The 144179-nt window shown below is 43.0% G+C and overlaps 1 protein-coding gene and 1 long non-coding RNA gene across 2 annotated transcripts; one reads left to right on the forward strand and one right to left on the reverse strand.

Moving 5' to 3' along the window:
• Positions 1-8929: 8929 nt before the first annotated feature.
• Positions 8930-110985, reverse strand: ERICH6 (glutamate rich 6). Its single transcript, XM_073625989.1, has 14 exons — positions 110918-110985; positions 98314-98398; positions 89181-89269; positions 88128-88214; positions 86950-87008; positions 86749-86874; positions 83843-83944; positions 74443-74603; positions 61754-61821; positions 51274-51425; positions 49820-49905; positions 47414-47569; positions 15504-15744; positions 8930-9359 (listed from the first exon to the last, which is right to left on the reverse strand). Exons 1-14 carry the CDS (start codon positions 110946-110948, stop codon positions 9078-9080), a joined length of 1725 nt encoding a protein of 574 aa, XP_073482090.1. The 5' UTR covers positions 110949-110985; the 3' UTR covers positions 8930-9077.
• On the forward strand, positions 23081-44406 carry LOC141141448 (uncharacterized). Its single transcript, XR_012244086.1, has 3 exons — positions 23081-23206; positions 30747-30906; positions 44167-44406. It is a non-coding gene; the product is annotated as an uncharacterized lncRNA (long non-coding RNA).
• Positions 110986-144179: the final 33194 nt, after the last annotated feature.

A 144179-nucleotide genomic window follows, 5' to 3' on the forward strand; every position in this document is an offset into this window, starting at 1 on the left:
CATTACACACACACAGACATCTCTCCGAGTGGGCTTCCGATCATGTGACTGTCAATCCCCAGGGATCATGTGATATTGATTACATTGCCTCTCAGCATTAAAGCACATTTATGAGCTATATGGTGGCAGTGTGAAAGAAGACATCAATCAGCCTTATGTGTTATGCATGTTATTTCCACCCTCATTGTTATAGCACAATACACAGAATAAAGTAAAAGCTTTCAACAGCTCTGCAGAGCTTTTTCTGATTGCTATCACCTTTGGCATACTTCTAGCTTGTGAAGCTGTTGACTGCTCAATGCTTGCAGAGAAGATGTTAGTGAATGTAGCACCCTCATCTAGTTAGGCTGCGAGGTACATTTTTGTTTTTTTTGGGTTCCACTGTAGTGAATGAAGCAGTGATTGATTGTGTCAGTCTGTTCAAGGTTTCATGAACAGTTTAAGTACTCCCACCTGCCTCTGAAATTGCATTTGAGAACCTCCACCTGCCTCTGAGATGAAGTTTGAGTACTTCCACCTGCATCTGGGATTGAGTTTGAGTACTCCCACCTGCCTCTGAAATGGAGTTTGAGTACTTCCACCTGCCTCTGGGATTGAGTACTTCCACCTGCCTCTGAGATTGAGTTTGAGTACTTCCACCTGCCTCTGAAAGAAGTTTGCAGAGCATAAGGTTAGAAGATTCAGCTGATCAGTTGAATACTTAACGTGCCCAAGGTAATCCCTGAAATTAAGCATTCAGAAGGTAGCTGGGAGGTGATAAATGTGCAGGAGGCCTGAGCAGATTGTTCTTTCCTCTTCAGGGAGGGTTCCAGTCTCTCGGGGGGCTGTTGTCCCTGGGAGATAGCCAGACAAACATGAAATTGCAGTGTGGGCCTCAGCAGCTACTGGGCTGAGGGCTTGTAGAACAGTGGTCATCAACCCTGTGCTCAGGGCCTGTGTCTGCTGTAGGGCACGCGCACAGTCCAGCCGGCGCTGAATGACGTCACTCGCGGCCGGAGAGGAAGAACAAGGTGAGATGTCTCCTCTTTAGCTTTAGGGTGACCTGAAGAAGGAGGCCACACTTCCGAAACATGTAGTCTTGGCAACCATTTTTTGTTAGTTAAAGAGGAGACATCCCACCTTGCCCTTCCTCTCCGGCCGCGAGTGACGTCATGCAGCGCCAGCTGGACCGCGCGTGCCCTACAGCAGACACAGCCTGACGTGACGAGGAAACAGAGTCCTCAGTGACTTCTCATACCATCACCACTCGTTCTTGGGAGCCAACCCAGATATACAGGCCAGGAAGGGAGACATGCATCCTGACATGATCTAAGTCCCATGTTTGTGAGTGCAATCCTCTATTGTTTCATTTTGCATTTGTATCATTAAAATGGAATTACACAAGGGGAGCCGTGCGCTTTTTCTTGTATATTTCAGATTAAGTCCACCACCCAGTGGATCTTTGAGAGAGCTGCAGCACCTAGAGCAAGAGAACTTTTTCTATATAGACTGTGAACATTTGAGAGTTGGTTGTGGGGTCAGCACTGACTTTGTTTTTTTTGCGTTTGAAATTATCCCTTGGGACCTGTCTTTGGTTTTGAACGCTCTTACCAGAGCTCCCTTTGAATCCTTGAATAAGGCTTCCTTAGGATTGGTAACTATGAAGGGTAGAATGGAGCGCTGGCAGGGGTCACTGGTGAGATAAATAGGTGATAATAATAACAGTAAAAATAATAAGAAGAGTCCAGTTAATGTTTGGAAGTTTTAGTCCATTTTTCTTTCTGGATCCAGACCTGTGTTAAAGGTTCTGGTAGAAGTTGAAAACATCAGCCAGCTCAGCAGAGCAGAAGAGACTCTATGATAATGAGAGAAAGGAAGAGAGAGAGCAGCACCGCTCTAAGCGTAATAAGTTAGTTTAAAAGAGCTTTAATTTGCTTTAAAATACACTCAGGCATTTGGTTATGGTTGTTCTGTTCAGCTGTACTGGATGTTCCCTCGGTTCCAGGCTGGGCAGCAGTGATGAGTCAGTCCCCGACTGATTCGGTGTCATCCGTAGCTCCGAGGCTGGAGGATATCACAGCAGGCATGTCAGCAGGGCACGTCAGCAGGAATTGTCAGACGCTGGAGAACCTATTACGCTTAGAGTGGAGCTGCTCTCTCACTTCTTTTTCCGTAACTATGTAGACTACCTTCCTTTAGCCATTTCTTTGGAAGAAGGATTTCTAACTTGAAATCACTTCTCTTGTAAAGACCCTTTATTGAGAATTTGGAAGATAGGGTGGTTATTAAACCTGACTCTTTGTACTTACCTTAAAGGGGTTGTAAAGGTGTTTTTTTTTTTTTTTAAAAATAACAAACATGTCATACTTACCTTCACTGTGCAGCTCGTTCTGCACAGAGTGGCCCCGAACCTGGTCTTCTGGGGTCCCTCGGCGGCTGTCTCAGCTCCTCCCCGCAAGCATTTACCACCTTCATGCGAGCTCTCTCGCACGGTGGTGAGTGCTTGCGGGCGCGCTCCCGTGATACAGCCGGCGGCTATAGCCGCTCGCTGTATCACTCGGCCCCGCCCCCCGGCGCGCCGCGTCATCGGATGTGATTGACAGCAGCGCGAGCCAATGGCTGCGCTGCTTTCAATCCATCCACTGCAGCCAATCAGCGGCCAGGGTGAGCGGAGGAACAGATGTCGGGAACGCGAAGCTGACTTTCGAGGCGTCAGGTAAGTAAAACGGGGGGGCTGGGGGCGGCGGTTCTGTCAGAAGTTTTTTCACCTTAATGCATAGAATGCATTAAGGTGAAAAAACTTTTACCTTTACAACCCCTTTAAGTATCTTCTAGTTTTCACAGGTTACAAGAAGTAGTTATTTCTAGTCTTTGTACCTCCCCCAGGTATTCGGAGGAGGAAAGATTTAAATTTCTGGATATGGAAAGATGTATACTGCATTACTTAGAGATTTCTAGTGAGTTTAGGAAATCCTTTCAGCTACTAGTTTCCTTTAGTGGTCCCAGGAATGGGAAAAAGGCCTCCAAGGGCTCCATCTACAGATTGATTAAGGAAATGATTTGTGAGGCTTACAGGTCTTCAGGTCAGGCCCGTCCTATCAGAGTTAGGGCTCATTTTACAAGATCCTTGGCCACATCGTGGGCAGAAAGAGCAGGAGCATTGTTGGAAAATATATCCAAAGCTGCTGTCTGGTCCTCCTCTCATGCCTTCATTAAGCATTATCCAGATACTCTCCAGCCAGGACCTCTCCTTTGCAAGGAAAGTACTACAGGCTGTCGTTCCTCCCTAAGGTATAGAATCTTGCTTATCCCCTCCAAGTAGCTGTCCTGGAAGATGAAGGGGGGAAAACCCCCGTTAGACTTACTGGTAATGGTATTTCCATGAATCTTCCAGGACAGCATCAAATTCTCACCCTATTTTGGCACTGGTTCTTTTATTTAACTTAGTGGTGGTGATTTAGAGAGATTGTTATTCCTCTGCCTTATGCACATTGGTGGAGGTTTACTTGATCTTCAAATCAACTGAGGGTCAGAGGAAGGGGAGAGCCTTTTAAATCATGTCTGATTTGTTTTTCCTGTAGAGGGCAGAGCCAATCATCTCTCCAATAGCTGTCCTGGAAGATTCATGGAAACACAGTTACCGGTAAGTCTAACGGGAGTTATACTGGCCATTCCCTGTTTCCAGAAAAGCTGCTTTGGAAGATTCGGGAGAGAAGTTTATCCTCCTATTGTTGTTACTGATTATCTTGGAGTGTCCTGTGCCCTAAACACCACTCCTGTTGAAATTCTTCAGCACTAAATTCTAAAAAGATATCCCCTAGACTGAAGCCTGAATTGTTGGTGTGGGGGGCACTTTTATAGCGGCCCCTCCAGGAGTAAGTGCTACAACATGAAGATGACCAATATTTGTGGGTCAGTTATTGTACTTTATAGATATTCTTCAGTTTGACAGAAATTCATTGATAAAATAAAGTAACAAACTATATTATTGTTTCATATTTTAGGTCTTTTCTTCCAAGAAAAGCTAAAGTAATATGATGTGTGGCCATTCACCATGTCTCTTCTCAAACACTCCTCTAAAGGCTTGGGGTATGGTAATTTTTTTGCAGGCAACAAGAATAAAATGACAAATCATTAAGAGTATTGAAATGTTATATTTATTTTTAAAAACTAGTATGAATAATAATACATTTCAGCCTTTTTTATTATTTCTGTACAGCAACAGGAGAAGAAGGGAGGCAATTCACGTGCCCTGTATTCGCATGTTGCTAAGGACATGCAGTGGGAAGTCTGGGCAGAGAGATGATCTCATCAGTCTATTGCTGCTCCCTCCCAATCCATTCACAGGCTGGGGGGGCAGGAGGGGTGACCTAGCTGTGTTGCTTAATTGCAGCAGAGAAAAGTCCCCCAGCTGAAGTGCTATATGGCAGTGCCATGTAAAGCTCATGACTGAATCAAAAGGAATACAAATTCATTGGCAGGAAAGACAGCTCCTGTCTTGCTACTGAAAGTTAAATACTTGTTGACAAATATCATGTTAGCACCACATTCATGTCAGTGTGCTGCAAATGTGGTGAATGCCAGTGAGTGTTAAATATATCCTTAGCAAATTAATTGAATATTTTGTGTATCCATAGCCTATTGCTGCAGACAGGCATAGAGGATTTTAGAAGGTAGACTTTGATGGAGAACAGAACATTTTCTAAGGCTCCATTCACACTAATGCGTTTTTTGATGCATTTTGCATTTTGCAGAAATGCATGGGAATTTTTTAACATGGGTTCCTATATACAGTCTGTATACAGTCTAAAAAAAAACTGTAAAAAAAACCCAAAAAAAACCCCGAAAAACGCGGCAAAAATGCTGTAAAAACGCTGCTCAAAAACGTGGCAAGCATCACAAAAAAAACTCCAAAAACGCTCAAAAGCAACATGCATAGATGTGAATCAAGCCTAAGGCCCCTTTCACACTGGGGTGGTAGTCTGCGGTAAAACAGCACTATTTTTAGTGCTGTTTTACCGCGGTATTCGGCCGCTAGCGGTGCGGTTTTAACCCCCCGTTGGCGGCCGAAAAAGGGTTAAAACCCCTCGTATAGCGCGGTATTGCCGCGCTGTCCCATTGATTTCAATGGGCAGGAGCGGTGAAGGAGCGGTGAATACACCGCACCTTCACCGCTCCAAAGATGCGGCTTGCAGGAGATTTTTTCTTCTCCTGCCAGCGCACCGCTTCAGTGTGAAAGCCCTCGGGTTTTCACACTGAACAAACAGCGGAGGCTGTTTAGGGGCGGTTTGCAGGCGCTATTTTTAGCGCAATAACGCCTGCAAACCGCCCCAGTGTGAAAGGGGCCTAAGGCTCCATTCACACTAGCGTATTTTTTGATACATTTTGCATTTTGCAGAAATGCACGGGAATTTTTTAACATGGGTTCCTATGGAACATGTTCACATCAATGCCTTTTTGTTTCTCTGCATTTTTGGAAAGGGTCAGGGACTTTTTTTCATGCAAAATGCAGCGTTTTGCATGTAATAGAATTCAATGGACAAGCATCAAAAACGCAAGTGCACCCTTTTTGCAGCGTTTTTGCAGCGTTTTTGATGCGTTTTTGCCGGTTTTTTTTTTTTATTTTTTTAAGACTGTAAAAAAAAACTGTAAAAAAAAACAAAAAACGCAAAACGCGACAAAAACGCTGCAAAAACGCTACAAAAACGCTGCTCAAAAACGTGGCAAGCATGAAAAAAAAAACTCCAAAAACGCTCAAAAGCAACATGCATAGGTGTGAATGGAGCCTTAGGCTCCATTCACACTAGCGCGTTTTTTGATGCATTTTGCATTTTGCAGAAATGCACGGGAATTTTTTAACATGGGTTCCTATGGAACATGTTCACATCAATGCCTTTTTGTTTCTCTGCATTTTTGGAAAGGGTCGGGGACTTTTTTTCATGCAAAAAGCAGCGTTTTGCATGTAATGGTTTTCAATGGACAAGCATCAAAAACGCAAGTGCACCGTTTTTGCAGCGTTTTTGCAGCGTTTTTGGTGCGTTTTTGCCGTTTTTTTTATTTTTTTTTTTTTATTTTTTTTATTTTTTTGTAATTTTTTTGTAAGACTGTAAAAAAAAATGAAAAAAAAAAAAAAAAAAAACGCAAAACGCAAATCGCGGCAAAAACGCCGCAAAAACGCTACAAAAACGCTGCTCAAAAACGTGGCAAGCATGAAAAAAAACCCTCCAAAAACGCTCAAAAGCAACATGCATAGGTGTGAATCGAGCCTTAGGCTCGATTCACACCTATGCATTTTTAGTGCTTTTTGCATTTTGCAGATTTGCTCTACAGTCCATTTAACATGGTTTCCTATGGAACACGTTCTGTAGTGCAAATCTGCAAAATGCAAAAAGCACTAAATATGCATAGGTGTGAATCAGGCCTAAGGCTGGATTCACACCTATGCACTTTTAGTGCTTTTTGCATTTTGCAGATTTGCACTACAGAACGTGTTCCATAGGAAACCATGTTAAATGGACTGTAGTGCAAATCTGCAAAATGCAAAAAGCACTAAAAATGCATAGGTGTGAATCCAGCCTATAACTGCGTAGGTGTGAATCCAGCCTAACACAGATTCAGGCTTGATTCACATCTATGCATGTTGCTTTTGAGCGTTTCTGCAGTGTTTTTTGTGGTGCTTGCCGCGTTTTTGAGCAGCGTTTTTGCAGCGTTTTTACAGCGTTTTTGACGCGTTTTTGCCACTTTTTTTTTTTTTTTTTTACAGTTTTTTTTTTAGACTGTATACAGTCCAAAAAAAAAAAAGAAAAAACCCAAAAACGCAAAATGCGTCAAAAACGCTGCAAAAACGCTGTACTTGCGTTTTTGATGCTGGTCCATTGAATTCTATTGCATGCAAAAGGCTGCATTTTGCATGAAAAAAGTCCCTGACCCTTTCCAAAAATGCAGAGGTACAAAAATGCATTGATGTGAACGTGGTCCATAGGAACCCATGTTAAAAAATTCCCATGCATTTCTACAAAATGCAAAATGCATCAAAAAACGCGTTAGTGTGAATGGAGCCACAATGCAGATGATGGTAGGGATAAGGATTTTAATTACTTGATGCTTTCAGTGTTCGCTAATAAGGTAACTGGCAGCAAGTAGTTAAATCTGTCAGTAGAAAAGAGATTTGATACCCTGTGTTTTCCTCTGCCTGGATTTTGTCCTTAAAGTGGTGTTCCGGCTGAAATTATACTTGTTAAATAAAAATACCCCTATAATACACAAGCTTAATGTATTCTAGTAAAGTTAGTCTGTAAACTAAGGTCTGTTTTGTTAGTTTATAGCAGTATTTTGTTATTTTATAAACTTACAGCAGGCCGTGGCCATCTTAAGTGTGGGCATCTGAAGCCAGACTGTATTTCTTCTTGGATCTCATCCTTGCAGATCTCGCACAAGCAGTGTAATAGGTTTCAGGTCAGGTTTCCATAGCAACGGCAGTGTCAGAGGAAGTTGCCGCCCCTTCCCAGAAGGGATTGCAAACAGAAAATGATGCGATGGGCCACGGCCAGGGAGGAGGAAGTGAAAAATGAATAAATCAGATATACAGTACGTGCTGAGAAAAAAAAATAAAAAATATCCAATTTGTTTACAGTGCGCAGTTTAGTGAGGGATGCTGAAGAGTTGTAAAAGTGGGTGGAACTCCACTTTAACCACTTCCTTAACCACTCCCGGAAGATTTTACCCCCTTCCTGACCAGAGCACTTTTTACAATTTGGCACTGTGTCGCTTTAACTGACAATTGCGCGGTCATGCAATGCTGTACCCAAACAAAATTTGCATCCTTTTTTTCCCCACAAATAGAGCTCTCTTTTGGTGGAATTTGATCACCTCTACTTTTTTTTTTTTTTGCGCTATAAACAAAAAAAGAGCAACAATTTTGAAAAAAAAAAAAAAATCACCAAAAATGTTTTTAAAAAACGAATTTCTTCATCAGTTTATGCCAATATATATTCTTTTACATATTTTTGGGAAAAAAATCACAATAATTGTATATTGATTGGTTTGCACAAAAGTTATAGCGTCTACAAACTATGGGAAAGATTTATGGAATTTTTATTATTATTTTTTTTTACTAGTAATGGCGGCGATCTGCGTTTTTTAGTGGTACTGCGACATTGCGATGGACAGATCGAACACTTTTGACACATTTTTGGGACCATTGACATTTATACAGCGATCAGTACTATAAATATGCACTGGTTACTGTGTAAATTACACTGGCAGGGAAGGGGTTAAACCCTAGGGGGCGATCAAGGGGTCAAGTGTGTCCTAGGGAGCGATTCTAACTGTGGTTGGGATGGGCTTCCACTCACATGACGGCGATCAATGCACCCGATGACAGGGAGCAGTGATCTCTGTCATGACACAAGGCAGAATGGGGAAATGCCTTGTTTACATAGGCACTTCCCTGTTCTGTGGCTCCATGACACGATCGCCGGGAGACCAGCAGACATCGTGTCCGCCGATCCTGCGGGCACGATCACGCTGTCCTGCTAACCCCGCCAATTAAAGGGGACGTACAGGTACGGCCATTTGCCCACCGCTGCCATTGTGCCGACGTATATCGGCGTGCGGCGGTCGGCAAGTGGTTAAAATCCTTGCAATGTACAGAGATCCCCCAGAGGGGAATGGTTTTTTCTCAACAAAAGTGGAATTACTTTTTAACTTCAGCCAGACACTGATTATACTTTTTTAGTAAGTTTTGTGATTGACTTGCCACTGCCACAATGTAGGTAAGTACCACTTTCTCTGTGGTGTTACCACACTGCCCCAACTGCTGAGTGGATGATGAAGGTACAATAGCACCCCAATTAAGTCATCTTTGAACCCTCCCCGAGAATCCTTGTTTTTTGATATACAGCTGATATTATAATGACGTGATGAAAAAATTACCACTAGAAACATTCAATTATGCTTTAAATGACATGTTTATCATTAGTGAGTAAGTGGTAGATCTGGGAAAAGGCCACGGATTTATTTCATTGTACATGAAGTATTAAAAGGTCACCATAATTTATAGGAAGACGGTATGGAATGAATGCTAATCATGTTCTAAGTTAGGAGGTCACGTAATTGCGGAGGGTATCTTGGACTGAGGAGCTGACGTCTGTGCTAATGTCACAAACACTACAGAGGTGAATGAGTTTCTGTGCCTGAGCCACTAGAAAGGAAGGAGGCTTGAGCCTGTCCCATTGTTTCTTCGATGGAGAATGTAAACACTCATAACATTTATTCAGTAAGCTGAGGAACTTGATTTTGATTGCAAAGAGAATAAGTTCATCTTCTGCTGTAGAAAGCGATGTTGTTATACTTTGTTTATCCATTTCAATGTCTTCCACCTTTCAAAGAAAAATAGCAGAGTATGGAACAGTGAAGTAGAATAAGGTCATTGTATTACATTTACGTTCTGTAATTGGTGACATTTATCTTATTCAGGGGATAGTGAAGAAAAAACAGAGAAAATCACAATATACCTGTACTATTTGAACTGAGTATATGGGAAAGTGACATAGAAAGGGGGACACAAATAACACAATACATGACTCTACCCATCATTCCTATCATACAATTCATGTACAGTGGTACCTTGGATTACGAGCATAATTTGTTCCAGAAGAATGCTTGTAATCCAACGCACTTGTATATCAAAGCGAGTTTCCCCATAGGAGTCAATAGAAACTCAGATTATTCGTTCCACAGTGACTGCTATTGTATGCAGTACCGCATGTGGCCAGAGGTGGGGGGGCACCGGAGACACACGGAAACACTTGGAGACACTCGGAGAGGCTTGGAGACACCCGGAACGGAGTGTTTCTGAGTGTCTCTGAGCGGCTCCGAGTGTCACCTGTGCCCCCGAACCTCTGGCCACATGTGGTACTGCACAATCCAGAGGCTTGAATCCTGTTCATTTTGTGAGACAACGCTCGCAAACCAAGTCAGGATTTTTAACCGCTTCCCGACCGCCCACTGTATATTGACGTCCTGTTTTTTAAAGATGGATATCTCGGTAACGGCAGCAGCTGCTGCCACAACCGAGGTATCCATCTTTAGGGCCGGCGATTCTGTACACGATAACGGTGGTCTCTGCGGCGGGTTCGCCGCGAGATCACCGTTATCGGCGGCGGGAGAGGTGCCACCCCCCCTCCCGCCGCTCTCCCGCGCCCTCCGCCGCTTACCGGAGCCGTCGGTAGCGGCGGAGGAGATCGGGACCTGTCACTGCTGAGGTACTGAGACGAGTGAGGCCAAGATGGCCCCCACCCGTCTCTATACCATGTGACGGCCGGAGCGACGTCATTACGATGGCTCCGCCCACTTCTCTTAAAGGCACAATTTTTTTTGTGTCATTTTTTTAAACGACTTTTTCTTTTTTTTTTTTTTTTTTGCATTTTAGTCTAAATATGAGATCTGAGGACTTTTTGACCCCAGATCTCATATTTAAGAGGACCTGTCATGCTTTTTTCTATTACAAGGGATGTTTACATTCCTTGTAATAGGAATAAAAGTGATCCAAATTTTTTTTTTTTTTAAAAAAGTGAAAAAATAAATAAAATAAAGTAAAATAAATAAAAAAAAAAAAAAAAATTTTTAAAGCGCCCTGTCCCGACGAGCTCGCGCGCAGAAGCGAACGCATACGTGAGTAGCGCCCGCATATGAAAACGGTGGTCAAACCACACATGTGAGGTATCATCGCGACCGGTAGAGTGAGAGCAATAATTCTAGCCCTAGACCTCCTCTGTAACGCAAAACATGCAATCTGTAGAATTTTTTAAACGTCGCCTATGGAGATTTTTAAGGGTAAAAGTTTGACGCCATTCCACGAGCGGGCGCAATTTTAAAGCGTGACATGATGGGTATCAATTTACTTGGCGTAACATTATATTTCACAATATAAAAAAAAATTGGGCTAACTTTACTGTTGTCTTATTTTTTTTTTCAAAAAAGTGAATTTTTTCCAAAAAAAGTGCGCTTAGAAGACCGCTGCGCAAATACGGTGCAAAAAAAAGTATTGCAATGACCGCTATTTTATTCTCTAGGGTGTTAGAAAAAAAACAATATATAATGTTTGGGGGTTCTAAGTAATTTTCTAGCAAAAAAACCTGTTTTAAACTCTTAAACACCTAGAATCCAAAACGAGGCTGGTTTTGAAGTGGTTAAAAAACAATAGCTCGTATTGCGAATCGCGTTACTCGCAATCCAAGGTATTACTGTACTGATGTAGTCTAGGAGAACAGCATGCAAAACAAGATAAGGATCACTTGGTAGTAACAATTTAAAAGAAAAAAAATGGTAAATAATGTCAGCAATTTAGACAGCATTTTTCTGGGATGTGTGTGTTTGGAGCTGTCTTTTTTTTTTTGTATTGTGCCTGTGCTGTTTTGTAAGTATTATTTTTAAGATGAAAATGTTGCTTTTTTAAAACATGAATAATAATTTTTTTATTGATTATAACAATATGATAATCCCTCTTCTGAGCTAGATGAAGTGTAAATCCCTTGCAGGAATAATCAAGTAGAATACACACACATAGGGTTGCACAAGATGCTTTCTTCTCTCTCACACACACAGAATGACAAAGGCCTTTGTGCTCCTCCTCACCCTCTGCAGAGGTGTTTAATTAGTCACTGCTGTTTTCCCAGAAATTTGAATCTATATTATGGATGATTTAAGGGCTGCATGTAGCATAAAGTCTAAGTTCACCTTTAAGAAAAAAAAACAAACATATTTTTGCAAGAAAAATGTTGCATTTATTATTTTATCTCCTGCACACTGTCACATGGGGGGGGGGGGGGGGGGGACTCTGGAAGTGGGGAGGGGGGATGATTAGTAGAATGTTACACCTTAAATATGAGTGTAACATATTCCTAAAAGTGGAGTTAGCCTTTAACTTGCATCAATAAGGTATAAGGAACAACATGCGATTACATTTTTGTGCTGAAAATAGACCCATGGCACTAAATCTTGCCCTTTATTTTTCATATTATTGCATCAATACATGAAAGTGGCTGGTTTTCTGTGTTCTATGCTGGCTAATGAAGGAAATAAAGAAAGCACTTCTAAGTGCAGTGTTATGCCCTGTACACACGGTCGGACTTTCCAGCGGAATATGTGCGATCGGAGCTCCATCGGACTTTTTCCATCGGAATTTCCGACACAAAAAGTTTGAGAGCAGGCTATAAAATTTTCCGACAACAAAATCCGATCCTTTAAATTCCGATCGTGTGTAGACAAATCCGACGGACAAAGTGCCACGCATGCTCAGAATAAATTAAGAGACGAAAGCTATTGGCTATTGCCCCGTTTATAGTCCCGACGTACGTGTTTTACGTCACCGTGTTCGGAACGATCAGATTTTCTGATAACTTTGTGCGACTGAGTGTATGCAAGACAAGTTTAAGCCAACATCCGTCGGAAAAAAACTATGGATTTTGTTGTCGGAATGTCCAATCAATGTCCGATCGTGTGTACAGGGCATTATACTGTTTATTGGAGGGGTAGGTGTACAACGGGCTCATCTGACAATCAAGGTGAAAGCTCAGGTTCCTGTCCCTGTGGCTCAGATACCGGTCTGAGGAAGGAGCGTTGTACACATGCTCCGAAACGCGTTACTGCCCACGATCTGATGTCACTTCTGGTTTTGCACTCCACAAGCGTGGTGTGCGTTCCACCGCCACCACCTCCGCCAGATGACAGATTCCACTCCTAATGGTTATCGGGTCCACAACCCTGCTGACCAGCAAGGGAACTCACAGTCACAGGGACAGGAACCTGGTCTTTCACCTTGATTGTCAGATGAGCCCATTGTACACCTACCTCTAAGTGGTTTTAATTGTGTTGATCCAAAAAAACAGTATAATACTGCACGTAGAAGCGCCTTCTCTATTTGCTTTCTTGCCAGACAGAGTTGCTTCCACTCTTAGAAGAGCTGCTGGGGTGCCAGTGTTTTTAGTGTTTACCACCCCTGCTTCCACTTTCTTTGGATTCCAAGCTCCATTCACATTGACTCAGAATCCATTTGACAGAAGTGCCCTATGTTCTATGTTCTGTGATGGCTGAGGAGGTCTTTCAAGTAAGTAACAATACTTTCAAGAGGAGAGAGCCCTGCTCAGGTGCACATAATAACAGTAAAGGCAAACATTTCAGTCTAATATCAGTTTTAACTTTAAAGTGACAGGAAACCTGGAGATCAGCTTTAAAGCTCAATAAACTCATACAAAAGAGGATTAGGGCAAAGTATACCCAAAAAGTGATAAAATGCAACTCTAGGCATTTCTGCTAGAAACAGTTGATTAAGACTATGGACCTTTAAGCCAATTTTGGCAAAACTCTTCAGACTGTTGAGAAGTTTCTGGAAGCACAAAACCTTCCAGAGCAAGCAGACAGGACTGCCTGCAATGTCCACTGGCAGAAATCAAACAAAGAATAATGAGGCTTGTTTTACCATGTATATAAGTTCTGTACCCTAGATCAATGATTGCCAAACAGCCCCCATATGACTGTAACCCAAAATTGTCCCAAACAGGGGGGGACCAAAAAGAAAAGCGGGGCTCACAGGAAAGGCAATCTAGATAAATGTATTAAATTCGAATGAATATTTATTGGTACAAAATTGAAAAACATGGGGATATGTACAAAAGCATTACCTATAAGTAACATTGCCCTGATAAAATTGATCGATACTTAGATTGACCTAGGTATCGATCAATTTTATCAGGGCAATGTTACTTATAGGTAATGCTTTTGTACATATCCCTATGTTTTTCAATTTTGTACCAATAAATATTCATTCGAATTTAATACATTTATCTAGATTGCCTTTCCTGTGAGCCCGCTTTTCTTTTTGGTCCCCCCCTGTTTGGGAAAATTTTGGGTTAATGTCCACTGGCAGCAGCTTGTCCATAGCAAGACACTCTTAAACAGGTCTAATTTTCTCCAGATGCTCCAGCAATGCAAAAAAAACTCTTCTGGGCCTCCAACCCTGTCTTCTTTTCTAGTTCCAGGCCCTCCCCAGACAGCAGGCCTGTGAGGCATCAGCTTTCAACACAGCCCCCTATCCTGGCAAGCAACCAGGAGGCGAGGACCTTTCTGGAATAATACCCCCAAATATTTGTAACTTTTCCCAGCATGCACCTCCTAGTGGTTGGCCAGGGGGACATAAATATTTATAACTGTATCAATTATCTCACCACGCTGTGAATAAACCTAAAAAAAACAAAATACAAATCAACATGCAAGATAATAATAGTGTTAGTCTCTCCGCAGCCTCCTTATTAATTGAATCTTGGTAAAAGAAGACATTTTTACAGTTCATAGATTTCAGAGGCGCTGGATATCAGAGTGTCTCTAAATTAGGAGTGCCAGACTGTTCCAACAACGATCCCCCGACGTCTCAGTTGCAGTGACTTAGAGTCCGGAGTGTCTTGAGCAGTTGGGTGAGACGCTGATATACCAGCTTACTAGGAGACTTGGGGATTGATTAACAAGGATTGTTGCGTGATCTTAAGATGTTTCGTGCTCATGTTTTTAATTCATTTGTAAGTAGCTTTTAATGATCAATACATTTTAAACAATTATTATGGTAGTGCACTATGGGAGCTTTTCTGTTATTTGAGATACTTTTGTATGGGAAGTGTGTGAAGCACATGGAGTATCTATGAACCAGATGATATATCAGGGTTTTACAGTATGACACGTTCCTGGTTGTCTTGCACAACTCCTGGTTGCACCAAGCACTGGCTTGTAAGATGAATCACCCCACAGTCACTTCTCCACTGTGTAGCAGGATCAAGTCCCAGAATAGTGGAGCGTGCTCACTCTTGTCCTCCTGGCTCTTCTCCAGACTGACCCAGGCTCTCTCTCCCTTGAGAAGTGCCCCTAGCTAAGCCTAGCTGGGACCTTGATGTTTTCCAAAAATAAGGACCCCTGAGGCTTCTCCTCTATCTCCCTGCCCCAAGGGCAGAGCCCCCAGCACAGGGGTCTCCTTTAGTAGGCTGGACCATGGAACTCTGCACTCTGGCTGCCAGGCCTCAGAATATTTATAGGCTTCCCAACAACCTACTAGACACACCTCTTCAGGGATTGGCTGGAGATCCATACATATTACGGTTGCTCTCCCTCCCATTATACTTCCAGAAATATCCAGTAGACAGGGAAAGCAGCAGAACAGCAGCCTGTGAGACACTGAACAGCACAACTCAATCAAACCCTGCTCCACTGATTACAGAGGAGCTACCGACATTTGCCTAGAAGCCTACTCTAAACTAGTAGGGTGCTACATCTGCATTAGGTAATGACAGCACAAGACTGGCTGGCCTATCAAAACAGTGACTGAAAGAGAAGCTGCCCGTGTTGCTTAAAAAGAAATAACATTTAATCTTTTTATGTTTTTTGTGGACATGAGGAAATAAAAATACCATGATCACTAGTCACTAAGACAAAACTAACAGTGTGTAGTTTAATTGTTCATACAATTAGCACCATCTTACCTGTGACTTTTTTAGCTCTTTTCTTCCAACACTGAATTTGGCTTGCTTCCCCATAGCCAGAAAAGATACATAGATCTTGTCTTGTGCAATTATTCGAACACCTACTCGAAGATTCAAAGATATGAAGATTGGCTTGAACTGAACACAGGGTTGTTTGGAATCACTGCTTTTCCAGTGCCATCTCCTGACTCTTCTGCCTGCGCTGTCCAAGTACTGTCCTCCCACTGCATTTATATTCATCCTAGATATTTCAAGACACAAATTTAACAGTGACACACTCTTCCTCCTTGATGTCAAATATGCCTGCACTGTCAAAGAGTGGTAGCAGGATAAAGGATGGGGATAGTTATGGGCATGTGGGTGAGGAGACTAACAGTAGTACTGCTGCAAAGTACTGTATGTAATAGTAATCCTTAGAAACAGGCTGTACACAAAATTATATACTACTTTTAACAACATTAGAGTTACTTTTACTTGTTACACAGAATAACAATATATGATATGTTTAAAGTAACCCTCTTCTGATAAATGGGGGAGCGCATACTTATAAATAAAATACATAAACATACAATGTATGTCATGTAGAGCAGCTGAGTGGTATCATGATGTCTGGCTCTTTAAAATGCCCACATCTAATGTTTGCCTGTTTAAAAAGTCAAAAGTTTTCATGGGAGGGTGCTTACTTTATCAATTGACTGTATTATAAATTCAAAGATAATCTGCACTGGGATAAACTTACTTCAAATGCAACAAATAAAGCTGCCACTCTGCAATTGGGAATCATGTCAAAAAAGTTCAATTATCTAAAGCAGCTCTAAATTCTCCTTACATATGATTACTACTTCTTTACCAAAATTGTAAAAATAAACAGATACAAACACACTTCATATACAAATTAAGTGCAACAAAGTGCTTCAAATATGAAACACATGCAAATTTAAAGTGCAAGTGCAACCGAAAATTCAAAATCTGTTCATAAAAGTTTTGGCAGATACATAATTTGCCAAATAGCAACAGTTCATATGCTGACTCGAAAACAGGAGCGTGAATGCACACTCAAAACGGAGAGAGACGGTACAGTTACAATACAATACAAGGAATCAGAAGGCCCTGATCGTCAGAGCTTACAATACTAAAATGTAAAGCTTTATTGATATATAGTGGTAATTTGAGTTGATAAATTAAGTCACATCTCTTCTTGGAAGCTTTAGGAAGCATTACTTTAACATCAGGTGCTGCATATGTATTTTACATATGTCAGAACACTGTATGCTCTGTACTCTATATATCCCTGGCCCTTGTACTCTGTAAACTGGAAGTACAGCGTTACAAAATGTGCAGCACAGCATACACATTGCAGTGATCAATGGTATGCAATGCACAGTATATTTTGTGTAATCCTGACCTCCACACACTGTATGATATGCTGTATGTTACACACCCCTGACTGCCATATACTTTGCTGTACATTACATACTCCTAACTTCACTCATTACATACTTATGATGTCTGCATTTTGTCCTTAAAGTTGTAGTAAAGTCTTTTTTTCAACTTGTACCTACAGGCCCATAATAAGGTTTATCTATAGGTACAGTGAATATCTCTGTTTAGGAGATATTCACTCTGCATGCAGCTGGTGACGTCGCTGGTGCTTGCGCTCTGAAGGGATGGCATACCCGTGCCATCCCTTCAGAGCTCTGTGCCTTGCCCACGACTCCCACACACATGCGCCATTGCGGCTCGACCAATCAGACGACTAGAGCATGCGAACCCTTAAGGAAGAACGGGTGAAAATGGAAGCCTAGTCAGCAGATGGCTTCGTTCTAAGATAAGCATTTCCTAATGTGCTAGTGTGCGATTCATACTAGCACATTATGCCATTGTCTTGTAGGTTTTTTTTTTTTAAAAGGCTGCGGATTACTACCACTTTAAGCACTACAGAATGTTCATTATATACTCTTGCAGTAGTGGCCCATCGTGAGACCCGTCTCTGAAAGGAGATCCGATCAGATTGGCCGCCAGGAGGAGAAGGGAGGAGATGCATAGGGAAGCGAGGAAGCAGCTGGAGAGAACAGCCCTGAGAGAAGCCGCCGCTGCCTAGAGTGCTGCCCGCGAGATGGGATAAGTGCAGGGCCCCGACTAGTGACTGACCGACCCGGGGGTGCCGCCCATGGCCCCCCGTGACCCCCCCAAAAAAAACACCAGCCGCTACTGTACTCTTGGTGCCCCTACACCCTGTGCGTCACTTACTTCTGCCCTCTCTGCTCCTTGCATTACATCCCTAGACTCCGTGCATTACATATTTTTAAGCTCTGTATTCTGTACATTACATACCCCTGACCCATATGCTATACTGTTCATACAACTTATGATCCAAATATTCATTGTGGCTGGTTGCTAGGTAGTTTGCGATTACTTTAATGAAGTACACCTTTAAGGTAGGCTCAGATGTTAGCTTTATATTCTGTGTCTAGAAAAGCACATGCATATGCATCTCCTGAACAGAAAGAGAGGAATGAGCAGCTATATAAGCCATTCAGGTTCTTTGCATTGCACATTTAGGTCAGTCCTAACTAATGGAAGCCTAAACGAGGGACATACAGACTGATGATGTTATCAGTGCAGTGATGTCCCTTTATTGTTACATCAACTGGCTCTCTTTTTAACTGCAGTGGAGAAAAATGAAGGAAGACAGTGATGCTGTCTGGGTGCCTGGATTATACAATCACAAATCCTTTAGAAGAAAAAGCACCTTACATATATATTTGATAGCTGTGGATTTAGCCAAATTGCCAATTGTATGCCCATACTACAATGTTGTGTCTGTTAAGCCATGTGCCAAAATTGTCTACTAGTGAGCTTATTCGGTGCATAACTTTACATGCTGCACTGGAAATATCATTTATTTAAAATATGAATTATTCCCTCAGCCAGATGGAAAATGGTTGTACATGCACTACATACTGTAAGAATGTATATCTCCATCTTGTACAGTATGTCACTTTTGTACAGTATGTCATGACCTCTGTGTCACACTATGGCATTTCCCATCTGTCAGTTTTATTTAATTTTGTCATTTGTTTCACTGAACCTGATCACATATCTGTCGAATCATATTGTCTTCATATTATCAGAAAACACACTGAGGTGCCCTTACCAGCTAAAAAAAATTAAAATGTGATGGATTCAGTTTTGTGTTTATATGGAATGTAGAGCTTGTTTAAAGGAAATATAAAGTGCTTTTGTATGTATTGTAATTCTTATATTCATATCATAAAACGTTTAAAAATATGTTTCTTATTTTAGCAGGTAATATAATTCTGTAGTTTGGTATGGAGCTCTATCTATTCAGTACATAATTCAGTTAAATATACACAGTGACGTAGTATTGATAGTAGTGCCGCTCTAAGCAAAAAGGGATAGTGTATATAGTCCCGCTGGTACTCAGGAGTGGGGTGCTGGCTGAAAATATCACCATCCAGTAGTGTGCAGTATACTTAGAAAAATTACCACTCAACCTTATCCAGTCTACTGTATGTTGTTAACGTGTAAATTTGCCTCAGCCTCGCACCACTCCACACACCACGTCCTGTGACATGTTTTGCTCCAACCACTGGGACTTAGTCATACTCTATGACTAAGCCCCAGTGGTTGAGGTGAAACATGTCAGAGGAGGTGGCATGTTAGAGTGATGCGAGGCTGAGGCAAATTTACACGTTAACCACATACAGTAGACTGGATAGGGTTGAGCGGTGATTTTTCTAAGTATTCAGTTAAATATAATCTGTAAGGAAAAGGATACTGCTGTGCTATGCTTTGTGACAACAATGTTATATGTGCACTCTATATTACATGTTTAATGTATAAGCAAAGATTTTATGTAAATGGTAAAATAACGTAGTAATAATAATAATGTAATTAACCAACAACCCTTGTAGCTTCTCTTTAAAAACACAAACTAAAGTGCAAGGGTTTACATGGCAAGCAATCGGAAATTAGCATTCGTGGTATCTCCACTCAAAAATGCTGACGCACAAAAGATTTGTGGGAAAATTAAACAAAGGAACATTAAAGTGTAACATCAAAAAATACAATAATGGTACAGTCCGTCAATAGCATTAACACAACAGTTCATTTTTTCAATTCCACTCTGTAACACAATTTGAAGTGGTTCTAAAGGAAAAAGGCTTTTTTACCTTAAAGTGATATTAAAGTCTCGATTGTTTGTTTCTATTTAAAAATAATAAACATGTTATACTTACCTGCTCTGTGCAGTGGTTTTGCACAGAGCAGCCCAAATCCTCCTTTTCTTGGGTCCCTCGTCAGTGCTCCAGGCCTCTCCCTCCTGCCCCCACAGCAAGCAGCTTGCTATGGGGGCACCCAAGTCAAGCTGCTGATCTGTGTGTCCATTCAGACGTGGAGCTGCTGATCGGCCTCGCCCCCTCTCTCTCCTCATTGGTTCACTGGCTTTGATTGACAGCAGTGGGAGCCAATGGTGCCCACTGCTGTCTCAGCCAAGCTCTCGTTCACATCGCTGGATGAGATGGGGCTCAGGGAAGTATTAGAGGGGCTGCTGCACACTGAAGGTTTTTTTTTTATCTTAATGCATAGAATGCATTAAGAGCAGCAGGCATCTAAGTTAGGCAGGAACAGCTTAAAGTATAATGGCAGGGTGAACCACACATTTGACACCCCCAAGCAATGTCAGCTGGTGACCACCATATTCTGCCTGCACCTGAAAGCCCAGCGCCAGCCAAAACTTCTGTTTTAGTTTTGGTGCAGTAGTGTAAAAATGTCTCTCATTCCTTTTAACTGTCTGTTATCATTTAGAGATTTCCCCCCTACTATATGTCTCTGTGATCCCAGAACTCATCTGAGAAATCTGTATCATGTTGAAAGCAAAACAAATCTGACGGACATTGTAACCTTTCTCCTGTCTGCTAGGAAAAAATAAATTTGGTGCTATTTCTGTGCACAGTGGAAACATTTTCTATCAGTTTCTGTATATAAAATGAAAGGAAAGGCGCTGTGTTCATGTGTAAAACAATAATGAAAAAAACCATATATAATGTCATTGGAATATAACACTGCAGAATGAATCAAATACAAAATAAACATTTAACAAACAGCATCCATGTGTGTTAATAATCCCAACACCAATTCGTATCGCTCTTAAAAAACTTCTAGTTCTTCCACCACTACTGCTCAATGGGAAGGTGGCAACTCACCAAAGGTGTTTGACCCCTTTTACAGGATGGTCAAAAATGCGCATTTGGAATACCAAATTAGTTTAGTCATTTTTAATGAAAATTTAAAAGCAGTAGTAATTATAAATTGCACTCACATGTAGAAGTGCCTGGCCTGGCACTAGATGTAAACAGCGTGTGCAGATATGGCTAACCCTCCAGCGGTGGCGTGCAATCCACGTCTCGCTCTGGATAGTAAAGCTTTATTCACTACTGCTTTTAAACTTTCATTAAACATCAATACACTTTCATCTATGTCTCCTGTGGAGTCGTTTTTCACATCCTATCTTCATCCTTAAGGGGCATTGGAGTGGAGCGGTGCTGACAGTGGAATCAATTTGGTATTCTAAATGCGCATTTTGACCATCCTGTAAAACTTGCCACCCTCACATTAAGCACTCTTGGTGGAAGAAGTAGAAGTTTTTAAAGAGCAATTCGTATCAGTGTTGGGACTGTTATCACACATGGACTGTAAGCTTGCTAAATGTTTATTTTGTATTTGATTCGGTATGCAGTGTTATATTCCAATGACATTGTATATATGTTTTTTCATTATTGTTTCACACATGAACACAGGGCCTTTCCTTTCATTTTATATACTATACCACTGGGGCAGCTACCTTTTTTTTGTTCATTATTTACCCACAGAGCGCCAAACCTTGGTTAATTTTCACAACACTATCAGTTTCTGTGCCTCCAACCTCAGGAAGTGAAAAGTCTCTAGTGGGGACATAGGCAGCAATAAAAGCCTGGCTTCTGTTTGACTGTAGAAAGCCTTGAAACTTTTTTTTTTCTTTTGTTGAACTTGCTTTATAAACAACTGTGCGAATAAGAGGGGTTTGGGATGGTCTCTATTACTTAAAATGTAAGTCCCGTCAAACACTAACTATTCCTAAATCTACTCCCACCCCCATTCTAAGCCTACTGTATCTACCCTGTGGATGGAAAGGTCTGTATAGTTACCTATTCTGAGGGTGCTTTGGTCTGGTTACATGATTGGGTCCCAGTGCCAGCTTCAGTGTAGAGGAGGGACGGCTACCAACTGATGACCCATAGCAAGTCTGTGGCTGATCTTGGTGATCCCCCCTCTTCTCTGAAGCCAGCCCTGGGACCCAATCATGTGACCAGACCAGAGCACCCTCAGCATAGGTAGGTATACAGATCTTTCCTTTACAGGGTGGATAGAGTAGGCTAATGCCGCGTACACACGACCGGACTTTCCGGCAGAAAAGGCCTGACAGAATCATTCCGTCGGACATTCCGATCCTGTGTGGGCTTCATCATACTTTTTCTTTATAAAATTCTGACGGACCTAGAAATAGAACATGTTTCAAATCTTTCCAACGGACTCAATCCCTATCGGGAAAACCGTTCGACTGTATGCTAGTCCGACGGACCAAAAAGGACGCAAGGGCAGCTATTGGCTACTAGCTATTGAACTTCCTTTTTCTAGTCCCGTCATATGTCATCGCGTTCTTAATGAACGGACTTTGGTGTGATCGTGTGTAGGCAAGTCTGTTTCAGCGGAACTCCGTCGGAAAGACTGTCAGAGTCTACTCTGACAGAAAGTCCGGTCGTGTGTACACAGCATTAGAAATAGGGGTAAGTTAAGTATAGTTAATGTTTGACTGAACTTCCACTTTAAGTCATCATTTTACACTTTAATGTATTATTTATACTGCTTTATTTGTTCCTATAAATGTGGTATAAACTGTATACATTACACCAGTATGACATAAAAGATATCTTACAGAAAATAATGCCTGATGCCAAATAGTTTGAAAGGACCTATAAATATCAGACACTTGCACTGTAAGAGAGTAGGAAGACATCTGGGAATGTGCAGTTTAGTGTTTGAAGTTTATTAAAGTATGTGCCACTATATTAAATTATACCTAAACCTTAGCATGGCACATATCTTAATTGGTCTCTTTTGGTCAGATAAATATACCTGTAAAAGTGTTTTGTTCAATCTTTTCGTCAGCTGATAACTTCCGATGATATTTCCTCTTGTTAGTTACATTTTTCTTGGCTTTCTTTGAGGACTATAGAGGGAGAGGCTCTGTCCTAGGGTGACAACACTGTTTCTTCATAGATAGATACAGTAGGGGGGAATTCATAAAAGGTGTTGAAGACACCGTTTGGCATTCCATTGCGCTGATGCAATGAAATTGTTGGTGTTTGCACCTCATTCATGTACCTATCAGAGAACAGTACATGGATCTGCCAGAGCTTGACTCAGAGGATGGGGTGCCCGTACTGGACACGCCTTCCTCATTGCTCTCCCTTCCTCATTGCACTGTGCTTGTCACATTGACAGGCACATGGCAAAGGAGCTTTGTAGTAGAGCGTGCTAAGCCAGGTGGGAAACTGAGAGACTTGTTCCCCATTCAGGTCCACCTTGATGTTGATTGACAGCTCACAGTAGTGGGCATTGGTCTATTTCTGTAATGACTGGTAAGATGCAATATATTTCATTTTTTGTTTTTGGGTTTAGATACACTTTTATTGTTCTTTCTGTCAGTTGACAATCACTACAGTGAGACAATTTTTTTATCAAGGTTTGCTCTAACCTTTGAAAATTCTGCTGTAGAAATGTCTTTCATCGGCTATAAACTGTAAAATTATTTTCATTTGTTCGCAGTGTTCTTTAAAATATATGGAATAAGGAAAAAGCACAGGGTAAAAGAAAGCAAACTGTGTTCGGTTCCTAAATGTTGGTATTTCTGCATGATTTTCATTCTTTTACAGATAATAAAGAGTAAGTATTGTGTATTTATGTGTACAGTACTCATAGTTCATTTAATTGTTTAATCTCAGTTATATGGGAAATGCATTGTTTTCAATCAGTCAGAAGGAACAGTAAAGAACAACCTTCATTTGCAAGCGAGAATCCTGTTTTCTTTTTTTCTTTTCACTTTCTGTTGGATATATATGAGTGTACACAGCCTTGCCTTGTTTATTAACCTAACTGAAAATGATACAGTTATGTGAGTTTTTTTTTTTAAACAGTAACACACATTGATAAGATTATTTAGACCAGACTGATCTCTTTCATGTGTTTATATAAAATTAATGTAAAATTACTTTAAATTCTGTTTGAAGTAGTAGTCCGCTTCTAGAAAAGTCTACACAGCAGACTTTTCTCTGTGCTAGTTACAAACCAGGCTAATAGAGGTGAGATCTGGTGGTTTAACCATTTCTGTAATTGGCTATAGAAGATACACTTAAAAAACATTTTAAAAAGTTTTTTTTCCTTGGCTGCAGCTGCCCAAGCACATACTTCCAGGCAGTATCTGTGTACAGATTCTGGAAGTGTCATAAAGAAATATGATGTAACAGCATTATTGTTACATAGTGCCTTGTCTGTTGCATTCATGACATCAGTCATACAAGTAAACAAAAAAATAATTTTACATTATTTAATCTCTTATTAACCCTTATTTAACCCTAATTAGCACCTTCCTTTTTTTCTCTATGTAACTGTTATTTTTCTACTGTTTTCCACTTCAGCCCCGGAAGGATTTACCCCTTCCTGACCACAGCACTTTTTGCGATTCGGCACTGCGTCGCTTTAACTGACAATTGTGATGTCGTGCGACGTTGTACCCAAACAAAATTGACATCCTTTTTTTCCCATAAATAGAGCTTTCTTTTGGTGGTATTTGATCACCTCTGCAGTTTTTATTTTTTGCGCTATAAACAAAAAAAGAGCGACAATTTTGAAAAAAACGCATTATTTTTTACTTTTTGCTATAATAAATATCCCCCAAAAATATATAAAAAAACTATTTTTTTCCTCAGTTTAGGCCGATATGTATTCTTCTACATATTTTTGGTAAAAAAAAATTGCAATAAGCGTATATACTGATTGGTTTGCGCAAAAGTTATAGCATCTACAAAATAGGGGATAGTTTTATGGCATTTTTATTATTAATATTTTTTATTAGTAATGGCAGCGATCTGTGATTTTTAACAGGACTGCAACATTATGGCGGACATATCGGACATTTTTTACACTATTTTGGGACCATTGTCATTTATACAGCGATCAGTGCTATAAAAATGCATTGATTATTGTGTAAATGACACTGGCAGTGAAGGGGTTAACCACTAGGGCACGATCAAGAGGTTAAGTGTGTCCTAGGTAGTGATTCTAACTGTGGGGGGAGGGGCTACAACACACATGACAGCGATCACTGCTCTCGATGACAGAGAACAGTGATCTCTGTCCTGTCACTAGGCAGAATGGGGAAATGCTTTGTTTACAAAAGCATCTCCCCATTCTACCTCTCCGTGACACGATCGCAGGCACCCGGTGGACATCGAGTCCGCGGGATCCACGGTCATGGAGAACGCGGCAGATGCGCCCGCAGTGCCGCTTCTTAAAGGGGACGTACCTGTATGCCCTTTTGCCCACCAGTGCCATTCTGCCGACGTATATCGGCGTACGCTGGTCAGGAATCGGTTAAAGGATAACTTTAGCTTTTGTAACATGTTACATGTTACACCCTAAATGGATGCAATGCTACTATTCCAGCAGCCCCCGCACCCCCTGATCCCCTTTTGTGACAGCGAGCCCCGCATCCTCTCCCCGCACCCAGTGTCACAATTTTAAAAAAATGCGGCCATGTGGGGCTCCATCCACCTGGCTGCGTCATTCATTCACAGAGTTCTTTGAATAGAACTACAAGTTCCAACAGTCTTTGCAGTGGACGACTTGTAGTTCTCAAAGAACTACCAGGGCACTGTTGGGTGCTCTAGGTGGTTGATCAATGCTTCCTGATCGAGGATGCAATGCTTTGCAGGGTCCTAGTAAAAAAAAATATATAAATATATATATATTTTACTTGCAAAAAGATGTGCATTTATTATTTTTATTATAAAGGTGACCTTCTCCTTTAATCAGTGGAGGACATTGGGCACACAACATAGCTGAAGTACACAGGCCATGTGTAGCATGCCCTGTCCGTCTCCCCCACTGAAGCCCCTTCCCCCCACCTCTCATACTTGCCAGCAATTTCTGCCTGTCAAAATAACAGCTGGGAGTTGCTGTGGAACTACAGCATCTATGTATTACAGCAGCTGCTGTAAAGAAAAACTGACCTTCAGACATAGGATAGGGAGATAGAAATTACCTTTGCATTTAATCAGTTTCATTCATCTGAAGATAACATTTTTTAGTTTACAAACGCAATTTGTTTGGAAAAAATACACTTTTTTTTTTTTATTAAAAAAGAAGAAAACAGTAAAGTTAGCCCAATTTTTTTTGTATTGTGAAAGATAATGTTACGCTGAGTAAATGGATACCCAACATGTCATGCTTCAAAATTGCGGCCACTCGTGGAATGGCGACAAACTTTGACACTTAAAAATCTTCATAGGGGACATTTAAAAATGTCTACAGGTTACCAGTTTTGAGTTACAGAGTTGGTTTTTGCTAGAATTATTGCTCTCGCTCTAACGATCGTGGCGATATCTCACGTGTGGTTTTAACACCGATTACATATGCAGGCTCGCCTCACATATGTGTTCGCTTCTGCATGCGAGCACGGAGGGACGGGGTGCTTTAAAATTATTTTTTTCTTTTTTTTTTTTTTACATAGTCCCTTTAAAAAAAATTTTTTTGGATCACTTTTATTCCTATTACAAGGAATGTAAACATCCCTTGTAATAGAAAAAAAGCATGACAGGACCTCTTTAATGTGAGAGCTGGGGTCAAAAAGACCTCAGATCTCACATTTATACTTAAATGCAATTAAAAAAAAAAAAGTATTTTTTTTTTTTCAATTAAAAAAAATTGTCTCTTTAGGCCGTTGGGCGGAAGTGACGTTTGACGTCGCTTCCGTCATCCAAAGGCATTGAGTCGAGTGGGGGCCATCATTTCCTCACTCGACTTCCTGCCTCTCAGAGGACATTTTTGGATTGTCTCCGGTAAACGGTGGAGACGACCAGGACGCAGCGGGAGGGGGGTGGGCACCTCTCCCGCCGCCGATAAAAATGATCTTGCAGCGAAGCGCCGCAGAGACCAATTTATCTTAAAGCGGACCGCCCACCGTTTAAGAAAATACCGGGGTTATGGCAGCTATCTGCTGCCATAGCAATGGTATTTAACATCAAAGTAGCGACATAAATCCACGGTGGGCAGTCCAGAAGTGTTTAAACCTCATTCGTCACAGAGTTGCCCAATTAAATAGTTCGTTGAGGTCAACTTATAAGCTTGAGACATCCTGTGTCTTAAACTGTGTGTTAGCCCCCTTATGATAGCAAGAAAGTTTAAAAAAGTTTAAAAAATGTATTTATAATAAAAAAAATAAATAAATAAATAAAAGTAATCCTCTTACCCCGTGCACACATACAAATCAATCTCAGATGTAGGACACATATGTGTGTGTGTAAGCAGCACGCAAATATTTATAGTGAGAGCAATAATTCGTGGGCCATCATTCACTGTTAACACTAAACTGACGATCTGTAAAGGATTTTAAAGTGTTGTTTATGGCCAATTTTGGGTACCATTGTTTTTTCCATTTATAGGCATGCACGTTTTTAGGGCTTGACATGTTTAGTGTCCATTTAATTAACACAGCCCCTTTTTTTCATTTTACAAAACATGTGGGCATAATATTGTGTTTGTCCACAGTTATATTCATTTTAGTGTATTTTTCTAGAAAATATAGCTTTAATAAACAGTTGCGCAAATATCGTGCGATATAAAATGTGCAAGTGCCACTATTCTACAGGGCCTCTGCTTTCAGAAAATGGATAATTGAGTGGGTGTTTGGCGTGATTTTCTAGCAAAAAAAAAAAAAATGCAGCTTTTAATCTATGCGAAAAAATAAAAACATTTCTTCTGTAGAGAAGGTGCTCACAGTACCATGTTCTTCCTGCCATCCACACCAGCACTTCTAGCAAATGTTGGAGTTGCTCAGTCTAAGCACAGAGAAAACTGTTGTGCTGTATGCAGCCTTGGATTTATTGAAAGGTGGTAAACCCTGTACTGGAAATAAGTCATCATAATTAACTGTAGCTGAAAATAATATATGCAAACTATTAAATAATTAAATATAACCTTTATCTTGTTCTGGTTTAGATCCCTTGTATATTTCTGCATACATATCTAGCAAGCCTCTAGGTTGCACATTCCAGCAGTTCACTGAAAAAGATTTAAGGCTTCCGTAGTCTTTGGATAGAGCAGGATTTCTGTTTCCACTCATCCAATACCTTTAAATAAATGACTGCAGTTAAACAGGATGAAAATAGTAGAGTCTGCATAAGCTTGCAGATTGAGTGTTTATTATTTTCTCTGATGCATGGGATTCATTTAATAACTGACTAATTTACTGTCTCACAAGAAGTATGTGACTTCTATGAATGTTGTCAGGTAAAGATAAGTGAAGCATGCGATAAAAAATAAAGGGTGACTCAAGTGATATTTTTATTGCTAAAATGTATCAACTAATTATATGTTGTGAATATAAACAGTCTTATGTCGCGTACACACGGTCAGATTTTCCGACGGGAAATGTTAGATGTAAGCTTGTTGTCAGAAAGTCCGACCGTGTGTATGCTCCATCGAACATTTGCTGTTGGACTTTCCGCCAACAAATGTTGGCTAACAGGTTCTCAAATTTTCTGCCATCAAAACTTTGTTGTCGGTGAGGTCTGATCGTGTACACAAGTCCGTCACACAAAAGTTCACGCATACTCAGAATCAAGCAGAAGGATCCGCACTGGCTATTGAACTTCCTTTTTCTCTGCTCGTCGTACATCTTGTACGTCACCGCGTTCCCATGTTCGTAATTGTTGGCCAACATTTGTGTGACCGTGTGTATGCAAGACAAGTTTGAGCCAACAACCTTCAAACAAAAATCCACGTTTTTTTGGGCGGAAAGTCCGATCGTGTGTACGGGGCATTATTGTTTCTTATGTCCATGCATATATCCACAACATTAACATAATTAAATGAGAAGTACAGCCAAAGCTTGTTTGGCTGTACTTCTCCTGTAGATCACAAGAGTGCAGATTGTTCTGCACTCCTGTGACCAGTTTTCAGCAGACAGTGAGCTGAAGCCCGCTTTTGGCTGACATCACAAAGCCAGTTCAGGCTCAGGAGGGATCGTGACCATGTGGTTGGGATCCACCCACATGCCTGGACTGGCACCTGGCTCAGGCTCTCAGTGAGCCACTGAGAGCCTGAGCCGGCCGCTCCCGCCCCCTCTATAGCCCAGCGCTCCAGTAATCGCTGGAGGAGACAGCAGAGAGCCACTGACTGACAGTCACCAGCTCTCTGAGAAGCTCTGAGAACTTATGCCCCGTACACACGGTCGGACTTTGTTCGGACATTCCGACAACAAAATCCTAGGATTTTTTCCGACGGATGTTGGCTCAAACTTGTCTTGCATACACACGGTCACACAAAGTTGTCGGAAAATCCGATCGTTCTAAATGCGGTGACGTAAAACACGTATGTCGGGACTATAAACGGGGCAGTGGCCAATAGTTTTCATCTCTTTATTTATTCTGAGCATGCGTGGCACTTTGTCCGTCGGATTTGTGTACACACGATCGGAATTTCCGACAACGGATTTTGTTGTCGGAAAATTTTATATCCTGCTCTCAAACTTTGTGTGTCGGAAAATCCGATGGAAAATGTGTGATGGAGCCTACACACGGTCGGAATTTCCAACAACAAGGTCCTATCACACATTTTCCGTCGGAAAATCCGACCGTGTGTACGGGGCATGAGAAGCGCCGGGGGACAGATTCTGCATCTGCATAGGTAAGTACACACCTCAAATTTTTGTAAATATTTTATTATATCTTTTAATGTGACAACACTAAAGAAATTACACTTTGTGACAATGTAAAGTAGTGAGTGTACAGCTTATATAACAGTGTACATTTGCTGTCCCCTCAAAATAACTCAACACACCTCAACACACAGCATTTAAAGGAGAAGTCCAGCTAAAGATTTGGCTGGACTTCTCCTATGGATCACAGGAGTACAATTCGTTTTGCACTCCTGTGACCCGTTTTCAGCAGAAAGGGGACTGAAATCCGCTCTCTGTTGACGTCACAGAAATCAGTCCAAACATCACATCATCCTGACATTGGAAGTCTGGATCTGCCAGGTGCCTGGACTGACACCTGTCTCAGCCTCTCAGTGAGCCGCTGAGAGCCTGAGCCAGCCGCTCCCGCCCCCTCCACAGCTCAGCGCTCCAGTAAGCGCTGGAGGAGAAAGCAGAGAGCCACTGACTATCGGCGGTGTTAGATTGCTCAGTTCTCAGTCTTAAAAGCGCTAGGGGACAGATGCAGCATCGGACCAATGCTGCATCCACCTAGGTAAGTACTGTATGATTCAAGAAAACACATACTTCTCTTTTAAGTTCTGGTATTTAAGGTACAGAAGACAATTCTGACCTCAGCCTCATTAGTAAAGCAACAGAAAAAAACAAACATGATGTGGAAATTGCAGTGATCCATAACAATCAGATCAGTTAACTGTAAAATAACTATTTCTGATTGGTTGTTGGGTTACTGTTCACTCATTTTTTTTTTTTTTTTTTGCTGTTTGTATTATGCTTCTTAATAAGCTCATTTGTGTGAATTTGCAATAACACATTTTCTAATTAAATTGATCCTGACATTCAGGATTGATTAGATGCAGAATTACTAGGATTACTATGAAATGTGTAATCACGCAAAATAAAGCTTCTTGTGATCTCCTTACTTTGATAGGCATCGACCTCATTCATGGACTCAGGGGTACTGGCTCTGTCTAAAGAGTGTGATTTATTACATTTCTGCACTATGTTTGAGTCTCTGTTATGCCAACAAGGATTAAAGAAAAAACATAATCGTTCTGGGTCAATTTTATTTAACAAAATTTGAAAGCCGATATTGTATATCAGATTATATTATATACTGTATTTATATTAAAAAACATCAGGAACTATTAAATTATACAAATGATTTTCAGTTTTTCCTTTTCCAGGACACTGTGCAGGAGCACAGCATGAGTAACAGCTATGGAAATGAAAGAAAATGCCCCAGCAATGCATTTTCCATGCAGCAGAGAGGCACACTGTACTACTGAAGAAACACAAAGATGAATCGGACCTCATTTAAATCTTTGGCATCATCTACTTCTCCAGGTGACTATATATACATTCAGATCTTTGAAATATTTCAACTCCATCTCTTACTTTGTTCTTTTACCACCCCTTTCCTAGGCAGAAATTTCTGACACACTGAAGAAGGTTTCTTTTTTTCTACCCAAGCTGTCTAATGTGGTGTACACACGGGTGGACTTTTCGACCGGACTGGCCTGACGGGACGAATCCGTCAGACAATCCAACCGTGTGTGGGCTTCATCAGACCTGCAGCAGACTTTTTCGGTCGAAAATCAGACGGACTTTAGATTTGGAACATGTTTCAAATCTTTCCGAAGGACTCGAGTCCAGTCGAAAAATCGGCTCCTCTGTATGCTAGTCCGACGGACGAAAACCGACGCTAGGGCAGCTATTGGCTACTGGCTACCAACTTCCTTATTTTTGTCTGGTCGTACGTCATCACGTACGAATCCATTGGACTTTGGTGTGATCGTGTGTAGGCAAGTCCGTTCGTTCGAAAGTCCATTGGAAGTCCGTCAAAAGTCAGTTGAAAGTCCGTCGGAAAGACCGTCGGACCTTTGATGCCGAAAAGTCCGCCTGTGTGTACACGGCATAAGGTAATCATAGATATGTAAGTGTGCATTATTGTTCACATATGTATATCACCTTTATATCATTTTCATACATGCAAGTAGTATACTCTATCTGTATGTGCCCACTTAACTGATCAAACTTTTTTGTCTTACCTAAAGCAGAACTAAGGCCCCTTTCACACTGTCAAACCACACTGTGGGGCAGCGCAGTATACCAGCGGGTTTGGTATGGGTTAGCTATGCTTTTTCATTGAGTTCTTTTATCTGGTGGTTCTGGTGGCACCTGTGGTTCTGGTGCATTTCCTGAAAAACTGTACAAGATAATATAAGTCAATGGGAAAGGGTAGCTAACCCGCACCCAAAAGCGGGTACACAATGCTGTGGTCAAACTGAAGTGCATCAGTGTGGCAGTACGAAAGGGGCCTTAACTGTATCTGAGTGCCAGGAACTGAAAACACTATTTAACTCATTTTAATATTTAAACTCAGCCATTCATCCAAGTTTCCAAGCCCCTAGCATTTCTAGCTGTGGTCATCTTGAGTAAAGGCAGATGATTAGTGTAGCATTTACTTTCTGGAATCCATCTGCCCTTAGCTCAGGCATGCAGACAGTAGGGTGTGCATAGCTGAAAAAGGAAAAAAAATGCTCATGAAGACTCTGGGGATGTATGACATAATTTTGGCCTAAGCCAGAAACCAGGAAGCAACTGAAGAAATGTCAAATAAAAAGTTTAAAACCAGTAAATATGATATACCTTCCCATCATAGCATCATAAGGATTAAAAATAATCAATGTTGATTGAGAGAGTTAATTCCCCTTTAAGTAATGGTTCTAAGTAGGGCTGTGGAAATTAAAGATTAATTCCTCGATTAATCGTTAATTTTTTTGATCGATCAAAATTCTTTTGATCGGTACTCACCTCTCCGCCGGCTTCCGGGTCTTCAGGGAGTTCCGTCGGAGATCCGGTGACATCACGGACATCGACGTCACCGGACCCTTCCCCCCTTCCCCAAGTGCCTCCGTCTGCTAACGAAGGGAAGTCACCAGACAGCCTGGACAGTGATGGTAAATATGGATGTGGTTAACTGGGATCATTCAGTGAGCTAAGTTTAGGCAAATTTGATAACCAAATTTGACAGTCAATATACTAGATAAGTTTTATAATTAAAGTTAAACTAACTTTCTACGTTTTTCTTAAAGTTTAATAAAAAAAATTACTTATGTCAATGCTACAGTTTGAATTTAAAACGTATTTATGTGAACTGTGAAGTTCAGTCATGGATTGTGGAAACTAACTAGTGTCGGGTGATTGTATATAGTGTATACCACATTTACCACTGACTAATGCAGAGTGGCAATTCAAGGAGATCAGCTAAAAGTAGTTGGATCTGTATGTGCATTATAATTAATCTAAATTAGTTGATTAATCGATTTAAAAAAAAACGATTAATCGAACACGAAAATTTTAATCAGTAACCGCCCTAGTTCTAAGCCTTACTGGTCAAACATGCCATTTTTTAATAGGTTGCAAGTAAAAACAGACAAGATATTAATTACCAGTTAGCATATGAAAGAGAAATTATCAGTCCAGGAATTTGTAGGTATTGACAAATCCTTAATACTGTGGCACTTGTAAGTAAATACCTAAGCTAACAAAGTGTATATCCCAGCACTACTGAGCAGATTGATTGGTTTATGGACGCCTACACTGATCAAACATTCTGCACTGAATCACAAGTGTAATGACTGTAAATATATATGGATTCTGATTATTTGGTGCTAAAAATAAGTAATGCACGTGGCACCTTAAATTTAACCAGGGTTGGTAGACATTATTTGATATATATTGAGGTACTCTGGCAGCTAGGTGACAGAAAATCGCATTACCCATCTTTTCTAAAAATACTGGAAAATGATAAAAGTATTAGATATATCGGATAGGAGATGATCGACTGTTTTTATATTACAGAGACACAGGTTTGCAGTTTCCCAATAAAGGAAGCTATTAAAGGGTAGCTAGCTGATACTGGACATCGTTATCTCAAACCAGACAGCGTTAGATCAAATCATGCCCGATTAGTCAGCTATAAGCTTAACATTTTCTGTTCATGTTCATTTTAGAAGGCGAGCCAACTGATGGGTGACTAGACATTGCTTGCTCAAACACTTCATCATGTTTACTGTATGTTGCGATGACTGACGCATTTAATCGTAGATGGAACAGAACAAGTTGCTATAAATATAGACAAATTACCTACTATTGGAAATGCAGATAAATGAGCAAATAAGGAATGCTCTAAATGTGACTATACAAGGTATTTGTTAGAAATGAATTCAAAAATAGCATAACATAATGTAGTATATATGGACAATTAGCATACTAAATATATTCAAGGTCTTTATCAAAAGTGCAGATATATGTCTGGCCCCACTTGAATGCACTAAATGTACTAATTCATTGAGTATTACAAATTTTGAAGGATTTATAAAAAAATAGTAGGTAAGGAAATGAATGGTGTTGCCAATAAAGCCAATTAGGTGTTATATTGGGAATAGATATTACAGACAGTATAACAAGTAAGCTTGATCCAACCATTTCATTTTTCATTCAAACATTTTTGGCACAGCTTCCACTAAAGAAGCTTACATAAGCATTCCCATTTAAAGGGAAACTTCACTCCCCAGTATTTTTTAACCCCCTCTTATCTTATGTGCTGGGCAAACAACATAATACACACATTTGGACGCCAATGCTGAACCACCTCAATGATATGCTGCCAGGTCCGCTCTCCAACCGCTGTGTGTCCCTGCAACTGGGGTTTTGCAGATTTAAAGCATAAATCAGAGAACCCAGATGAATATCCTGGGCAGATTCGTCCTTACCTAATCCATATATGTGATCCACCTATATGTGAGGGGACATAGCTCTAACCAAGCAGTGCTATGATATATCCATGTGTATCATAGTTCCCACTGTATCATTATCACTGCTTATGTTTAATTTCACATTAATATTTGTATTCTAAATGTGTAGAATTATTGTTCAGAAATATTTTTCATACACATTATATATTTATTACTAAGCTACTGCATTATGCTGTTTTTAGAAAATTTTGCATAAATAACCCGGCTGGATTTTTAAATGATGCGAAATTGAAAAAAATGTTGTTTGAGATCATTTTATACCAAGAAAGTCCCCTTATATTATTAAATTCCTTTCAGACAAAACCAGCGCTTATGTAATCTATTAGCATAGTCTTGATGCTTGCAGATGTACACAGGTTCTTAAAACAATATAAACTCTCACCAGACTGTGGGACCCAGCAAATGTTTATTCGCCTGGGTGGCGTTTTTTCCAGCAGTGGGACTTTTTTCAGCAGGAGTGATTGTTTAGACATCTGTGCGCTAAGGACTAACCATTATAGTTGTTAAGTTCTAACCTACTGTTGGTCTTCTTAGAGATGAGGTTATGTTAAAAAGCTCATTGTATGCATTTTTCTCTCTGCTTACACAATTCTGTTTGCCATTGTATACACTGCTTGTGGTCATGAATGGGGTTTATATTCAGACTGTGCTAGGTGCTATTTAAAAAACATTAGTGGTATAGGGATTAGCAATATGCTGCTACTGAAGAGCATACCGTGTTGATTAGCACAAGCTCCCTGCTGACTGCTACAGTTCACTACATTCACAACATTCATATCCAGTACTAGCCCGTTACTAATTTTAACTTAGCAGCTAGTTTCTATAGACCTAATATGTACCTTAGGGCAAATGGTCAGATGACAGGCTCTTATTTATTTCTTCCAGTGACTTTTCCTAGAACTAAACATGCCATTGCAACTACCACATATAACATAAAAGTACAGCTTGTTAGGCTATATAAAGTACTTAAATAGGAACCAAATTATACCTGACAAAATGTGATTTTATAATAGTGTGCTTCATGCTGGTAAATCCATCAGTAAGCTCTTTCCGGGACTGTCACTGCCATTTATGATGTGACTTTTGGTTATCTTTATCTGGAGATTTAATCTACAAGGCACATATTGGAGATGTACCTTATGCTGCGTACACACGAGTGGACTTTACAGCAGACTTTGTGCGGCGGATGTTTCGACGGACTTTCCGAATAAACGGACTTGCCAACACACGATCAACCAAAGTCCGACGGATTCGTACGTGATGACGTACGACCGGACTAAAACAAGGAAGTTCTTAGCCAGTAGCCAATAGCTGCCCTAGCGTCGGTTTTTGTCCGTCAGACTAGCATACAGACGAGCGGACTTTTTGACCGGACTCGAGTCCGTCGGAAAGATTTGAAACATGTTTCATTTCTAGGTCCGTCGAACTTTTGGGGAAAAAAAGTCTGCTGGAGCCCACACACGATCGAATTGTCCGACGGACTCCGGTCCGCCGGACCAAGTATGCCGTAAAGTCCGGTCGTGTGTACGCGGCATAATGCATACTCTTAACTCTCAACAACTCTGCAGAGTTGTATGATCCTAATCCTTAGGATTCCCACACAGCTGTGGCCATGTATGGATATAAACCAAGAGCACCAACCAGAAGGTCTTTGCTTAGGCAGGACAGGCAATCAGTGATTCTAATGCCCCGCACACACGGTCGGATTTTCCGACGGAAAATGTGTGATAGGACCTTATTGTCGGAAATTCCGACCATAGGCTCCATCACACATTTTCCATCGGATTTTCCAACACACAAAGTTTGAGAGCAGGCTATAAAATTTTCCGACAAAATCCGTTGTCGGAAATTCCGATCGTGTGTACACAAATCCGACGGACAAAGTGCCACACATGCTCAGAATAAATAAAGAGATGAAAGCTATTGGCCACTGCCCCGTTTATAGTCCCGACGTACGTGTTTTACGTCACCGCGTTTAGAACGATCGGATTTTCTGACAACTTTGTGCGACCGTGTGTATGCAAGACAAGTTTGAGCCAACATCGGTCGGAAAAAATCCTAGGATTTTGTTGTCGGAATGTCCGAACAAAGTCCGACCGTGTGTACAGGGCATTATTGTTATTGTAATAAGCAGTGATAAGCTGATGCTGTACATATTGCTCCGTGAAGAACTTGTAGATTAACAATACATTCAGGATGGAAAAATAATCAGGGGACTGGGCAATTCTACTGGAATGATCAGAAACCTTTGCATTAGAATGCCTTAGGCGGGGACTAAATAGACAATCTTAACTCTCCCATGAACGATCACTGGTCACATTCATTATAATTAGAGGTGCTACACAAACAATTAACAGTCATGCAACTGTGCACTGATCTATTATCACACAACAATTCAGTTGTGTTGCACGTACTTTGTGAGATTAATTCCTTCCAAAGAAATGAATGAGCCGTGCGGTTAATCGTGCATATACATGATCTCCACATGTACATGTCTGGTGATTTTGTAACAGGAAATACTTGTTATACTTCTGCAGAAGTGTGTACTGGAAAAGATTGTTTTGGTTTTTCACATGCACAGCCATTTTGGTGCTCACACACCAGATTATATACCTCCACCAAGGTATATAATCCAGTCAAGACAAAGAACAGCTAACTGTTCCAATTTAGAAAAGGCCAACGCTGTATGTAAAAAACGCATCTTAATTACAGAATGTCAGCTATCACTAGCAACCAGGAAACGCTGTCATTAAACAATCCCCCTGCCCAGAGAAGAAAATTGTTGGCGATTCATCAAGCGTGACAGTCACGCATAAACGGCATTTAATCTCTAGGAGATTTTTTCAGTCTGTAAGATCATAAATCGCCTATAATAATAATAGCCTTAAAGGGTTGTCAAACTCTGAGCTCTTAGGGGGAAGTTGTTTTTTCAGGGACCCTTTCCTTTGTCTATGGAGGGCAAATTTAAAGGGGAACCTTACTGCCCTCCTCCCCAAGAGCACATACTCCTTTCCTTCAGCACCCACTGCTCCATTCAGCCACTGAAAGATCTGAAAAAGTGACTCACTCCTCGTCTTCCATGACATGAATTATGCCCATCGCTGTCACATGGGGTTGGACAGTTTCTCTGTAAACGTGTCCTCTCCATCCCCTTATGCCCCGTACACATGGTCGGATTTTCCGACGGAAAATGTGTGATAGGACCTTGTTGTCGGAAATTCCGACCGTGTGTGGGCTCCATCACACATTTTCTATCGGATTTTCCGACACACAAAGTTTGAGAGCAGGATATAAAATTTTCCGACAACAAAATCCGTTGTCGGAAATTCCGATCGTGTGTACATAAATCCGACGAACAAAGTGCCACGCATGCTCAGAATAAATAAAGAGATGAAAGCTATTGGCCACTGCCCCATTTATAGTCCCGACGTACGTGTTTTACGCCACCGCGTTTAGAACGATTGGATTTTCCGACAACTTTGTGTGACCGTGTGTATGCAAGACAAGTTTGAGCCAACATCCGTCGGAAAAAATCCTAGGATTTTGTTGTCGGAATGTCCGAACAAAGTCCGACCGTGTGTACGGGGCATAACACTCTATAAAATCACCTGATTGCAGAAACCTAAACTATGCTGGTATGCTGTTTAGTAAACTAAGACCTGAATAGAAAACTTGAAAGAAAAATTATTGTTTTGTCTACTTCAAATATCAGCTGTAATTCTTCTTTTGTGTGCTTTTCTTATGGCCAAGAGTATCAATATAAAGTACGTGAGTTGCAAAAAAATCCAGAATCAGTAATTCTAGCACAAACATCATCTGAACTGAATAAGCTAGAAAGCTTTTTTGACCACTGTTGTTTCCTGAGATAAGTTTGAGGTCTGTGGTGCTCCACCCCCATTACTTAAAGTGGAATCTTACTCCAAAGACAACCTTCCCCATCTCCACCCACCCCTCCACCAAATAAAAAAAGAGTCCCCAGCCTCCATTCTCCACTAGGCAAGAATGAGATTTCCCTGCTTCTGCAGCCTTCTGGCATACTCTGTCTCAGGAGCAGGGCTTTTTTTCAGGGGGAACTTGGTGGAACTCAGTTCCACCACCTCTGGCTCAGACCCTTTGTTGCCTGCTCACCACAATCACTTGTAATCACAGAAGTCTGATTTCTGTGTTTACAAGTGACAGCTCTGCACTCTGTATGTAATGCAATCCTGGTATTTAATGCCCCTTTAAGACCCTCCTACTGTTTTCGTGAAATTTGACAGAACACACCCACTATTTGATGTGATTTGGAGGGTGTGTGTGGGGGAGGGGTTTTGTGGGGCCATGGTTAAGTTCCAGCACCTATTGTTTGAGAAAAAAAGCCCTACTCAGGAGACTGCAGTTGCAGGGACACACAGCGGTTGGAGAGTGGACCTGGCAGCATGTCATTGAGGTGGTTCAGCATGGGGCAGCATTGGCATCCAAATGAACAACGTTGGATTTGCTGGGTGTTTAGGTATGTTGTTTGCAGCCAGCCCAGTACATAAGATAAGAGGGGGTTAAAAAATACTGGGGAGTGAAGTTTCCCTTTAAATGGGAATGCTTATGTAAGCTTTTTTAGTGGAAGCTGTGCCAAAAATGGTTGAATGAAAAATGAAATGGTTGGATCAAGCTTACTTGTTATACTGTCTGTAATATCTATTCCCAATATAACACCCTTATGGACAATAGGGAAGTTATTATCCATGCGGGTATGGGGAGCTGCGCACTGTCATATCAGTCATTTGTTTTTTAACAAAGTAAAAAGACTTTTTAAAATATCATACAGTGGGGAGAGGGTCCTTTTAATGTGACTTTGATGATGACGTGGGGAAAAACACTAATCCATAAAACTACTGTACATGCTTGGGAAATGCCTTTAACCACGTGCCTACTGGGCACTTTCCCCTACTTCCTGCCCAGGCCAATTTTCAGCTTTCAGTGCTGTCACACCGCAGTGTGACATTTTTATCATCTTTTTTAGACAGATAGAGCTTTCTTTTGGTGCTATTTAATCACTACTGGGTTTTTTATTTTTTGCTAAACAAATGAAAAAAGACCAAAAAATTTGAAGAAAAAAAAAAACATTTTTCTTTGTTATAAAATTTATAAAATAGTGATGTGCAGTGATGAGGCTTCACTGATGGGCACTGATAGGCTGCACAGATGAGATTGCACTGATGGGCACTGATGAGGCTGCACCGATGAGGCGGCACTGATGGGCACTGATGAGGAGGCACTGATAGGCACTGATGAGGCGGCACTGATGGGCACTGATGAGGAGGCACTGGTGGACACTGATTGGCACTGATGGAGCTGCACTGATCATCAGGGCACTGATGATCAGTGCCCTGATTATCAGTGTAATGTGTCCTGTCAAAGGAAAGCTGGTTATCGGCTTTCCTTTCCTCAGACAGTGACAGTGCTGCGGAAAGGAAATGCCGATAACCGGCATTTGTTTACATGTGATGAGCTGTGATTGGATATGGTAAATGGCCGCTGTGATTGGCCCTTTACCTCGATTGCATGGTGGGGTTTTGGCAAGATGTCAATAAACACCCTCCCAGAAATGTGCGACCACACTGTAGCAGTCATTTGGCTATAGCGCAGTCAGCAAGAGGTTAAGCCCTCATGCACGCGTTGCTTAAAAAAACACTGCTTATGAATGCGATGAACATTTTTCAAGAAAAAGTACCTCTATGTATGCCTATGTGTCAAGGTGTATTAGAAGAGGAGAGTTTACAAGCAGAAAAAAAACCCCACCAAAGGCACATTCTGTAGAGGAGTATTTCGACAGAAAAAAAACCTTGCAAATAGGCCTAAACGTGCATAAACGAGTATAGCATTTAAACTTTAATGAATTCAATGGCTAGAATAAATTATAATTCGGACAATAAAATGCATTAATGCTCAAAAGCTAGATGTGCATAAACACACATGCAATATGTGCCTTTTAGTGCGTTTTTTTTCTGCCACATTTTCCTGCCAGCAGTTCTGGCCTTCAAATGGTCTTATTCAGATGCCCAGTATACGTGAGGCCCAAGCTGCATTTGGTATTTAGCTTAGCTTAAACACAGCGGCAACACCCCATTCTAAATAATTTAAACCTGAAAATTGGCTTTTTGAGGTAGTTTAGACTGCGCACCAGATTTTTTTATCCAATGCTAATAGGCCTAAATTGAACAGTTGTGGTAACAGCAGGAAAGTTTTAGGGAAAAAAAATCTAAAACCCTCAATTTCCTAAAATTTGCCAAGGAAAAAATTGTTTAAAAGTATTGTATGTGAAATTCCTTTTTGCATAACCACACTGCATTTTCTTAAAGGGGTTGTTCACCCTCAAGGTTTTTCACCTTAATACATTCTATGCATTAAGGTGAAAAACCTCCTGTGATGCAGCTGCCCCCCAGAGCCCTCCTTTTACTTACCTGAACCCTGTCTTTCCAGCGACGTGGACAAGCACACCAGCTCCAGTCGGTATCTCGGGTCCTGATTGGATAGATTGATAGCAGCGCAGCCATTGGCTCCCACTGCTGTCAATCAAATCAAATTACGCGGGAGCAAGGGGGCCCGGGCCGAGTTCTGCCGTCTGTGTCAATAGACACAGCAGCAGGACATCGAAGCACGCCCGTGCGAGTGCCCAGAGAGAGAGCGGCTCTTCAATGGGACACTCGAGAAGAGGAGGATCAGGGCCACTCTGTGCGAAACCAACTGCACAGAGGAGGTAAGTATGACATGTTTAAAAAACAAAACAACAAAAAAACGAACCTTTAGTAATCCTTTAAAAGTTTAACAATAATGTTAAAACAAAGTGCACAAAAAAAAAAACACGACCTAACATTCCCTGAGCCCTCTTTCATCCCTGTATCCCCAATTATTCCCGAAATATTTAAAATATTGTCTTCAGGTATGTGTTTGGTAGAATTTGGCTCATTTTAGGACAGTACCTGGGCACTTGAATAGGCAGCAAACAGAAAGAGACAAAGAAGGTTTTATCTTGGAATAAAAATTTAAGTGTATTATTAACCCCTTCCTGACCAGCCGCCGCAGTTATACTGCGGCAGGATGGCTCTCCTGCGCGAGCCATCATAGCTGTACATTGACTCTTTAAGACACTGTAGCAGGTGCGTGCATGCCTGCAGCGTGTCCCCGAAGCCGATGACCGCCGGGCACCCGCGATCGCTTGTGACAGAGTGAGAACTGGGATCTGCGTGTGTAAACACACAAATCCCGATTTTGTCAGGGGAGAGGAGACAGATCATGTGTTCCTACTAAGTAGGAACAACGATCTCCCTCCTCCTCTAGTCAGCAACATTCCCCCCACAGTTAGAACACATCTAGGGAACACATTTAACCCCTTGATTGCCCCCTAGTGTTAACCCCTTTCCTGCCAGTGACATTTATACAGTAATCAGTGGCTATTTTAGCTCTGATCGCTGTATAAATGTCACTGGTCTCAAAAAAGTGTCTGATGTGTCCGGATGTTGCAGTCCCGATAAAAATCACAGATCACCGCCATTACTAGTAAACAAAAAAAAAATATTAAAAATGCCATTAATGTATCCCCTATTTTGTAGAGGCTATAACTTTTGCTCAAACCAATGTTTTGTTTGGGTACAACATCGCACGACCGCGCAATTGTCAGTTAAAGCAACGCAGTGCCGTATAGCAAAAAATGGCCTGGTCAGGAAGGGGGTAAATTATTCCGGGGCTGAAGTGTTTAATAGCCATGAATAGTCTTCAATGGCTGGACAGTATGTAAGCAGCTTAGTTTGGCTGAAAAATAAGAGGGAGAGACAGGTTTTTACCTTAAAATAGAAATTAGAGTGTATTCTATGAAAGATAATGGCCACAAATACTGTGTAAATACCGTGCAGTGGCTAAACACCCACACCTTTCCCATGCAGGTTTATTTCTGGAGCTGAAGAAAAAAAATGTCCAAAATACCCAGCGCTGGCGGCACATCAACTGCTTCCAGACCGGCTGGAGCAAAAGCTCCTTTCATGTAGATCAGGGGTCTCCAAAATTTCTGATCAAAGGGCCAGTTTACTGTCTTTTTAGGCTTTAGAGGGGCCAGACTGTGGCCAGTGGGATTAGAAAACACTGTGGTGTCTGTAAAAGCAAACAGTTCCCCATCATTGTTTTTAGTGGATGGAATAGCGGCCTATTGTTGGTATCAGTGGATGGAATGTGGTCCTGTTGTTGGTGTGCAAGGTAGAAATTATACACCATTGGTGTTTATGGTAGGAATGATGCCCCATCATTTGTGTCTATTGAAGGAGTGGTGCCCCATCATTGGTGTCTATAGGAACAATGGTGCCACATCATTGGTATCTTTGGGAGGAATGGTTTCCCATCATTGGTATCTGTGGGAGGAATGGTGCCCCATCATTGGTGTCTATGGGAGAAATGGTGTCCCATCATTGGTGTCAGTGGGAAGAATGATGCCCCATCATTGGTGTCTATGGAAGGAATGGTGCCCCATCATTTGTATCTATGGGAGGAATGGTGCCCTATCGGTGTCTATAGGAGGAATGGTGCACCATCATTGTAATCTTTGGGAGGAATGGTGCCCCATCATCCCATAATTGGTGTCTGTGGGAAGAATGGAGCCCCATTATTGGTGTCTGTGGGAGGAATAGTGATGCATGATTAATGTCTGTCGAAAGAATGGAGCTCCATTATTGGTGTCTGTGGGAGGAATGGTGCCCCATCATTGGTGTCAGTGAGAGGAATGGTGCCCCATCATTGGTGTCTGTGGGAGGAATTGTGCCCCATCATTGGTGTCTGTGGGAGGAATGGTGCTCCATCATTGGTGTCTGTGGGATAAATGGTGCCCCATCATTGGTATCTTTGGGGGGAATGGTTCCCAATCATTGGTGTCTATGGGAGGAATGGTGCCCCATGATTGGTGTCTGTGGGAAGAATGGAGCTCCATCATTGGTGTCTGTGGGAAGAATGGAGCTCCATCATTGGTGTCTGTGGGAGGAATGGTGCCCTATCGTTGGTGTCTGTGGGAGGAATGGTGCCCCAATATTGGTGTCTGTGGGAGGAATGGTGCCCCATTATTGGTATCTTTGGGAGGAATGGTTCCCCATCATTGGTGTCTGTCGGAGGAATGGTGCCCCATCATTGTAATCTTTGGGTGGAATGGTGCCCCATCATTGGTATCTGTGGGAAGAATGGAGCCCCATCATTGGTGTCTGTGGGAGCAATGGTGCCCCATCATTGGTATCTTTGGGAGGAATGGTGCCCCAACATTGGTATCTTTCAGGAGAAATGGTTCCCCATCATTGGTGTCTGTGGGAGGAATGGTGCCCCATCATTGGTATCTTTGGGAGGAATGGTCCCCCCAACATTGGTATCTTTCGGAGAAATGGTTCCCCATCATTGGTTTCTGTGGGAGGAATGGTGTCCCATCATTGGTGTCTTTGGGAGAAATGGTTCCCAATCATTGGTGTCTATGGGAGGAATGGTGCCCCATCATTGGTGTCGATGGGAGGAATAGTGCCCCATCATTGGTGTCTGTTTAAAGAATAGAGCCCCACCATTGGTTTTAGTGGAGGGCATGGTGCCCCAACGGCCAGGTAAAGACAAGCAAAGGGCACATCCAGCCCACGGACCGCAGTTTGGAGACCACTGATCTAGATCATGGTCCACATTAACATTTTCCCATTTGCCATCACTAATTTTTAAACAATATTTACAGATTTCCATTTTTTTTTTTTTTTATAAGTTTCATATTTATTTATTTACTTTTTCGCCCATACAGCTGTCCCTGCCCAAGTCAAGCAAGCACAAGCAAGGGTGACAAGATTGTATATAAAGCATTTACAATCATATACATGGATTACGGGGTGTCAAGGAGCTATCACTGATTAGAAGTCGTCCAATATGTGCTTGAGGTACTAGTGCACCCTGCTTTATGTGCCAGAGAGGGCCTTCAGTGGCAGGGGAAAACAGAGTGAACAAAGCCTAAAAAAAGAAAACGAATACAGCCACCACATCTAATGACTGGTAAGCTTAATACCGCTTTAATTTACACTACATCTCTTTAAGCCCAATGCGACTAGCTAGAGTTTATAGTAATGTAGAATTCACAAGCATATCCATGCTTATTGTAAATGATGGTTAAATTACAGCTACGGAAAAAACGGAGAAAAGCAGATGATTTATGTAGCATTTACTTCCTGGAATCCATCTGCCCTTAGCTCAGGCATGCAGGTAGGAGATTGCGCTTAGTTAAGAAAGTCCCTCCTCCCCTCCCACAGACTCCTTGGATGTATGACATCAATTTGGCCTAGGCCAAAAAACATGAAGCAACTGAAAAATGTAAAAAAGAAGTTAAAACATGTACATATAATACACCGTCCTATCTATTTTACTAATGCTGGCAGCATAGAGGTGGCTTCACACTGCCCTGGTGCTGTCCGGCTGCACTTTGGGAAAAGCATAGCCAACCTGAGAGATTTGTATGGGTTAGCTGTGCTTTTCTATGGACTTTTAAGATGTCCTGCGGTTCTGGTGTTGTTACAGAAAGCGCACCAAAGATGCAGCAAAGAAGTGTACGGAAAAGCGCAGCCAACCCACACAAAAAGTGAGGGTCAGTTGTGCTTTAGCAAAGCGCAGAAGGGCAGTGTGAAGCAGCTCTAATGCCCCGTGCACACGATTGGATTTTCCGACAAATGTTGGATGTGAGTTTGTTGGCTGAAAGTCCGACCGTGTGTATGCTCCATAGAACATTTGTTGTTGGACTTTCTGCCAACAAATGTTGGCTAGCAGGTTCTCAAATTTTCCGCCATCAAAACTTTGTTGTCAGAAAGTCCGATCATGTGTACACAAGTCCGACAGCACAAAAGTTCACGCATGCTCGGAATTAAGCAGAAGGAGCCGCACTGGCTATTGAACTTCCTTTTTCTTGGCTCGTCGTATGTTTTGTACGTCACCGCGTTCTCACGTTTGTGATTGTTGGCCAACATTTGTGTGACCGTGTGTATGCAAGACAAGTTGGAGCCAACAACCCTCGAACAAAAATCCACGCTTTTGTTGTCGGAAAGTCCTATCGTGTGTACTGGGCATTAGGATTAAAAATAGTTAATGTTGATTGTGAGAGTTTAGTTATGCTTTATGTGATTTTTTTTTAAAGTAAGTTAACCTCCCTGGCGGTATGATTATGTCAGATTTTTGATGCTGAAAGCGGTACAATTATTTTGCATGTAAATTTGGCTTTTTATATTGTAGGCCTGTAACTCTTATGCCCCGTACACACGGTCAGATTTTCCGATGGAAAATGTCCGATCGGAGCGTGTTGTCGGAAATTCCGACCGTGTGTGGGCTCCATCGGACATTTTCCATCGGATTTTCCGACACACAAAGTTGGAGAGCAGGAGATAAAATTTTCCGACAACAAAATCCGTTGTCGGAAATTCCGATCGTGTGTACACAAATCCGACGGACAAAGTGCCACGCATGCTCAGAATAAATAAAGAGATGAAAGCTATTGGCCACTGCCCCGTTTATAGTCCCGACATACATGTTTTACGTCACCGCGTTTAAAACGATCAGATTTTCCGACAACTTTGTGTGACCGTGTGTATGCAAGACAAGTTTGAGCCAACATCCGTCGGAAAAAATCCTAGGATTTTGTTGTCGGAATGTCCGAACAAAGTCCGACCGTGTGTACGGGGCATTAGGAATAACTCACTTAAATCTGTCCAAACCAGAGTCTAGTAGACATCCTAACATCCCAATTATAATATAATAAATAACTATAAATAATTATACCAAATAATAATATAATAATAATAAAAAATATTCAATAATGTAATCAAATCAAAAACACTGAAATTTACCCAGTTGCAGAATTGTCACTGTCATTACGCCTTCATTTACTATAATATAATAATAGTAAAATAAATTTCCCCATGATTCACTATCGCTCAATTCTGCGAGTGATTCTAATTTATTATCGCTGTTTTCTAGCTGGTCTAAAACCCCTTTTGATGTAAAGGGACGGTTTTGGTTGCTATGGACAATCTCCAGTTTCCAGGCAGAAAGAACAGTTTTTATAATATAAAACTGCATGCAGGGCACTGGAGAAACCACTAAGGACAAAAGGGATGTGAAATAATTTCATACAGTAATGAAATCTGTAAGATTACAGTATACTGTATGTATTGTGTGTGTTTCACTTTTTGAATTTGGCGCCGTTCTCCGTCCCCGTGTGTCGCAACGCTCGCAGGAAATGGAGTTCGGCTCGAGCGGAGGACGAGCCGCTCACACTTCAGGGAGACATCGCAGGATCCAGGGGACAAGATAAGTAACTTTGCCTGGATCCTGTGATAAGATCCCGAGTCTGGCTCGGGGTTACCACTTTTGGTTCTGAAATTCCACCCCAAGCCAGACTCGGGAATACCGCCACAGGGGTTAAATAAAAGTGATGTTTTTTATAATATGACTGTTGTTTGAGAACACTTGTCCCTATGTTTTATTGTTCTAATTAATATACTATTCAATGTGTCAAATGAACTGAGAACATTTGTAAGAAATGTGTTTATCCCAGAGTGCACCAATTTGTTTGGCTTTTCTCCACAAAAAACAGTGTCAAGGGTATTGCTAGGAATTCTACAAGATTTGGGCATCCTGGGGCACTAATGTTGAAATAAATGGTAATGTGCTATGAGCAAGACTTGACCTGAGTGTGATCAAAATGTCAGTATTGACAATAGCAGCCTCTTCAGCCTCTTCACCCTTTACATCATAGACACTCCAGTTTCATTACAATATTGTGTCTCCCAGCAGCAGCATTATAATTCTGCTAATAAAATCCTCCAGCAGCTACCATGATCATATACTAGCAATTATCAGCAACTGCTGAAGCGTTAGAAAAGAAACAAAAGCATTTTTTATGTGTAATAAAAAAATATTACCTATGCATAGACTTTTGACTACATGTTTTTGTTCTCTTATACATTCTTCTCTCATTAAAAATAAAAGAAATATAACATTGAAAAACATACCATACCATCCCATTAGGATGATAACATGTAGCTTTCCCAGAAGAGCCAAATATTGCCAGAATGTCAGCATTATGGTCTTTATCCTCTTGAACAATGCAGATAGCTTCCTTTTTATTACTTGGAACAACTATAATGGCAATGTTACCAGATGGATAACTGAGGAACATTGAGACAAATAACCAAATAAATACAAAGTGCAAAACTTTTTGCTACAGTACATATGCCCCTGTCATACCTAGTGAATGACTTTAAAGGGTCAATCTACCTAAAACTGGTATTTCAGTTTTGACAAAATGCCACTAGGCTGAAATACCCACTGACATATTGTACAGATTAAAGTGCTTGTGAAGACTGAAGGTTTTTTAACTTCAAGCATTCTATGTGTAGCTCTACCCCCCCAGGAGTAAGGGTTCCCCAATGTTTCACTGCCAGTCTCATAGCGTTTTTCTTCACTCACTCCAACACAGAAAACAGTCTTTGGCTTGGTTTTGTTGTTTTAATAGGGGATGATAACTTGGATGGGGTAGGGAATTAGGGGATGCCCAACTTGCAAATGTTCAAACACAGAACCAGGGACAATTTTCTCGTTATTTACAAAAGTCCTCCTCTTCCTTCCACCTCCACAAACTTGGTTTCCACTGTACAGCACCTGCTGCTCACTCTTTTTGGAACTAGCAGATTATTGCTAGTTCAGCAAGGGCTCATTACAGGCAGGAGCACTCAGTCCCATGACAAACAGCACAATTTAGAGTGAACAGCATGACATTTCTCCTTCTGCTTTTCTATGGCCACTGATCCCAGCTCCATGTGCTTGAAAAAATGCTAGACCACCTGGCTGCCCCCAGCCACGCCTGGCTGATCTTCCTCCAAGTCCTCCCGACTGACTTTCTGCCCCAGTCCTGCCCAACTGGCACACACACACATGAAGACTTGGCTCTATGTGCTGATCTACTCACTGTCTCTCCTTGTCTCTCCCCTTCCCACTGCCTCTCTGGCATGAATCCTTCCACTGCCTCCTGTGTCAGGATCCTTTCAGGTTAGATTTCCTGAGCTCCCAGCCCAAGGTAAACCCCTCCTCCCGGTAAGGGGTCCCTCAAGGGCCACCGACAGGCTCCCTCAGCACTGCTTCTCCATCTCCCACCTGACTCCCCCTGCTGGTATGGCTCAGGTCTATTTATGGGTATCCTAGCCCACCGCTAGGGATTGGATGAGAGACAATTATTCAAGGTAGCCCCTCCTAACCTCCACCCTCTAGTTCTAAAAGGTTCTTCAACCTTCCAGATACCAGGGGGAGGCACCAGAGAGCTGCCAGGGTGAGTCATCCAGCCCTGGCCTCTAGTAACCCTGACCCAATTTAGTGACTCAGGTTTATTCCTGGCCAATAATATGCTTTTAGCTACTCTCACTTCTAGTAGCACACACACTAGAGGGTACTACATATACATGAAGGTAGAAACTTTCTGTGTGCAGCCCCCCAATCCTTAGTTGAGCTCCCTCCAATCCAGCAATGTTGTCCCAGGACTCTCCCTCCTCATTGGCTGAGACAGCAGCGGGAGCCCATGTGAGCCAATGAGTGGAGAGGGAGGCGAGGCCGAGCCATAGCTCTATGTGTCTCAGGAGCGAGCATGCAGTGGTGCCCCCAGAGCAAGTGGCTTTCTCTGGGGGGCACTGCTCAAGGGTGAGGAGCCAGGAGCCTCAGGGGACCTGAAAAGAAGAGGATCAGAGCTAGTCTATGCAAAACTACTGCACAGAGCAGGCAAGTATAACATGTTTGTTTACAAAAACAAAACAATGCTTTAATACCACATTAAGCCCTCCCTGCCATAATTCCAGATTCAGTTCCCTTGCTCAAATGAGGGCTAGAATGCTGTAAAATAGAAATAATGAACAAACAAAAAAAAAAAAACAGGGCAAATATAGCTGGCCATACATGGGTCAGTTTTTTTCATTCAACCAGTGTGGATGTGTGGATGGGGGAATCCTCCCCGCTGTATGATATTCTGACAGTGGGGAGTCATCCCCCCATCAGAATACACAGATCAGCACTGCAGCCTATTGCTTGCGGCACTGCTTGAGTGACAATATATTGGCAGGGCAGTTGAACAGAAGACGATCGGTAGATGGCCTAAAGCAGGTGACCAGATACAGTGTCCCTGAATGGTAGAAGAAGTTGCCAGGTAATTCAGCACAATCAAATATCGGGATTCGGTGGGACAGAACCTTTAATTAGTCTAACAGATTGTTGAACAGATGAGAATCTCTGGAAAGATTTCCCACAACTTCCGGTTCTGACAGGATGTGACGGTAAATAACTCCAAAAGTGACACAAACGGCAATTAAAACCTGACACAGACAAACAGGGCATCTGTAATACAGTAATAATAAAGTTTGGAATACAAAGGATACAAAATCTGTGCAGTCCCATCTGGAAACATTGTGAGGAATTTCCTTCCTGTTCTGTAATATTTTTCTACAAATCTCTCTGGCATCATCTGAAATAAAGCACAAATCTGTATGAGGCATCATCATATATATTACAATTCTAGAAATAAGGGAGTGTAACAATAAAGGAGCATTCGCCAGAAATTGATATTTTACTTATAATTTAGTGGATGGGTCACCATAGATACTGGCCAAAGTTCCTGGATCTCTTCCTGTCCTCCATGGTTTTTTTTTTTTGTGTGTTACTTCGCTCCTTGAGGTGTCCCTTATCTTCCTGTTTAACGTTTTATAATGTAGAATAGACTGGTAAATGAAGATACAGAGCACACTCAAAACATCAATATTGAGATGTAATATTGGAGTATTAATAAAGCTGCTGTCTTTTGATTCTTGAATAAATTTGTTATTTTAGTATAATCCATTTAAAGCCCTTTAAAGCAATTTAAAGCAGGAAGCTGTTCAGGTCTCGGAACTCAATGGCATTTAAAACCAATAAAAGCAATTCTAAAACTGTCAACTTTTACTTTACCAAATACTATGGAACAACCAACCAGAGAGGTTGTGGTGAAGTGGGCTAAAAGGAAACAAAAAGCCACCCCACTTGATTAATGAGAAACACAGAAAAACAGAAGATATTTTGCAGATCTCACTTTCTTCAGTCTAAAAATGTTGTATGTAGTTTATAAATGTTGCATTTAAATAAATGGCACTGAAAAATTTCGGTCTGCATTTGTACTATAAGACCTCATTCACATGGGTGTACTTAAAGCAGCATTAATCCCAAAACCAAAAATATAATATATTGCACCTTGCCAATCAGATGTGATGGCTGCATTACTTTTCGTTATTAGGCTTCTTTCCCTCTGTTTTCACCTGGTGATGTGGCCAGTAACACACCTCCTGTATTAGAGTGCCCCTACTCTGGATGAAGGAGCACAGGGGCACCTTTGGACAACAGTATTGTCAGCCTAACAGATTTAAATACAATACAAAAATTGAAGCCAAACCAGAGGTCACACTTTTTAAACAGGTACAGCAAACAGTTTTTACTTTGGGGATAAAGGTTTTACATAAATAAATAAAAGCTGACCATTGTAAGCATCTGTGTGGTAGAACTGAGTAAATCTCAGGACTGGGTGAACAGAAATGCATGTGCTTTGTCAGATAATACAGCTCTCATATATGTATTTTATTGGTGTAATTAGCTGTTTCGATGGAATTCAGCTTTAATGTTACATCGCTATGCTTTTTTTTTCACATAGCTGATGACTCTTCCTATAAGTTAGCATGACGCCCGCTGTTCAGCAGGGAATGACATACCAGCAATGGGGATTCTCAGGGGGGAGGAACTGCTAATTTCCTTTCATTTAAGTGAGGGAAAAGAACACCACTGTTTTCCTTGAATTTCTATTGATTACCATTTCACTTGTAAAGTCACAGAGGGAAAGCTCATTCTCTGCTGAGTCTGTACTTGTCATGGCATCTGCTTCTTCAGGGACAATGGTCCAATTGTCTCCGACTGGAGGGGCATTAGAAAGCTGGTAGGAAATGGTTTTCATTGGCTTTCCAACTGTTAGTACAAGGAAAAAAATGGCTATTAAAAACAATGTCAAAATGTGTATGGAATAGCGCACTGTATAGACTTTTCTCTGAAAAAGAACAGGTATACCTAATTTACAATCTTGTAGCTGAGAGGGGTGATTTGTCAAGCAGACAGAAGCAGGCACCTATCCAGTGAAAGTAAAACGAACTCTAATTTCCCAAAAGAGTTACTAATAGTCTTGTGTGCAGTTTCTACCCCTGCTCCTATAATCCTGGACAGGCAACTGTGAAACTGTGATAGAAACATTTATACCAGCTATATCATTAACATATACTCACTTTTTCTATTTAGAAAAATGCATATAAGAAGTGGTTAGAGAAATGTTTTATGTTGGTTGAGTGCCATAGTTAACAATCTCATAGTAAATCTGTATCATTGCTCTTCATTCTGCAATTCCTTTTTCTGCACCTTTCTTGATTAATATCCCCCATAGTGTAGTTATCTCATACAATATATCATATATATTACTAAGTATGATTACGTGTCATAAATTACTAATATACACGCCATCAGTACTATACTGCCTAGATTGAACAAAAGAGATCTAACAGATTCCTCTGTCCACACTAATGCCCCGTACACACGGTTGGATTTTCCGACGGAAAATGTTCGATGGGAGCTTGTTGTCAGAAATTCTGACCATGTGTAAGTTCCATCGGACATTTTCCATCAGAATTTCCGTCGCACAAAATTTGAGATACACAATTCCGATGCACAAAAGTTCCGTGCATGCTTGGAATCAAGCAGAAGAGCCGCGCTGGCTATTGAACTTCATTTTTCTCGGCTCGTCGTAACGTGTTGTACGTTACCGCGTTCTTGACGTTCAGAATTTCCGACAAGATTTGTGTGACCGTGTGTATGCAAGACAAGTTTGAGCCAACATGCGTCGGAAAAAATCCATGGATTTTGTTGTCGGAAAATCCGATCGTGTGTACGGGGCATAACAGCTGTTAGAATACGTGAACAGTGTGCATCTGATTGAACGCAGGCACTGTTCTGACGACAATTTTCTGACAGGCTCCATCACCAAAAGTTGTTGAACAAAGCAATTCTGGAAAGGCAATACACAGCTTAAGTTTTGGCTGAGCCAGCAGAAATGGGCCCAAATTTCAAGCAGTGTATCACCAGCTTTACTGAGGATGATAAATATATCAGCCAAGAATTGGGATTTGAAGCCTGTACAGGAATTTGGGAATAATATGATTAAGATTAGTCATAGACAGGCAGATATTTCTCCATGGGCAATAGGACAGGAGAGTTCTCCCTCTCCTGAAATAGAAGAGCTGGTATTTTGTTTGTGACTTTTCGAACAGCAGGTGCTGTCTACCTGTTCCTTCTCTCTAAAAGAGGAGACTCTCTAAGAAGATTGGCCCTGATGTACTGAGATTATCCAACAACAAGAAACAGCTTAGTACAACAGCAAGTATTTCTGACCTCACAATCGTTGGTTATTGCTATTATTAACTATTATTCCTAGGGTATCCCTAAAAAGCTTGATCTCTGTACCAGAGCTGCTCTAGACTGTGAAATTTAAGAAGGGTTTTGGCCATGTATGTGCAAATTCAATAATTGCCTATTCCATATCCCGTATCAAATTCGTGAGAACAGTAGATTTATGCTTTGATTGGTTAAACGTATGAGGCATACAGCAAGGGATTTGAAAATAATACTAGAAATAATGCTAAAAAAAAATCATTTTTTTTCTTTAGTTTAACTAGTATAACTAGCAGTGGTAGCGTTTTGTACTGTATTTGTACTGTGTTAGCTATGAAAGCTTGTGGTAGTTCTAACCCTAAAAGTGGTTGTAACCATAAAAAAAAATAGATTTAGCACAGTGCTTTTGCCATGCCAATTGTCCCTTTCTATGTTGTACAATACCTGGCTGATCCTTCCTGTTCCTGTCTCCCCGTTTAAATTGACCACGTTTATAATGGTTGCTGATCTTTGATAGCGTGGTCAGTTTACATGCCTCCGTCTTCCAGCTATCTCCCCCTTTCCCCCTTCCTTTCTCCCTGTCAGTTCTGTAGTCTGTGTGAGGCCAATCTCCCATCCTCTCCCCTTCCCCTCATAATTCTATTCCCAGCAGCTGCTCCAGTGCTTGTAAAAATAAAGAAACATGTATTAATTACTTTGATCCTTTAAGGTTTAAGGTCCCGGTTCAGTACAGTGTGTGTGTTTTTCCTAAAATTATATTGTTAAATACATGACAGCACAGCTCTGCAAAGAAGGTATTTAGCATTATAATTTTGAGAAAACACACACACTGTACTGAACAGGGACCTAAAACAGAAAGAATCAAAGTAATGAATAAATGTGACTTTACAAGCACTTTAAGTGATATCCTATAATAACTAACTTGAGTTATCAAAGTTATGAAAGCTTTCAGGACAACTCAATTTCCATCTTAAAGATTTGTACTGAACATTTAGCCTTTATTGGTTAACTTGAGTTATTAAAGAATCAAGTTTTCAGGATAGCTCAGATCCTCGCTTCAGGCATTATACATTTTCAAATTAGTCAAGAGTTTCACCTAAACTCCAAACTTTCTGCAGGGTATAAGTAGAAATAATGCACTGATTCCCTAAACCAATCTTCCTCAGCTTTATTCAACAATGTACTCATTTAAAAGGCAGCAGTTTGCCAACATATACCCTAATCTATATTACTGTATACTGTATGTTCATTTATTGTCAGAATTCCCTGACTATGTAAAAATTTCTTCAAATCAATCTAACTAAACTACTTACTAACGTCTGTTTTATATCTTATTTTTTATCTGGTATACGCTCCAAAGTGTTACAATGATTTTAGTTTAACAAGGCCTGGGGTATATGTACCATTGACCCCAGACTATGGACCTTGGAAGTATAAAGATGAACAGCAGCATGGTTAGGTGTGATGGTTCATTTTGTGACAAGAGATTGGGAAAATAATTGAATATTCTAATGAATGCATGCAGTAAAAATATACACTGCTCAGGCAAATTATTGTGTATTTACAGAACAATCGGCCTTCAAGTACTGCAGTGCTAGTGTTTTTTCTTTCTTGTCCACTCCACAAATAAAAAGGTGTCTCCCCCCCCATACCCTCCATTAAACAACCATTCTCCCCTTCTTATGCCCCTACCACATTCCAGCACTCATATAATAAAAAATGGACACCCCAATAGAACAGGCCTAGTGTACCTGCCTGCCCTAGCAGGCGACCATTGATCACTAGAGGACAACCACATATGACTCAGACATTTATACTTAGACGTACTGAATCCATATGATGTGTAAAAAATGGTTTATAAAAACAAAATGCAGATCATTGGATCTATATATAATTCCATCATTTTAAAGCTTTCATATATAAAGAGTTTGAGCAGATACTGGTGTTGAGCAATATGAAAAATTTAAAAAAGAGCAACCCTGGCCATAAAGTGGGAACTGTTATGCCGCATACACACGATCGGATTTTCCGACAACAAATGTTGGATGTGAGCTTGTTGGCAGAAAGTCCTACCATGTGTATGCTCCATCGAACATTTGTTGTCGGACTTTCCGCCAACAAATGTTGGCTAGCAGGTTCTCAAATTTTCCGCCAACAAATGTTTGCTGTTGGACTTTCCAATCATGTGTACACAAGTCCGTCGGAAAAAAGTCCACGCATGCTCGGAATCAAGTACGAGCCAGAAGCGCTCAGTCTTGCAAAACTAGCATTCATAATGGAGATATCAAGTACGTCTTGTACGTCACTACGTTCGTAATTGTTGGCAAACATTTGTGTGACCATGTGAATGCAAGACAAGTTGGAGCCAACATCCTTCGAACAAAAATCCACAGTTTTGTTGTTGGAAAGTCCGATCGTGTGCACAGGGCGTTAGACTGACTTCTGTCAGGTTTTTATTGTTGCTCGTGTTGGTGTTGGAGAGATTTTTCCTCACTCCCTATATTAAAGACATTAAAAAAAAGAAACGTGAGGATAAATTAGTTCCACCACATCCTAATGTGAAACAAAGTATCCTCATGCATATAAATTCAATTCCACCACATGTCAATCTGTGAAAGGCTCATAAGATCCACTGGTGCAGCCAGCCACCCAAAAGTATCCACTCTGCACTCACCAGATTTCAGAGCCAAACTTTTTTTCAAAAGAAAGGCAAGCACATATATTTGCTCCACCGAGCTCACAGTTCTCCCATCTCAGCTTCTTTTCCCCAAACGATTAAATTGGTGAAACCAAGTACACCAGAAAAGAAAGGCTCATATAGTGTAAAATCATCCAACAAGGATTTAATAAAAATATCAAAAACGACTCACGTAAACAGAGTTACCATGGTTAAACAAGCAAAGGCTTATTGGAAAACCTGTGTATAGTGTCCAAACACACTCCCAGCACTGCCGGGCGGATGCTCACAGCTGCTCCATGTGTCTCTCTGTCTCGCTATGCCTACAGTCTCTCCCTTCTGCCCCGGACTGTCTCTCCACCCCAGCGCATTTTTTTGCCTTTGAAGAAAAGAAGCTGAGTTGAACTGTGAGCCAAGGGCGGAGTGGATTCTTTTGGGTGGCTGGTTGCACCAGTGGATCTTGTGAGCCTTTCACAGATTGACACATGGTGGATTTGGATTTAAATATATGCATGAGGACACTTTGCTTCACATAAGGATGTGGTGGAACTAATTTATCCTCAGATATATATATATATTTGCATGTGATTTGGACACGGTTTATAAACTTTTGCTGGGTATTTAAATATGGACACTTATGTAACAAAATAAGCATTTTAGTTTATATATTTTGCTTGGATATTGATAGCTTATTTTTATTAGACACACTGAATTTACATATTGTATGATTTGGATGATACATTTTTATTAGTACATTGGGTGCTGGGCTTATGTTTGTGGGTATTGGTCAATCTTAAAATATAATAGTTTCTAATATTTTGGATAATTTATAGCATAGCAGCCTGTTATTAAAATATAGATATCGGCTTCTTGTATTTGAAGTAGCACTATAGTGTGGAGAAGGTTTTATTATTTTGTCCATGTGCTCCAGAGCATAGTAAATGGGGTGACTTCCAGCATGCAAACAAATGCAAGCAAAAATGCATTTTGTTTTTCCTTTCATGCGATTGGGTATTCTTTGCAAAGTGAGGTTTCACCTCATTTACTACAGTAAGCTCTGGAGCAAATGTCTTTGCAGAGTGCAACTGCTTTCCAAAGTGCATAGTCTGTTTTCCTTTGGTAAATCAATCCCAATGTTGTCACCATCCTAGGAAAATAGGTGCAAGCTCCTAGGGGAACACATGATGGCAATAAAATGTCAACAGAGGTTCTAACCTCCTCCACCATACTATTTTATTGCTGTTGTATCCTTGTCAGTTTTTCCTGGAGTTACACTGTAAGCTAGTAATTCTCTCTCATGAACACATATACGGAAGCAATCTATGAGCCTACCACACAAAATAAATATTATAGACAGTGCTGAATTACATTCACACAGGTAAGCACACAATGTATACTGGAGTAATGAGATCATGCTAGCCTATGACACTGACAGCCTAGTAAATGCAATAAATGACTGTAGAAAAGTAACTGTAAACAGACTATTCTTGTAATCGTAAAGGTAATCCTCTGGATAAAGCTTTTTTATAGACTGAAATGGAGTGAACATATAAAACTGGCCATAGCTGGGCATATGCAGCGTCTGCTCAGGTTATGGATTAGAACCTGGCTAATTTTAGTCGTGCACAGTGAGTCATACTGCAGTGTAAACAATATATTCAACTGGACAGGAGCTTCACTAGATTCACTTATTGCAATTGTTTGTTTTTCCAACAGATCTCTATAGGACTAGAGCCAGAAAAATACAGAAGAGATAGCTAGACAGATAGATAGAGCGATAGATAGAGCAATATATATATATATATATATGTGTGTGTGTGTATTTGCATATATATATATATATATATATATATATATATATACAAATACACACACACACACACATATATATATATATAGATATATAAGAGCAAGAGAGTTATCTTATAGCAGCCACATTGAAGAGTACTGCCCATCTACATGCACAGTACCTTCTACCTTCTAGTTACATTTGGACAGTGAACCTATCCATCCACTTAGTAAAATAGAGGAGGTCTTACACTCTACATTCCCTAAGGGCTGCAACAGGCCACTGGACTTCGTTTCACCCATACAAAGAGTTATGAGAGTTATGTGTTCAAATGCTCTCTGAATAACTGTAAATGAAACAGTGCAGAGACTTTTGTCATATGCCTCCCTTCTGACAAATTTTGAATTATTGGTACAAAATCTCTTTCATCAACATAATGCAGTAGAAAAAAAATCCCCTTCTTTGCAGCTCTCTTCAGACCAGAAACAGAAAGTGCACTGGCATAGTGTAAGATCCTCAAAAAATCTTTCATTGTTTAAAATAAATATATTGTACTCACTAAAATGGTATGAAGACATGCTCATCAAATAATTTCAATAAGGAACATCTCATTGACCAATGAATAAACTCATCTGGTGCTTAATTCGAAGACCAACCTCGAATTTACTTACGAACATGTTTCGAGGCAGCAACTCTTCATCAGAAGTGTGTTAGACAATATATTGTAGTGTATTAGTGCTTTATTCAAAGACTGACCTTTAATATAGTTCTAATGTGTTTCAAGCCAACACCTCTTTATCAGAGCATCTGATAAAGAGGTGCTGTTTCGAAAAGACATTAGCCTGTATATTGGAGGTTGGTTTTCAAAAGAAGCACTAATAGGCAGGTGCGTTTATTTGTTGGTCAATGAGATTTTCCTCATGGAAATTTTGTAAGAACCATATCTTTATTCAAGTGAGCGTTCAGTGCAAAAAAACAATGATAATAATCAAGCCGCTAGCACTAAAAAGGCGAATATACAATCCTCAAACAAAATGTGGAGTAAATAAGTGCAGCGCTAAAAATACATATAATGTGTAAATGTCCAAAAAACAAAAATAAGTAATCATTTGTTTGTGAAAAAAATTGCATGGGAATAAACTTGGCGAGTCACTTTACACAGTTCCTTATCAAGATACGGAAGATATCAGGACATATAATGACCAACAGTTGAAATAAAACATCTCCTCTGTGGAGAAAAAAATATCCACCAAAATGTGCGATATAATAAAACTTTGTGGTGAAATCCCACTACCAGTATACTGTGCACTCACCAGAAACTGGATGTACACAAGCCTTATATGGGTATCTTTTGTCCAAACGGTGGTGTCCGGTACATGTGAGTATCCTCAGTCAGCATCCAGGTGGATATGGAATCAGAAAATGAATCCAACCTCAGTACCCCCGATGGGGTGGGTGCTGTGTAAAAAAAGCTCCCCAAGAGGCAAGGAGAAGCTAATATGGTGTAGTATTTATTGGGTTCCAATAGTAGTACATGTACAAATGGCCAGTAGAAACAAGCCTAAAAACATGTGCAAAAAAACGCCGCTCCTACCAAGAGGCTGCAGCAATGAAAACATCAGTGCGTAGGACCTCCACTGATGCGTTTTGTCCTCAAACACATTGTCAAAGGGATCTGCCTATCTTAGCTTATCTAGGCAGATCCCTTTGACAATGTGCTTGAGCACGAAACGTGCCAGAGAAAGTCCTATGCACTGACGTTTTCATTGCTGCAGCCTCGTGGTAGGCGCGGCATTTTTTTTGCACATGTTTTTAGGTTTGTTTTTAACTGGCCATTTGTACATGTATTACTATTGGAATCCAATAAATATTACACCATATTAGCTTCTTCTTAGCTCCTGGTGAGCTTTTTTTTACACATTATATGTATTTTTAGTGCTGCACTTATTTATTCCACAACCATATCTCTACACCACTTTTGAGTACAATATGTTTATCTAAATCAATGAAAGATTTTTTGAGGATCTTACACTTTGCCAGTGCACTCTCTGTTTACGGTCTAGAGAGAGCTGCAAGGACGTTTTTTGTTTTTTTTTGTTCTACTACATTATGAAGAAAGACTTTGTACCAATACATAGAAATTTGGCAGAATAGACTTGTAGATTCCATCGCTGTTGAGCGCTGACATTAGTTTATTATTTTTGGTTGTTTGTGCCCTCTAACAACTAACAACCAGGGTCAAGATAGAAAACACTGATAGCTGGGTTTCAAAGAATAGCAATAAAAATATTTGAAGTAGCTAGACTGGACATATAAGCTGATGAGTACATAAAGAAATCTCGGTAGCTAGTTAACAAAGATTAGACAGATAAACAACACATAAAGAAACAGAATAAATGGGGAAAAAAATCTAGAGTTCAGATAAAATAGAACCATCATTCATTTGGAGACTCGTCTGGATCACGCTGTGGCTCCTTACTTAACGTCCAACTGCAGAGTAATTCTTTTTTAATGTCTCCATGGATGTTGCTGTCCCTCGCAGTAATTGCTTTCAGCCACAAGATGTCCTCAGTCTTCTGTTTTGTATTAAACCCAGCATCATTTAACCCAGAATATTAAGGGCATACTGGGAGTACAGGGTCCTGTGGCTTCCCCCCTGTCAACACAGCACCCTGCACTCATAGTGTATTAATGCAAAGAGCACTGCTGACATTCTGATTTTAGCATGGCTCTCTGCATCATCCAGGGCTGCTCACCCCCGGTAGAAGATCCAAAGAGATAGAAAGTACACATTGGGAGGGGGGGGGGGGTTATCTGGAGCTGGGATTTAACTGTATGCCTTGGCATTTGGTCATGTCATCTTTGCTAAAGACCAAGCATTCCATTAAAGAGTAACCACACTTTTGTTGAAAAAAAAACTCCCCTCTGGGTGATCAGTATGCATTTCAGGGATTTTAGCACACTTTGTAGCAGACTCCTACCTTTTTTCTGCTCTGGAGAAAAAGCTGTTATTCCATGTTTTCCTTTGGATATTGCTTCTGAATGGGTGACTGATTTGTTATATTCACTTGGTGCTCCCCTTATGTTCTGATGAGAAAAGTTGGAGTGTTTACATCCCTTAAGAGGCTTTTAATTCTTGGGGAGCATCTCACCAAAACAGAAAATTCAATTGCATAGAAGGTCTAAAATCTGACCTGTATCTTAGTGCAGACTTCTGGAAAAATCAGTGAGCCAATCACACAAGCAGAAAATTACATTTCTGGGGTGTTCTGTAGAATGCCTCTATGTTGCCCTATTGTATTGAATTTTACAGAAAAGTATGGTACTCGTTTTTATTGAGTATATGCAAATAAATGTACATTCACATGGCAATTCTGAATACAGGAGTACACATTTGAAATGTCAGATTGGCAAATAACAGGAGTATAAGAAAGTACACAAGATAATTTTTAATAACATTACATTACAATATGGCTTGTGTAGCAAATATATATGCTATATTATTTTCTTTTTATTTGCTTCTTTTTTTTCACAAAAGTGGAGTTACCCTTTAAGACAGGTATTTTAGGGGCAAAGGCAGGAGGTGGATTGATGTTATGTTTAGTTAAAAAAAAAATTAAAATTAATGATTACATAAAATATATTTTATCTATAAATGACATAGAGGTAAGTATAACAGCACATGTGAAACAGATCAGCACAGAGATGAAATACTCTAAAATATAAAAGAAAAAAGAATATGTGGAATATTTATGACAGATAGCTAGACTGGAAACCTAGACAAGATAGGTGTCAGAAATATAAAACCAAAAGCAAAAATTAGGTTGATTAGATACTATAACACAAAATTTCATGAACTATAAACATACAATAGGGGGAATATACGGCTAGAAAACAGAAGAGGAAGGGAAGAAAAGAAGATGCAGCCTAAGGCATATAAATAGACAGCTAGATTGGAAATAGATTAGATATTGAGATGGAAAATATGATAAGACTCATATTGCAGATAGCTAAATTTAAAAGATGGATGAAAAAGAGATGATGATTTTATTGGAACGACAAATAGATAGATAGAAGAAAGAAGCAGAGGCATTTAAGAAAACGCCTCTCAAAAGCAGCATTTGCTATTCTTTCTGAACCAAAAAATGTCTCCAAAAAGATTAGAAATAAATGCATTGCTTTATAACAAAACTCTATGATTGCAGAGAGGGTAAAGAACATTATGATAATGTCGAACATTTTCCTATATGTGTATCCATTTTTGCTTTAAATGTGAAGAATGGTACGCATTGGAAAGTATTAGAATATATTTTGATTCAGATACATAGTGTGTATGACAGCTAACTATATCCTCAGTTAGATTTATTGGACACAATGATATTAGGAGGCACTTACATTCAAGAAAAGTGGTTGGCTCAGTCACCACTGATTCAAAGACTTTTGCCATATGCCTTTCCCTAAGCCTGAGAAAAAAGAATGTTTATTAAAATTGTGTGTTCATTTTAATTTTTAATAACTTACACTGCACAAAAATACAAGGTTTCTGTTCTCATTAACTAAAGATCATCAACAGAGTGTATAAGTTCAAGTATGAAATGGTAATGACAAAATAATAAAACAACATTTATAATAAAAAATAATAATAATACATTGCCATTTTAAATTGCCTGCTTTGAATAACTACTAATACATACTGTAAACACTGTTGGTGTAATACTTCAAGTTGACAAAAGGCAAAAATGTTACATTTAGCTGATACAATGCTGTTGCTGGTGTTTCATGTATGTTCATCTCATGTATATATTTGTACTCCAGACAAAACCAAACCACATTCATTAAAAATTACCACAAGAAAAGAATCATGTGCAAAAGGGTAGTAAAATTCAGCAAAATGAATTCTAAATTTATACTATGGGTTATTGTACTTAGCACATAGTGCTTAGCCTCTTGCAATGTTTGTTACATAATTGCGTAAATTTGATTTGATGTGCTATGCAGGGGCGTTGCTAGGTAGCAAAAAGACCAGGGGCTTCAGCCCGAAGTCAGAGCCCAGCACCGGGGGGGGGGGGGTGATGGTGCGGCAGACGGTGGGGTTGTATGGAGAGGGGTGTTACCTACCTGACATACACTGACCTACCTGACACACACTGACCTACCTGGCTGACATACACTGACCTACCTGACATACACTGACCTACCTAACATACACTGACCTACCTAACATACACTGACCTATCTGACATACACTGACCTACTTGACACACACTGAACTACCTATCTGACATACACTGACCTACCTGACATACACTGATCTACCTAACATACACTGACCTACCTAACATACACTGACCTATCTGACATACACTGACCTACTTGACACACACTGAACTACCTATCTGACATACACTGACCTACCTGGCTGACACACACTGACCTACATGACATACACTGACCTACCTGACACACACACTGACCTGCCTGGCTGACATACACTGACCTACATGACATACCTGACACGCACTAATCTACCTGATACGCACTGACCTACCTGACACACACTGACCTACCTATCTGACACACACTGACCTACTTGATACACTGACCTACCTGACATACACTGACCTACCTACCTGACACACACTGACCTACCTATCTGACCTACCTGACACACACTGGCCTACCTATCTGACCTACCTGACACACACTGACCTACCTATCTGACATACACTGACACACACTGACCTAACTATCTGACATACACTGACACACACTGACCTACCTATCTGACATACACTGACACACACTGACCTACCTATCTGACATACACTGACCCACACTGACCTACCTGACATGCACTGACCTACCTGCCCTTGCCCCCTTAAAGCCTAAGTTTATTTATTTAAAATTAGCCAAGGGGCAGTCAAATCATCAATTGTTGCCACTGTGCCCGTCAAATGCAGCCACTGTGCCCGTCAATTGCAACCACTGTGCCCCATCAATTGCAACCACTGTGCCCCGTGAAATGAAGCCACTGTGCCCGTCAAAAGAGAGAAGAGAGAGAATAGAGACAGAGAAGAAGAGAGAGAGAAGGAGAGAAGGGAGAAAGAGAGAAAGCGAGAGAGAGAAGGAGAGCGAGAAACACAGAGAGAGAGTGACACCTTTTTTTTTTTAAATCTTCGTTCTGTCCCACTCCCAGTCACAGCCACCATGGCCGTTATTCAGCGTGACTCTGGAGGTTGAGGGAGAAGGAGGCATCGCGTTCCCCTGATCTCCTTCTGCTTTCCTCAGGCCAGGCGGCATATCACTCCGCCTGTCGGTCAGTGCAGTGGGCGGCGCTGCAACGGCCGAATCACACAGGTAAACTGCGGCTGCCGCTGCTGCTGTCTGACCTATTTTCTCTCCCTTTCTCTTCACTGCAGGATAGGGTTGCCCCCTTTTCTTTAAGCCAAACCTGTACACTTTAGAGGTGCATGGCAAAAAATTTTGGAAAAAAAGCTGCATGGCAAATATTAGCACAACACATTTTGGAATGGATTTACTCCTCTATTCATACATTTTTATATGTGTATGGCGACTGCACAGTATATGTTTAAATAAGATTGGAGTGTATTAATACTTTATCCTTTGCGGTTTCCACCATCATTCACAATTCCTTTTTCACATTTAAATTAATATACACTATAGGATTGTAAAGACCTGGGACACCTTTGGGTGCACTAAGGAGAGCAATAATGCAGGACGCTTTATTGGTGAGTGTTACCCCCCATAATACAGGGGTCAGTGTTACCCCTCTATAATTTAGGGGCCCCCCATAGAGGACCCCCATTAGATCAGAGTCCCCTTATATCAGTGCTCCTCTTAGAGACCCAAAAAAATTAAAATGGAAAAAATGCAGCACAACCTCCCCCTATAATTATATTCATATATGAAAAAATAGTTGTAAATGATGGTGGAAACCCCCAAGGATAATCCAAGTACTAATACACTCCAACCTTATTTAAACATATACCGTGCAATCTCCATACACATATAATAATGTATGAATAGAGGTGTAAACCTTCAATTCATTCCAAAATGTGCTAATATCCAATTAACTTTTTCGGATATTAGCAAAACACATTTTGGAATGGATTTACACCTCTATTCATACACTACTATGTGTTTGGCGATTGCACAGTATATGTTTAAATAAGATTGGAGTGTATTAATACTTGGATTACCCTTGGGGGTTTCCACCATCATTCACAATTATTTGTTCACATTTAAATTAATTATTTTAAATCATTTATAATTATAGGGGGAGGTTGCACTGCATTTTAATTTATTTTTGCATAGTTTTTTTCGAGGAATTTTAGTTTTATTCTAGGTGTTTTTTATTTGTTTTTTTAGATCAGAGTCCCCTATATCTGATCCTCTTTAGAGACAAACCATCAGTCTCTAAGGGGGGTGCTGATATAAGGGGACTGTAATATAATGGGTTTCTCTGAGGAGATGGAAGGGTAGGTAATATAAGGACAAACTGATCTAATGTGGGTGCTGATATAAGGAGAGTTTCCCTTATTTAGTAGAGGTCTCTAGGGAGGGGAGGTGGGGGTGCTGATTTAATGGCGGGTGCTGACTGCTGATCTAATGGGTCACCAGCAGTCAGCACCCCCTCTACATTAGCTCAGAGTCCCCTTATATCAGCACCCTCTTAGATATCTCTAATAGATCAGTGACCCCCCCCCCATCAGTGTCCCCTGCCCCTAAAGACCCCCATTAGACTGCCTTACCGAGAGCCGTTTAGAGTCAGGAAGTGTGGGTGCCGGAGTTTGGGGGCGAAGCGAAGCTGCTCTTCTGTAGTGCCATTTTCCTTCCTTCCATTGTGTGGGGGGGCTTGGGGAGAAGGCATAGTAGAGGCAGATGCTGCATCGCTGTGCCCACTGTGTAGGCAGGACACATTTGAACTGGTACACTCACTCACAGGGCTGCTGTTAGGAATCATGGGGCCTCTACCCCCTGAGGGGGGAAAAGAGGTGGGGGGAGGGAGGTGAGAGAGGAGGAGGCAGGAGAGAGAGGGGGTGCTGACACAGAGGAGGGTGGTGCTGACAGAGAGGGGGAGGTCTGACAGAGAGGATGTAGGCTGACAGAGTAGGGGACGCTTACCGAAGAGGGGGCGCTGACAGAGAGGGGGGCGCTGACAGACAGGGGGGCGCTGACAGAGGAGGGGGTGGGCTGACAGAGAGGGGGGGTGGGCTGACAGAGAGGGGGGTGGGCTGACAGAGAGGGGGATGCTGACAGGGGGGTGGGCTGACAGAGAGGGGGTGCTGACAGGGGGTGGGCTGACAGGGAGGTGGGCTGACAGGGAGGTGGGCTGACAGGGAGGGGGGTGCTGACAGGGTATGAGCTGACAGAGAGGGGGGTGCTGACAGAGAGGGGCGTGGGCTGACAGAGAGGGGGAGCTGACAGAGAGGGGGTGGGCTGAATGAGAGGGGGGTGCTGACAGGAGGGTGGGCTGACAGAGAGGGGGGTGCTGACAGGGGGGGTGGGCTGAAGAAGAGGGGGGTGCTGACAGGGGGTGGGCTGACAGAGAGGGGGTGCTGACAGAGAGGGGGTGCTGACAGAGGGGTGAGCTGACAGAGAGAGGGGTGCTGACAGAGGGGGGTGGGCTGACACAGAAGGTATGAGCTGACAGAGAGGGGGGGTGCGCGGGCTGACAGAGAGGGGGGGTGCTGACAGAGGGGGGTGCTGACTGGGGGATGGGCTGACAGAGAGGGTATGAGCTGACAGAGAGGGGGGTGTGCTGACTGGGGGGGTGGGCTGACAGAGAGGGTATGAGCTGACAGAGAGGGGGGGTGGGCTGACAGAGAGGATGTAGGCTGACAGAGTAGGGGAAGCTGACAGAGAGAGGGCACTGACAGAGAGGGGGGGCGCTGACAGAGGAGTGGGTGGGCTGACAGAGAGGGGGGCGCTGACAGAGAGGGTATGGGCTGACAGAGGGGGGTGCTGACAGAGAGGGGGGTGCTGACAGGGGGGTGGGCTGACAGAGAGGGGGGTGCTGACAGGGGGTGGGCTGACAGAGAGGGGGTGCTGACAGAGAGGGGGTGCTGACAGAGAGGGGTGCTGACAGAGAGGGGTGCTGACTGGGGGGGTGGGCTGACAGAGAGGGGGGGTGGGCTGACAGAGAGAGGGGTGCTGACAGAGAGGGGGGTGGGCTGACAGAGAGGGGGGGTGCTGACAGGGGGTGGGCTGACAGAGAGGGGGTGCTGACAGGGGGGTGGGCTGACAGAGAGGGGGTGCTGACAGGGGGTGGGCTGACAGGGAGGTGGGCTGACAGGGAGGTGGGCTGACATGGAGGGGGGCTGACATGGAGGGGGGTGCTGACAGGGTATGAGCTGACAGAGAGGGGGGTGCTGACAGAGAGGGGGGTGGGCTGACAGAGGGGGGTGGGCTGACAGAGAGGGGGTGCTGACAGAGAGGGGGTGGGCTGAATGAGAGGGGGGTGCTGACAGGGGGTGGGCTGACAGAGAGGGGGGTGCTGACAGGGGGGGTGGGCTGACAAAGAGGGGGGTGCTGACAGGGGGTGGGCTGACAGAGAGGGGGTGCTGACAGAGAGGGGTGCTGACAGAGAGGGGTGGGCTGACAGAGAAGGTATGAGCTGACAGAGAGGGGGGGTGCGCGGGCTGACAGAGAGGGGGGGTGCTGACAGAGGGGGGTGCTGACTGGGGGGGTGGGCTGACAGAGAGGGTATGAGCTGACAGAGAGGGAGGTGTGCTGACTGGGGGGGTGGGCTGACAGAGAGGGTATGAGCTGACAGAGAGGGGGGGTGGGCTGACAGAGAGGATGTCGGCTGACAGAGTAGGGGACGCTGACAGAGAGAGGGCACTGACAGAGAGGGGGGGGGGGGCGCTGACAGAGGAGTGGGTGGGCTGACAGAGGGGGGGTGGGCTGACAGAGAGGGGGGGTGCTGACAGAGAGGGGGGGTGCTGACAGAGAGGGGGGCGCTGACAGAGGGGGGGTGGGCTGACAGAGAGGGGGGCACTGACAGAGAGGGTATGGGCTGACAGAGAGGGGGGATGCTGACAGAGAGGGGGGCGCTGACAGAGGGGGGGTGGGCTGACAGAGAGGGGGGCACTGACAGAGAGGGTATGGGCTGACAGAGAGGGGGGGTGCTGACAGAGAGGGGGGGTGCTGACAGGGGGGTGGGCTGACAGAGAGGGGGGTGCTGACAGGGAGGGGGGTGCTGACAGAGAGGGGTGCTGACAGAGAGGGGGGTGCTGACAGGGGGTGGGCTGACAGAGAGGGGTGCTGACAGAGAGGGGTGCTGACTGGGGGGTGGGCTGACAGAGAGGGTATGAGCTGACAGAGAGGGGGGGGTGGGCTGACAGAGAGGGGGGGTGGGCTGACAGAGAGGGGGGTGCTGACAGAGAGGGGGGTGGGCTGACAGAGAGGGGGGTGCTGACAGGGGGTGGGCTGACAGAGAGGGGGTGCTGACAGGGGTGTGGGCTGACAGAGAGGGGGGTGCTGCCTGGGGGGGGTGGGCTGACAGAGAGGGTATGAGCTGACAGAGAGGGGGGGTGGGCTGACAGAGAGGGTATGAGCTGACAGAGAGGGGGGGTGGGCTGACAGAGAGGGGGGGTGCTGACAGAGAGGGGGGTGGGCTGACAGAGAGGGTATGAGCTGACAGAGAGGGGGGGTGGGCTGACAGAGAGGGTATGAGCTGACAGAGAGGGGGGGTGGGCTGACAGAGAGGGGGGGTGCTGACAGAGAGGGGGGTGGGCTGACAGAGAGGGGGGTGGGCTGACAGAGAGAGGGGGTGCTGACAGGGAGGTGGGCTGACAGAGAGGGGGGTGGGCTAACAGAAAGGGGCGGGATGACAGACGGATGGCTTACAGAGAGGCACGCTGACAGACTGGAGGAAGGGCAGATAACAGACCTCACCTCAGTAAAGAGGAGACACATCGCGCGCCAGGTAGGGAGGCGGGACTCCGGGCGGCCAAGATCACCCACAGTCCAGCCCAGCCCCGCCTCCACATGTAACCATTTACCACCTCCACCGAGCCAATCACAGACATGTCCGCCGCCTGCACAGCCAATCACAGAGCGCCCGCTGCCCAGCCCTTGTATGTGAGTGTAACACAGATGTCAGTGGGCACGGGAATCGGGATGCGCCGCTCTCGATCTGCCACTGGTCACAGGATAGCTGAGACATGTCTGTATGCAGCCGCTGCATAACTAAGCAGGGAAAAGAGGTGACGGAGGTGGTGGTCCGATGGCTCAGTGCCTGCTCGTTTCTCCTCCACCTCCAATGCCGCCTGCCACAGCCGCGACCCGCCCGCTAGTTTCTCCTTCACACCCGCCGCTGAGACTCGGGGCTCCACATTCGGGGCTCCAGCCTCGATAGCCACCCCCTGGCGACGCCTCTGGTGCTATGTAAACTGCTATATACTTGTTCTTTATTGTAGGATACAAGACCAAAGTGGAAACAAAGGCATTTGAGCAGGTCAGCTCATTTCACCTGCATAGTACTTTTTTATTTTGATGGATTAGACTGCTGTGGATCACCCCTACTTACAACACCTAGCAAATGGAGTCAGTCAGGACAGACACAGTCAGTGCGAACACACACACAAAGTCAAGGCAAACACATACACATAGTAGGGGCAAACAGACAGTTCAGGAAATACAATGTACACTCATGTGTGGGTAATTCTGTGTTGCCAACCATCTGTAAAATTACAGACAGTTGAAAAAAATTGGATTTTTGTACTCACTGGAAAATCCTTTTTTTGAGTACATTAAAGGACACAGCTTAACTTCTCATGCATGGGTTTCATGCCGCTTGGTTGTCAGTCAGGAACAGGACACTAGGTGCAATTTAAAACTAAAAGCATGCCTTAGGGGTGGCCCTCTGGTGGTAGGACACTTCAGAATGATGAACAGAGCATCAGACGTCTAAATAGATGGAGTGGTCAAGACAAAAACTCTAATAGTCCTAACCATATCTAGGCAACAGAGAGCCGCTTCTCTCAAACGAGAGGGATGTGGACACCAGGAAGGCAGGACTAATTACTCATTAAGGTGAAAGGCTGACACCACCTCGGGAGAAAGGATAGCCAAGGACAAAGAACCAACAGGTCCTTATTCAACAACACAAGGGCTGCTTACAGGAAAGAGCCATGAGCTCGGACATTCAATGGGGAGAAGTGATGGACACGAAGAAAAACCATCTTTATGACTTGATTGAGTGGGGAATATCACAGATATTCGCAAAATAATTATTTGTAAGGCCGACGAGACATGATTATGGTCCCAAGGCAGTAGAGAGGCCTAGAAGGCAGAACAACTTGAGTGACCCCCTGGATAAATTAAAGAGATAGAGGCCAAGGGATGCTGAAAGAATGGCCAGGGCAGACAACTGGCCCCTAACTGAACTAAGGGCCAACCTGCGGTCCACACCCCTTTGAAGAAAGGCCAGAATATCTGCAAATTAAATCTTGCAGGAATGGACCCCCAATGATTCGTAAAAGGAGAAATAGGGCTGCCACGTGAGATAGTAGATGAAATGAGAAGTAGAATTCCGAAGCCCTACGCATGGTGGGAATAACATCAGGAGACAGGCTGCTGTCCTTCAGCACCTGGCTTTCAACAGCCAAGCCATGAAAGCCAGCGATTGTAAAGCAGGGTGGCAAATTGGACCTTGAGAGAAGAGGTCTGGGTGAAAGTGGGAGACAGGGCCACTGATAAGGCAGTACAGCCAGCCCTCCTGTACTGGGCCCGGGCCCTGTCAGTTTAAAAAGGGGGCCCAGTCACCTGCTGAGCAGGAGGGCCGGCTGTGCTGTCTTAATGCAGACACCAATCCTTTTCTGCCTTCCCCTTCAATGCTGCCAGCTTCTTCCTCTGGCTGCACTACAGGGGAGTGGTTCTAGCACATGCACCCCTTCCATCTGCTGTCCGCCCCTCCATGTGCTTCTTTTCCCTGCAGCCCTGCTGGCTTCTTTCCTCTCCTCTCCTCTCCTGCTGGCAGCTGCTGCAGGCACACGGAAGGATATTTCAGGGTGAAGAGTGGGGGAAGGGGGCAGAAAATATATAATTTATTGGCCCCTTCCTTTCCTGAATGAACACAGTGAGTGATCGGTACCAATCACTCCTGTGTCCATTCATCACTGAAGCATAGTAAACTGTTTACTGTGATTCAGTTTGTGAATGAGCAAGAAGATTCAGAAGGATTCCAATTTATTTATCTTTGGAACTGAGGCTGCAAAGAAAGGCACCAATATAATCTATGTCCTCAGTCACTTTGCACCGGTGGGGGGGGGACCTGTCAGGTAGGCTGTATGGGGCCCCATCATTTCTAACAGCAGCCCTGGTGGGAGATGCCAAGGCATGTCTGTGACCAGCCGAATGAGATCTGCGAACCAAACTCTGCATAATCAATCCAGAGCCACCAGAGTGAACGGGATGCCCTCCAGGCCTCTATCCATGGAATCAATCATGGAAGGAGCTTCAATGCCTGGAATGCAAAAATCAGGGACCCCATGAGAGGCTGGTGTCCATGGTGAGTAAGAGTAATGCCGCGTACACGCGGTCGGACTTTTCGTCTACAAAAGTCCGACGGACGCTGACGGACAAAATACGGCTGACAATCCGATCGTGTGTGGGCTTCCCCGGACTTTCAGCTGACTTTTCCAGCCGCAAATCTGACGGCCTTTAGATTTGAAACATGCTTCAAATCTTTACGTCATAACTACGCCGGACCCAGAAATCCGCTCGTCTGTATGCTAGTCCGACGGACAAAAACCCACGCTAGGGCAGCTATTGGCTACTGGCTATCAACTTCCTTATTTTAGTCCGGTGTACGTCATCACGTACGAATCCGTCTGACTTTTGTGTGATTGTATGTAGGCAAGTCTGTTCGTTAGAAAGTCTGCCGCAAGTCTGCCAAAAGTCCGTCGAAAGTCTGTCGGACAGGCTGTCGGACTTTTGTAAGCGAAAAGTCCGACCGTGTGTACGCGGAATTAGAAGGACTTCCCTGACAAAAGAAGCAGTGAGCAAAGCTATCAAGTCAATGACGCCTTGGTCGGATGAGACAGACGGATGAGAAGGTACAGAGACCCTGTAACTCTGTCCCACTTGGTCAATACCTCTCTCTCCATAGGGCTGGTGTGATGTTTGGGGCATACAGGACCACTTCAAAAAGAAGCCACCATGAGGCCAAGAATCCTCATGCAAAACTGAATGAAAGGAAAGGCGAAGGATGTGAAGATGCAACTTCTGAGTTCTTCCTGATGAAGAAGGATCTTGGCCAAGGATGTGTCCAGCAGGAGCCCCAGGTATTCGAGATCAGTGTTTTTCAACTCCAGTCCTCAAGATGCCCCAACAGGTCATGTTTTCAGGCTCTCAATTATCTTACATGGGTGATTTGATCAGTTTCACTGCCTTAGTAATTACCACAGCTGTTTCATCTGAGGGAAATCCTAAAAACATGACCTATTGGGGCACCTTGAGGACTGCAGTTGAGAAACACTGTTCTAGACACAAGAAGGGAATCAGGACTGACATGAGCAGATTAAGGATCCACCAAAGATCCTCCAGGGTTATAATCGCAATGAACAAGTCTCAGTCCAGGTCTACCAATGGAGCTTGCAGGAGAAGGTCTTCCACGATTGAGGCCTCCCTCATGCGCAGGACCTTGGCGTAGACCTATAGAGCCAAATACAGGCCGAATGGAAGAGCTTTAAACTGGAAGTGTAGTTTCCCCATGGGGAACCGGAGGAACCTCTGATGGTAGCAATTGGGGACATGAAGTTAGGCATCCTAGATGTTGAATGAGGCCAGAAAGTATACCTGGTGTAAGAAGGCTATGACCAAGCACACTTCAGGAAGGAGTTCAGGGACTTTGGGTCCAGGATATGACAAACCCCATTCTTTTTCGGGAAAAACAAAGATGCTGGAATAAAATCCCCTGAAGTGTTCATAGAGTGAATCGGGGCTATGACACCCTAATCCAAGAGTCCTTGAACCACAGAATGTAGGTCGGCTAGATGATGTGGAGAAAGACGGAGGTTGGAAGGAAATAAATGATCCGGCGGGGTCTCTACCAGACATGCTGGGCCTTGTAGTTCACCACCAGCCATCGCTGAACTTCAGGGGACCTTTAAGGGCCTCTACTAGACATGCTGGGCTTTGCAGTTCTCCACCAGTCACCCCCTACTGATAGTGTATCATCTTAGCTAAATGCCCCCAGGGTGGAAAAGGGAGGGGGGAGGAGGGGTCAGAGTTACCTGGAAAAAAGGGGGTACCTATATTTAGACCAATGTATTCAGGTCCCACCACAGGAGAATCTTCACGGCACCAAAGTAAACCGGGGATCTTGTAGTACTCCATCCGACCAGGCATCTCCAGGGTGGGGGACAACCACCTCTGATCCTTTATTGATCTGGGTGACATTGGCCTATATACAGCGCTGTGAAGGAAGGGCCCGATCTGACTGTTGTATGCATACACATAAGGGTCAAGCCCCTGGAGGCCACTATGCGGGGCTGAGTCATCTCAGCCAACCCTCCTATGCTAGGACAAAAAAAAAAAAAAAGAAATAGAAAGAAAATCAGGAGCTAAAAAGCTTCATGTCCTAACTTCTCCAAAGACCAGGCAATAACTGATTTCTTTATTGCAGATGAGAGGTTTGCTTGCGTGCTTTTAGTTTTAGGTTGCACTAAGTGTCCTGCACCTTAAAGTGGCAGCATCTAACCAATGAATCAATGAAGTTAAGCTGTGTCCTTCAATGAACGATAGAGAAAAAAGGACACTTTTCTCCTGTCCATAAATGTCATTTGACAGGAGAAAAGTGCTGTAAATATTCTGGCTTCTTGGCAGCTCTGTACTGCGTAGTTCTAGAGTTTGCTGCTTATTGGCCGTCTGAGCTTGGCCTGGCATGGGCAGCGGGGCAGGTCCGGGAGGGTGCGCAGTGACGTCATGGTGCTTGCCATCATTTCCCTTTAGTTTGAAGAAGATGTGAAGGAGGGGGAGGAGGACCAACAGCCTGCCTGAGCCTTCCCTTATAATCCTACAACCTGCCCTCAGAGCCCTATAGCCCATCCTCAGTGCCCTACAGCATGCCTTAAGAACCCTACAGCCTGCTTGAGCCTGGCCACAGTGCCTTACCGCCTGTGTACATGGAATGGACACTGATGTAAGAGAGGAGTGCGATTGGGGACCCTAAGGTAAGAGGAGAGTAAGGAGGACACTGATAGAAGGGGAAGCTCTGCAGAATCTGGTGTAAAGGGGAAGGGGAAGAATGATGTAAGGGGCTCTCTTGTCATCAGAGCCCCCCCCCCTCATTACATCATCAGAGTTCTCAGCATTCCCCCTTAGGTCAGGGTTCCCAGAACCCCCCCCCCCCTTTACATCGGGGTCTGCAGAGTTCATCCTTACAGTGTACGGTGGAACTTTGTGGACTGTGAAGTAAAGGCTCATTCAGACAGGTGATGAGTCTGTCTGAATGACAGACTCATCAGTATGTCTCTTCTGCATTAAAAGTCCTGACTGTTCACCAAATTTTTTGTTTTACTTAAAGTTCCACTTTAGAACTTGCAATAGTAAATCTTTTTTGTTCCTAGCGCTAAGAGTACATAATATAGATATATACAGAGGGTGCTGTCAACCCTCTAAAAAGTTTTATGTATAAAGTTTTAGAGGGTGGATAAGACCAAAAGGTAAAGATGATAATCTATGCACGTTTCCCCACAAAACACCACAATAAATACACAAAATACAAAGGGGTTACAGCACAGAGAGTATAAATATTTGCTCAGATTAAATCGAGCAACTTCAGGTGTCCCTGCCCTTTTACTCATATATAAAACTATGCATAATTCTGCTAGGATGGCCTGAAAGTGTTAATGTGAGCTGCCTTTTTCAGGAAATGAATATTTTACAAATATAATGTCAATAGGAGATATACCAGGCCGTCTCTTTATTTATATCTTTTACTAAAGACATGACAGTATTTCCTTATACACAACTTTTCTTTGACAATCAATCAAAAATTCTGAATATTAAAAATAACACATAAGGAAGTGACAGGAACTTAGAGAAAGTATTACCTAAGTGCAGTTTTTTCCTTTGCTTTTTGTCTCTCAATCTCACTTCCATAAGGCCCATGGGGGGATACTGAAATTAGTTCAATTTCTTTGTTCTGTAGAACACAGTTTTGTTGTTTCAAAAGATACTGGATCATGTCCCTAAACTGTCTGCAGCAAAATACCTAAAAAATAAAAAAAAAAGTGTCATATAATTATATACATTTATATATACCGGTATATTATACACATTTATGAGAAAGCATGCTAATTAGTGTAGCACGTAAAATCATAGCCCTGAAATGGCTTTATCCTAACCTTCCTACGTTCAAGGAATGCCACACACAGGCTAATATCACACAGAAAAACAGATCTTTCAAAATAGGGGTAATACAAACAAATTCACTAAACTCTGGGAACACAACGCTGAGACCCCTTTCACACTGAAGCTCTGCTCGTTTTTGCAATGCTTTGGCGGTACTTTTGCGGGGGGGGGTTTCACGCGCTAGCGGGTCACTTATTTTAAGGTGCCACGACAACAGGACCTTAAAGCCCCCGAAAAAAGACCCGTTTTGCGGCGCTTTGGAAGTGCTGCCAATCCATTTCAATGCCAGGGGTGTTTTTGGAGCGCTATTTACAGCACTCCAAACACACCCCAAAGATGCTGCTTGCAGGACTTTTTCTACCGTCCCGCAATCGCACTGCCTCAGTGTGAAAGCACATATTCAAATGAATGGGAGGCAGTTTTCAGGCGCTTTTCCGACACTATTTTTAGCGCTAAAACGCCTGAAAACTGCGTCAGTGTGAAAGGGGTCTTATTGCAAAGTTGACCCTGGTTATATTGTGAGTAGTGTTATATGAGGGGTGCGATAAAGGTATTTTATTGGCCGATGGTTAAGTGGTCGTGGCAGGATTGCTCTAATTTGCACCAACTCTTAAAGTGTAATGCCGTGTACACACGATCGGACTTTCTGGCATACTTGGTCCGGCAAACTTTCCGACGGACTTTGTCCGCCAGGTGCGCTCGACTTAAAAACGGACGGACTTGCCCACATACAACCGGACTTTCCGGCGGGATAGGTCCACCCGTCTTTCTGACGGACTTTCGACGGAGTTACGGCGGACTTTCAGAATGAACGGACTTGCCCACACACGGACAAGTCCGTTCATTTTGAACGTGACTCAGATATGACGGGACTAGAAAAGGAAGTCAATCTTGCCGCTTTTATCGGTGAGATTGACACCTTGCGAGCCCCGTCGCGGGTCATACCAGGCCCTTAGGTCTGGTATGGATTTTAAAGGGAACCCCCTACGCCGAAGAAACGGCGTGGGGTCCCCCCTAGAATCCATTCCAGACCCCGATCTGAGCATGCAGCCTGGCCGGTCAGTTAAGGGGGTGGGGACGAGCGAGCGCCCCCCCCCCCCTGAACCGTACCAGGCCACATGGCCTCAACATGGGGGGTTTGTGCTTTGGGGAGGGGGGCCCCAAAGCACCTTGTCCCCATGTTGATGAGGACAAGGGCCTCTTCCCAACAACCCTGGCCGTTGGTTGTCGGGGTCTGCGGGCGAGGGGCTTATCGGAATCTGGGAGCCCCCTATAATAAGAGGGCCCCAGATCCCGGCCCCCACCCTATGTGAATGAGTATGGGGTACACGGTACCCCTACCCATTCACCTAGGGAAAAAGTGTCAATAATAAAACACACTACACAGGTTTTTAAAATAATTTATTAAACAGCTCCAGGGGGGTCATCCCCCGGCTTCGGGGGTCTTCTTCCAGCTTCGGGGGTCCCTCCGGTGACTCTTCTCCCGGCGTCCGGTTGGTTCTTCTCTGCTCTCTCTGGCCTCTTCTCCCGGTGTTCCAGTTCTTCTGCCGACTCCTCCGCTGTCTTCATGCCACTCTTTTGCCAGCGGAGGTCCGGACTTCTGGGCTTCTTGTCTTCTTCCCTCTTCTCTTCTCCAGATGTTGACATGACGCTCTCTCCGGCTGGACTGCTCTCAGAGCGCTCTGCTGTGACTTATATAGGCGGAGACTCCGCCCTCTTATGAGGTCACAGTCCCTGGGCATGCTGGGACTGTGACGTTTTAGGGGGCGTGGTCCAGGTGATGTTGACCATGCCCCCTAAAACGTCACAGTGCCAGCATGCCCAGGGACTGTGACGGCATAAGGGGGCGGGGTCTCCGCCTATATAAGTCACAGCGGAGCGCTCAGAGAGCAGTCCAGCCGGAGAGAGCGTCGTGTCAACATCTGGAGAAGAGAAGATGGAAGAAGACAAGAAGACAAGAAGCCAGAAGTCCGGACCTCCGCTGGCAAAAGAGCGGCATGAAGACAGCGGAGGAGCCGGCAGAAGAACTGGAACACCGGGAGAAGAGGCCAGAAAGAGCGGAGAAGAACCAACCGGACGCCGGGAGAAGACGAACCGGAGGGCCCCCTGAAGCCGGAGGAAGACCCCCGAAGCCGGAGGAAGACCCCCCCGGAGCTGTTTAATAAATTATTTTAAAAACCTGTGTAGTGTGTTTTATTATTGACACTTTTTCCCTAGGTGAATGGGTAGGGGTACCATGTACCCCATACTCATTCACACAGGGTGGGGGGCCAGGATCTGGGGGCCCTCTTATTATAGGGGGCTCCCGGATTCCGATAAGCCCCCCGCCCGCAGACCCCGACAACCAACGGCCAGGGTTGTTGGGAAGAGGCTCTTGTCCTCATCAACATGGGGACAAGGTTCTTTGGGGGAGGGGGCCCCGCAGAGTGCCCCCTCCCCCAAAGAACCCACCCCCCATGTTGAGGGCATGCGGCCTGGTACGGTTCAGGAGGGGGGGCGCTCATCCTCACCCCCTTTCCTGACCGGCCGGGCTGTGTGCTCGGATCGGGGTCTGGTATGGATTCTAGGTGGGACCCCACGCTGTTTTTTTGGCGTAGGGGTTCCCTTTAAAATCCATACCAGACCTAAGGGCCTGGTATGCCCCGCGCTCGCCGCAATAGGAAAATTTGTTTCCGACGGAAAGATTTAAAACATGTTTCAAATCTAGGTCCGGCGGACTTTTGGGAGAAAGTCCGCCAGAAAAGTCCGCCGGAGCCTACACACGGTCGGATTGTTTGCCAGACTCTGGTCCGCCGGACCAAGTATGCCGGAAAGTCCTCTCGTGTGTACGCGGCATTACTAAACCCAGGGCCCTACATTCACTATATCTGGTCTCCCATAGTAAAAACAATATATAAATGCAGTAACACTACTAAGTCCTGAACGAAAGGGAATACTATTTTAGCATCACATCCCAGTATTAAATATAGAGAACATAAATCCTGTATAATAATAATAATAGAACATAATAAAAAAATGGAGACTTTAAAGGTGCAAGTAGACACAATTATATTCTAAAAATATTATTTATTTTATATCAATAAAATCCATTTTGTAAATGCGGAAAGTTTCTCCCCTCCACAGTCCTACAAATAAAAGTAAAAATCGTTTCCCGTATTGAACAATAATCCAAATATCTGGGCCTTTTTACGACAGGTTATTGTGAAATTAAGGACACAAACTGGCATAAGAAAGGACAAAAAAAACTTAAAGCGGAACTTCAGTAATTCTTTCATATTTCCATCTATTAAATCTTCTGCCCTTATTGTTTTAACTTTGGATAGTAAAACATTTTTTTTCTACCAGTAAATACCTTATATAGCCCAATTCCTGTTTCTTGTCTGGTAAAAAGCCTAGGCTTATGACATCATGCACAGCTCTCTCTCTCACTCTTGGGAGAGTTTGCTAGGAAAGGAGGGGGGATGAGTCATAAGAGGGCCAATGAGGGGCACCGTGTCGGAATTGACACACGGAGCTGTGACTCGGCTCCAGTGCCCCCATAGCAAGCTGTTGACTGTGGGGGACATTCAATAGGAGGAAGGAGCCAGGAGCAGCAAAGAGGGACCCAAGAAGAGGAGTATTGGGGCTGCTCTGTGCAATACCAACTGAACAGAGGAGGTAAGTATAACATGTTTGTTATTTAAAAAAAAAAATGAGACTTTACAATCATTTTAAAGCAGAACTTCAGTAATTTTTTCATCTTTTCATCTATTAAATCTTCTGCCCTTGTTGTTTTAACTTTGGATAGTAAAACATTTTTTTCTGCCAGTAAATACCTTATACAGCCCACTTCCTATTTCTTGTCTGGTAAAAACCCTAGGCTTATGACATCATGCACAGCTCTCTCTCATTCTCATTCTCGTGAGAGTTTGCCAAGAAGGGAGGGGGATGAGTCATAAGAGGGCCCATGAGAGCTGCAGAGCTGGAGGTGTGCCTGAGTGTGTCTGTGTAAATCCAGGAAGTGAACAGGCAGCAGCTTCAGCTGCCCACAGTTAAAATGGTTGCAGCCAGACTTAGTGGAGGAAGATTTCTGCAGCATATTTGCAAGTACAGAATCACAGTATATATATAATAATATGCAAAGTGGTTGGAGGGAAGCTTCAGAATGGCAAAGATGTTTTTATTACAAATTATGTGAGCAGACTGCAGTTCCTCTAACAAGTTTACAATTTGAAGCCTTAAAGCGTTTGTTAACCCAAAAAAAAAAATCATATCCTGGTCCCTAAAGGCAGATTACATAGCACAGCGCTTGTGCTATGTAATTTGCCCCCACTAAACTGTAAAAAAAAACTCTAAACCTACCAATTCTTGTATGCCCTCTCTAATCAGACCACGATAACCAGGGCAGCTCACCCTGATAACTGTGGTCAAAATGCTTCCCTCAGTGATAGGCTGCTGTCCCCTCTACCGATTTTTAGCTGTCTTCAGGCCGGTCACGTGACTTGCGGTCGCTTTACAGCTATGAGACTCTAAAAGAGGGACTGGCATAGACTTTTACAAATGGGTTCACAAACCCTTTAACAAAATTACAAAATACTCCAAATATCACAATAAAACCCGCAGACAAGGGGGGTAATTTGGTAATTATAAATTATTTGGATTATAAATACATGTGTTTGTCAATATTAAACAATAGAGAATGGTATAGACCGATCTCAATCACATGCTTGGAACATTATTATGCTGAGTACAGACGAATTATTAATGAAACCTACTGGCAACATGTTATTGACAAAACCACATGGCAGTTTCTTAATGTAAAAAAACGAAGGTGCCCACAATGTATGCCCTACCGAAAATCCACAAAAATGCCAAAAATCCCCCACGCTGTCCAGTAGTTTCAGAATCTCCCCCAATATGCAAGGCTTGTAGCCATTGATGTAGAATGTCTTTAGAATTCTATTCCTCATAGCAAGGGTATAGAAATACTGATGAATCAGCTTTCTGAAAGGGGCCAAACAGCTAAAAATTACAACCAATTTGTGACAAAATTGTTGAAGTTTATATTGACCAGAAATGTGTTTATGTTTGGCCGTTCCCACTACCTCCAGATACAGAGTGTGGCTATGGGGACACGATGTGCCCCCTCATATGCCAACCTGTATCTGGGGATGGGGGGTGGGAACGCTAACTGTTTTCTCGTGAAGATATAACTGGTTGTTTGAAGCACATCAACTCAAGGCATCGCTATATAGATGACGTGCTGTACCCAAGATCAATTACCAGAATTTATGGGAATTTTAGATCAGAATGAGTTTAACTTACGGTTCACAATGGAATATAATCAATCTTCAATTACGTTCCTGTATGTTACTTTTTTTGTGAATGCAGACAATACACTAGGATTCTCCCTTTATCGAAAACCTACAGCGGGAAACACTATCCTTCATGCCTCAAGTTCACATGCGGAGTCACTCATTTCCAGTATCCCCTATTCACAGTATCTTCGGATAAGGAGAAACTGCACTAGAGATGATGACTTCGAACGTGAGGCAAAAAAATTGCAAACAAGACTACATCAGCGAGGATATAGTTCAGCATGTCTGAGAAAAGCATATAATTGAGCCAAAAACCATAAGAGAAAAACCAACTAATATTTGGCGCATGTAAAAAAGTACAAAAACAACCAGTTTGATTAAAACCTAAATATACCCAACACGTGTCTGTTCACCAGACCCCAGGAACGAACCTGCAGCCGCACACGTGTGAACCCGGACTAAGGCTGTTAATCATACCTGACCCGAGACAAGCAGAGAATCTGTCATTTCTAACTCCTGGTTCTGGAAATCTTAGTTTCTTGGTTGCCATAGTAATGCAATGAGTTATAAATTTGATTAACTGACATGGAATAAATATGCTTCTACGAAATTCAGATTTTACTGACTTTACTTTTCTTATGTGCATACTTGTTCTGGGTCAGTGACCCAAAGTATTTCAGTAGATGTAAATCCTACTGAAAACAAACAAATAAGTGACAGCTCACCAGGATATCGATTTGACTTTACTGAATCATAAAACTGGGTACACAGGAAAAAAGATCTCTTATGCATTTCATGCACATCAGCACAAACGGTCCTCCTGAGTTACTATTTATATAATCCATGCTTCTCCTCACATCCAGGGAGCGACCTGCTATTCATCAAGGAAGCACGATCTCATATACCACATAATAATAAAATGGAACAACATACAATTATAAAAACAGTATAATCACTATAACATTTCTATGCTATGAAATAGACTGCTATACACATTATACTGTAAGTCATTCAATGCAAACAGACAAAATGAACAATAATGAACCTGGACCCTTGCAGACATTGAATTAAACCCACTACCCGAAGCATATGCAATGGTAGTCTCATAGACAACAATCCAGTAACATAATATCAAGAAACATAGTAACAAAGAGGCCACACATACTTTCACTAAAAAATAACAGTTTAGCAACATTATAGCAATGCTTGTGTAGCGGGCACCTACTTTTAGGTAAGTGACCTTTCTTGTTAGCTTTCTATGACAGGTAAATTTATACAGGCTGATGCTATTACAGCAGGCCTGTTTTGTTAATTTCTATATTTGAGTGACAGGTGTTTATGTGTTGGTCTCGGCCAATCATTAATTTGCTTGGTAATCCCGGGACTCTCATATAAAAGCGGGGTCACATGGTGCCTGGGAGAGTTTGAGTCCAGTCCTGCTGAGGAGCGAGAGAGCCAGCCTGGTTCCCGGAGGGGAAGTTGGAGGTTTTCTCCTCCGGGGAGCCAACGGAGTTTCACCTTAGCGAGAAGGGTGGAGATCCGATCCTCATGGAGGACAGAGGACTTCTTGCCGCGTGTAGTTGTGGATGTCATAGGCTGCCCCTGCGGGGAGGGAAGCGGGCCACAAAGAGGTAGAGAAACTATGAATCATTGCAGTTGAAGTAGCAACAAAGCGGAAGGAAATTGGGCTATTGATCGTTTATGAGTGGCACATGGACTATTGAGTGAAAGCCCAAGGGAAGGGTACTGCCGGAGACTGAGGGTTGTTGGTGCACAAGTCAGTGAGATGGGCAGTAATGGCCTATTTCTTTGAGTTCAGCATTGCCCACGGGATTCCAATCAGTCAAGCGGGAGGAGTTATGCAGAGTGGCTCTCCTTTAGCTTCATTTGGAAGTACCATGCCGGTGGGAAGTAGTGGTAAAGAGGTAGCGGTGAAGCTGCAAGTACACATATAGAGATATGGATCGTTCCTTTTAAAGTTATCCAGATGAAGAAGTTATTCAGAGTGACTCTTTTTCAACTAATTCTGTATCAAATCTACTTCCATCGTCCCTGATTGAAGAGATCGTTTAAAATGATCTCCTGATTATCTGCAATTGTTCATAGATTTTCCTGTAAGAATCATTGAAAGATGACAATGTAACAACAGAGCATCTCAAAGGAAGTCCTTCTCCCATCCCCGTTTATGTTGATAAATAAAGCATTAAGAAATAGCATTAAGGACTGTGTACATCGCTGCGTCATCCACGGCTAGTGGGCGCACGCACGCACGCCCACCGCGGGAGCATGCCCACGGGTCCCGTAGACTCGATGTCCACCGGTAGCCTGCGATCGTGGCACGAAGAGGCAGAATGGGGAGATGCTCAAATACAGGTGTTCAAATACAACCAAAAGAAAACTCTATTTGTGGGAAGAAAAGGACGTCAATTTTGTTTGGGTACAATGTCGCACGCGCAATTATCAGATAAAGCGACGCAGTGCCGAATCACAAAAAAGGGCTTGGTCAGGAAGGGGGTAAATCCTTCTGGGGCTGAAGTGGTTAACGTAAACTGTTGAACAAGACAATTCGGTTTGTTGCAGTTTGGCTGGTAAGTTGAGCTGGGAATTTTCTTTGTTGTTGCATTTTATGCACATAGGCACTTGATCACAGTATAATTCCTTCAAGTTTGAGTTACAATTTAACCTCTTGCTGATTGCCTTAAGTACACTTACTCTGGGGCGGTGGCTCCTGTGCGTAGAATCACGTGCAGGTACGCGAACCTGCATTTCTGGGTCTGGGGAGCTGGTGACTGGCTCCCGCTGTGATTGGACACAGCAGGAGCCATTCAGCGGGTCTGGCGGACGTGATGTCCGCTGGGATCCGCCGATTGTTCGAGGCACAGGTGGAACGGCGATCTGCCTATGTAAACAAGGCAGATTGTCGTTCTGTGACAAGGGAAAGCAGTGATCTTGTGTTTCTGCTAAGCAGAAACATGGATCTCTGCCTTCCCACAGTACAAGCACAGTACAAGCACCCAGTTAAGGAAGTTAAAGAACACAGTTAACCCTTTGATCGCCACTGATGTTAACCCCTTCCCAGCCAGTGTCATTAGTACAGTGACAGTGCATTTTTTTTAGCATTGATCACTGTATTACTGTCACTGGTTCCAAAAAAAGTGTCAAAAGTGTCAGTTAGTGTCTGATTTACCCACTTCAATATCGCAGCAATGCTATAAGTCGCTGATTGCCAACATTACTAGTAAAAAAAAAAAAAAATCCATAAATACATCCCATCGCTTGTAGATGCTATAACTTTTGCACAAAGCAATCAATATACGCTTAATGGGATTTTTTTTTACCAAAAACATGTAGCAGAATACATATTGGCCCAAATTGATGAATACATTTAATTTTTTTTTCAATTTTATTGAATATGTTTTATAGCAGAAAGTAAACAATATTGTTTTTTTTTTCAAAATTGTCTGTATTTTTTCGTTTTTAGCGCAAAAAATAAAAACCGAGGTGATCAAATACCACCAAAAGGAAGCTCTATTTGTGGGAAAAAAAAAGGACACAACTTATATTTGGGTAGAGCGTTGCACGCCCGCACAATTGTCAGTTAAAGTAACGCAGTGCCGTACGGCAAAAAATGACCTGGTCATGGCACAGAAAGAGTTGTTCTTCTCTTCAGAGGATCTCGGCACAGGAATAGTGAGTATGAAAACAAGGAGTTAAATATACACGAGTGAGGGTTTGTGTTAGTGTTAGGGTTAGAGACAGGGTTAGTGTCAGTGTTTGTGTAGTGGAAGGTATCATAAAATACCTCTTCGGAGAAGTCCTGGTACAGGGTAGATTCTACAGGAAATGGCTTCAATGAATTTCTGCAAAATTTGCACAGTTCTTTCCCAGACCTCTCCTTTAGAATCTAAGTCAGTAGACAAACATATCCTATAATTAATACATTGATAAATTGATGCATTAAGATACAGAAACAGTTAGAAATGTACCAACATTGATAGGCACTCTGATAATCACTACCTTTAGAGCATCTGCCACTGTTGTAATATTGTTATATAATGCTTTGCTAGTTTTTTCAGCTCAGTTTTTGTATAACAAGGAAAAACATTGATTTTTAATAGCTTCCCAAACAGAAAGGGATACTGCATGCTGAATTTGGATGCTGTAGTATGTACACTGGATATGTTCACTGTGAGAAAGTACAGCTAGAAGCAAGCATGTGATCTCAACTCCCTGGAATGTATGATATGCATTCTAACTTTGTCAAAGAACTTGCACAACGTGTAGAAAGGGGAAACAGAAACGATATCCATGTAGTAATACTGTGTAAAGTGAATATATTAAAAACTGTCTGAAATTCTTTAAAAGTAAATCTGTTGTGAGGCCTGTGCTATGTGAAAACATTATCTTAAAGAACAATTTATTAAATCCTTGCTTTGGAATTTTATCCCAATTGTTTGCCATGTCTAGATAAATTATTAAACAGATGTCTCAGTAGAGAACTGGCCCAGAAACTTGTAGTGGAATAGGGCTTTGGGTAGAACTATAGGCAAAACTTTTTTTTTCAGTTTGGTTAGAGCAAAGGAGGGTTATAACCCCTGTCAATTTTTTTTTTCTCCATCTGTTTCCCATTGGGGAGATTTCTCTTTAATTCCTTTCCTGTAGCCAAATAGGAAGTGAAAGGAAATCCCTGAAAATTAAGGGAATTCCTTGGGGACCCCCAGGTCACCAGAACTAGTGTCCCTAGAGAACTAGAGTGGAAGATTTCCCCTCTATTACTTTTCTAGGGACAACCCAAAATTTGGGATTTTCTTTTACTTTCACTTTCAATAATAATGGTAAACAGGCCAAATAGAGAGGATGAATCTTCTTAATAGGGGCACAGACAGCAATAAAAATCTGACAGGTGTTCTAATCCCTCTGCACTCTACCCAACACTAAAAAAAAAGTTTTGCTTTTAGTTACTGTATATTTTAAGATTCAAAATTAGGAGCAATCTGTCAACTTGGGTAACCTCACAAGTTCTCAGATTAGTCTAGGAAATGTAGAAAGGATGAGAGTGCAACGGCACTAGTGTGAATCCAGTTGATCTTTATTGTAAGTGATGAGATGACGTGATTCTGTTCTCTTACTGGTTCTCTTATGTATAATAAAAATCAACTGAACTTGCACTAGCGCTGTGGCACTCTCATACTGTACATTTCTTAGATAAATCATTATACAAATGAACCTACAAAGGATTACCTTTTCTGTATTCTGAGGTCCCCAGTGCTCCTGGGCCAGATCAGATCTACAGCTCACAGAATATTGGATCTAATCAGCAAGCTGTAGATAACGACAATTAACAAACAAATGCAGAGCAGCGCAGGGAAGCTGCTGTTGTACCAAGCCTTTTCCCCCGATCCCCGCTCTCCCTCTTCTTGTCCCACCCAGGTGATATCACATAGCCCGGGACAGACAGACAGAAAAGGAGGACCTATGGGGAACAGAGCAGTAATTAATAGAATGCTTTCATGCACCGCTCTGCAAATCCATAACACAGGGTTTCACAAATGGGGTCCCACTGCAAATCAATATTTTGGTGGATGTATATCCATTGTTTTCAATATGCACTGACAGTGTGCATTGATACCTGATGCCTCCTCTGTAGTTTCGGCTCCTGTGAACTCAGAGGGCAGCATTGAGAGCAGTGCACACGTTACTGGATCAGGAGGTGACATCCTGTGTATAGCAGTGATGAATGCAGACTGTGGAGGGAGGAAGCAGACAGTGGGAGTACGTGGATGAATGTAGCAGGAGGTGAAATCCAGTGTATGGCAGCGTGAATGCAGAATGCAGTGAGGGGGAGCAGAGCGCAGGTGTATGTGCCTGGATGAGACTGAATGTAGCAGGAGGTGAGATCATAATAGCTTTATGTACAGTTATGGAATAATATAAAGCTTTTATGATTGCACCTCCTGATACATTCAGTCCCATCCAGCTGTGTGCTCCCCCACTCTGAAGTCTGTATCACTGGTGCCATACACTGGATGTCACCTCCTGCTTTAGCCATGTTCTCCCTCTCTCTCTCTGCCATCTCCACCCCTCCTCCCCCACACTGCATCACACCACTGCTATACACAGACCCGTCAGGGGATATCACCTCCTGATTCGGCCATTGGCTCACGCTTTGTGCTCCCTCCCACAGCCTGGGATCAGCGCTGCCATAGGAAGTCACCTCCCTCTTCAGCTCCCTCTCTCTGCACTACTCCAGATGTCTCCCCCTGAGTTCACTGGAGCCAGAACTACAGTGGCGGCATCGGGTATCAATGCTCACTGGAAAGGAAGCCTGTGGAAGGGAATTCCACAGCTTTGCCTCTGTTAAACTCCCTTCAGCAAAGAAGTTTTATCCCTATTGTGGGGTCACCAGTACGGTATTTATAAATCCTGAGCGCCAGGAGTGGAGCTTATACAGGTACAATCGTGCAGTTTTTTTTACAGAACACAGGCACAGGGACCATTATTATAATGGTGCAGAGAGGATTTCAGCATTTAACAAAAGTGGGTTAACAACCAGTTTAATTGAACAAGCTGAAGTTAGAAGCTGATTGGCTACCATGAACAGCTACACTAGATTATGAGTGCTCCAGTTTTATTAAATCTCCCCCTAACTCATTATATATACGGCAGTGTTCAACACAAAAGAGAACTGGCACATTTGAAGAAACTGACCTTCATCATAGCTAGAATCCGATCATTTTCAGAAGACTCTCGTTTGTATGCCAGTATAGTCGGAGGTCCAACATTAGGCAACATATTCAAATGTTTCTCGAAGCATGTATTGTATTTAAAACTGAACTGTAGAAAGACAAAATGTAATTATTTCTGACCAACTAATGTGATACCTAAAAGAAGCGAATAAAACCAGTTTACCTCCATGTCACACAGAACGCTAAGGTCGCTCAGGTCTTCAGATAATGAAGAGTATAAATCTGCAAACAACACAGGGTATTACTGCTTTCAGTTTAACATCAATTTATTAAGCTTCTCTCTATGGAACACTGGGAAAGAGACTTTAACATCACTTGGAAACTGCAAGAGTGGCAAGATATAGCTAATAATCTTTCTACGATTTCTAATAACACAGCTCTGCTGAAATCTAATTATAAAACCCTAATTAGATGGTCTATTAGGATAGCAAAGATGAGCTCACAGGCTTCTTCCCGTCGTTTCAGAATATGCAGCCAAGTAGGCACCATGCCTCATATGTAATGGCAGTGCCCTAAGGAAACTAGACTTTGGAATAGAACATTTAATCACATTCACTCAGATGTGAATGTTACCAGAACTCCAGGGATTACTCTCTCAAAAACTGGATAATGAATTCCCTAATAAAACTAACTCTTTGATTTCATATACCACATATGATTCTAACTGCTAGGATAGCTTTTGAGCAATGCTAGAACCAATCCATCATAAAGTTTGACTATGTTAAACAAAAATTAGATCATGATTATTGGTAAATTAACCTGCACCCTCCACATTAACCAGACTAAGATTGTCAGGACGTGACAACCATGGATATAATATATGTCAGCGGATGAGTGAGGTTTTGGAGGCGTTACCATTGACTGACTTCAAAATTCTTCTTTCCTTGTTTCTTTCTTCCCTTTATTATTATTCACTGATTAGGCTGAGATGCTCCCTGTTTTTTTCTACGATATTCCTCATTTTTCTATCCATAGTTCATAAGAGTATTAACTAATACTTGTCTATGATGTCTCACCTTCCTCCTCAAGTTGATGAGATAAATATACTGACTGAGGGTTAATAAGTTAATAACAATCACTTACATAAGGCTATTCTTTTCTACATTTATCTTTGCCATGAGATAAGACAACCCTTGTCATTGCTTAGATTGCTACAACATATGCTTTTAAAAGCCATTTTGTATTGATTTTTGTCCTGTTTGTAGTTTGGATACCCTGCTTACGGTATGGTGCCTGTATACTCTTTTTCTCTTAGTCTATTGCACTATATGTGTTCTTCAAAAAACAGAAATTAATATATACTGTGTGTGTATATATATATATATTCTATTCATTGCTTACCTTCTTCCTGGTAAATAAGATCAGGTAGCTCTTCTCCAGAAGGACTAGCACTTTGTAGGGTTTGAGCCTCTGAACATACAGAATTTCCTGCAAATATATTACCAATGCGCAATTAATACTCTATGTCAGCCTTTTTCAACCAGGGTGCCCAGGCACCCAGGGGTGCCTTGAGGTCTCTTCAGGGGTGCCTTAACAAAATGCCTAAAAATTGCCCAAAAATTGTATACAAGCCAGCAGGTAGATGAAGCCTGCTATTCAGTTATCAAAGCCGCAGATTTTCAATGTGAACTATTAGGACCTTCTAGCTGACGACCTCCTATCAACCAATGACATCATCAGTTGAAAAGGTGGATGTCAGTCACCTGCATAGCATCCTTGTTTGACCCTCTCTTTCCTCTCTCTATCAGATTTGGGGTCACATCAGCTGAGTAATGGAGAAAAACTGAATGAGAAGAGAAACATCGGAATACTAGTCAGTACCAGTTTGCAAAAGTGTATTTACTTTGAAAGAATAAATCATCCCTAACACTGGATTTCCAACATGTGTGGATGTTACTGCATTTATTAGAATAGTTTTTACATTTTAGAATGGGGTGCCTTAAGACTGTCCATAATTTTAAAGGGTGCCTCAAAACTGTCCATAATTTTGGAGGGTGCCTCAAGACTGTCCAAAATTTTGGAGGGTGCCTCAAGACTGTCCATTATTTTGGAGGGTGCCTCAAGACTGTCCATAATTTTGGAGGGTGCCTCAAGACTGTCCATAATTTTGGAGGGTGCCTCAAGACTGTCCATAATTTTGGAGGGTGCCTCAAGACTGTCCATAATTTTGGAGTGTGCCTCAAGACTGTCCATAATTTTGGAGGGTGCCTCAAGACTGTCCATAATTGTAAAGGGTGCCTTGACTGAAAAAAAAGGTTGCGAAACACTGCTCTATGTGGCCTAAAGCATGCACAAAGTGAAAATACAAGGACAATTAGTAGATACAGGCCATATGTCAATGTCAATCAAAATCTAAAAACAAATAAAAAACAAAACAAAAAAAAAAAAACATACCACGTTTGTGAAAGTTGTGCTCATTTAGCCAGCTTGTTTCAGTTTGAAGAGAGACCGAGATTCCCAAAGACGGATCCATGCTGCCTGTCCTAAGTTCAGACAAAATATACAGTAAATGAGAACAACAAAAACTGCAACAACAGCAAAATCTATGACAAAATTTATTAGAAGGTTATGGATAGAACATTAAAGCAACCGTTTCCTTTGGCTTATCTTCACAGAAACATGATGACATGCATGAAGTATTTAGCTTAAAAACAATTGACTAGTACATAACCTGTGAATGGAAATTCAAATTCTATTTTAGTCTGTCTGTTTGCCACTGGGTGCTGCCCTATTGCCTGTCACACAGCATTGAGAAGGTGAAAACGAAGGGGTTGATTTACTGAAGACAAATTGGCTGTTCACTTTCTAAGGGAAGTTGCGCTTTGCAAGGGAATTTGCTAATTCAGTTAGTGAATGAGGTGAAGCTCTGCTAACTTCCATCATCCAATCAATCAATGTGCAAGCAAAAATGCTGTGTTTTTAATATTTGTTTTTAATATGTGTGTGTTTTTAATATTTTCTTCACACACATTCCGTTGCAAGAGTCATCTTCCTTTGCAAACTGAACAGCCTACTTTGCTTCAATAAATCAAGCCTAAACTGTCAAACACAGATCACACATTGCACCCTGCGCATGTCAATTTTCAGGCAGAGTGGTTAGAGATAAAGATGAGGAGTTAGTTGTTGACTTTGACAAAAAGTTTAAACTTGCTTATCACTAAGAGAATTGTCTTGTCTCTTAAAGGTGGCCATAGATGGCCTGAAAGTTTGATCCATGAGTGGCCACTGCCGGTCATGGGACAGCAGACGGCAGAATTTAACACAGAAAGGAAAACACTACACACCTTTATTGTTGGATAAGTATGGTCGCGGCCTTTATTATTATTGGCTTTAACAATAAATGAATAAATAAATAGCTGTAAAATTTCTTTTAAACACCTGCCATCAGCTCAGCCACTACGGCTCCAGCTGGAATACATACCAATGGGGGTAAAATCACCCAAAACATCAAAACATTCTTCAACTGGAAATCACTCACATAAGTTAAACTTTAAGAGTAGTCAGTAAAAAAACCTAGGCTCAAAAAAGCTGCCCCCCTTAACAAAGGTGACACTGCCACATAATAATTAGCTGCGATGGATAGGGAGGGATTGAACACCACAGCTTGTGCTTACTGGGGCCACTGAACCTCAGGGGCTCGGAACCCCTTTTTTATTTCAAATTCTTCCCGCTCTTTTTCCAAACTGCCTGGATTCTAGATCACCTGACCTACATAGGAAAAGATGACCAATAGAGCACCTTCCCTCTCTTTTCTCAAACTGCCTGGATACTAGGGGACCTGACCTATACAAGGGGAGGTGACCAATAGCACACCTTCCGGCACTTTCTAAGTTAAGGGGATACTTGAAACTCCGCTGCCGCAATCCCATGGGGGGGGAGGTGGAAACTGTTTTCCCCCCCTTTCCTGTTCAATTTCTGTTGAATGAAACTGTTGGGAAAAAAAAAAAAACGCTCGATCAGTGGCTGCAGTGCTTATCTGTATTCTGTGATTTGTGTATTCTGTGACTACAATAGCCAATAGCACATTGCTTGTACATTTCACAGTGCTAGGATTTACAGCTCAGTCATGATCTGGTCTTCTCTAGATGGTCAGCACAAAATAGGGTGGTCTAATTCCAGGAAGTGTTTATTAGAACCATGAGGTTGAATTAGTAAAGGAAAATCCACTTTGCACAAGTGCACTGCAAGTACACTTGGAAGTGCAGCTGCTGTAGATCTGAGGGGGGACATGCAAGGAAAATAAAAAACAGCATTTTAGCTTGTAAATGATTGGATGATAAAATCAGCAGAGCTTCCCCTCATTTCAGATCTTCCCCTCAGATCTAAAGTGACTGCACTTCCAAGTGCACTTGCAGTGCACTTGTAGTGCAAAGTGGATTTGCCTTTAGTAAATCAATCCCAGTGTGTGATTCTTTAACTACATAAACATTTTCATTTGTTTTCATTTGGGGATGTTAAAGCGGAGTTCCACCCAAAAGTGGAACTTCCTCTCATTGTACTCCCCCCCTCTTGTGCCACATTTGGCACCTTTCGGGGGGGGGGGGGGGGGGGGCAGCATACCTGTCTTTCACAGGTATGCTTTCACCACTTCTGGGAGCCTCAGCCGTGGGTATTGACGTCAGGGCTCCCTCCTCCTCCCCCTGCTTCCGGGCCAGTAGGAGAGAGGAGAGGAGCAGAGCGCATGCGCAGTAGGGTTCCCGGCGTGTGCCCGAAAGGCTACACTGCCGGGTTCCCTTACTTGCAATGGAGGCGTCATGCACCCGACAGCTGATGGAAACATCAGCTGCGGTGTCGACATCGCTGGACTCCAGGACAGGTAAGTGTCCAATTATTACTGCAGCTGCTGGCTTTTAATTTTTGCAGCAGTGGGCTAAAGGTATAAAGGTAAATTTACATAAAGCAAACACCATTATTCTAGTTATGCATTCATAAACAAAATTAAATGTGTTTTTCCAAGAAACTGGCATAAGTACCTGAATGTGTCTTGATAATGTCTTGATAATGACCTTCTGTACTCCCCTGCACAGCAACCACCAGACTGGAAGAGGCGGTGCCAATACTCCCAAATGGGCTTTATTCCTTGACAGCAAGATTACATACATATGATCTAATTGTCATGCGCCCACTCCTTTATCATCCAGTCATGGGCTCATGTGTGCTCTGGGTAGCCTGTATTGCTTAACTTCAGTATAGTTTGCAAGAGGTCCACAACCTGGCTGTGCTGTCAGGCAGGATATATTTCTAATGCTCACATTTGAAGGTGCCCATAGATACTGCCAGATCATTGACTGATTTATTCCACTTTACCCTATGTTTATAGGCATCTTTAGGCCTGTTTGATTATACTAAAAAAGGCTTAGCAGTGACAGATAGAGGAAACAGAAGACACTAAGACATTACAGTCTTTCAATTTGTTAAATGTTTCTTGCTCATTGATTAGTACAGGTGCACACACCCAACTTTTTAACTAAAGAATTTTCTTATATATCCAATATATTTTTATTATACAGGATTTACACAGTGTTTTACAATATAAAATGGACACAGTACAGTTATAATACAATAAAATACAAGAGGGTTAAGAGGGTCCTACTCACAAGAGCTTACAATCTAAGAGATTATATAGATATATATAGAACCATTAGTAACCACTTTACACACCACACAGTAACTGCTTTACCCACCACACAGTTTGATCATTTTAACCATAACCATACTATTTTTATTTGCCCGTTATTTAATGAATAATAAACTATGACACAGTGGGGTTGGTTTACTAAAACTGGAGAGTGCAAAATCTGGTGCAGCTGTGCATGGTAGCCAATCAGCTTCTAACTTCAGTTTGTTCAATTAGGTTTTTACAAAAAAAAAATGGACGCTGAAATAACTATTTCAAACAAATCTTGAAATAAATATTACCTGGGTGGTGGCTATGGATCCCCTCTATTTATTCCATATACGTATTAACTTGTCTATTCCTATAGTTAGCTATTAAAACTCTGATAATGTTACTGTTGATAGTACAATGATATAAGGTTAGCTATGAAAATAAACACACTGCTTAGTAAAACAACGACTTATTTATTTCCCAAGAAAATAGGAAATGCTAACATCAATAAAAACATCAATAATACGTTACGTAAGGTTGTCCTCCAGATATTGTTTCGTCAGATGGGCTCAAAATGGCATAAGAGAGCCATGAGGCTAAGAGAAGCAAAAGAGAGCCAAGAGAGCGATTTCCCTTCGGTGAGCACTTTTCATTCGGACCCCCCCATACACCACACCCATCTAGTCTCCTATTAGGAAAGAGATAAGAATATCTGTCCATCCTCCAGGAAACATGCTGTGTTGTCTAGGGGCGGCTTGTGTCCATGAATCACAGATATCCGACCTGGGTCATCTTCAGTGACAGCTGGCCCTTTGATGTTATGTAACAGGACATTTGAATTTGCATCTCTTCAGGGTGTCTTCCTCTACCCCTATAACTCCATCAGGAGGCCTGCGATAAATTCCCATTCATGATTCCTTGTTAAGAACACCCGGCTGGGTCAACTTGCAACTTCCAACTTAGGCCACCTGGCTGTATCAACCAGGAAGTGAAACTCCAGAAATATTGCATTAAACCATGTTGGCTTCCAACAGACGCTGATTAGTTTCTATGCAGAGCTGTACCAGATTTTGCACTTTCCATTTTTAATAAATCAATCCCAGAGGTTCCAGTTACATATACAGTAAATACTCAATGGTAGACATGTAGCACAACAAGGTAATGCAAAACAGGAGCAGTGAGACAGATTATGAGACATAATTACTATAATTAGGCAGCTTCACTTAAAAATTCCTCCCTTAGCTGCTCTAAAATAGCACTGTAACAAATTAAAACCTACCCCTGAGACGAGGAGATATCAGCTACGATTAAGTCCCTCCCGGCCAACAAATCCCCTGGATCTGATGGCTTGCCAATTTTCTCCAATTCTTCTTCCACATATCACTGTTTACTTTATTTTAGGCTGATTCCCCTATTCCGAGAGATATGCAGGCCTCCTTCCTCACAGTGATTCCCAAACTGGGTAAAGACCATACACTGTGTTCTAACTACAGACTGATTGCACTACTAAACTCAGACCTTAAAATCTTTACTAAACTTTTGGGGAACAGACTGAACAAACTTCTGCCATCCCTAATTCATAAGGACCAGGTGGGGTTTCTTCCTTTCCATCAGGCGGGTGACAACACCAGGAAAGTCATCAACCTTATAGAGGTGGCAAACAGGAACCAGACAGAAGTGTTGCTTCTCAGTCTTGATGCAGAAAAAGTCTTTGATAGACTGAGTTGGCCATTCATGTTCGCCACCCTCCAACACCTTGGAATTAAGGGCCCCTTCTTGCAGGCTATTAGTCATCTGTACTCAACCCCGACAGCCGTGGTCAGGACCCCATTCGCTACCTCTCCCTCTCTCCCCATTTCCAATGGCACCTCTCCTCTTTGCCCTTTGTATTGAACCCCTAGCAGCCCACATTAGACAAAACTCAAATATACATGGAATCCCAGTTCATACTAGAGAATTCAAGCTATCCCTCTTTGCTGATGACGTCCTCACCCTTACACACCCACAGGTTTCCCTTCCAAATCTTCATAAGGAGTTGGCTCAATATAGCTCCCTCTCCGGTTACAAAATGAATAATTCTATGACAGAGGCTATTCCCCTCAATATACCCCACCAGACATTAAACTACCTTTCTCAATCATTTACCAAAACTCTTGGAGATCTTCTACTTTAAAATATATTGATGTCTACCTAATGCTATCCTATGGCACCCTTTAAAAAGCGAATTCCCCCCCATTGTATGCCTCTATTAAGGATGAGAAAAGTACAAGCAGCTCCACTGAGTGCAGTATTAGAAAAAGGAGTACACGTTTAATAAGGGTACACTCACATGATAGTAGAGAATAAAGGCATGTAGATTAAAATCCACATAGTCTGCCAAAAGTCCGAGTGAAGGGCTGTGGTCTGCAGCGTCCCATGTTGCTGGCTGCTCCGGTGGATTCCGGGGCGGTGGGCGGAGGAACAGTCAGCCTATTGTCACCAGAGAGTTTAAAAGGCAGCGGTGGGCGTGGTCAAGATGGCCCTCTTGACCATGCCCACCGCTGCCTCTTGTTTGCCCCGGTGACACAAGGCTGACTGTTCCTCCACCCATCGCCTCGGAGCCTCGGAATCCACCGGCGCGGCCAGCAATGTAGGATGCTGCAGATCACAGCCCTTCACTCTGACTTTTGGCAGACTATGTGGCTGTTAATCTACATGCCTTTATTCCCTACTATCATGTGACTGTACCCTTATTAAACGTGTACTTCTTTACCTAATGCTGCACTTAGAGTGGCGCTGCTTGTTCTTCTCTCATCCTATATACAGAGCTGCTTCTTGTCTGACAGCTGGCTGCCCCTCCATCACCGCTCTATCTGTACCTTGTACAAAGAATATCAGTATAAAATTCTCTATTACTGGTACCAAACCCCAGACCTGCTGCACTCCATATATCCCTCTGCTGATCGCCATTGCTGGCGATGCAAAAAAGACTCTGGCACATTGTATCACATTTATTGGTCCTGCCCATTAATTGTCCCTTACTGGCAGATGGTCCCTACTCAATTCTATCTTTGAATCCTGGGTTCCTTTCAATCCTCAAAACATTTATTCTGGGTCTCCCACCTCCGTCCTTCTCTAAATTCTCTTAAAAACTCCTAGCGCAGGATGCTGACTGCAGTGTGATGCTTGGTTGCTCTTAAATGTAAGAGACAGAACCCCCTTCTTTGTATTGAATTGCACTTAAGGATCCGAGATGTGATGCGGATGGAATATCTGACTGCCTCCTTAACTGACTCACTGGAAGCCCATAATCGGATTTGGGAATTGTGGGACCATCTAGAACAGGGGTCTCAAACTGGTGGCCTTCCAGCTGTTGTGAAACTACAAATCCCATGAGGCATTTTATGGCTGACAGTTACAAGCATGACTCCCACAGGCACAGGCATGATGGGACTTGTAGTTTCGCAACAGCTGGAGGGCCACCAGTTTGAGACCCCTGATCTAGAAGATTCTTCAGTTTGAAATATTCTGGGTCGTGTTATGGGGTGCGTGGTTGGCGGCTTTTGATTTCGGTAGGGCTCTAACACAGGTGGATACTCTACATTATTCACTCCTTTCTTTTTATCTCTCTCTCTGTTGTCCTCTTCTATATTCCTTTGTGTCTTAATATTGTGCCTTGTGATATTTGGTTGAATACCTCAATGCAGATGGGATTTAGCTGAGCTACTGCATTTTCTTTTTTCTTTATTGGATGTTAGATTGTCGATATCACTATGTCTGCCCTATGCTAGGTTGGAATATATTTTGCACTCTGTTTTAGGGTTCATTCATCCAATCTTTGTACCATTGTTTTATTATTTGCTAACTTGAATGTCCTGTTCTTTTTGTTTTATCTTGGGGAAAAAAACATTATCAATAAAAATTGTCAGTTCTCAAAAACCGACCCCTGACCACTTCTTAATTGTGTATATGTTGGACTATAAAATTGTCTTATCTCCAATGGTAACTCTTTTGTAGACCTATGCCAGTCTATCTCACTTATTATCACCAGGATTACAGAAGGAGTGGTCACAAATACACACATAGAATCTGATGCATAGACTTTGGTAACTAACAAGCAGCCTGATTTGTTTCTAATTTTGTCAGTAATTTACATATATGTAATCATAGTCTAATAAAGAGAGTCTTAAAAAAACAGGCAATTCAGCTGCTCAAACAGAGAATTATAAACCATTGTCAGCAAATATGTACAAGTGCTGTGCATGGCATGATCCATACAATTGAAACAATCTAGCTAGAGCTATAATTAGGGTTGCACCGATACTGATACTAGTATCGGTATTAGTGCTGATACGGAGCATTTGCATGAGTACTTGTGCAAATGCTCAGAAGCTTGACCTGATACTGGTGTAGCGTCCTCTCCCTCCCACGGCTTTCAGGGAGATCAGTGCTTGTAACTGTCCCCACCACCACACCAGTCACCCCCAGCTGTCCCCCTCTGTGCTCCCCAGGTCCTCCTCCGGGTCTCTCTCTGTGCTCCCTGTGTCCTCCTCTGGGTCCTGATCTGTTTCGTCCTCCAGGTCCCCCCCCCCCGTGTCCTCCTCCGGGTCCCCCTGCGTCCTCCCTGGCTCTCCCTTTCCTGCCCCGGGTCCTGATTCCTTTCATCCTCCCCGGCTCTCCGTGTTCTCCTCGGGGTCCCGAACCGTTTCATCCTCCGGGTCCCACTCTGTGACCCCCCCCGGCACGGCTGATTAAAAAAAAATTATAATAAAAATGGAGAAAAAACCTATAAAAATATAATAGAAAAGAGAAATATAAAAAATGTAAATTTTGTAAAAAAAAATAAAAAAACTACTGACACAGTCCACACCTCATCAGTGCCCGTCAGTGCCACCCATCAGTGCTGCATATTAGTGCCACTGTCATTGTCATCGACATTAAAAAAAGTATCGGTAATCGATATTGATGAGTACTTGAAAAAAGTATCAGTACTTGTACTGTACTCGATCTTAAAAAAGTGGTATTGGTGCAACTCTAGCTATGATTAAATGTGTAACATTAAACTCCAGGTAATAGATATTGCCAGATTGTGCAATAATCATGTCACAATGTCACAACTACATGTCAAACAAAAGTAGAAAAACAAGGTACATGCAATGACAATATGGCCTATTAAAATAAAAACTTAACCCACGTATTTAACAGTTTACCAAAACAGTTACAGTCAAGGCATGCCAGGAATGATACGTTTGTGCTCCCAAATTAACTATCAAGCCATAAAATAGCTGGCGTCATAACTGATTATATGTGCAGCACCATGGTGACTGCAGATCAAACAGAAGCTAAAATGGCAGCTTTCTTGGCTGTAAAGGATAGGAGCAGTTGGTTCCACTTTCAAGTGTTGTTTTCACCTCTGATTTTCCCTTTTGCAGTAACTTTCGTTCAAGTAATCTTCTGTAAACTACTAATTCGTCCACCCCATGTAATGGAGATGAAAAGTGGGAAATGTGTTTGCAGTCCAAATCTGGAGCAAAGTATAGTGATAACCATAATTCCTTCCACAGATACATTGGAGTGAGAGAAGCCACTTTAGGACAGATAGTGTGCTATTAAATCAGCAGGTCAAAAAAAGGAAAACATCTGAAATAATGCAGCCTACATTCAAGGGCTGGTAAGCTACTATATATTACATTGGTGTTTTGTGCACTTTAACTTTGTTGACTGAATATTGTAACAAATAATTGCTAGATAGGCTGACAGACCACGTGGCTTGGAATCACAGTTATACAGTATATCTGTTTGCATAGAAAATAGAGAGAACAGAGCTAACTGCCTTGTAAGGCTGGTGCATTAGGCGCCTGTAGGTATAACTGCAGAATCAAGCATCATGTAATTAGTGAGTAAAAGATTCTAGGAAAATACTTTTTGTTGTGCTCTTACACATTCTGGTTTGCCTTCTGTTCTGCACTTGGCAATTGTCCCTCTCTTCTTACTGCTTTCATCACTCTAGGAAAAAGAGATGTTCCTAAAAATGAAAAAAAACATAATACATGTAATAAACACAAATAAACTGTACATTGGATTTAATTAGTATTCTTTTAAAGAAAATGACATGATATTCATATGGAAGCTCTGCTTCTGACCTCTCCTTCTGAAAATGCTAGTTACCTGGCTATATGGCAGATCCTTTAGCTTCAACATTTTTCGAGTCACTAATCTGAAATATGTTACGTTTTTTGTTCTGGGTCAGTGGTTCAGAAAATCCTGAAACCAGAGACATCCAAGCAACTAAAATTTTTTAAAAGGAGGTCGTCAAGAGCAACCAAAACATTACTCTCATTATAGGTTTCCTATATCATTACGAGACTAACTTAGCAAAATCAAGGTCAAAGTGTGAGTTTGCCTTTCTGAAGAATATTGTAAGGAAGTAATGAAACCATCTGCTTTGTAAATAGAAGTATTAATTAATGTAGGTTTTATAATGGCCATACAGCCCTTTGATAAATCTATTAGGTTTAGCAAAAAAAATATTAAGATTTAGCTTGTTACCATGAGGGAAACATAAGGACAGATGTCAGTAGTTCTCTGTACTCTCTATGGCATGTTTGCATAGGCACAGTATGTCTTTGCTTCCCCCATGGGTATTAAAGTGTTACTAAACCTAAAAACGTTTTTTACCTTAAAGCGGAGTTCCACCCAAAAGTGGAACCTCCTCTTATTTGCTTCACCCACCCCTCCGGTGCCACATTTGGCACCTTTCAAGGGGGAAGAGGCACTGCAGCACCATCCTTTGGAAGTTCGGCCTCCCTTCTCCTACCTCCGCCACCGGCTCAATTAGAAAGCGCAGTACGTTTTGCGCATGCGCATTTGGAAGCCAGCTGTGAAGCCGAAAGGCTTCGTGGCCAGTTTCCCTTAGTGGAGATGGCAGTGGCAGCACCCGACAGCCGATCTGAAAATCGGCTGGGGTGCTGGGGGATAGGTAAGTGTTCATATATTAAAAGTCAGCAGCTACAGGAATTGTAGCTGCTGACTTTTAATTTTATTTTTCTCCAGGCCGAACTCCTCTTTAATGCATTGTTTGCATTTAGGTAAAAAAACATTTTCAGTTTCCCTGTGTCCCCCTTCCCCTATGTGAAAGGGAAGAGAGTGGAGAAGAGATCAGCGCTGTGCACGACTGCATCTATTCTCCCCTTACTTCCTCTTTATACAGCATTCGAGAAGCAGCAGGAGCCATTGGCTCTTGCTGCTGTCACTCAAATGCAGTGAAAAGGAAGTGGGGGCAGGCCTAAATCCCGCTGTATAAGTCTATGGAGCGCGGCTCCATAGACACACAGGTTAGGAGCGCGCAGACCATGCTTCTCCCCATAGCCAGCGGCTGGCTATGGTAGTCCCAAAACGTAGAGGAGGAGCCAAGATCGTCGCCAGGGACCCCAGATAAGGAAGATCGGGCCACCCTGTGCAATACCACTACACAGAGCAGGTAAATATAACATGTATGTTATTTTAATTAAAAAAAAAAACTTTAACTTTTTACAACCTCTCCTGAACGATTTAACTTGACAGATAAAAACGTCAGTTTTAATGTGTTTAGCCATGTTTGCGTTTAGAAGTGTTTTTTTTTTTTTCAATTAGGCCCCTTTCACACTGGGGCCTGTTTGCAGGCGCTATTACGCTAAAAATAGCACCTGCAAACCGACCTGAAACTGCCGCTGCTGTGTCTCCAGTGTGAAAGCCCGAGCGGTGCGCTGGCAGGAGGGAAAAAAAACTCCTGCAAACAGCATCTTTGGAGCGGTGAAGGAGCGGTGTAGACACCGCTCCTTGGAAAAATTAGTGAAAAGGAACTAAAGTCGAGCTGATACTAGAGGCCTCTGCCACATCCCATAACAAAAGAGAGAAACAAAAAATATGAGTGCCCCAAAGGGATATTGCGGGCAGTGGATCAACAAGGATCAAGAGGTTGTAGGTGCAGATAAAGTACAAAAAGTTATGTAAAATTATCAAAATTTTATTAGTACAAAATATACAAAACACATACTGACATCTAAAAACATAGGTACAATGAGAGCAATTAGTGTCAGAATACAACTGCTAGAGTGCTGCAGTGAACCACAATAGGGGGCCAATATATGGTCAAAGAGTAGAGTGGAACTGCAACAAAACACCCTACATGTTTCAGAAAAACACAAAAAGACTCATTTCTTTTTATGATGTGTACTTCCTTCCTCAGGGGTTTCAGAAAAGCAGATTATTGTATTTCTAAAAAGAGAAAATATATGCATATATACAGTATATGTAAGTAAATGTATTTTTCATCTGCATGAACAGTAAAGGAGATGGTAACATTGATTAAAAGGCTTAAATTCTCCAAAGAAGGCAGAAAAAACATCAAAATAGATGCTAATCAGAAAAGTACTCACAAGACATCTGTTTCTCTATTGCAACAGTAATGTACACAGGGATGTTATGAGATGGACTCCCACGCCCATGGGTCCAGTGGATAAAGGCAGTCCTCACAACTAAATCCAATAGGATAGTGGTTGAATGGAGAAAGGGGGAACCTTGGTTCTGAATGGGGCTAGCCTTATGTCAGCAGGTAAGACAGCAGGTCAGGGCTCACGTGAACCGCCACAGAAAGGCATAAATAGCGCACATCTAAAAATAGTAGAAAACAGGGAAAATTATGTATATCTGCGCACTGTGAAACAGTGCGCATTGAGATATAAATATAAATATACCAAGAAAAATGGGAGAGAGATCTCTCTAAATAGCTATGTGTAAATCAGGCACAAGGAGAAATTAATAAATAACTAACCTTAGCCATTCAGTTAGCTGGTCACTATGCAGGGAGCAGCGCTCCTCTCAGCTGTGTAGCAGGATTGTGTGTGTGTTTTTACTAGGCTAAGTACCTGATAATGTGGGAGTGGTATAGCAGGACAGCCAATCCCGCATTTGGAAAGGTATAGGCCCAGGAGAAGGGAATAAACTTTTAATGAAGGGCGAGGATGAAAACTTCGAGCACTCAAATGAGTGCACAGTTGTGTATGGGGAGCGCTAGCCAATCGCGGCTCCCCGGCCTGAGCGGCGTCCGACGTCAGTGCGCAGGGTAGCGCAATGATGTCAGACGTTCGCCGGAGGCCGCCGACACGGAGAGAGGGCAGCCTGGCAGGGCGATGATGGAAAGCCCATTGCGCAGGCGCGGGATACTGGATCGGGCGCATGCGTGCTGCTAAGAGATGCCCCCGTCCCCACTGAGCGAAAACGGAGGCCCTTCCATGTCAGGGAGCACCGACGAGCCATCCCGACAGGGACAAACGGAGGAAGTCTTATGCCGCGTACACACGATCGGACTTTACGGCCAATTGGCCCCCTATTGTGGTTCACTGCAGCACTCTAGCAGTTGTATTCTGACACCAATTGCTCTCATTGTACCTATGGTTTTAGATGTCAGTATGTGTTTTGTATATTTTGTACTAATAAAATTTTGATAATTTTACATAACTTTTTGTACTTTATCTGCACCAACAACCTCTTGATCCTTGTTGATCCACTGCCCGCAATATCCCTTTGGGGCACTCATATTTTACCAGCAGCAGTGTACATGAGGCCTTAAAGCTTGTAAAAGCTTTACACACTTTTACAAGCGTCAGGCTTTTTTTCAGCCAAAATGCTGCTGACAGGAGGAAAGGCTTCTAGGAAAGTTTTCAAAATGTCCTGTGTGCATTAGGCCTTATAGCCAATATGTCCATGCACATGGCAACGTTTTGATCTGTTATATCTAAAGGTGCATTCAGCAATGTAAGGCCTCACGCTGCTGGTAAACAGACGTTTAGAAGCAGTTGGGCATTTTTTTCAGCTGCCCCTGAACTCTCCTCTGTTATCTTATCAGTACATGTACACAGGGTCATTTATAGTTGTTTTTAGGCAGTTGAGTTTAGAAGCATTTTTTGGAAAGCGAAAAATGCATTCAGAATGGATGTTCAGAGGAATTTTAAACCCAAGAGCCTGTAACAGCTTGTAAACGCAGTAACTCGCGTTTAGCCTTGTTTCATTTACAGGCGTTTTTAAAGGAGATACATTGTAGACTATTTGAAAAAATAAATATATATATATATATATATTTTTTTTAAACGCTCCTGAACGCAAACGCAAAATGCGGCAAAACGGAAGTTTTAAACATCGCTTACTATCTGTCAAGGTTTTAAAACGTCCCATGTACATTAAGCCTAAAAGAAAATTGCCTATATCATGTATCAGAGACAAGCAGGTTTTGCATGTATAGCATAAGCACATAAACATGTGTACATGTGTCCACACATAAATTAATTCTTGTAAAAAAAAAAATAAGAAAAAGAAATGCTATGCTTGTGACCACATGTTTACGCGCATAATTCTGTGTACTTTACACAATACTACATGTGTATTTATGGTGGATTTTTCTGCCAATAGAGCTTTCTTTAGATCCATTAAAAAAATGCCAAACAAATCTGTTAGTGGTGTTTTTTGTGTCTGTGTGCATGAGCCCCTAAAAAGAATAAATTGTCAAAAAAGGCACACAAAGCAACTACCAAATAATAGCACAGGTGATTATAAATTATAAATATAATAAACCGATGATAACCAAACATAAAAAGCAAAGTGCTGATAAATAGCAAGGATTACTGACAGCTCAGTACACCTCAGATAACAAGATGTTTTATGCTGCAATCCTTTGATACTGCAATAGGATTTCACACTTTGGCTGCTCACAGAAATAAGTAATTGCCGCTGGCTGTAATATTATTCAGTTCTACAGATATCCAACTGCTACAAAAGTACTAAATGAAACAGTAGGTTATCACTTTGTTGCAGCTTGCAGATATAAACGATATCACAGTAAGGGTTCACACACACAGATTTGATAGGTATTGCTAAATTTTCCAGCACTTTCCTACGCCCAGGGAGCTGCAGGTGCCGCATACAGCCTGCCATAAACTCAGATGCTTCTTTGCATCAGCGTTTACCTGTGCACGTGCGTCCGCTGTATTTCCCAAATGTGGAATTTTAGTATTCGGGAAATATGTTGGAGTCACATTAAATGCTTACAAAATTTCAGTGAGCATACGTCCTAAAGCTAGTTTTACACTAAGAAATTCTGAAAAATGGATCATCAAAACAGAACATCCCACATGTTCCATTACAATATGTATGATTTTCTCCAAATGAAAATCACATTTACGATTTAGTGTGTTCCTGCAGTGGAAAACAGACATCGATTTGACACCACTAATCACTACAGTCGACAACAAACAGATGTTCCGAAATGAAATTCTACTGGTGTATGACCAGCTTAACTGACATCACTCGCCCATCTTGGATCCTCAGAGAAGCTTCCTGCATGTAGGCAGGTGTCTACATGGTGGGTTGTTGTTAGTTAGGGAGTATGGGCTGCCCAGGTGGGGAAGGGTTATTACTGGGTCTGCTGGTTTCCCAAGCTTTTTGGGTCCTGCCTTCCACCCTGTTCAGCTTATAAACTAGGGGGAAGTTCAGTCTCAGGGAGAGAGCGAGACCACATGGAAAAGAGAAGAAGATTCAGCCCAGAAGAAGATGTAACCCAGAGCAACCCTCGAACACCACCACCCTATGGGACTTATCTGCCAAGGACTTTGCCACTAATGGGTATCTACCAGCAAAGGTATGCCTGGAAATAGAAATAGTTTGTTAGGAACATGTGTGTTCGTGGATCATACTGTTGCAGCCTTCAAGTAAAACTTAGTTAACTGTTCTTAAGCCTGGTCTGAAGTTATTTAAAGGGGTGAAAGGTGGTACATGTCGTATCAGAAGAACAAGGCCTGAAAAGCACACATGGGGTACAGGAGGAAGGTCACCACAAAGGTTTAGCTCGGCAGGAGAATCAGAGAAGAAAAGTTTGCACGGGTAACCATAAACTGGTGAAACGAACAGCAGCCAACCATCGAGGAAAAGTACCAGGCTCGGATGACAAGTCCTCCAGTAGCACGGGGTCGGTGCTCTGATTCCCTCCCTAGCAGTCTGTTCCCCAAAAAGCAAATGGGGCCAAACCCACGGTACTGAGACCCCATGTATCCAGCTGCACGTACATGAGAGTGTTAAGTGCACTCATGAGGTCCACGCTAGGTGCACAGTGGAACCTATACTATCTTCCAAGATAATTTAATGATACTGTATTGACCTCACATCCAAACCTCACACTATAAATCAAGGACCTGGCCCTTGGTTATGTGGTCCTCCGGTCCTCAGAAGGGCCTAGTTCCATAACCCCTACACTCCCCCTCCTGCTTTCCCCACTCCTACTAACCTATCTGCAGCACTACATCTTCAACCCCTATTTTTAACTCATTCTCTCACTCTTTTTGAGCTGTTGGCGATCCTGGCTCTCAACCTAGAGGATTCCCCTCTGCTTGTACAAGTAACACTATGGCAAGCTTTCACTCATAGCCCCTCTCCTGCTATCTCCTATGTACCAAGTTCCAAGGAAGGGGGCTCCCAATATCACTGATCAAATTAGATACAATCTAAAGCCATGTACTGGCTAAAGCCATGTGGTATTTTTTTTTTATTTGGCGCTGGCATTGTGCCACAATGTAAAAGTGGCGCATTTTAGAACTATCTGAATTTGGCGCATAAGTCAGAATCAAAAGTGCTTCATGAATTTGTCAAAACACGTTAACTAGAGGAAATAATGCCAGAAAAGTGGCGCTGTAGTTTTAATGAATTCCCCTCATTGAGTATTATCTTGTATATACATTATCTCACAAAAGTGAGTACACCCCTCACATTTTTGTAAATATTTTATTATATCTTTTCATGTGAAAACACTGAAGAAATGACACTTTGCTACAATGTAAAGTAGTGAGTATACAGCTTGTACAACAGTGTAAATTTGCTGTCCCTTCAAAATAACTCAACACACAGCCATTAATATCTAAACTGCTGGTAACAAAAGTGAGTACACCCCTAAGTGAAAATGTCCAAATTGAGTCCAAAGTGTCAATATTTTGTGTGGTCATCATTATTTTCCAGCACTGCCTTAACCCTCTTGGGCATGGAGTTCACCAGAGCTTCACAGGTTGCCACTGGAGTCCTCTTCCACTCCTCCATGACAACATCATGGAGCTGGTGGATGTTAGAGGCCTTGCGCTCCTCCACCTTCCGTTTGAGGATGCCCCACAGATGCTTACTAGGGTTTAGGTCTGGAGACATGCTTGGCCAGTCCATCAACTTTACCCTCAGCTTCTTTAGCCAGGCAGTGGTCATCTTGGAGGTGTGTTTGGGGTCGTTATCATGTTGGAATACTGCCCTGCAACCCAGTCTCTGAAGGGAGGGGATCATGCTCTGCTTCAGTATGTCACATTACATATTGGCATTCACAATTCCCTCAATGAACTGTAGCTCCCCAGTGCCGGCAGCACTCATGCAGCCCTAGACCATGACACTCCCACCACCATGCTTGACTGTAGGCAAGACAGACTTGTCTTTGTTCTTTACTCACCTGGTTGCTGCCACACACGCTTGACACCATCTAAACCAAATACGTTTATCTTGGTCTCATCAGACCACAGGACATGGTTCCAGTAATCCATGTCCTTAGTCTTTAGTCTGCTTGTCTTCAGCAAACTGTTTGTGGGCTTTCTTGTGCATCATCTTTAGAGGAGGCTTCCTTCTGGGACGACAGCCATCTAGACGAGTTTGCAGCGGATGGTCTGAGCACTGACAGGCTGACCCCCCACCCCTTCAACCTTTGCAGCAATGCTGGCAGCACTCATACGTCTATTTCCCAAAGACAACCTCTGGATATGACGATGAGCACGTGCACTCAACTACTTTGGTCAACCATGGCGAGGTCTGTTCTGAGTGGAACCTGTCCTGTTAAACCGCTGTATGGTCTTGGCCACCATGCTGCAGCTCAGTTTCAGGGTCTTGGCAATCTTCTTATAGCCTAGGCCATCTTTATGTAGAGCAACAATTCTTTTTTTTCAGATCTTCAGAGAGTTCTTTGCCATGGGGTGCCATGTTGAACTTCCAGTGACCAGTATGAGAGAGTGAGAGCGATAACACCAAATTGAACACACCTGCTCCCCATTCCCACCTGAGACCTTGTAACACAAAGGAGTCACATGACTCCGGGGAGGGAAAATGGCTAATTGGGCCCAATTTGGACAGTTTCACTTAGGGGTGTACTCACTTTTGTTGCCAGCAGTTTGGACATTAATGGCTGTGTGTTAAGTTTTTTTAAGGGGACAGCAAATTTACACTGTTATACAAGCTGTACACTCAATACTTTACATTGTAGAAAAGTGTCATTTCTTCAGTGTTGTCACATGAAAAAGATATAATTAAATATTTACAAAAATGTGAGGGATGTTCTCACTTTTGTGAGATACTGTAACATAAGTTTCAAAGACCTCTGAAGGTATGCTGTGGTAACTGGCACCAAGCAACAGATCTTTAAAGTCCTATAAATTGTTGGTTTAAATTCCCTTGTCCCTTAGGGTATCCCCCGATATCTCACTGTGAAGTTCTATTACGAACAAACGCATATTACTGAATGCTGCCCACTGTGGAGAAAAAGGGGCATGCCTGCAACTGTGGTCATTCAGCCTTGGTGATACATTGGTGATCAGTGTAAATCTTCTCATTACATTGGGGCTTTGTGTAGAATCCTTTCATTCACACAAGTGGCCAGTGTGAAGGTCCCCCTTACATTGGTGATCAGTGTAAATCCCTCCTTACATTGGCAGTTACTATGAATGTTCCTATTACATTAGTGGTCAGTGTAAATCCTCTTAACATTGGTGGTCATTGTAAATCTTCTCATTACATTAGGGCTTGGTGCACAATCCTTTTATTCACACTAGTGGCCAGTGTGAAGGTCCCCCTCCTTACATTGGTGGTCAGTGTGAATACTTCCATTACATTAGTGGTCAGTGTAAACCCCTAGTACATTGATGGCCAGTGTTGAAACTCCTCTATATATAGGTAGTCGGTAAAAAAATCAGCATTGCCATTGATCATACACCCCCCCCCCCCCCGCCAGCACTGCCACTGATCCCAGGAGTCCTAGGATCCTTAAGAGTTTTCTGTCTATTGATGGGTCCCCTCACCACCCCATGGGTCCATGGTGTGCAGGCAGGTGGAGAGCAAAATTGTATTGGGGGGGGGGGGGCAAGAAATTGTTTGCCCAGGGTCCAATCGATATTAAAGATGGCCCCGCATACAGTATCTCACAAAAGTGAGTACACCCCTCACATTTTTGTAAATATTTTATTATATCTTTTTATGTGACAACACTGAAGAAATTACACTTTGCTACAATGTAAAGTAGTGAGTGTACAGCTTGTATAACAGTGTAAATTTGCTGTCACCTCAAAATAACTCAACACACAGCCATTAATGTCTAAACTGCTGGCAACAAAAGTGAGTACACCCCTAAGTGAAAATGTCCAAATTAGGCAAAATTAGGCATTTTCCCTCCCCGGTGTCATGTAACTCAGTGTTACAAGGTCTCAGGTGTGAATGGAGAGAAGGTGTGTTAAATTTGGTGTTATTGCTCTCAATCTCCCATACTGGTCACTGGAGATTCAACATGGTAACTCATGGCAAAGAACTCTCTGAGGATCTGAAAAAAAGAATTGTTGCGCTACATCAAGATGGCCTAGGCTATAAGAAGATTGCTAAGACCCTGAAACTGAGCTGCAGCACAGTGGCCACAACCATACATTAGTTTAACGGTGCAGGTTTCACTCAGAACAGGCCTCGCCATGGTTGACCAAAGAAGTTGAGTGCACGTACTGAGCGTCATATCCAGAGGTTGTCTTTGGGAAATAGACGTATGAGTGCTGCAAGCATTGCTGCAGAGTTTGAAGGGGTGGGGGGCCAGCCTGTCAGTGCTCAGGCCATACGCCGCACACTGCATCAAATTGGTCTGCATCACGGCTGTCGTCCCAGAAGGAAGCCTCTTCTAAAAATGATGCACAAGAAAGCCCCAAAACAGTTTGCTGATGACAAGCAGGCTAAGGACATGGATTACTGGAACCATGTTCTGTGGTCTGTTGAGACCAAGATAAACTTATTTGGTTCAGATGATGTCAAGCGTGTGTGGCAGCAACCAGCTCAGGAGTACAAAGACAAGTGTGTCTTACCTACAGTCAAGAATAGTGGAAGTATCATGGTCTATGAGTGAATGCTGCAGGCACTGGGGAGCTACAGTTCATTGAGAGAATCATGAATGGCAACATGTACTGTGACATACTGAAGCAGAGCATTATCCCCTTTCTTCGGAGACTGGGCCGCAGGGCAGTATTCCAACATGATAACGACCCCAAACACACCTCCAAGATGACCACTGCCTTGCTAAAGAAGTTGAGGGCAAAGGTGATGGACTGGCCAAGCATGTCTCCAGACCTAAACCCTATTGAGCATCTTTGGGGCATCCTCAAATGGAAGGTGGAGGAACGCAAGGTCTCTAATATCCACCAGCTCCAGGATGTCATCATGAAAGAGTGGAAGAGGACTCCAGTGGCAACCTGTGAAGCTCTGGTGAACTCCATGCCCAAGAGGGTTAAGGCAGTGCTGGAAAATAATGGTGGCCACACAATATATTGACACTTTGGGCTCAATTTGGACATTTTCACTTAGGGGTGTACTCACTTTTGTTGCCAGCAGTTTAGACATTAATGGATGTGTGTTGAGTTATTTTGAGGGGACACATTTACACTGTTATACAAGCTGCACACTCACTACTTTACATTGTAGAAAAGTGTAATTTCTTCAGTGTTGTCACATGAAAATGTGAGGGGTGTACTCACTTTTGTGAGATGACTGTATATGACTGTGTATGGATTATATATGGATGGATGTATGACTGTGTGTATGGATGTATGTATGGTTGTATGACTGTGTGTGTGGATGTATGTATGGATGTATGCATGTATGACTGTGTGTGTGGATGCATGTATGACTGTGTGTATGAATGCATGTATGACTGTGTGCATGGATGCATGTATGACTGTGTGTATGGATGCATGCATGACTGTGTGTATGGATGTATGTATGACTGTGTGTATGAATGTATGTATGACTGTGTGCATGGATGCATGTATGACTGTGTGTGTGTATGTATGTATTGATGTATGCATGTATGACTGTGTGTATGGATGTATGTATGACTGTGTGTATGAATGCATGTATGACTGTGTGTATGGATGTATGCAGTGGCGGCTGGTGATCAATATTTTGGGGGGGTAGCAAACCAACGCCACCAAACCCCCACCCCCACGGGAGATGGACGGGAAGGCAGCGATTTCCCCCATGCAGGAGACGGACGATAAGAGGCCTCCTAACTTAGGAGGCAGATGACAAGGATCCATCTGGGGTAGGGCTGATCCTAAGACTCCCGGCCAATCGGGTCTCAGGACTTGCTTCCCAATTGGCCGGGAGATTATAATAAAAAAAATAAATAAAATAATAATTCGCTATTGTCACACAACTGGCAGTGCTCTGTCCTCGGAGTCCACCCTTTTTTTAAGCTAATTAAAGCCTCAGGCTCTAATCATGTGCTTAAAAAAAAAAAAACATAGAAATCCATGTGTCCGACACCCTGCATGCAGATTAGGGGCCGGGCGCATAGATAAGGGGGGCGGCACCCCTGCGCCCCCCATATGGACGGGCCGCCACTGGATGTATGTATGACTATGTGTATGGATGTGTGTATGTATGTATGGATGTAATCACCATTGTATGGATACAGATAGCTCTCACTCACTGTCTATGTACCCTGCAAAATTAATAGACATATGGGATCATCAATGAATGCACATGAAAAAATCAAACAAATTAGTAAAACAAGAAGTCTGTTCACACACCAGTCATGTCCAGGCATGTACTGGCCATTGGGACTACAGGGAGTTTCCCGGTGGGCCGATGGCTCAGTGGGCCGATTTCAGTGACAGTGGACCGCTGCCCCCCTCCAGTCCTCTGTCCCCCCCCCCCCCCCCGCAGTGCTCACCTCCTCTCCCTGGCTAGTTATGCAGCGCGCCTGAATACAGACATGATGCTCAGGAGTCAACACTTAGAAGCTCATCATACGATCTGGAAGGAGGGCGGCCTCACTTTCCTGCCTAATCTTGTTCCATTGCCAAACTGATTCTTTGCCCCAGGTGAAATAATGTCTAGCTTCCCCACTGATACTGCCTATAAGAGAAATAATGTAGAACGGCTAATAGCTAGTGGGGGGGGGGGGGCTTGGGTGGCAAGCCGGCATGGGAGAGACCTGTCAAAGTGGGCCAGTCTGGGTGAAGTCCAGGGCCAAATTTTTGTCCCAGTCCAGCCCTGGTCATGTCTATCATTATAATGTTACCATATACTGTATAAAGAACTGTAAGGGAGTTCACTGGGAGCCCCATCAGATCTAGCAGTCAGGATCAGCCCCATGGCTCCGGGCAGTCTTTGCTCTGATAACACAATGCTCACATATAAATCGGGAAAGTTCGTCTGAACTGCTTATCTCCTGATGACTTCTATCACTCACCTGACGCCCGAGCCTCCTCTGTCCCCTCCATGCTGCGCCTTGTTTACATGAGGTTACCGAGCAACTGTATATGGGAGGAGCCGAGTGTGTGCTGAGCACATTCCTCCCATAGACATGGGGAATCAGAGTACTGTGTGTGTCTGCTGGTGACATTATCATTGTTCCCATTCTATAGGATTATATACTGTACAGGTGACATTATACTTCTCTATAGGAATATATACTGTACAGGTGACATTACACTTCTCTATAGGAATATATACTGTACAGGTGACATTATACTTCTCTATAGGAATATATACTGTACAGGTGACATTACACTTCTCTATAGGAATATATACTGTACAGGTGACATTATACTTCTCTATAGGATTATATACTGTACAGGTGACATTACACGTCTCTATAGGAATATATACTGTACAGGTGACATTATACTTCTCTATAGGAATATATACTGTACAGGTGACATTATACTTCTCTATAGGAATATATACTGTACAGGTGACATTATACTTCTCTATAGGAATATATACTGTACAGGTGACATTATACTTCTCGATAGGAATATATACTGTGCAGGTGACATTATACTCCTCTATAGGAATATATACTGTGCAGGTGACATTATACTTCTCTATAGGAATATATACTGTACAGGTGACATTATACTTCTCGATAGGAATATATACTGTACAGGTGACATTACACTTCTCTATAGGAATATATACTGTACAGGTGACATTATACTTCTCTATAGGATTATATACTGTACAGGTGACATTATACTTCTCTATAGGAATATATACTGTACAGGTGACATTATACTTCTCGATAGGAATATATACTGTGCAGGTGACATTATACTCCTCTATAGGAATATATACTGTGCAGGTGACATTATACTTCTCGATAGGAATATATACTGTGCAGGTGACATTATACTCCTCTATAGGAATATATACTGTGCAGGTGACATTACACTTCTCTATAGGAATATATACCGTACAGGTGACATTACACTTCTCTATAGGAATATATACTTTGCAGATGACATTATACTTCTCTATAGGATTATATACTGTACAGGTGACATTATACTTCTCTATAGGATTATATACTGTACAGGTGACATTATACTTCTCTATAGGAATATATACTGTACAGGTGACATTATACTTCTCGATAGGAATATATACTGTGCAGGTGACATTATACTCCTCTATAGGAATATATACTGTGCAGGTGACATTATACTTCTCGATAGGAATATATACTGTGCAGGTGACATTATACTCCTCTATAGGAATATATACTGTGCAGGTGACATTACACTTCTCTATAGGAATATATACCGTACAGGTGACATTACACTTCTCTATAGGAATATATACTTTGCAGATGACATTATACTTCTCTATAGGATTATATACTGTACAGGTGACATTATACTTCTCTATAGGAATATATACTGTGCAGGTGACATTATACTTCTCTATAGGAATATATACTGTACAGGTGACATTATACTTCTCTATAGGAATATATACTGTACAGGTGACATTACACTTCTCTATAGGAATATATACTGTACAGGTGACATTATACTTCTCTATAGGATTATATACTGTACAGGTGACATTATACTTCTCTATAGGAATATATACTGTACAGGTGACATTATACTTCTCTATAGGAATATATACTGTACAGGTGACATTATACTTCTCTATAGGAATATATACTGTACAGGTGACATTATACTTCTCTATAGGAATATATACTGTACAGGTGACATTATACTTCTCTATAGGAATATATACTGTACAGGTGACATTATACTTCTCGATAGGAATATATACTGTGCAGGTGACATTATACTTCTCTATAGGAATATATACTGTGCAGGTGACATTACACTTCTCTATAGGAATATATACTGTGCAGGTGACATTATACTTCTCTATAGGAATATATACTGTGCAGGTGACATTACACTTCTCTATAGGAATATATACTGTACAGGTGACATTACACTTCTCTATAGGAATATATACTGTACAGGTGACATTACATGTCTCTATAGGAATATATACTGTACAGGTGACATTATACTTCGCTATAGGAATATATACTGTACAGGTGACATTATACTTCTCTATAGGAATATATACTGTACAGGTGACATTACACTTCTCTATAGGAATATATACTGTACAGGTGACATTATACTTCTCTATAGGATTATATACTGTACAGGTGACATTACACGTCTCTATAGGAATATATACTGTACAGGTGACATTATACTTCTCTATAGGAATATATACTGTACAGGTGACATTATACTTCTCTATAGGAATATATACTGTACAGGTGACATTATACTTCTCTATAGGAATATATACTGTACAGGTGACATTATACTTCTCTATAGGAATATATACTGTACAGGTGACATTATACTTCTCGATAGGAATATATACTGTGCAGGTGACATTATACTCCTCTATAGGAATATATACTGTGCAGGTGACATTATACTTCTCTATAGGAATATATACTGTACAGGTGACATTATACTTCTCGATAGGAATATATACTGTACAGGTGACATTACACTTCTCTATAGGAATATATACTGTACAGGTGACATTATACTTCTCTATAGGATTATATACTGTACAGGTGACATTATACTTCTCTATAGGAATATATACTGTACAGGTGACATTATACTTCTCGATAGGAATATATACTGTGCAGGTGACATTATACTCCTCTATAGGAATATATACTGTGCAGGTGACATTATACTTCTCTATAGGAATATATACTGTACAGGTGACATTATACTTCTCGATAGGAATATATACTGTACAGGTGACATTACACTTCTCTATAGGAATATATACCGTACAGGTGACATTACACTTCTCTATAGGAATATATACTTTGCAGATGACATTATACTTCTCTATAGGATTATATACTGTACAGGTGACATTACACTTCTCTATAGGAATATATACTGTGCAGGTGACATTACACTTCTCTATAGGAATATATACTGTACAGGTGACATTATACTTCTCTATAGGATTATATACTGTACAGGTGACATTATACTTCTCTATAGGAATATATACTGTGCAGGTGACATTATACTTCTCTATAGGAATATATACTGTACAGGTGACATTACACTTCTCTATAGGAATATATACTGTACAGGTGACATTATACTTCTCTATAGGAATATATACTGTACAGGTGACATTATACTTCTCCATAGGAATATACTGTGCAGGTGACATTATACTTCTCTATAGGAATATATACTGTGCAGGTGACATTACACTTCTCTATAGGAATATATACTGTGCAGGTGACATTATACTTCTCTATAGGAATATATACTGTGCAGGTGACATTACACTTCTCTATAGGAATATATACTGTACAGGTGACATTACACTTCTCTATAGGAATATATACTGTACAGGTGACATTACATGTCTCTATAGGAATATATACTGTACAGGTGACATTATACTTCTCTATAGGAATATATACTGTACAGGTGACATTATACTTCTCTATAGGAATATATACTGTACAGGTGACATTATACTTCGCTAAAGGATTATATACTGTACAGGTGACATTATACTTCTCTATAGGAATATATACCTTACAGGTGACATTATACTTCTCTATAGGAATATATACTGTACAGGTGACATTATACTTCTCTATAGGATTATATACTGTACAGGTGACATTATACTTCTCTATAGGAATATATACTGTGCAGGTGACATTATACTCCTCTATAGGAATATATACTGTGCAGGTGACATTATACTTCTCTATAGGAATATATACTGTACAGGTGACATTATACTTCTCGATAGGAATATATACTGTACAGGTGACATTACACTTCTCTATAGGAATATATACCGTACAGGTGACATTATACTTCTCGATAGGAATATATACTGTACAGGTGACATTACACTTCTCTATAGGAATATATACTTTGCAGATGACATTATATTTCTCTATAGGAATATATACTGTGCAGGTGACATTACACTTCTCTATAGGAATATATACTGTACAGGTGACATTATACTTCTCTATAGGATAATATACTGTACATGTGACATTATACTTCTCTATAGGAATATATACTGTGCAGGTGACATTATACTTCTCTATAGGAATATATACTGTACAGGTGACATTATACTTCTCTATAGGATATATACACTGTACAGGTGACATTACACTTCTCTATAGGAATATATACTGTACAGGTGACATTATACTTCTCTATAGGAATATATACTGTACAGGTGACATTATACTTCCCCATAGGAATATACTGTGCAGGTGACATTATACTTCTCTATAGGAATATATACTGTGCAGGTGACATTACACTTCTCTATAGGAATATATACTGTGCAGGTGACATTATACTTCTCTATAGGAATATATACTGTGTAGGTGACATTACACTTCTCTATAGGAATATATACTGTACAGGTGACATTACACTTCTCTATAGGAATATATACTGTACAGGTGACATTACATGTCTCATAGGAATATATACTGTACAGGTGACATTATACTACTCTATAGGAATATGTACCGTACAGGTGACATTATACTTTATAGGAATATATACTGTACAGGTGACATCATACTTCTCTATAGGAATATATACTGTACAGGTGACATTATACTTCTCTATAGGAATGTATACCTTACAGGTGACATTATACTTCTCTATAGGAATATATACTGTACAGGTGACATTATACTTCTCTCATATACTGTGCAGGTGACATTATATTTCTCTATATGAATATATACTGTGCAGGTGACATTATACTTCTCTATAGGATTATATACCGTACAGGTGATATTACACTTCTCTATAGGAATATATACCGTACAGGTGACATTATACTTCTCTATAGGAATATATACCGTACAGGTGACATACTTCTCTATAGGAATATATACTGTACAGGTGACATTATACTTCTCTATAGGAAGATATACCGTACAGGTGACATTATACTTCTCTATAGGAATATATACCGTACAGGTGACATTACACGTCTCTATAGGAATATATACTGTACAGGTGACATTATACTTCTCTATAGGAATATATACCGTACAGGTGACAGTATACTTCTCTATAGGAATATATACTGTACAGGTGACATTATACTTCTCTATAGGAATATATACCGTACAGGTGACATTATACTTCTCTATAGGAATATATACTGTACAGGTGACATTATACTTCTCTATAGGAATATATACTGTACAGGTGACATTATACTTCTCTATAGGAATATATAATGTACAGGTGACATTACACGTCTCTATAGGAATATATACTGTACAGGTGACATTATACTTCTCTATAGGAATATATGCTGTGCAGGTGACATTATACTTCTCTATAGGAATATATACTGTACAGGTGACATTACACTTCTCTATAGGAATATATATACTGTACAGGTGACATTACACTTCTCTATAGGAATATACTGTATACTGTACAGGTGAAATTACACTTCTCTGTAGGAATATATACTGTACAGGTGACATTACACTCCTCTATAGGAATATATAAAGTACAGGTAACATTACACTTCTCTATAGGAATGTATACTGTATAGGTGACATCACACTTCTCTATAGGAATGTATATTGTATAGGTGACATTACACTTCTCTATAGGAATGTATACTGTATAGGTGACACTACAATTCTCTATGGGAATGTGTACTTTATAGGCAGTAGATGGTCAAGAGCCGATTTATGAAAACAGTTCTATCCCATGATGGCCCATGACAACATCTATCCTTTTGTGGTAACCAGTACATCATATTTAGATACCAGGAATAGTAGCTATAGTTATAAAAACACCATTATTTCACCCAAAAAATGCATTTATAAAAGTATAACCGTACCTAAAGGCCTAGTCTCCCTTTGAAAAAAAACGAACAGTTGCACTCACATTAATTATATATATATATTAAATTTTTGTATTGAAGCATGCAGAGTATTGCAACCAGGATCAGTGCTTGGTGGATGTAATGCACAGGCTCCTGCTAGCTGTTTCCCCAGCCCCAGGTCACTGCGCTTGTGCTCTATTGAGATCTACAATGTGGCTGTGTGGGTAGAGCCATGCACAATCTTGCTTTAAAGAATAGTCATGCAGGACTGCAGGCAGCCTCGCAGACATAAGATTATTAACTGATCCAATTGGAAACAATGAGATGAGTAGACATTCATTTTAAGTCTATGTGAACCTCATGGTAAGGTGACCAGATTTTCAAATCTGGGGACACCCTGCTGATAATAGCGGTATGTGAAGCACGCTACACCAAATGTTGAGTGTGATTAAATTGTGCTAACAGTGGGAGCAGGGCCGTCTTTAATATTGATTGGACCCTGGGCAAACAATTTCTTGGTCCCCCATGCAATTTTGGTTTCCACAGCAAAACTTTAATAAAGTAAACATAAAGAACTGGTCCACACCCGCTAATTGGTCCAGGCTCACTGACTGGTTTCTAGAGGTTACTTCATATCCTCACTGATTGGTTGCTAGAGATTAATGCACATCTTTACTGCTCACTGATTGCTTGCTAGAGGTTACTGCACATCATGACTGCTAACTGATTGATTGCTAGAGGTTCCTGCTGGTTTACGTTCATCCAGAATATGCAGTTCAGTTTTGGTCCTCAGGAATGGCTACTTGAATTAGAAAGAGTTCAGTGAAGGGCAAGCCAAGAAGACCGTGGAGATCTACTAAGGACATGCACACTAGAAGCAGAAAAAATGCTAGAACCTCTGTCACAAAAAGAGGCATAAAAATGCTCATAGAGGCTTGTATTGTACAAGAGTTTAGGAGACTTTATGGACATTAGGCTTGGTTCACACTGTAGTGGGTGGTTGCGGGTGCGGGAATCACAGGGAAATCCCATGACATGAAAGCACCATGTGATTGCCCTTCGGTTCCATTTTCAAAAAGGCACAGCCACCTTTTTTTTGTGTAAAACCCAGGCCAGAAACTTGCTCAAGTTTTAACCTAGCCTTAGGATAACAGCAGTGTACAGAGGTCAGTGGTAGGTAGGGCAGTGTACAGAGGTCAGTAGGATGTAGGGCAATGTACAGAGGTCAGTAGTAGGTAGGGCAGTGTACAGAGGTCGGTAGGATGTAGTGCAATGTACAGAGGTCAGTAGTAGGTAGGGCAGTGTACAGAGGTCAGTAGGATGTAAGGCAATATATAGAGGCCAGTAGGATGTACTGCAATGTACAGAGGTCAGTAGGAGGTAAGTAGGGCAGTGTACAGAGGTCAGAAATTTGTAGGGTGGGGTACAGAGGTTTGTAGGGCAGTGTGCAGAGGTCAGTAGTTTGTAGGGTGGGGTACAGAGGTCAGTAGTTTGTAGAGCAGTGTACAGGGCTCAGTAGTAGGTAGGGCAGTGTACAGAAGTCAGTAGTATGTAGGGCAGTGTACAGGGGTCAGTAGGATGTAGAACAATGTACAGAGGTCCGTAGTAGGTAGGGCAGTGCACAGAGGTCAGTAGTAGGTAGGGCAGTGTACAGAGGTCATGAGTACGTAGGGGAGTGTACAGAGGTCAGTAGTAGGTAGGGCAGTGTACAGACGTCAGTAGTAGGTAGGGCAGTGTACAGAAGTCAGTAGTAGGTAGGGCAGTGTACAGAGGTCAGTAGTAGGTAGGGCAGTGTACAGAGGTCAGTAGTAGGTAGGGCAGTGTGCAAAGGTCAATAGTAGGTAGGGCAGTGTACAGAAGTCAGTAGTAGATAGGGCAGTGTACAGAGGTCAGTAGTATGTAGGACAGTGTACATAGGTCAATAGTATGTAGGACAGTGTACAGAGGTCAGTAGTATATAGGGCAGTGTACAGATGTCAGTAGTATGTAGGGCAGTATACAGAGGTTCGCAGGATGTAGGGCAGTGTACAGAGGTCAGTGGTTTGTAGGGCGGTGTACAAAGTTAGTAGGATGTAGGGCAGTGTACAGGGAACAGTAGGGCAGAGAACAGGGGTTCAGCAGGCCAGAGGATAGGGTATAACTAGGGCAGAGGACAGGGGGTAACTGGACAGTGTATAGGGTTCAGTGAGATGAAGTGCAGTGTACAGAGGTCATTAGAACATAGGACAGTGTACAGGGATCAGTAGGGGAAAGGACTAGGTGTCAACAGAGGATTGGGCGTTACAAGGGCAGAGGCAGGGGGATAAAAGTATGGGAGGGGTCAGCATGGCACAGTAAAGGAGGTCAGGAGAGCACAGGGCATAGAGCAGGGAGTGAAGATAAATTACAGCTGGGTCAGGAGGGCACAGTACGGTGGGTGGGAAGGCACACACTGGGGAGGTCAGGGGGGCACAGTGTGTTGGTCGGGAGGGCACAGCATGGGGGCTGAAAGGGCATACAACGTGGGGGTCGAGAGGGCACAGTACAGGGTTGGGAGCGCACACACCAGGGGATGGTCAGGAGGGCACAAACCAGGGAGGTCAGGAAGGCACACACCAGGGTGGTCAAGAGGGCACAGTACGGAGGTCGGGAGGACACACACCAGGGAGGTCAGGAGGGCACACACCGGGGTGGTAGGGAGGGCACACACCGGGGTGGTAGGGAGGATACACACCAGAGTGGTAGAGATGGCACTCACTGGGAGGGCGGAGCCGGCGCGCAGCATGTGAGGACGTCTGGAGAGGAGCTCTCCCTGCAGATTCCAGATCCTGACCTAATCCTGTGAGCAAAAGCCGGCGTTTTGCCCTGGACTGCTGGGGCATGAGTGGAGGACCCTCCGGAGAGCCTCAGGGGATGGTGAAGTACGGGCCTCCATGGCCAAAAACACCGGGGGAAAGATTGGCCCGTTATGCCTGGGGCTCTCAAGATGGCGCCGCGGCGCCGGGGAGACAGGAGGATGAGGAATGACCGCGGCTTCGGCAGCATGAAGACACAGAAAGATCGATGCCTGCTTCCCCTGGTCGGGTGAGTCCCAGAGTACAGAGAGACCGCACTATACGCATGGGGGAGATCTCTGAACAGGGGAGATGCGCTCATACATGGTGCAGACAGGGCCTTGGAGGAGGAAGAAGAGCCGTCCCTTAAGCAAATAATGGCTGCCATACAGGGGTGTCAAACTAAGCTGCTAGATCATTTTGGGGAACTGCAAATGGAATTCTCCTTTATGAAACACGATATGCAGAAGCTTAGAGAAAAGGCCCAGGCTACTGATCATCGCATTGCTGCTCTGGAGGACACTGTTAGACCTATGAGCACTGATAACCAAGTCATTAAAAAGACCCTCTCTGAGTACACTCTTAAAATGGCTGACATGGAGGACCGCATGAGGAGAAATAACATAAGGCTGGTGGGGTTCCCTGAAGGAGTGGAAGGTAGCCATCCTGAAGAATTCTTGGAGGAATGGCTGAAAGAGAATATGGCCCCTGGAACTTTCACTGCTATGTTTGCCATAGAGAGGGCACATTGAGTACCAGGTAAACCCCCACCAAAGGGAGCAATCCCCAGACCCATGATAGCAAAGATTTTGCACTTTAGAGACAGAGAAAATATCCTGAAAGGGGCCAGGACAGGCCCTGAGCTGAAGTGTCATAATTATCGGATATCTATTTATCCTGATTTCTCTGCCACCACGCAAAAACAGAGGGCTTCCTTCTATCAGATAAAGAAACGGCTTAGAGAACTGAACCTGATGTACAGTATGCTATACCCAGCAAAACTACGCATTGTGGATAATGGCAAAGCGCATTTTTTTACCACCCCCACGGAGGCTTCTGACTGGCTGGATGCGAGGGGGCGCCCGAGAGGAGGGGGTTCTCCAAGATCACCTTAAATTCATACATACAGAAGGAGGGATTTTGGGGGATGAGGGATGTCAAGTGCCTTGCCTTGCCTTGCAAGTGCAAATGCCTTGCAAGTTGGGTACGGGGTGGGGGGAGGGGAACAAGGGGGGAGGAGGGGGGGAGTAACTGGGATAATTGTCATTATGCTTTATGTATGCTCATGATTCCAAGCTTATTTCATATATTCGTTGTTTGCCTTATGTGTTGCTGCCCAACAGGGCAAGGGGGGGGGGGGAGTGGTGGAGCCCTGGAAGATACCCTACCAAAGTATTAGGAGTGAGGGGAGGGGAGGAGGTTCTTGTTTTATATACTATGGCGGTGAACCTTAGAGTGATCTCTTGGAACGTCAGAGGCCTTAACTCAAAATTTAAAAGATCACTGGTCTTTGACTATCTCAAAAAATATAAACCACATTTAATATTGTTACAGGAAACACATCTCCAGGGCTCCAGGACTCTCTCTCTAAAAAGGGTGCATATTGCTGGGGCCTACCATGCATGTTACTCTTCATATGCTAGGGGAGTGTCCACATTACTAGCTAAATCTCTACCTATATGTATCCATGCAATTAAAAGGATATAAAGGGTAGATATGTTGTTATAGTGATAAAAGTTCATAATAGATTCCTGACCTTTGTGAATTTGTATGTCCCGCCTCCCTTCTCCTTGTCTCATTTAAATGATATGCTTCAAGCGGCTTTTGAGATAGCGGAAGGGAAGATTTTCATTTTGGGAGACTTGAACGCGGTGGTGGATCCGACAATGGACAAGTTGGATGCACCGCCAAAAACGCCAACACCACTAGCAAAGTGGATGTCAGTTCACGGCTTCTGTGATGCCTGGCGGGCGAGACACCCAGAGATTAGGGAATATTCTTGTTACTCTGAGACACATAAAACACTGTCTAGGATAGACACTGTGTTGGTTGAACCTGAGGGACTGGAAATGGTGGCTGGGGCGAGGTACTTACCTAGAGTGCACTCGGACCATTCACCTATACTAGTAGATATTGTAGTAGGACAGGGACAGGGAATCAGACACTGGAGGATGGAGGCTAGTTGGTTACAGGAGGAATATGTTAAAATTAAATGTACTGAGACTATTCAGCAGTTCTGGAAAGAAAACAGGGACACTGGTTCTGATCTAATAAAGTGGGAGGCATTCAAAGCTACTTTACGTGGGGTGTTCATGGCGGAGGTGAGTGGCTTCAAGAAGCAACTAGCCTCTTCAATACTGGAAAGGGAACGTGAGGTATCTCTGGCCTAGGAAGAATACATTAGGCGACTGACTAGGGAGGGCTTGCGTAATCTCCAAGATAAGACGCGGGCATACAAGGAAATACTGACTGACCAGACTACCAAACTCAGACTTGCGCAGTGTAGACGTATTTTTGAATTCCGAGACAAAAATAGTAGACTGTTAGCATACTTGGCACGACCAGAATACACACCCATATGTATAATGAGTATATATGACCAAAGTGGGGTGGAGGTGAGTAATTCCGAGGATATACTACAGGTCTTTACCCAGTTTTATAAAGAACTTTACAAGTCATGCATCCCACCGGGAAGTAACACTCTAGAAAATTATCTGAATGATATTGATCTTCCTAGGTTAACAAATGTGGATCGTGATGAACTGGAAGCTGACATAACTGTGGAGGAGGTTGAGGGGGCGATAGCTTCTTTTGCCCCTAGGAAATCTCCGGGCCTAGATGGTATACCCTCAGAATGGTATACTACTTTTAGTGGTGGAATGGCGCCCCGACTATTACGAGTGTTCTTGACTGCGAGGCGGGAGGGGAGACTTCCCCCCTCTATGAGAGGCCCTGGTGGTCCTAATACATAAAGGGTGAAAAGATCCTAAAGAATGTGAATCCTATAGACCCATTTCGTTGATGAATGTCGACACCAAAATTCTAGCGAAAGTATTGGCGGGGAGGTTACAGTCGGTAATCCTGAAGCTAGTTAACCCGGATCAGACGGGCTTTATAAAAGGGCGTTGTGCACAAATGAATGTTAGAAGGTTATTTATTAACCTACAGACTGAACATAACAATCCTGGGGAGAGAGTGGTGGCCTCTTTGGACACCAAGAAGGCCTTTGATTCGGTGGAGTGGGGCTATCTGTTTGGTCTCCTGGAGATATTGGGATTCGGACCTATATTTATATCCTGGGTGAAGCTGTTATACACTGACCCATTGATCAGGGTGAGGGTAAATGGAATTATATCTGAGCCCTTCCCTGTCCTCCGGGGGACCAGACAGGGGTGCCCGCTATCTCCCCTTCTTTTTGCTTTAGCCATAGAGCCTCTAGCGACAAAACTAAGGGATACTCCTCACATGAATGGACTTCGGGTGGGGGGATTGAGGAACGAGTCTCCCTTTATGTGGATGACATGCGGATCTGCAGGATCCAGGTGCTTCGTTATCAGCGGCCTTCCGGTTGATACAGGAGTTCGGAGATTACTCTGGGTTCCATATCAATTGGAGCAAATCGTCCCTGTTTGCTATAGATGACACAGTGTCGGTCCCGGCGGATTCTCCCATTCAACTGTCCCAATCATTTAAATATCTGGGAGTTGTGGTTCAACTTCCAATTTCAGGGTATCTGGACCTTAATCTGAAACCGGTAATGGAGGCTCTTCGTGAGAAGGTACAGCGGTGGAGGAATATGCCATTGACAGTGATGGGTCGAATAAACCTATTTAAAATTATTTTCCTTCCAAAGCTGCTGTACGTTCTGTCGAACTCGCCTGTAGATGTGTCGGTGAAACTGTTCAAACGCATTGACTCCATTGTGGTGGATTTCTTGTGGGGCTCCAAGGCCCCCAGGTTATCTCTAGCAATCCTGAAGCTATCAATAACTCGCCAGGGGTTGGCTATGCCGGATATGAGATCCTATTTCTTCGCAATCCCAAATGACATTCTTGCATTGGCGATGCTTCCCCCAGATAACTAATGCAATTACTCTATTGGAGGCGGCTGTGGCCACATCTCAGGAAACATTATTGAATATGCTGTTTAGAAGGGAGATACCAGGGAAAGGGGTGGGGTCTGTTATGGCACTACCACAGACAGAATGATACAGCTTCGATATTTACATCAGATGTACTACACCCCAACCAGATTATTTAAAATGCACAGAAGAGACAATCCAGAGTGTCATAAATGTAGGGGAAATTAGGGAACTTTCCTTCACATGGTATGGGATTGTCCTAAGATAAGACCATTGTGGTCACAGGTGACCGAATTCATATCTGACCACTTTGATCTTCCAAACATATGTTCTCCTATGAGGTGTCTGTTGGGGATTTTTGATCAAGAAGAGATTAATACAAATACAAAACTGTTTCTCAGACTTCTCTATTTTGGCGTGAGAAAATTGATCGCTCGAAGATGGATTCATGATGAACAACTCACCTTGGGAATGTGGATAAAAATAATAAATGCTGACATACTTTTATATAGAATGACATACAAGGCGAGAGGAGCCCCCCAAAAATTTAGGAAAGTGTGGTATAGGTGGACTGAGTCCAAAAATACTTTACTGGCAGAAGAGGAGGGGAGCAGTAGAGATGAAAGGATGTAGGCAATGATGAAGGTAAACAGTAGGGTGTTGAAGGAAAGGATGCATACAATATTATGAGCAGAATAATAATGAAGGGGGGAGGGAAGGGAGGGGAGGGATTCCATCTGGGGGTTTTTTTTTGGTTGAAACTAAGTTTCTAAGGTTCATGTCGATTGTTCCGACGCTCTTTTCTTTGAGTGTTTCTTTAATAAAATATTATATATTTAAAAAAAAAAAGAGCAAAAACACTCAGGTTGAATGAAGTACAGAGATCTCTACCATTGACCGGAATAACTATAAAAAAACTGTGAAAATGGATATGTTTTGTGTGTAGAGATAATATGATATCTTTAATGAGATGTATAACAACCTATTGGTTAAAGCATGTGATGTAACATGTTAATATGCTCAATAAAAGAGATGGCACTCACTGAGGGTGGTCAGAAGGGCACACACTGAGAGTGGTAGGGAGGGCACACACCGGAGTGGTAGGGAGGGCACACACTGGGTGGGGGTGGTAGGGAGGGCACATACCAGAGGGGTAGAGAGGGCACACACTGGGTGGGGGTGGTAGGGAGGGCACATACCAGAGTGGTAGAGAGGGCACACACTGGGGGTGGTAGGAGGGCATGCACCAGAGTGGTAGGGAGGGCACACACCAGAGTGGTAGGGAGGGCATACACTGGGGGTGGTCGGGAGGGCACACACCAGAGTGGTAGGGAGGGCACACACTGGGGGTGGTAGGGAGGGCACACACCAGAGTGGTAGGGAGGGCACACACTGGGGGTGGTAGGGAGGGCACATACCAGAGTGGTAGGGTGGGCACACACTGGGTGTGGTAGGGAGGGCACACACTGGGGGTGGTAGGGAGGGCACACACCAGAGTGGTAGGGAGGGCACACACTGGGTGGGGGTGGTAGGAAGGGCACATACCAGAGGGGTAGAGAGGGCACACACTGGGTGGGGGTGGTAGGGAGGGCACATACCAGAGTGGTAGAGAGGGCACACACTGGGGGTGGTAGGAGGGCATGCACCAGAGTGGTAGGGAGGGCACACACCAGAGTGGTAGGGAGGGCATACACTGGGGGTGGTCGGGAGGGCACACACCAGAGTGGTAGGGAGGGCACACACTGGGGGTGGTAGGGAGGGCACACACCAGAGTGGTAGGGAGGGCACACACTGGGGGTGGTAGGGAGGGCACACACTGGGGGTGGTAGGGAGGGCACATACCAGAGTGGTAGGGTGGGCACTCACTGGGGGTGGTAGGGAGGGTACACACTGGGGGTAGTAGGGAGGGCACACACTGGGGGTGATAGAGAGGGCACATACCAGAGTGGTAGGGAGGGCCTATACTGAGGGGGGTCAGGAGGATAAACACGGGGGAGGGCACACCAGGGGGCAGTGACAATTCTTTAATGAGCCCAATTTCTCACTGTGCTACATGTAAAAGGAGATGCCATTCCATTTGTCAGCTAACAGCACCTCTATGCTAAGCTGCAGTAACTCAGCAGACTTAGATGATGTACTGCTACATGATGATTTTAACCTCCAGGCAGGCACATTCGCTCGATCCCTCTGCTCGGTTGCTCACACCTCCCTCTTAGTGATCTCAGGGGTTGGACACATCCCCATCCCGCCAGCTCAAGCAGCAGAAACTAGAAGGCTCCCGCTCACTCAACTAGCAGCCTGCAAGAAAGCAGCTAGAAAACTGCTGGGGGAGGTACAGGGTGCGGAGAGTCCAGTCCCGATGTGTCTGGGGCTGGGCAGCAATTCCTAATAGTGAGAATGGCTGTCAGCTGTCCCGACTGCAGCTTTGATTTCCAGGGCTCAGCTGAGGACAAGAGCACGGTGGGACAAGCAGCCTACTAGAATCTGTGGCATCTGTGACTGGCAAGTTTGGGCAGCTGCTTTGGGCCCCCCAACAATGACTGGGCCCAGTTTTCCCTGAGTTAAAGAAGGCCCTGAGTGGGAGTGGCATAAAGTGCCTACTGGGTCAAGAGTGCATGACACGTAGAGAGTATAATCCAAAGTGTAGAGAACAAATTATTTTTAACCAGTTCCTGCCCATACTGTAGCCGTCTTACTTTGCCGGGATGGCACCCATGGAAGTCCTCCCGTGATCACACTGCCCACGCACCCCCTGTGGCGGTCTCTGTAATCACTGCGTCCTTAGGACACAGCTGATCACACATCGGGTGTTAAAGGGCCAATCTGTCATGTCTACCCCAAAGGTGGTCAGACACTATAGCTGGCTACTGTGTTCTTTACCTATAGCAGCCTCATTTCCCATAAGGCAAGCAGGCCTACCGGTACTCGGTTGCCGCCAGGACTTATACACAATGCTATAGTGCCTGGCCACCATACTAGGGCAGATGCGAACTTAGCAAAGCAAATAGATACTTCCGGTTAGCAGACAGATAACGTGGTTCTATGACAGTCCAGGTAAAAGGCAGGCTGAGTTCAAGGAATAGTCCAATAATCCGGTCCAAAGTCATACACAGGGAAATCCAAACTAGCAAAGCAGGGCAGACAGACAGGGAGCTTGATCAGGAGCAACACAGGTATCACTCTCTATCACAAGCACCCAGATGAGGTTTGAGCTGGCTTATAACAAGCTTGGTTTCCACCCAGAGACTGATCACATTAATCAGCCTACAGGTGGACAGACAGACAAGGAAAAAGCCATAGCCAAAACCCCGGATGCTGAAATGAGGAACAGGAGCACTAAGTCATCCTGACATTACCCCCCTCTGAGGAGGAGCCCCCAGACCCTTAAAGACAAGCTGGACATCCAGCACAGGACCATCAAACTGGGCAGAGGTCAGTGGATCCGTGAGATCAGGTTGGTTAGCAGGTGACGTGCCACAGGCGTCAAGCCGGATAGCTGAAAGACAAGCAGAAAAAAGGTTGAAAGCCCCACCTGGCCAAATGAGGCAGACTATCCAAAGGATGGATTGAACTTCTTAGACAGGTTTGAATGAATGTAGTAGAAGTAGGGTGAGGCCAGGTTACAGAAAGTCCTGAATAAGAAAAAGCAGGAGGCTTAATGGGCATGGGTATAACTGGTGCAGAGGCCTACTGAATCGCATCGCCAGGTGTAGCGACTACCTGAATCGCATCGCCAGTTGTAGTGACTGTGGAACTTGCGGACAAGTTAGCCTGGTTGTGCATCCAAGGGAGTTTAGCGACAGGCAAAGGAAGGGGTAATCCAGGGGGCTTGACTTCTGAGGACTTAGAGGAAGTTTCCAAACAGGGTTCAAGGCTGTGAGACAGCGGATAAGTTTGGCTTCTAGGAGGAGAAGATTCAGGCTGTGGCAATTGGCAGGAGAAGTGGCCTGTAGAGAATTCAATAGATTTGTCAGCATCTTTTGCTGTAACAGAGACATATAAAAGGCATATGGTAAGGCTAACTGGAGTCACATTTGGAAACATTGTCATGATCAGGATCCGAATAGGACTGTAATAAAGGCACATGACTGGTGCTGGCCACACAGGAGTTATAAATGAAAAAAAAAAAGAAGGAATAACAAGAGAAATTAAAACAGAAATGGAGAGGAGAGATGGAAATAAAGCTATAAAAATGTGCAAGGAGGGACAGGGGGTTTTAAATGCTGATGCCCCTACGCAAGATGACAGCGGACTTTTTCAGCAAGTACAAAGCAGTAAATCAGCAAAAGAGAAGGCTAAAGAAGCTGCTGCTGCCAAATTGGCAAAGATTTGCACTTATGTCTAAAGATCGTGAAAATAAAGCTCCTCAGCAGGATACCAGTGAGGAGAGGGAAGATTCTTGTATGAGAATAGATACAACCACTTTACATAAATATACGGAGCAATCTGATGTGGAAGAAAAGGATAAAAGTGTGAGACAGTACACTGATAAACAGCTAAACGGGCGGCATATATTAACAACATCACTAACGTCAACGCCATTAGAGCCAACATTATTAGATGTGCTAAAAGCAGTGCAATAATGTCAGAATTCTATATGCAATTTAACAGGGCAAGTGCAGGGCCTTAACCACTTAGCAACCAGCCCATAGCTGAATGACGGCTACAGGGCGGTTGCTTAACACTGGGAGGGCGTACAGTGACGTCCTCCCAGAATCCCACTCTCGCGCACCCCTTGGGGCGCGCACCCGAGAACATCCGTGACCTGGACCCAGCGCATCACGGATCACGGTAAACGGCCGCTGATCATGGCCGTTTACCATGTGATCGCTCCATCAAATGAAGGAGCGATCACATGTAAACAAACTGGCGTCATGTCATGACGCCGGTTCCTCTCTCCCCTCTGTGTACCGATCAGAGGGGGAAGGATCGGATGGCAGCAGCGCTGTGGGCTGGATGTGTAGTGCCCACAGCGCTGCTCTGTGACAAATGCAGTCACATCCATACAGCCATCCATGCATCCATGCTCAGCTTTCCCTCCATGCTCAGCAATACCCTGTACTACTCTGCAATACCCTGCACTACTCTGCAATACTCTGCAATGCCCTGCACTACTCTGCAATACCCTGCAATACTCTGCAATACTCTGCAATGCCCTGCACTACTCTGCAATACCCTGCAATACTCTGCAATACTCTGCAATGCCCTGCAATGTCCTGCAATACTCTGGAATGCCCTGCAATACCCCACAATACACTGCAATACTCTGCAATACCCTGCAATACTCTGCAATACTCTGCAATACCCTGCAATACCCCGCAATACTCTGCAATACCCTGCAATACTCTGCAATACTCTGCAATACCCCGCAATACTCTGCCATACTCTGCAATACCCTGCCATACGCTGTAATACTCTGCAATACCCTGCCATACTCTGCAATACCGTGCCATACTCTGCAATACCCTGCCATACCCTGCAATACCCTGCCATACCCTGCAATACCCTGCCATACTCTGCCAAACCCAGCCATACTCTGCCATACCCTGCAATACCCTGCCATACTCTGCAATACCCAGCCATACTCTGCAATACCCAGCCATACTCTGCAATACCCTGCAATACTCTGCAATACTCTGCCTTACCCTGCCATACTCTGCCATACCCAGCCATACTCTGCCATACCCAGCCATACCCTGCAATACCCTGCCATACTCTGCAATACTCTGCAATACCCAGCCATACTCTGCCATACCCTGCAATACCCTGCCATACTCTGCAATACCCAGCCATACTCTGCCATACCCAGCCATACTCTGCAATACTCAGGGATACCCAGCCATACTCTTCAATACCCCAATACCGAGCCATACTCTGCAATACTCGGTGATACCCAGCCATACTCTGCCATACCCAGTCATACTCTGCAATACCCTGCCATACTCAGCCATACCCAGCCATGCGCAGCCATGCTAAGCCATATTCGGCCATGCTCAGCCATACTCAGCTGTACGTCTGTATACCTCTGTATGTGGCCAGGCTGTGGAAGTCTCACACATGTGGTATTGCCGTACTCAGGAGGAGTGGGAGAATCTATTTTGGGGTGTCATTTTTGGTATGTACATGCTATGTGTTAGAAATATTGTATAAATGGACAACTTTGTGTTAAAAAAAAAAGTGCGTTTTAACCACTTCGTGCCCGCCGGCCGTCATACGACATCCTTGAATTTGTGCGGGGACATCTGAATTATGCCTGCAGCTACAGGCATCATTCAGATATCAGCTTTTTCAGCCAGTGAATCCCTACACCATAACAATGATTATAGCGGCTGTTCCACTGCTTGATCATTCTTACGGGAGGCGAGAGGGGACGTCCCCCCTCCTGCCGCCCTCAGGTGCTTCTACCGACTCACCGCTATGATCGAAGCCAGGATCGTTTTTTTTCTTTTTTTTTTTTTTTTTTCCATTTCAGGCTTCCCAGCCTAGAGGTGAGATGTGGGGTCTTACTGACCCCATATCTCACTGTAAAGAGGACCTGTCATGCCATATTCATATTACAAGGGGTGTTTACATTCCTTGTAATAGGAATAAAAGTGATCGAAAAATTTATTTTTTGGAAAAAAGTGTCAAACTAAAATAAATAAAGTAAAATGAACAAAAAAACATTTTTTTTAAACCGCCCCTGTCCTTGTGTGCTTGCATGCAGAAGCGAACACATACGTAAGTCCCGCCCACATATGAAAACGGTGTTCAAACCACACATGTGAGGTATCGCTACGAACGTTAGAGCATGAGCAATAATTTTGGCCCTAAACCTCCTCTGTAACTCAAAACATGTAACCAGTAAAAAATGTTAAAGTGTCGCCTATGGGGATTTTTAAGTAGCGAAGTTTGGTGCCATTCCACGAGCGTGTGCAATTTTGAAGGGTGACATGTTAGGTATCTATTTACTCGGCATAACTTCATCTTGCACATTATGCAGAAACATTGGGCTAAATTTACTGCTTTGTATTTTTTTAAAGCAGACGTGCGAGATAAAAAGTTGCAATGACCTCCATTGTATTCTCTAGGGTCTTTGCTAAAAAAACATATATAATGTTTTGGGGTTCTATGTAATTTTCTAGCAAATAAGTGATGATTTTTACATGTAGGAGAGAAATGTCAGAATTGGACTGGGTGCTCCAGAACACCTGAAGGTGCTCCGTGCATGTTGGGCCTCTGTATGTGGCCACTCTGTGTAAAAGTCTCACACATGTGGTATCGCCATACTTGGGAGTAAAAGCAGAATGAGTTTTGGGGTGTAATTTGTGGTATGCACATGCTGTGTGTGAGAAATAACCTGCTAATATGACAATTTTGTGAAAAGAAAAAAAAAATCTTGATTTTGCAAAGAATTGTGGGAAAAAATTACAACTTCAAAAAACTCATCATGCATCTTTCTAAATAACTTTGAATGTCTTCTTTTCAAAAAGGGGTCATTTGGGGTGTATTTGTACTTTTCTGGCATGTTAGGGTCTCAAGAAGTTAGGCCGTCAGTACTTCAGGTGTGATCAATTTTCAGAGATTGGCACCATAGCTTTTGAACTCTATAACTTTCACAAAGACCAAATAATATACACCGATTTGGGTTATTTTTACCAAAGATATGTAGCGGTATAAATTTTGGCCAAAATATATGAAGAAAAATTACTAATTTGCAAAATTTTATAACAGAAATGAAGAAAAATGCATTTTTTTACAGAATTTTCGGTCTTTTTTCTTTTATAGCGCAAAAAATAAAGAACCCAGCAGTGATTAAATACCACCAAAAGAAAGCTCTATTTGTGTGAAAAAAAGGACAAAAATGTCATATAGGTACAGTGTTGCATGACAGTAATTGTCATTCAAAATGTGAGAGCACTGAAAGCGGAAAATTGGTCTGGTTTAAGTGCCCACTGGTCAAGTGGTTAAAGAAGAATTTACGTTTCTTTGTCATGATGTCCATAAAATAAGAGAAAGAACGCCAGCTTTGGAAGATCGTGTCAAAGAATTAGAGGATATCTCACAGCCATTTGTTAAAGACATCAAACAATTGATGAAAAAGTCTGATATTAATGCCCGCAAACTGGAAGATCTTGAAAATCACTTTCAGCTTAATAATATTAGGTTGGTGGGTCTCCCAGAGCATTCTGAGGGAGCTAACCCCACAGAATTTGTGGAAACATGGTTATGGGAGACGATTCTGGAATAACATCTTTCTATGTCCTTTTTGGTTGAAAGAGCACACCGAGTACCTAGTAGGCCTTTACCAGTAGGATCCCCTCTATGGCCATTTCTAATACAACTACTCAATCAACGTGGTAGAGATTTTATTCTCAGAAGAGAATATTGAAAGAAGTTCTTTTTAATGGAACTAAAGTTATGTTCTTTGCGGATTTTTCTCCTGATGTACAAAAACAGTGTGTCAAATTTCAAGATGTAAAAAAAAGATTGCAGACCCTGCATCTATCATATTCAATGCTATACCCTGCTAAATTAAGAGTTGAGGCAAATGAAGTTGCACATTTTTTTGATAACCCAAAGGCTGCCACTGAATGGTTGGATAGACATTATAAATAAAATAGAATGAGAGGAAGAGAAATATATATATACACATATTTTATTTTATTTTTTCTTCTTCTCCTTTTTTTTACAGAAGGGAGTTGGTCAGTTTGATTTTGAGTCCAGTAGAAATAAAAAAATATATAATTTTTCCTACAGAAGGGACTCTATGAGTTTTGTTCCTGTGGGAAATGTATGGCTCATTTTGTTTTTTGTTTTTGTAGGAATACACTATGATATATGATTTTTTTTGGAGATTTTTAAAAAATAATTCCCAATATCTGCTTTCAATTATTGAATTTTTTTTATTATGTGTATATTGTGATGGTTATATAGGTAGGACCCTTCAGGAGATGAGCGTTTTGAAGCTCTTTTTTTCTTTTTATTATATTTTTTTCATTTTTCTTTTCTTTTTTTTTTGTGCTGTTGTGTTATTTTTATATAGATTTTTTATAAGCGCTCACCAGATAGTTAAAATGAATATAGATACTTCCTCCTCACAAGGAAGGAACTTTTTCTCCATTACTAGAAAGGATTGTTTCATTTACAGTTATGGTTCTAAAGCTTGATATTGTAAAACTTTGTTAAATATAATGCAAGTTTTGGTATCTTGGAATATTAGAGGGCTTGGCGACCCGGTAAACAGACAAACAATGTTTACTACATTGAAACAGTTTTCTCCGTCTAATACCTGCCTGCAGGAGACCTATTTAAATACACATAAATTTAATTATTTGAAACATGCACAATATAGTAGGCAATACCATTCTACTTATACTACATAATCTAGAGGAGTATCTATATTGATAGCAAATGATGTTGATTTCTCCTGCAGGCAGATACAAATAGACATTAAAGGTCGCTATATTTTTTTATACTGCACAATGTATAGAAAATCATATGTGTTAGCTAATGTATATATACCCTCCCTCCCCCCCATACTCTTCAGAGATACTTAAAGAACTATTGAATTTTACCTCTGATAAAACTGATGTTCCTTGGTTAATAGTAGGAGATTTTAATAATTATCTTGACTCTTCCCTAGATTGATTTGGATCGGTTGTTGCATCGGTAACTCCAGTATGTACTTCTTTTGCTGGCTATATCCGGGAGATTGGCCTCATTTATGTCTGGAGAACGTTACATCCTAATGAAAGATTGTTTTCTTGCTTCTCTAGCACTCATGGCATGATAAGCAGCAATGAAGGGCAATGATAGGCAGCACTGATGGGCACTGATAGGGCGGCACTGATTGGCACTGGTAGGCAGCACTGATAGGTGACACTGATGAGGAGGCCCTGGTGGGCACTGATTGGCGGCACTGTTGGGACTGCACTGATAATCAGGACACTGATAATCATGATTATGGGTACAGTGTTGGATGACCGTGCAATTGTCATTTAAAGTGTGACAACGCTGAAAGCTGAAAATTGGCCTGAGCAGGAAGGGGGTAAAGGTGCCCAGTAGGCAAGTGGTTAAATAACAAACATGTTATACCTACCTGCTCTGTGCAATGCTTTTGCACAGATCCTCCTCTTCTCAGCTCCCCCGCTGAGGCTACTGGCTTTTTCCCCTGTTGAGTGCCCCCATAGCAAACAACTTGCTATGAGGGCACTTGTGCATGCTCGCTCCTGAGCTGCCCCAGGCAGGACACAAAGAGTGCGGCGCAGCCCCGCACCCTCCTCACTGGCTATAATTGACAGAAATGGGAGCTGATGGCTCCCACTGCTGTGTCTGACCCAATGAGGAGGGAGAGAGCCTCAGCTATTGTGCATATCGCTGGATCGAGATCGAGTTCAGGTAAGTATTTAGGGGGGACAGGGGGTTAGCTGCAGACTTCTGGTTTTCTACGTAATGCAGATAACGCATTTAGGTAAAAAAACTTTCAGGCTTTGGAACCACTTTATCCATTTGCCACCCTCCCACAGTACGTTTACTGTGAATGGAGGGTAGCTACAGGCTTAGCATGTACTGGCATGTTTCTGAGCACATGCGTACTGGCACACCCCCTGGAGCGCACAGTGATGTGATCACATAACTGCTGTGTCCAGTGGACCCTGCGGATCACGGGACCCGGTACCCAGCCGTTCTATCATGTGATCGCTATGACCAATTATAGCAATCAGATGATTACAATGTAAACAAAACAGTCATGAATGGCTTCCATTTATGACTGCTTGCTTACTATTGTGGTGCTGTGTTTGGCCCACAGCTATCACACATAGTGCCTGGCACCCTATACCATGTGATTAGCTGTAGCCAATCACAGATCACAATAGTAAAAAAAGCTGTCATGAATAAAAGACATTCACGACAGCTAAAACGATTGCTTACTTATTCCAGTGATCATCACTATTATAAGCAATAACAGTGTAAAGGGGAGGGGCTTAAGGGGTGTTGTTAAACAAAACCCAGCTCTCTCACCAGTGCCCCCCAGCTCTCAGTAATGCCCCCTACTCTCTCCCCTTTTTACAATAGCCTCGCCAGCTCTCTCACCACTGCTATCCCCAGCTCTCTCACCTATGCCCCCCCAGCTCTCTCACCAATACCCCCCCAGCTCTCTCACCAATTCCCCCCTCCTCTCTTACTATTGCCCCACCAGTTCTTGCACAAAATCCCCCCTCCTCTCTTACTAGTGCTCCCCCAGCTCTCTCACAAGTTCCCCCTCCACTCTTACTAATGCCTCTCCCAGCTCTCTCACCAATTCCCAGTCCTCTCTTACTAATGCACCCCCCAGCTTTCTCACCAATTCCCCCTCCTCTCTTACTAATGCCCCCCAGCTTTTTCACCAATTCCCCCCTCCTTCTTTCTAGTGCCCTCCAAAGCTCTCTCACCAATTCCCCCTTCCTCTCTTACTAGTGCCCCCTCAGCTCTCTTACCAATTCCCCCTCCTCTCTAACTAATGCCCCCCCATCTCTCTCACCAATTCCCCCCTCCTTTCTTACTAGTGCCCCCCAGCTCTCTCACCAATTTCTCCCCTCCTCTCTTACTAATGCCCCCCAGCTTTCTCACCAATTCCACACCAAGCTCCCTCACCAACTCCCCCCTCCTCTCTTACTAGTGCCCACCCCAGCTCTCTCACCAATTCCCCCCTCCTCTCTTACTAGTGACCCCCAGCTCTCTCACCAATTCCCCCTCCTTTCTTACTAATGCCCCCCAGCTCTCTCACCAATTTCTCCCCTCCTCCTTTCTAGTGCCCCTACAAGCTCTCTCACCAATTCCCCCTTCCTCTCTTACTAGTGCCCCCCCCCCCAGCCCTCTTACCAATTCCCCCCTCCTCCCTAACTAATGCCCCCCAGCTCTCTCACCAATCCCCCCTTCCTCTCTTGCTAATGCTCCCCCAGCTCTCTCATCAATTTCTCCCCTCCTCTCTTACTAGTGCCCCCCCCTGAGCTCTCTCACCAATTTCCCCCTCCTCTCTTACTAGTGCCCCATCAGCTCTCTCACCAGTTCCCCTCCTCTCTTACTATTACTAATGCCCCCCCCCAGCTCTCTCACAAATTCCCCCCTCCTCTCTTACTAATGCGCCCCCAGCTCTCTCGCCAATTCTCCCCTCATCTCTTACCAATGCCCCACCCCAGCTCTCTCATCAATTTCCCCCTCCTCTCTTACTAATGCCCTCCAGCTCTCTCACCAATTCCCCCCTCCTCTCTTACTAATGACACCCCAGCTCTCTTACCAATTCCTCCCTCACCTCCTACTAATGCCCCCTCCCAGCTCTCTCCCAATTCCCCCCTCCTCTCTTACTAATGCCTCTCCCAGCTCTCTCACCAATTCCCAGTCCTCTCTTACTAATGCCCCCCAGCTTTCTCACCAATTCCCCCCCTTCTCTCTTACTAATGCCCCCCCAGCTCTCTCACCAATTCCCCCCTCCTCTCTTACTAGTGACCCCCAGCTCTCTCACCAATTTCCCCTCCTCTCTTATTAGTGACCCCCAGCTCTCTCACCAATTCCCCCTCCTCTCTTACTAATGCCCCCCAGCTCTCTCACCAATTTCCCCCTTCTTCTTTCTAGTGCCCCCCAAGCTCTCTCACCAATTCCCCCTTCCCCTCTTACCAGTGCCCCCAGCTCTCTTACCAATTCCCACCTCCTCTCTAACTAATGCCCCACCCAGCTCTCTCACCATTCCCCCCTCCTCTCTTATTGATGCCCCCCAGCTCTCTTACCAATTTTTCCCTTCCTCTCTTAATAATGCCCCCCCAGCTTTCCTACCAATTCCCCCTTCTCTCTCAGTAGTGCCCCCCCAGCTCTCTCACCAATTCCCCCCTCCTCTCTTACTAGTGACCCCCAGCTCTCTCACCAATCCCCCCTCCTCTCTTACTAATGCCCCCCAGGTCTCTCACCAATTTCCCCCTTCTCCTTTATAGTGCCCCCCAATCTCTCTCACCAATTCCCCCTCCTCTCTTACTAATGCCCCCTAGCTCTCTCACCAATTCCCCCTCCTCTCTTACTATTACTAATGCCCCCCAGCTCTCCCACCAATTCTCCCCTCCTCTCTTACTAATGTCCCCCAGCTCTCTCACCAATCCCCCCTCCTCTCTTACTAATGCCCCCCAGCTCTTTCACCAATTCCCCCCTCCTCTCTTACTAATGCCACCCCCTGCTCTCTCACCAATTCCCCCCTCCTTTCTTACCAATGCCCCACCCCAGTTCTCTCACCAGTTTCCCCCTCCTCTCTTACTAATGCCCCCCCAGCTCTCTCACCAATCCCCCCTTCTCTCTTACTAATGTCCCCCAGCTCTTTCACCAATTCTCCCCTCCTCTCTTATTAATGCCACCCCCTGCTCTCTCACCAATTCCTCCCTCCTCTCCTGCTAATGCCCCCCCAAGCTCTCTCACCAATTCCTCCATCTCCTACTAATGCCCCCAGCTCTCTCACCAATTCCCCCTCCTCTCTTACTAATGACCACCCCCCAGCTCTCTCATCAATTCCCCCTCCTCTCTTACTAATGCCACCCCAGCTCTCTCTCCAATTCCTCCCTCCCCTCCTACTAATGCTCCCTCCCAGCTCTCTCACCAATTTCCCTCTCCTCTCTTACTAATGCCCCCCAGCTCTCTCATCAATCCCCCCTCCTCTCTTACTAATGCCCCCCCAGCTCTCTCATCAATTCCACCCAGCTCTCTTACTAGTGCACCCCCCCAGCTCTCTCACAAATGCAGAATGGTATGTATCCCTGTGCTTTTTTTAAGCACAGTGCTGCTGACAGCTCCAAGTGTCAGAACTGTAGTATGGAGCCGAGGAGGAGTTTCACAGCACTTCATTCGGCTCCATGACAGGCAGGGAAAGAAGACACCGCCGGTATCCCTAATAAAACAAACAATGTGGGCGGTTGTGGCGCTAGGACCCAGGGCACCCACCACAAATGTGGGCCATGTCCCCCCTGGGTGCCTGGCGCAAACATACAGAAGCAGATGAACTTCTTCTGTGTGACAAGGAGTTCCTCTTACCGTTCATGAGCCGATGAGAGGCAGGATCGGGGCCCGCTAAGAGGTAGGATCGGGGCTGTTGAGAGGTAGGATCAGGGCCGCTTAGAGCCAAGATTGGGAACCGAAGGTGGGGTGAAGCTGAGAGGTGTCCTGCAAATGATGTAATCGGTTGCTAGGACGCCAGCGGTCCTAATAACCGGTGACTGCATTGAGGAGGGGGGGACACATTGCACCCATGAGAATACCACTATCGAGTGGATCTCCTGGGCTCCGAGACTCCATCACAGATCTGTAGGACCCCAGGGCTTATTTCAAATCGCGGGATGGTCTCGCAGAATCCGGGACGGTCGGGAGGTATGACGTTGGTACTAATCTGTAAACCATCAAAATCTGGAATCAAGGAATCCTCAGTCTCTAGCTCCAGTAACCATGTGTGCCCCAAAATCAATTAAAAAACGTGCTCCCAAAAAGAAAACCCAACATGTTTCGCTCATAAATCATAAAGAGCTTTGTCAGGGGTGCATATTAAATAAGAATAAAGAGCACCAAACAAAGGGAAGTTCTGGCCTAAACCCACGTGGCAAAATAAAGAGAAATGCCATGTGGGTTTAAGCCAACATTTCACTTCAAAAAGGAACATAAGGAGTACCATTATGTACATAGTATATTTAGCAGAAATGCTTTCTAATCACTGCAGTAGGGATTTGTCTTATTTTTCTTTCCTTTTAAGAGAATTGTCAGTAGTACAAGTAGCACACTAAAATAGTAGCCAACAAGTCAGTTACATACGAGTAAGGATAATGGAAAACAGGCACATTTAAATCAGCACAAACACATAAAACCTGTAAAGTACCAGAGCCATCTGACATGCAAATAGAAGTGGATAAAGGCTGACTGTTTAAAGCTAAACTCTGGGATAAGTAAATGTTGTCTAAGCACAAGAGGCATGGCTGTTCTTACCTAAATCTTTCTGTCCTTTGTATATTTCTTCAAGATCTGTGAAGTAATCCTGTTTGAAATGCTGTAAAACATTTCCTCTGTACAGGAACTTTCTGTTATAAGACCAGTCATTGCTGCTCTCTCTCCTTGTGTAGGGTGAGTGGTCTTATATTCGCCCCCTCCTGCAGTGGGTGGGCATCTGGAACCCTCCCACAGCTCTGCTCTCTGCACAGGCTATGTGCAGCACAGTGATGATGTCACCATTACTTTTACAGGGTAATATCTAGGTTTGTGAATGTATTCAATGCACACAACATGGTTTTATATCCTTTGCGACTACTGAGGAATAAATTCACATGAATGATTTGTTGCCTTGAGTTCATGTTTAAAGGAGTTATAAAGGCAGATGGTTTTTTATCTTAATGCATTCTATGCATTAAGATAAAAAGCCTTTTGTGTGTAGCAGCCTCCCCAGCACCCACTAATACTTACCTGAGTCCCATCTCTGTCCAGCAATGTCCACGAGTCCCTCGGCAGTCCGGGACTCTCCCTCCTGATTGGCTGAGACACCATTGGCTCCCGCGGCTGTCAAAGTCAGTTAGTCAATCAGGAGAGAGAGCGAGGGTGGGGCCGAACAGCAGCTTGGAAGCTGCAGCTTGGCTCGGGTGCCCCCATAGCAAGCTGCTTCCTGAAGGAGCACTCGACAGGAGGGAGGGGCCAGGAGCACAGAAGAGGGACCCGGGAAGAGGAGGATCTGGGCTGCTCTGTGCAAATTCACTGCACATGTTTGTTATTAAAAAAAACAAACAACAAAAAAACAAGACTTTACAATCACTTTAAAGGTACTGAATAAACATAAAGACTTGCCTTTTAACCACTTACCGACCACCTAACGCAGATATACTGTGGCAGAATGGCACGGGCAGGCAAAATCACATACCTGGTACGCAGTCGGCTTCTTTGGGGGAGCGATCCAGGCTGAGGGGGAGACCACTCATTCGTGGCCACCCCCTCGTGATCGCTCCCCACGAATGAGATTCTTCCTCTGCTGCTGTATAGTAAACAGCGGCAGAGGAAGTGATGTCATTTCTCCTCGGCTCGGTATTTTCCGTTCCGGCGCCGAGGAGAGAAGACATCGATGTGAGTGCACCAACACCACACATACAGTAAAACACACCAGGCACACTTTTCACCCCCCATCACCCCCCGATCACCCCCCAATCACCCCCCAATCACCCTTCCCCCCCCCCCGTCACAGTGACACCAAGCAGTTTTTTTGTTTTTTTTTCTGATTACTGCATTGGTGTCAGTTTGTGACAGTTAGTGTGGTAGGGCAGTTAGTGTTAGCCCCCTTTAGGTCTAGGGTACCCCCCTAACCCCCCCTAATAAATTTTTAACCCCTTGATCACCCCCCTGTCGCCAGTGTCACTAAGCGATCGTTTTTCTGATCGTTGTATTAGTGTCACTGGTGACGCTAGTTAGGGAGGTAAATATATAGGTTCGCTGTCAGCTTTTTATAGCATCAGGACCCCCATATACTACCTAATAAAGGTTTTAACCCCTTGATTGCCCCCTAGTTAACCATTTCACCAGTGATCACCGTATAACTGTTACGGGTGACACTGGTTAGTTAGTTTATTTTTTATAGTGCCAGGGCACCCGCCGTTTATTACCTAATAAAAGTTTAGCCCCCTGATCACCCGGCGGTGATATAACTTAGCTTTTAGGGTCAGATAGGGTCTGTGTCGCCCCATGCAGCGTCAGGTTAGCGCCAGTAGCGATAACACCCACGCACGCACCATACACCTCCCTTAGTGGTATAGTATCTGAACAGATCGATCCGATCAGATTTATACTAGCGTCCCCAGCAGTTTAGGGTTCCCAAAAACGCAGTGTTAGCGGGATCAGCCCAGATACCTGCTAGCACCTGTGTTTTGCCCCTCCGCCCAGCCCAGCCCAGCCCACCCAAGTACAGTATTGATCGATCACTGTCACTTACAAAACACTAAACGCATAACTGCAGCGTTCGCAGAGTCAGGCCTGATCCCTGCAATCGCTAACAGTTTTTTTGGTAGGGTTTTGGTGAAGTGGCAAGCACCAGCGGCCTAGTACACCCTGGTTGTAGTCAAACCAGCACTGCAGTAACACTTGGTGATGTGGCGAGTCCCATAAGTGCAGTTCAAGCTGGTGAGGTGGCAAGCACAAGTAGTGTCCCGCTGTCACCAAGAAGAAGACAAACACAGGCCCGTCGTGCCCATAATGCCCTTCCTGCTGCATTTGCCAATCCTAATTGGGAACCCACCACTTCTGCACACCCGTACTTCCCCCATTCACATCCCCAACCAAATGCAGTCGGCTGCATGAGAGGCATTTTCTTTATGTCCTCCCGAGTACCCCACCCCACAAACCCCCCCAAAAAAGATGTGTCTGCAGCAAGCACGGATATAGGCGTGACACCCGCTATTATTGTCACTACTGTCCTGACAATCCTGGTCTTTGCATTGGTGAATGTTTTGAACGCTACCATACACTAGTTGAGTATTAGCGTAGGGTACAGCATTGCACAGACTAGACACACTTTCACAGGGTCTCCCAAGATGCCATTGCATTTTGAGAGACCCGAACCTGGAACCGGTTACAGTTATAAAAGTTACAGTTACAAAAAGAAGTGTAAAAAAACAAACAAAAAAAAAAACAAAAAAATATTTAAAATAAAAAAAACAAAAATAATTGTCATTTTATTGTTCTCTCTCTCTCTATTCTCTCTCTATTGTTCTGCTCTTTTTTACTGTATTCTATTCTGCAATGTTTTATTGTTATTATGTTTTATCATGTTTGCTTTTCAGGTATGCAATTTTTTATACTTTACTGTTTACTGTGTTTTATTGTTAACCATTTTTTTGTTTTCAGGTACGCCATTCAGCTGCAGCGCGGATTTATTTATCTTGACAGCAACAGTGTTTGCTCCAACGATATATAAAGCCGTGACTCCAGTGGAGGTGATATATGCCGAAGCATGGGGGCAGCAGGGGCGGAGGAGCGATTTGCTCCTAACTTTTGGGGCAGATGCCCCCATGCTTTGGCATATATAAATGGTGCATGTATGCCCATCATTAGAAGTGGGTGGATGAAGGGAGGTATTCTAATGGTGGGCATACCCACCAATCAATCTCTTTTTTTCGTTCAGCCCACAGGCTGCATGAAAAAAAAGGATTACAATATATGCCCAACAAGGACCAGCAACGTACTGGTATGTTGCTGGACTTTGAGAGGTTATACCAGAATGATGCCTGCAGGTTTAGGTATCATCTTGGTATCATTCTTTTCAGCCAGGGGTCAGCTTTCATGTAAAAGCAATCCTAGCAGCTAATTAGCCTGTAGACTGCTTTTACAAGAAGTGGGAGGGAATGTCCCCCCTCCCACCGTCTTCCATGTTTTTCTCTGGCTCTCCTATCCCAACAGGGAACCTGAGAATGCATCCGGTGATTCCACCAGCTGACCATAGAGCTGATCAGAGACCAGAATGGTTCCAATCATCTCTATGGCCTAAGAAACCGGAAGCTACGAGCATTTCATGACTTAGATTTCGCCGGATGTAAACAGCGCCATTTGGAAATTGGGAAAGCATTTTATCACACTGATCTTGGTGTGGTCAGATGCTTTGAGGGCAGAGGAGAGATCGAGGGTCTAATAGACCCCATTTTTTTCAAAAAAGAGTACCTGTCACTACCTATTGCTATCATAGGGGATATTTACATTCCCTGACATAACAATAAAAATGATAAAAAAAAAAATAATGAAAGGAACAGTTTAAAAATAAGATAAAAAAGCAATAAAAATAATAAAGAAAAAAAAAAGCACCCCTGCCCCCCCCTCTCACGCAAAGGTGAACGCAAGCGTTGGTCTGGCGTCAAATGTAAACAGCAATTGCACCATGCATGTGAGGTATCACCGCGAAGGTCAGTCATTTTAGCAGTAGACCTCCTCTGTAAATCTAAAGTGGTAACCTGTAAAGGCATTTAAAGGCTTTTAAAAATGTATGTAGTTTGTCGCCATTGCACGTTTGTGCGCAATTTTAAAGTATGTCATGTTTGGTATCCATGTACTCGGCCTAAGATCATCTTTTGTATTTCATCAAACATTTGGGCAATATAGTGTGTTTTAGTGCATTAGAATTAAAAAAGTGTGTTTTTTCCCCAAAAAAATGCGTTTGAAAAATCGCTGCGCAAATACTGTGTGAAAAAAAAATGAAACACCCACCATTTTAATCTGTAGGGCCTTTGCTTTAAAAAAATATATAATGTTTGGGGGTTCAAAGTAATTTTCTTGCAAAAAAATTTTTTTTTTCATGTAAACAACTAGTGTCAGAAAGGGCTTTGTCTTCAAGTGGTTAGAGGAGTGGGTGATGTGTGACATAAGCTTCTAAATGTTGTGCATAAAATGCCAGGACAGTTCAAAACCCCCCCAAATGACCCAATTTTCAAAAGTAGACACCCCAAGCTATTTGCTGAGAGGCATGTCGAGTCCATGAAATATTTTATATTGTGACACAAGTTGCAGGAAAAAAACAATTTTTTTTTTTTGCACAAAGTTGTCACTAAATGATATATTGCTCAAACATGCCATGGGAATATGTGAAATTACACCCCAAAATACATTCTGTTGCTTCTCCTGAGTACGGGGATACCACATGTATGAGGCTTTTTGGGAGCCTAGCCACATACAGGACCCCAAAAACCAAAACCGCCTTCAGGGTTTCTAAGGGTGTAAATTTTTGATTTCACTCCTCACTGCCTATCACAGTTTCGGAGGCCATGGCCCCATTTTGGAAAGTAGACACCCCAAGCTATTTGCTGAGAGGTATGGTGAGTATTTTGCAGACCTCGCTTTTTGTCACAAAGTTTTGAAAATTGAAAAAAGAAAAAAAAAATACATTTTTCTTTTCTTTCTTCATTTTCAAAAACAAATGAGAGCTGCAAAATACTCACCATGTCTCTCAGCAAATAGCTTGGGGTGTCTACTTTCCAAAATGGGGTCATTTGGTGGGGTTTTGTGCCATCTTGGCATTTTATGGCCTTGGAAACTGTGATAGGTAGTGAGGAGTGAAATAAAAAATTTACGCCCTTAGAAATCCTGAAGGCGGTGCTTGGTTTTCGGGGCCCCGTACGCAGCTAGGCTCCCAAAAAGTCCCACACATGTGGTATCCCCATACTCAGGAGAAGCAGCAGAATGTATTTTGGGGTGTAATTTCACATATGCCCATGGCCTGTGTGAGCAATATATCATTTAGTGACAACTTTTTGTAATTTTTTTTTTTTTTTGTCATTATTCAATCACTTGGGACGAAAAAAAATTAATATTCAATGGGTTCAACATGCCTCTCAGCAATTTCCTTGGGGTGTCTACTTTCCAAAATGGGGTCA

This window comes from Aquarana catesbeiana, linkage group LG04 (assembly GCF_042186555.1).
Source record: "Aquarana catesbeiana isolate 2022-GZ linkage group LG04, ASM4218655v1, whole genome shotgun sequence".
Lineage (NCBI taxonomy): Eukaryota > Metazoa > Chordata > Amphibia > Anura > Ranidae > Aquarana > Aquarana catesbeiana.

What these genes read in the sequence shown, in the direction of transcription:
- ERICH6 (XM_073625989.1), bottom strand. Translation starts at nt 110,948, where the DNA reads ATGGAGGGGACAGAGGAGGCTCGGGCGTCAG. An exon ending in AGAGGAGGCTCGGGCGTCAG is followed by an intron (nt 98,399 to 110,917) that starts GTGAGTGATAGA and finishes TTTCATTTTTAG; the next exon opens with GAACATCTCTTTTTCCTAGA. An exon ending in AAGAGCTAAAAAAGTCACAG is followed by an intron (nt 9,360 to 15,503) that starts GTAAGATGGTGC and finishes TTTCTTTGAAAG; the next exon opens with GTGGAAGACATTGAAATGGA.